The sequence below is a fragment of the Adiantum capillus-veneris genome, chromosome 24, assembly GCF_014529385.1.
Source record: "Adiantum capillus-veneris isolate H3 chromosome 24, ASM1452938v2, whole genome shotgun sequence".
NCBI lineage: Eukaryota > Viridiplantae > Streptophyta > Polypodiopsida > Polypodiales > Pteridaceae > Adiantum > Adiantum capillus-veneris.
In genome coordinates, this window is record NC_140954.1 from 67,334,694 (window position 1) to 67,478,872 (window position 144,179).

The 144,179-nt window shown below is 43.4% G+C and overlaps 2 protein-coding genes and 1 pseudogene across 16 annotated transcripts; 1 reads left to right on the forward strand and 2 right to left on the reverse strand.

Annotated features, from left to right (window-relative positions):
• Positions 1–1,716: 1,716 nt before the first annotated feature.
• LOC147426524 (uncharacterized) lies at positions 1,717–6,878 on the forward strand. 7 transcript variants are annotated; one of them, XM_086498337.1, is made up of 13 exons: positions 1,717–1,869; positions 2,262–2,319; positions 2,470–3,279; positions 3,359–3,572; positions 3,662–3,793; positions 3,871–4,094; positions 4,185–4,469; positions 4,568–4,839; positions 4,938–5,006; positions 5,106–5,531; positions 5,610–5,731; positions 5,882–6,342; positions 6,437–6,878. In XM_086498337.1, coding segments are annotated over exons 3-13 (3,006 nt in total). In that variant the 5' UTR covers positions 1,717–1,869; positions 2,262–2,319; positions 2,470–2,479; the 3' UTR covers positions 6,438–6,878. The 7 variants fall into 7 exon arrangements, with proteins under 7 accessions (XP_086354463.1, XP_086354465.1, XP_086354461.1 ...); XM_086498335.1 differs by having other exon boundaries at positions 1,723–2,187; XM_086498336.1 differs by having other exon boundaries at positions 1,723–2,057.
• Positions 6,879–8,652: 1,774 nt separating this feature from the next.
• Positions 8,653–87,552, reverse strand: LOC147426525 (DNA-directed RNA polymerases II, IV and V subunit 9B-like). Of its 9 annotated transcripts, XR_015186229.1 has the most exons (7): positions 87,394–87,552; positions 87,037–87,115; positions 22,930–22,991; positions 20,349–20,404; positions 12,820–12,984; positions 12,048–12,129; positions 8,653–9,278 (listed from the first exon to the last, which is right to left on the reverse strand). XR_015186229.1 is itself a non-coding variant. In XM_086498680.1 (5 exons), exons 1-4 carry the CDS (start codon positions 87,420–87,422, stop codon positions 12,079–12,081), a joined length of 324 nt encoding a protein of 107 aa, XP_086354806.1. In that variant the 5' UTR covers positions 87,423–87,550; the 3' UTR covers positions 8,653–9,278; positions 12,048–12,078. The 9 variants fall into 9 exon arrangements, 4 of the variants coding, with proteins under 4 accessions (XP_086354806.1, XP_086354805.1, XP_086354807.1 ...); XR_015186228.1 differs by lacking the exon at positions 12,048–12,129 and having other exon boundaries at positions 87,394–87,551; XR_015186232.1 differs by lacking the exon at positions 8,653–9,278 and having other exon boundaries at positions 12,121–12,254.
• Positions 87,553–99,568: 12,016 nt separating this feature from the next.
• LOC147426526 (uncharacterized) lies at positions 99,569–100,562 on the reverse strand (annotated as a pseudogene).
• Positions 100,563–144,179: the final 43,617 nt, after the last annotated feature.

The following is a 144,179-nucleotide window of genomic DNA, read 5'->3' on the forward strand; positions in this document are numbered from 1 at the left end:
ACTGTTGGTGTGTCCCTTTTCTTGCATGCACCGTGTGTCCACTTTCCATGCATGCATTGCTGATGTGTCCTCTTTCCATGCATGTGTAATAGGGTTGGATACCTAAGCGAGAAGTCAATACCAATTATAGATGAACAAAAACTACAACAAACTGAATTGAATAGAGAGAGATTCTAAGACCACGGAAGAAGAGGGTCATGCCTCATAGACATAGAAGGAATTGTGATTATCCAAAAGATGATGAAGATGAGGATGCTTTGGATAATGAAGATGAGGATGATGTGGATGAGAAAGACAATGCATTTTTTCCAGCTTTTGGGACAACTTTTAGGTGGATCTTGCGACTGACAATGTATGATGACTTGTAGCCCAAACGAGCAAAGAAAAATTTTAAGGATGGAGGAAAGAATGACAAACTTGATACGTTCTCCATATTCAAAGAGGCATTGGCCTTTATTCAACAGTTTGATATGGCTTTCTCAAGAGGCAACATCACAAAATCTTCCAATGTGAAACAGATGGCCTCTCACTTGAAGGGGAATGCACAGACTTGGTGGGCAATACTCTTGTTGCATAGACAGGCACCTTGCAAATGGGTGGGATTTAAGCAACTATTCTCGTATGTGTGGTTGAAACCAAAGTATGAAGCCAAAGTTTTGATGGCTTGGAATCATCTTAGGATGACATAGAAGGATACACTTCCCACATACAATCAGATATTTGGGATGCTTTTGAAGCTATTGGGATTTACTTGTGCATGATATTGAACCCTGTCTTTAATTTGCTTTTGCTTTTCTCGAGATGAAACCATGGTGAACAGCGTGATCATGTCTACCAACATGAATAGCCACCTAGATTTATTAACTTTGTCAAATGACATACAATAGTCTATGTATGTAGTCTATGTCAAATGACATACAATGGTCTATGTATGCTTCACAAGCGTTTACAAATTCTTGGGGCATTCCACAATGACTACATCTCAACGTCCTAGTCTTTGGTTGCAAAGGCCCAGTTGATGGAGGCCTCTTCAACTGCCCTTTCCATGGACTACCAGTTGCAAAGCAATCAATATATAAACAATCCAGCATCTTCGGTAACCACAACATCTGCTCATGTGCAATGTGGTGTAGAAAGAAGCTTGAATTATTGTGGTATACTCAACCCAAGCAGCATGTCCTCATTCTTTTGGTATGTTCCATGCATTGAGCTACTATCAGTGGGTTAGTGTGGCAGCTCGAACATTACATAGCGATTGCGCGTAAATAGTAGCTCACCCACCAACCATACTTCTTTAACAATAGAGTATGCAGCATGAAGAGAGCTAGACAATGGAAGATCATCTAATACAGTTTTCACACTTAGAGTCTCAAGCAGTGGACTTCGATCAAGGACATGCTTTATATATAGAGTAAAAGGGTTTTTTCCTTTTCATTGTTGTGAGGCTTTTCATTTGACTTTTGCATTTTAGATTTTTTGAAGGGTTTTCGCTTTTTTTGAATTGTAGAGACCTACTTACGTGTGGGTGCTTAGAGCCGAGTCCCTCACTGTGGGAAGAGACCTTAAAGATCTATCCGGTGAGTGTTGATCTCAAGGCCTATTACTCTAGTAGAGAAAAGTGAAGAGTAATAGAGGAATTTTCTACCAATTTAGGTGATTGAAAAGTTATTTCAGTTGCCCCTTATTAGTCTGTCTCAAACCCCAATTTTGATAGCGTTTTGAGACGCGGAGAGAGAGAGAGAGAGAGAGAGAGAGAGAGAGAGAGAGGGGCCTCGGATCTTAGCCCTGTCGAGATTGAAATCGTTAAGAGTCTCAAAACGCTGTCATTTTGAAGCTAAGGGCTGGAGCTTTTCTTGATAACGTTTCCAGGTTTGTGCAGCGTTGTTTGAAGCAACGTTTGTCACTCTCACACACACACACACAGGTCCACACACTGAGATTAGACCAAGCAGAGACGAAGCTGACATACACACAGACTTGAGAGCTCAGTTGGCCGCATGCTGAAGAAGCTGCGATGCAAATTAGAAACATTTTGAGACATTTCGAGAGCTCAGATGGTGAGATTTCGACAGCATTTTGAGAGGCAATTATGATGCCAGGCACAAAAGACCTCTTGTCAAGTGATGATTTGATTGGTTTTGAGAGAGATGTAGTGCATGCATGTGCCACTCAAGCTTTAGCCTCTAGGTAGTTTGTTGCTGAACGGCTACATGCTCCACGATCGTTCATGGCACGGCTTGCTGACGTTTTGTTTGCGACAGTGCTGTAGGTGGACGGAGGGATTAGCTGCTTCATGCCAGCATCTTGCAGCTTTTGCAGGTCTGCTCTGACATTCTCTTTTTGAAATATTTTGGTACCTTTTTGTGTCAATTGATAGGTCAACATTTACAAAAATGCATGTAATGATGCATAGCTGAAAGCATTGCTGTTCTGACATTTTCTGTTTGTCTTTTGTCTTGTTCTATGTAGCTAAAACACCATGGCACCACCTAAGGCAAAAGAAAAAAGGCGAGTTAAGGATAGACCAGCTACTCCAAAAGCTCATCTTAATATTACTCCACAGAAAAGGAGTCGTGCACTCTCTACAGGAATAGAGGACAATTCACAAAATGTTGAAAGTAGTTGTCAAAATCTTTCAGATGATCTTAAAGGACCTGATCTTCAAGAGAGGAGCATGGAGGGAGATGATGGAGCACTTGCTGTATTAGCAAATATGGAACAGGGCTCTAAAGAAGTGCGTGATCATGAGGATGAAGCCATAAATCAGGTTTCGGATATAGAGATGCAGATGGCAGGATGTGATGACGTTATTAGCCAATGTCGACTTCTTTCTCAAGAAGTGTGTCCACAGATACCTTTGTGTCGCATGGTTGCTCATGCTGTTGTCAGAGGCATACGTTCAGAACTGTCCTCTTTAAAAAGTGCTTTTCAATATGAGGGTTATCTCCCTGAAAAAGGCTCCTTTCTTGTGTCCACATGCAAGTATGATGGAGAAGAAACGTCCGTGACCACTGCTATACAGTCATCTTGGTCACCTTTGTGGAGAGAAGTGGATGCTGAGTTTGAGAAAGAGGTGTTATCAAAACCAGAGTTCAAGTTCTTGTCTGGTAAAATGTTTTTTGTATGGGAAGGTAATCATCGCCTCACTGCTTGGATGGAGTTGATATCACAAATGTACAAGGAAAATAGAGCTCGCCATGTGAGAGTCGTGTGCTCTGTCATTGACCCTCGACGCACTTCAGAGATTGCTCTGCTCACAAGACTCCAGAGAGTCAACGCGTAAGTGTCTTGGGATTTTTTGTTTTATCTTAATTTCTTATATTTTAAATGCATTTAACTTTGTTATTTTGTTTTTTAGAATGAATGAATATGCCATTGTTAAGCCAAGTTTAAGAGATATTCTGTGGAATTGTAATAATATTTTTAAATGCGACATAAATGCATTCTTGAGTGCTTTGCCTCAAGATCAAGTGGAAGTGCTTCAATCTTTGAGAGCAAAAGATACCAGCATCAAGGGAAAACAACAGTGGTATCCATTGACAAGAGGGTATTTGGCAAGGCTTGTATTTCAGGTACTTTTCATCTTAGCTACTCTAAAGATGCATACTTTATAAAGTGGTCACTTTGATGCCCAATTTTTTGCTTTTCTTTCTAAAAAAAGGTTGAGTACACGTCAGAACTTAATAAGATTGAGGACTTGGTTTCGAGTACTATTTCGGCAGAGAACAAGGAAAAAACATTGAAAAAAGAACGTGCCAAAATACATAAAAGACTGTCGGACAGAATGGGCATGGTATGACTTTTGACATGCTATTCTCGCATTAATGTTATGCTGAGTTTTTAAAGGTAATAAAGATGCTTTCTTCACAGGTTCTTAATGTTCTTGATCCTAAGCTTGGTGATCAATGGCTAGCTAGAATCTTTGCTTTGAAATTCGATAGCCCCGACTCTGTAATTACTCTTGGCAAGCTGAGATCCTTGGCAAATGCTGAGATGAGAGAAGAGAAAAGGTTGTTGGTGCTCTCTCTATTGGATTCCAATAAGAGACTCAAAGATATGTATGGTATGCCATCCACCGACAATGAATTTAGATTGTGAGTGCATATTTTCAAGGCCTGTAAGGTTTTTGGTGATGTTAGTGAGATGCTTTCTTGTATTGCTTACTAGTTCCCTATCTTGTTAAGGTGGTTGGCACAAGAATGCTTTTTAGAGAAAGTGGAGGTGGAGGCAATTCAGTCTTTGGAAGATTTGAAGAATATGCGTATTATAGGTACCCGATTGGATCTGCCACAAGATTATTCATTACAGGATTACTTGGAGGGAATCAAGTTGGAGGCAAGAAAGTACATGTTTGCTCAAGTGAGAGCAAGAGAGCAAGCTATGGATGCAAGAACATCAAGACAGGCACAAGCTCCTAAACAAAGAAAGAGAAATGAAGTAATAATGGCTGCATATCGAGTTGTGTTCAGGTAGTCTCTGTGTTAATCTCTATGTTGTTGTCATTGTCATAGTGATGATGCCTTGGAACTACTATGGTCTCTCGTTTTGGTAATTCCACATTCAATAGGTATCTTTGTCACTTGATTGGGGAAAAGAAGCTAACCAGATTACCAGACCATTGTAAAGGGTGGATTGATAAGAGCAATGAGGGTGTGTGCATGTATCCCAAGAGCATGCAAAATCTCTCCGAATGGGAGATTGAGCATTGCCCTTGGTGGGTGGACCTAGGAAGTGGATTTGTCTTGGCAAGGGAGAAGAAACTACACAAAGTTCATCGTAAAAAGGAAGAGTCCACTGTTGCTGAAAGATGTAGTATTCGATCGCGTAAAGAGACAACAGGTAAGAATGATGGTAAGGCAAGCCTCTTGGTGTGTTGTGGAGACCTATGATTTTGCATCCTTACATAGAGCATTCACTAATTATCTTCTTTGCTATAGTAGTGCAAGAGGAAAAGGATAATACTCCACTCCAAGATGATGTGGAGCCAACAAACAGCTTACAAGGAGGTATATTGATTTTAGTCTTTAATATTCAAGACACGTCTTGTTTTCACAATGTCTATACCATATGTGATTGTGATGTTATGTAACTCCATTTTATTGCAGATCACAAGGTGGTTGCCAAAGAATTCATTCCATTTGTCTTCATTCCATTTGTCTTCATTCCTTGTCCCCTTAATGACTTGCTTCCTAAAGAGAGTGATGCGACTAGCTATGGGTGCATGGTGGGTGACTATTTATCTATGGGGAAAGATTTTGTGGCAGGAATACGAAGTGATGCTTATAAGGTTGTACATGAATTCTTCTCTAAGCTTGGTAGAAATGATTCTACATACATTAGGAATGGAAAGCCTGTGAAATGGGCTTCAGATTTGGTCTTCATTGACTTTCCTACTGGATGCTTCATAAACAAAGAGACTACTATGCCTACTTGGAATGTGCTTACAGAGGCACACATTCGCATGGGAATTACTGTTGCTGCAGCCTCCTTGAGAGATAGTGGCTGGTTAGTTGTTTGGATTACTTTGATAGGTAAAAATATTTGATTCTCACACTTTGATATAAGTCCCTTTGTAGGCTTGATAATAAGGTTTTGTTTTCCTTAAATAGGTGATGCATTACCCTGGCTTGAAAAATACATACATGTGCTTGGTCTTGAGGTTGTCAGGAGAGTTTTTGTGCTTGACAAGCTTCCATGCAGCTATGATAAAGAATGTGGTATGGAGCTAGTGGTAAGTGATCCAAGGTTGTAATGGCTGTTTTTTCTTTTTGACTTGGAAAAATTAGCAAAATACCCGTGAAATTTGAGGAGTATTTTGAGGATTTCCACAAATTTCAGGGGTATTTTGGTAATTTCCCTTTTGACTTTGTTTTTCATGTAGGTACGATCTTCCCTATTGGTATTTGCTCGTCGCACAGGATGCTGCCCGCCTACTTTTCTTGAAGAGAGTGGCTCTTATTTTTGCAAGTTGCAGATTGATCCTTTGAGTGATTGTTGGACCCATTATCTTCCAGAGGGAGAAAGATTGGTTCAATCATCTCCTTCGACTCTTTGGCGTGGAGGACTACAAAGGTCTCCAATGTTTTTGTTGTGTGTCTTGCAGCTTTTGTGTCCACCATCAGGGTTGGTATTGGAGATGGGATGTGGCACTGCACCATTATTACGTGCATGCCAAGCATCTTCTCGATCGTGCTTCTCATTTGATAGTGATGCTGCCATAGTAGGTGCTGTGGTTCAACCTCTTATCAAAGGGATAAGTGCGAAGAGGACAGGGGTTACTCATGAAGACTTAGAATCTGATGCCTACAAAGTACAAATTGTGGCCAATCCTTATGATGACTAGTGAGCATCTATTCTTATTACATATTGGGATTTGCTTTTCTTTAATTGTGTGTTTTGTTTAAAAGCTTATTACTACAAGGTTTTATAATTGCAGATTTTTGTTTTGAGCATGGAGTATCTTATTTTGGATAATCGAGTGTTCATACTTCCATTGAATGGTTTGAAGTTGGTCGTCCAAATTACAGTTATTTTTTTCTTTGTCTGACTGGTTATAGCATTTTTCCAGGTTATGCAAGATTTATGGCAGATTGGATGCCTCAGAGTTCAGATTATGGTGCAGATATATACAAGAAGAGTAGGTTCAAGTGTCTCTATGTGGATGATGAATGCCTTGAGACATAATGTGATGTGCAATTGAACCTCAAAATGAGCTAAAAGTGCTCTTTATTATAATGAGACTAAAAAACCAGGGTTCACAATGATGGCCTATTTTTAATTCAATAGAGAAAAACGTTGCATGAGTAGCAGGATTGATTACTTCACATTGGTTTGATTCTCAAATCAATCATATCAATCTTTATGATTGAATTATGTTTTGCCTATATCGGTTTACTATAATATGCTTCCTTACAAGCTTGAGTACTAGTACGTTGCTTCTTTGCTTTTCATCTACTTTCCATGAAACGAATGGAGATGCTTTCTATCCTTTCCATGATAGAATGTCTAGATAACTTTGTATATGTTGCATGTATAATACAGTTTTGAGACTTTTTTTTTTTGGGTGAAACACAAAGCAAAAAAGATTATATTCTTTGTATTGCTTGATTGAAAAATGGATTCACAGATGATAATTTAATCTATCTACTAATTGCAAGTGTAAGGATTTGTTGGCACTTTCTTTCGGTATGCAAGTTGAAATGTCAAATGCAAGTTTCGAGGGTTTATGGACATTTGCCTTTCGGCAGAAAGGAGGGAGTTTCAATCCATGCACGGGAGGGAGGCCGGGGGGGGGGGGGGGAGAGAGCCCAATCACCTAGAGAAGGGGAGGAAAAACAAAAACTTGTGATCAAGCGACCAATAGCATATCAACAATAGGTATTACTAAGTATGGTTATGCATAGATATTGCTTGTCCCTAAAGATGTGAATATACGAAATAGAGAAAAAAGTGAGATTAAAGTCGCCTAATAGGACCAAGTGTGTGCACGCGTGACTACCATATCATGGTGACAAATCCCCTTACGATGTGGTTAACATGAGTTAGCACTCATTTAGGCAAGTGCCAAGTCATAATGTGATCAATTCACAAAGGGGAGAGAGCTAAAAGCTTTGCAAAAAGATTTCAAACTTCTCGCTAGGTGGAGCCTTTGTGAAAAGTTCGACATGGTTGCTTGGCATAGACACATAAGCCACGTCAATCTTTCCTATATAGAGTTTCTTCGTGGTGACAAGCTTCAGTCAAGCACCCAATGCACAAAAAACAAAAACCAACTGAAAATATATAAGCTTCTATTAGAGTTATGAACATCATGTACTCCCAAATATACGAGCTTCTATTAGAGTTATGAACATCCTGTACTTCCAAACCAAGAGGTACCACAATAGGCAGTTTCTTTCTCAACCATAATAGAAAAAGTGAGCAAGAAAATTGAACGACAAACTAGACATCAAGGATACTCTATAATTTAGCAAGGAACTTCATACACACATAGATGTGATGACATGAATTGATTTTTAGGTGCAAGAAAGTTATGCATCATTTCAAAATCATAGCACATTACATGCTGCCTTCAAGACATTACTCCTCATATGAAACCGTTTGCCTTTGAAAATATACAAAAAGAATAAGCTCCCATTGTTTTCATCTCTTAACAGATCTCTTAGAAAGAAATTTTGGACACTATGATACTTCCTACGAATGAGCTTTCATTTTGGAAATAATCAAATGCCCTTCTAGGGCCTATCTTTGACTGGACATTTCAGTTTACATGTTTCTAGACTTGTGAAGTTGAATTATACTGCAAAAATATCACACAACTTCTTGAAGAAAGTTTGTCACAATGGAGTAATGAATCTTTGCAACTTATTTATACCTTAAGCTTAGGTCTAATATCCTTAAATTCTTATGATTAAAAATATATATCCCAAAGTCTACATCTCTACATTCACGGAGTAATACGAGTCTTCGTTTGCGTTTCAAAGACCCTTTGAGATGCATGTGCGTGGCATATGTTATCCATTACAAAATGCTCATAAAGATTCACTCCCCTTGCACACTGATGCTTTATTTGACATTCTCCATGACTTTCATTGCATCACTCGTTATTTTTAAAAGTAGTGTAGACCCATCTTTCTGAATGAATATCGAAGCTGACAAATTTCCAAATTGTTTCTTTTCCCACATTTCAAAGATGAGTTTTAAGACTTCATTTGTAGCCATCCAAATTTGATTCTTCGATCTCTCTCCAATGCCCTACCTCCTATTTTGCGATGATGAAATGTGTACCAAGGGCAAATAAAGCAATTCTTCCACTAATTTAAGGCATCCAACATGAGTGCGGTCATTGGCACATGAACGACCAGGCATGCATAAATAATGTTATCAACATGCGATACTCAGCGCATACTATATTATAGTTGCACTTTTCCAACACCTCAGCAAACAGCTTGCACTCAGGGGATCTTTATACAAAGGGATGTAATCTTCAAGACTACGTATTGCTCGTATAATCTGTAAAATCGGCTCAACATCTTGACAATCATGCCTCCTGGGACGAAACATGGGCCACAAAACAATGTCCACATTATATTGTTCTTGGTAGGTTTTTTGCCATCTTCAAAAATTTCTACATATGTGAATTATCAGCTATGTACATGGTTGAAGAGAGAATCCTAAAAATGAGTTCTATATATTCCTCATTTTCTCCAGCTGTTGTTACACTTGACATTGCAGCATATGTAAGTCAGCTCAGCACCATCATCCACACTTCTTGGATCCTGCAATTGATCTCTCTCTCTCTCTCTCTCTCTCTCTCTCTCTCTCTCTCACAAATGATGGGCGTATGCCCTTTACAATAAGTTCAGGCAATATGCCAATAGCGAAACACAGTGGAAGACAGATTATAAACTACAACCATGGGTGCAAAAAGGAACAAAACTAGCTAACTTCCGAATGTACGACAAAGTCCTCTGAAGAGGAGAGGAGAGTAGCACCAACCATTGTCAGGTGCATCGGAAGGGTTTAAATTTTTTTACCCCGGATCTAGTACTTCGTACAAACACAAGGTTACTTTACTTCACTTGAAAGAGAAACTGAACTAAAACAATGAAAGAGAGAGGCACAGAGAGGAGAGAGTAGACACCGCATGTCGGGTCCCAACCACCCTCAAGGGTCCCCTTGAGCTGTTGCCAGAGCTTTAGATTCCTAGCACAATGCTGATACAATGGGTAAATGCTGAATACTTCATGCAAAAACGCTAAGCTGGATCTGATGCTAACGTTGAGGATCTACAAAACGCTAGGGCTGATCTAATGTGATAGGCTAAAAATTGTGATGCTATAGGCTGAAAAACGCTGACGACACTGTGCTGGCGGTGGACACGCTGATGGGTGCTGAGGGGAAAATGCAAGGGTGTGCTGGGTGTTGGGTACTGATCTTCTGATGCTCCAAATGGGGACCAAAGGGTTGCTTATATAGGTAGGTACACGACTTCTAAATGGCTGGTCATTTATTTAATGGACTTAAGTGACTGTTTATATGCCTATATGCTTAAGTGACTTTACGAATGTACTCTGCAAGTGAGGTTATTCAATTAATGACCTACCTGATCATGCATGTCCTTCTAGAGGCTCACAAAGTGCCAAGCTAGATCCCTAACTAAGACTAATGTAGTAGTAGCCTGTCCACGTGGCTCAAGTGCAATGCGCTCGTGACTTCTCCCCCTGTTAAAGGTGAGACACAACTGCCGAACTTCCTGTGGATGCTTTCTGTACTTCTGATGTTGAATGCTTATGATGCTTGTGGATGAATAAACTGATGAAAACTCCTCCAAACAGGTGGGTACTATGGATGTAGGTGTTGTTGGCGATGTAAACACTAACCATACGAGTTACTAGGCAGCCTTACTACTGAAGCAAAATACCAACCTTGATTCTAACTCTGCCTTGAGAGCAAGTGCTGCCACCCAAATAGCCCTGTTGTGAAAACATTGCAAGTGAAGATGAAAGGTAAGGGTGCTCGGAGATATTTCCAATGGTTCCGTGGCGACGGAATTGGATGCACGCTACATGGGGATGCCAATGCAAAAGAGGTTTAGGGATCCTTTCTCCAACTCCTTCCATATCTGCATATGAGGCAAGCAGATCTTGGTACTCAAGATCTAGATCTTTGTATATCCGATGCCGATCTTCGTTCAAAGACAGCGATGACAACGGGAGCGTGCCCAATGCGCAATGGACTTAGGGTGGGAGTGGCTAATATCTATAGGCAACAAGTATTGGGGCACAGACACGAGGATACGAAACTGAGAAAAATCCGAGAGAGGTTCCTTCAGTTCTTGGTTCTTCTTGGGTTCTTTCTTCCCTTGAATTTGCGAAGCCGAAGCACCTCCAGAGCTCTGATACCAATGTCAAATGAAGCGGAAGGGTTTAAGGATTTTAACTCGAATCTAGTACTTCGCACAAACACAAAGGTACTTTACATCGCTTGAAAGAGAAACTGAACTAACACAATGAAAGAGAGACACAGAGAGAGAGAGAGAGAGAGAGAGAGAGAGTAGACACAGTATGTTGGGTCCCAACCACAATGCTGTTACAATGGCTAAATGCAGAATGCTGATGCTGAATACTTCATGTGAAAACGGTAGGTTCAATCTGATGCTGACGCTAAGGATCTGCAAAACGCTAGGGCTGATATGATGGAATAGCCTGAGAAACGTTGATGATGCTGGAGGTGCTGGCGATGGAAACGCTGATGGGTGTTGAGGGGAAAACGCTAGGGTGCTGTTGGGCTGGGTATTGGGTACTGATATTCTAATGCTCCAAATGAAGACCAAGGGATTGCTTATATAGGCAGGTACACATATGTCAATCACACCCTGATAAGCATCCCACAACTTATAAATGGCTAGTCATTTATTATTGACTGTTCCTATGCCTATATGCTTGAATTAATTTATGAATGTAATGTGCAAGTGAGGGTATGCAATTATTGACCTGCCTGATCGTGCATGTCCTTCTAGAGGCACACAAGGTGCGACGCTAGATCCCTGACTAAGACAGACGCTAACCTGTAGCAGTAGCTTGTCCATGTGGCACAAGTGCAATGTGCACGTGACAACCATGGTGCCTTGCTACTAATAAAGAAACCAGTCAAAGTATGCCAAATATACTCTTCCTAAAAGATCAGCATTTAGAATGCTTCACCTACTAGAGCACTACCAAGCATCCCAATGGTTGATATGCAAAACACTCTTCTTTAGTTGTTGAGCCCGCTCGCTGCGCAAACCTGTAGTAATAGCTTGTCCACGTGGCTCAAGTGCAATGTGCATGTGACGACCATAGTGCCTTGCTAATAAAGAAACCAGTCAAAGTGCACCAATAATCTTCCTAAGACGTCAGCATTTAGACTATTAAGATTAAACAATTTCTGAGATTGCACCCATTTACAATTTTTCATGAATTTCAGAGATTACACCCATTTAAACTTTTTATAATTTGAAAGCATCCATGCTTGTTGAATGAGAGCAGCAGGGCTGAGAAGCTTACATGGCATGTCTCGAGGTCATGGAACAGAGCTCTACATGACTATGCCACTGCCTAGACTAGCTTCCGAAAACCCCTTATGAGACTGAAAAGTTCATACAGGGCCCTGAGCATCTGCCATACTGAGGATACCCACACTAGCAAATTCACTTGTAGATAAAAGCTGAGAAACAGAGAAATGTCTAGAACCACCAATCAATTGACACCGTCCTGTCCTCACAAACAAAACAAACACCCATAAAGCTCTTTAAGACCTTGAGCACAAAAGAGGGGTTCTTGCTACTTTGGTCTCTACCATCATGAGATGAGAGCAAACAGGCGACCTCAAAGAAAAAAGAATTGATGGATGGGATCAAACAGAATAAACACTGTTTGATATTATCAAGGAACTCTATCAACAAGCCCATAAATTTTGACTTGTTAATACGGCCAAGTTCCCCTTCTCTTGTCGTATTGAGACCAGTAAGGGTCCTCCATATATCAGGACTAATTTGCCTATCTTTAACTTTTACTACACCATGCCTGCAAACATGATTTTCTGATACGGTTCAGCAAAAGAATGTAACGATTCCTGGTCTCCAGGCATTTTAGTCAACGTATCAAGCAGCTTCAAAAGACAAGAAAAAGATGAATAGTAAAAGAGAAGTATTAGCTTGACCTAACACTCAGCACATCAGAGCATGCACCAATCAACTAACTTAGATGCTTCATATGATTCATATTGCAAAGTTCAAGACGGTATTTAAGAACACACATGAGAAGAGAACTAACAAACCTTGAAAAAAAATGCTTCGTCATGATTGCATGCAGGACATCTGACAGCCTTTGTTCGGGCTAGTCCAGGCTCATTTGTGTTATCCTCTGAAGCATGTGTGTTGACCTGAATGGCATTGCGATCAAGCTCGAGTCTGTACACACAATTGTTGTCTCCCAGCCTTTCCTGTATATAAACATGATAATTGAACGTCAGAAGAAAATTGCCCAAGCATTGAGAGATGGGAAACGAACAAAAATTCATCTACATCCTCTGAGGTCAAACACATTTGAAATCTAAACAAAACGAGCAGACTCAACCTCCACTATATCGGCCAAAACATGAGACTTGGGCTAAGAATATACAAGCAGCAATGAGAACAAAAGTGCTCATTAAAAAACACAGAAAGAGATAAAGAGAGGAGAGTGCTCTGAAGTTGACACCAAAGGGTGAGAAAGGCTGTCCTTTTCATACGGTACGGTAGCCCCTAATAGAAAACGCCCTGTGATTTTTCCGCAAAAACAGAGTAGAGATTAAACAGGTTTGGGGCTAGGGTTTTTATGTCTAGATCAAAGATGCAATTGGCCATCGTGTCCATCTGTCCATCACAGATACTCTGCCTGAAACCGGCCTGTTCAATCCAAAAAGGGCGGTAGACTTTACTTTAAACCTTGATTTAGCTTTCACCCATTATTAGTCGTCTATTTTACCTGTACTTTCAAGACACAACAAAGGGGAGAGGGATACAGGCTGCTAGATTGCACCTGTATGAGTAGACGGACACCAGATTGGCCCCTAACTTAGGCGCCCCTTTCAGTATTTCTTTATTATTCAAAAGAGGGAATAAACGCTGTGGTTCCTACAAGCTGCCCCGCACAAACTCGGCTGAATTTCCACTGTTCCAGCCCGATTTCGGCAGCATAACTGTACTAGAACCCTTCACGGTCAGTATTCCCACGCATTGACCGACTTTCCCGACGCATACGGGCACTTTGCAAAACCTGGCGAGAATCTGCAGCACGCTGAATTCTCTGTTTTCAGCCCTGAAAATGCGCCAGATCACCTGTACAGCGGTCCCCTTGCGTCCCCGAACCTCCTGGGGGTATTAGGATCCGTTTAGGGCCAAAACCCTAAACCTGCAAAAATACACAGCAGGCTGTAATTCACTGTTTCGGGCTCCGTTTCGCGTGCCGGTCGCATCCCTAGCAAGTCCTCGAGCTCCCGCACCTGTAGGGCTACTTGCCCTTTGAATCGGACGAGATTTCTGGCGTGAAACCTCTCCGAATTCACCTGTACCTGCGGGGGGATTAGCCGCTAGCTAATCCAGTACCTGTGCAAGAGGCTCTTGCCTCGGCAATCGCGCATGAACCCACACAACTGTACATTGGTCAAATGAAAAGCCCACTAGAGGGGCATAACATACTGCCAAAGGGGAGAGAGAGGGCAGTGCGTAGCGTGCACGGCATCACTCCTGGCACCGCACTGTGCATAAGAGGGAAAGCAAGCACTCCATAGCTCTTAACCTGTGACAGAGACTTGCAAAATGAGCCTCCCAGCTATAAATCACGTTTTTGCCTTCTCTATAAGTAGTAAACTGGCCTCAAAGTGCCAAGTGTCACTCATTTGTGCATTTTCCCGCTTTAGACCCTCGGGTCTAAAAATATCTCACCTGCAGCCTCTGTTGACTTGGCCACAGAGTAACAAAATGATCCCCATGTCAAACTGCACGTAATGACGCGAAGACATTTTCAGGTCCCAAAATAGCAGTTCCCTAAATTTTAGGAGATGCTGCCATTGTATCTTTCTAGGTCATCCGACCCTCTTTGTACACTGCGGTCACATCCAGAACTGAAATGTAGCCTCTGTAGCAAAGGATTCCACTTTGGCTAGTCAATGACCCCACTTGGCTAACCATAGTCCTTGTCCAACCTTAGTGCTCTCTTGCCCTCAGGCCTGGACTCCCTCTGGACAGTTCCACACTAGCTATGCAATGCAGGGCAGTTAGATTTCCCGAGGGGTGTTTCCAAAAAGTGAAAGTAAATAGATAATAAGAAAGAAATCAACAAAAAGGATAGATAGTAGTCACACGCTGGTGACATACCCCCCTCTTGAAATCTCAAACGTCCTCGTTTGCATCTATGTCGTACAAGCTCCTAGTCAACATTGATGTATTCAACACCTGTCGACACATGTACGACACATACATGCTCATTGTCAACCCTGGTGTATTCAACACCTCGTCGACTCATGTATTGCCTGCGTGTGAACCCTGTCCCAATGACATAGTGGTAGCTTCACACTCTGCCATTGCTTTGAGTCACTAACTTTCCAATGACAAAATGGTAGCTGCACATTTTGCCACTGTCTTATAGTACACGTTGGATCCCGTAACACTTGCGAGCATACCCAAACCGACAGTTTAAGAATGCAGTTACACATGTACTCTTTAATAGAAGCAATCACTGTATCCTTGACAGACTGACAAGAAATACTCACTTCTATAGCACTAACCAAACTTTTGGACATTCCATAAGAGCAATTGCCAAACTGACAATCTGTACAGCTCTAACATTCATGTAACAGGTATTTGATTTGAGCTCACTTTAAATACCTTGTACATCATTTGTTTCAGAAGCCATTGTCACACTGACAATCCATTTAGCTTTGAACTCAAGGGGTCAAGGTAGGTTGCAAATCGAAGGCTTCCAGGTAAAGTGATAACACAGTTGGTGACTCTGCAAGTTCACCTTCTTCCATCCACTTAGCATCCATTGGTGGATAGTTTCTGAACTTTACCAAGTAACGCCTAGTAACCTTGCCTTTCACTTTCCTTTGTTTGTGTGCCAAAATCTGTTCAGGGACCAAGATCTCGTCAAGTTCCTCGACTTCCGGCTGATCTTCAGGTGGCATATCTTCTGGCACATCACCCACATAGGGTCTGAGAAGACTCACATGAAACGCATTGTGAATCTTCCAACTGTCAGGCAATTTCAGCCTATATGCAACATCACTGATTATGTCGCATACTTGAAAAGGCCCATTGTAACGCATGCTGAGCTTTGGAAACAGTCTTTCCTTGCCCTTCATCTTCTTTAACCTTGCCTTTTCAAAGCGTAAAAGCACCCAATCACCAAGTGAATATACTACTTCACGACGGTGACGATCAGCTGCTTTCTTTTGCTTTGCCTGAGTCCTTTCTAAGGCCACTTTGACCTTCTGGTACATTTCATCCATGTCCTGAACATACTTATCTGCTTCAAATATCTTGTCCTTTGTATGCAGTATGGGAGGAACTTTCTTGCCACCTTCAACTATCTCAAAAGGTGCCTTGCCAGTTGATGAATGCACTGTATTATTGTATGCATACTCCACCAATGGCAAATACTGCTCCCACTTTCCTTTATGCTCTGACACATAGCACTTCAGCAGATCTAGGACAGTAGAATTTGCCTCTTCTGACTGCCCATCTGTTTGCGGATGAAATGACGAAGAGAATTTGAGCGTGGTACCCATATTCTCAAACAAGCCTTTCCAGAACAAACTAGTCATGCGTGGATCACGGTCGCTAATAATCGACTGTGGCATGCCATGATACTTGAAAATATTGCTCATAAACAAGCGTGCCATCTGATCTGGCTTTATCTTCTTCCTGACAGGAATAAAATGAGCCTGTTTGCTGAATCTGCAAATAATGGTCCAAATACCATCATTTCCTGTCTGCGTTCTTGGAAGATCAAAGATAAAATCCATAGCAATACTTTCCCATGGTTTATCTGGAATAGGTAGTGGTTGCAATAACCCTGGTGCCTTTTGCCTGTCAAACTTGACCTTTTGGCATATTAGGCATTCTCGCACAAAGGCATCCACATCCCTTCTCAATGTAGGCCAATAGAAGAATGTCTCAACCGCTTTAACTGTAGCATCGATACCACGATGCCCTGCATACGGTGGGACATGACTCTCTTCCATAACTTTGCGTCGCAATGGCTTTGTGACACACAATCTGCCATGCATCATCATGAACCCGTCTTTAAGAAGATAGTGTTCATGACGTTGTCCATCCATTAGTTGCTCGAAGACCCTTGCAAAATCTTCATGATTTGCATACTGTTCTCTCATATCATCAAGTTCATGATGATAAGGAATCGACACAGCTGAAATTTGTGGCTTCCTTGACAAGGCATCAGCCACAACGTTCTTCTTGCCTTCCACATGCACAATCTGAAAATGGAACATGGACAAGATATTTGCCCATCGCATATGCTTCTCAGATAACTTTGTCTGTGTCAAGAAGTATCGCAAGGTCTGATGATCCGTTTGGACAACGAAATCTGCACCTAGCAGGTAGTGTTTCCAACTTAAGAGCGCATGAATCACAGCCAGTAACTCTTTCTCATAGACCTGCATGGTCATCTCTGGCCCTTGCAAAATTCTGCTCTCATAGGCTACTACCCTGCCATCTTGCATTAGCACAGCACCAATGCTACTACCGCAGGCATCACACTGGACAACAAATGACTTCCTAAGATCTGGCAACACAATGACTGGATCTGAAGTCATCTTTTCCTTTAAGAGATTAAACTGCCTCTAGAAAGGTGGCCCATGCCAAACGTTGATTCAGAGCCGCAATCCTCCTATGCTGCACACTGATTTTTCTCTGTAGAGATTGCTGAGTTACTCTCTCTAGAGCATTTTTCTCTTTCCTGACAGATTTTCACTCTAAAACTCAGAGACAGAATCCTCCTCTTTCAATTTAAGAAAAACTTGAAGAGCTTGTACCATTGTATTACATAAGAGGCAAAATCTTCCACTTTACAAAACATGCCCAATGCACTGGCATTCTCTCTCTAGAATCTCTCCCCTCTCTCTAAAGAATGCTGATTTTGTCTCTAGACCGTTTTTCTGCAACAAGAAGCTATAATGTGTATAAGAGACCATTTAAGTGTGAGTAAGTATGCTACCAGAACAGTATAGTAAATAGCTTCACTTAGCCATAGTCTTCTTCATAGCAAAAGATAGCAGTAATTATTATGTAAAGCATAAGGTAAAACCCCCCTAAGGCAACAACTCAAATCGAGTTTGAGTGTGGCAGGTTGGATGTCATATTTTGTAGCCAGATATAGTGATCCAGGACCCAATCAAAGCCCCCCCAGATGCTATCAAGGTCAGATGCTGTGACCAAGTGTGTGTGTGTGTGTGTGTGTACCCGCCCTAACCCAAGCGCAATACACAATGGGTTTCGGCAGTAGGCCCATTGTGTATGGGCCTACTGCCTCATCTGAAAGATGAGTTAAATAAGAGTCTTTAGCATAGAAGTGCCAAGTGGGAGTGTCCCTGAAAAGGGTAGAACTGTTTGTACTAGTACAATAGCAGATAACGTCTTCAAGGAAGACAATACTCCTGTAGGAGTTTTAAGGCTTTGTCAGCCAGTTCGAAAAAGTATGCTTGTCATTGAGTAGTCAAAAGATGATATACGCAAAGCTTTTCCACTTGTTCCCAAAAGTCATCATATGTGCAATAGGTAGCATGTTCCTGTAATTGTCAAAATATTTGCATAAGCATAGGTGAGTAGAATTGGCTTAACTTGCTACTTAAAACCGACTGAGCCAAAAGACTACAATAGTCGTGAGTAGGAATCCAGTCCATAGTCAAGGAGAGACCACCTAACACGTGTCAACCAGTCAAGGAATTATAGACAGTGGGCCACTCAAAGCCTACAGACACAAAATATCCAAAGCCAGTGTCCTGGCCCTCCCAATTGCCTAGGAGGGTCTGGTGTTTAGGGGTGTGTGTAGCTGTTTTAATTAAAATAAATAGACACCAATGAACAAGATGTTCAAAAAGACGATTGGCTAAAGATATGTAGGCAAAGACAAGTACAAAAACAACTCAGTCTTTGATTCATAACTATACAACATAATAAGAATGAAGTATCATTCCAAATGAATTTGTACAAAGGTATTAGAACAATCTCAATTGAATCATCAAGTGTTTTCAAAGTCGGACTGCAACAAGCTAAACCTTTTTAAGCCAAGATAGAATTCTCACCTGCATCCATATAGTCAAGACAACAGATATGTTAGACTTGGCTACATATGGCAGGCTTCAAAGAATCTATCAGTTGTTATCCATGTCAAACTTAAAAATTTTAAACTAGCGACTGTCCTGCATATTAAAGTCTCAAGGATTGTTTACCATCATATTCTAGCTAGAGTTACTCCATATGTTTTAACTTCTCTTTTTTTAAATAACCATTTAATGTAAAAAATGTCGACTAATCCATATCATTGTATGTACTTCTTTCATTTAAAAAGCTTGCATGCAATGCTCAGTTATGTAATTTCATCTTTAAAATATGTTCCGAGGTCGAGCCCTTCAAAGCCAGAATCAGCTAGGATTATCACTCGACCAAACTAGCCATATCCAAAGACCAGGCAAAACCAGAAGAATGTGTTGTAGACCAGATCATTTAACCCGCCAGAACTAGCAGAAGACATCAGGTAATGAAGTACGGATATCCAATCCAGTTAGCAAGTCAAGGCCACCAAGTCTCCTCATGTTATAGCACTATACCCATCACGGTCAGAATTTTAGTGTAAGCCAAATCTTAAGTAGTAAAGCATAAGAAGCTAGAATATATTTGTGTATATATAAGGTTTTTATGGCCAAATCACCACCAAGAGCTAGATGTAGCGTATATATAAAAAAAGAAGACCAGATCTAAGCCAAACATCCAAGCAACACGCTGAAGGTCAGATTTATTGTAAGTCAAAGCAAACAGTCTCTTAGTAAAGTATCAAAGCCAGAATATTGTATAAGGTTTACATATATTTTATGGTAGCATCATCACAAGATGTAGTGGAATATGTATGTAAAAAAACCAGATCTACGCCAGATATCCAAGCAATAGGAAAAGGTCAGATTTTTTGTTAGGTCAAAACAATCTCCCCCATATCATAACACCATAACAAACTTAGGTAGTAAAGAGCAAAAAAAAACAGATCATTATCTATATGTAAAGACCAGGAATAAAAGACCAGCAAAATGAGTTGTAGACCATATCTCTTATCAATACATGTCCAGCAGAGAAAACCTGCCATATATAAATCAAATCACAGCGATCATGATAATACAAAGGCCCTTGAGACCCCTAGCAAGGGAGAATATGGTTACCAAAACCCCGATTTAGGCCAGCCATCAAGAACCAGAGGTTAATAGTGCCAAACTTAGCCCAAGGACCAATGCTAATCATAAAAAATTCCACCTGTTTTGTGCTTAAGCCATAAGTTAGTTAATATTTTACTCTTGTTACACCATAGAGGCCAGGTGAGCAGAGTTCCCTAAATATAAAAGAAATATTCTCAGAATTTCTCAGTACAATCACTACTCCTCAAGCCAGAAAGAAGTAAAACCACTAGCCCAAGGAAGTGTGCCTGAACACCACCTTATTCCATAGTTTATCAAGGAAAAAATATCATTTTGCAAATAAATCATGCTAAAAAGTTTTTAAGCCATCATCCAAAAAAGCCTTAAAAACCAGAGTGGCTCACCATAAGTTATGTAAGCAAAACCCAACTCATCCAATTTGAACATCCTCCAAGTTTTTCTAGCACAATCATAATTCAATAAGTAATCATTCAATATGATGATATCATGAGAACAATCTATCAAAACAAGACAATCTAGGGCAAAACAAACATCACTATCAGTCAAGAGCTGCTTTATACCAGCTATCTTGAGTCCTTTCCCTAAAAAACCCCAATGTAACTCGCTGTCGAATTATGAATCTCCACATAACCCACCAGAACATGAACCATCACATAACGTTCCAGAATATCAACCAGTGATTAGCGCAGTCAAGGCAGTTTCCCCATATTACCATAATATAACACATTTAGGTAACAACCCGATCAGTAACCATATGTCTGTTTAGAATTGATGCCACTTTTTTGTCAAACAACAAAAGACTAAAGTGAGTATGTATGTAATCAGTACCAGGTAGGAAGCAAAAAAACCTCTATTGATGTGCAAATATTAGTGCCGAGGTTATCATACCATATGCTTTAGCTAAAGAAAATCCCAAATGTACAGTTCTGCCAATATTCCTAAGGTAAAAAAAACCTGTTATAATTACCCAACAGAGCAAGGAATTAAGCATTTGAGATTTTGAGTTAATTTCTCCAACGAGCCAAGGGAAACCAAGTCTAAGTGAAGGGAGGGGCCCCTCACCTTATTATAGGGGTTAGAGAAGCATGACAGTAGTCGTCTCAGCAAGCCAGGTAAGGCCACACCCTATAAGCCCTTCATAGCGCACAATCTGCATCGGGATTGTGAGCGGGTCCTAAAGAGGAGGAGATTTTATGAGAAAACAGAGCTATAAGCCTCACCGGGCCGCCACTCATCATCAGAAGGGGAAGAGGATCGATGGCGACAGCTACTACATAGGATTCATCACGGTGTTTGAAGCTAGGAGACGCCATACAGACACAAAATAGGGGAGGGTTATTTCCATAAGAGACTATTCCCATAGGGTTAGGTTTTTAGAGGTACCATGCTACCAGAACAGTATAGTAAATAGCTTCACTTAGCCATAGTGTTCTTCATAGCAAAAGATAGCAGTAATTATTATGTAAAGCATAAGGTAAAACTCCCCTAAGGCAACAACTCAAATCTAGTTTGAGTGTGACAGGTTGGATGTCATATTTTGTAGCCAAATATAGCGATCCAGGACCCAATCAGAGCCCCCCCCCCCCCCCCCCCCCCCCAGATGCTATCAAGGTCAGATGCTGTGACCAAGTGTGTGTGTGTGTATACGCACGCTAAGTGAGGGAGAGAACACCTCTCACTTGTTTATATAGCAGCATCAGATCAGTGGTTTCCAGCTTGGGCGGCATCAGATATCCAATGTTTATGTGAGCATCCCTTGGAAGTTGGATTGAAATACACCATACCAGCTACAGAATCTCCACAATATCCTAGTATGCCAGAGTTAGGAGTAAAGAGTAAGCAAGGTTTCAAGCCAACGCACAAAGAGAGATAGATAGAGAGAGAGAGAGAGAGAGAGAGAGAGAGAGAGAGAGAGAGCAGGTAGAAAAAACCTAAACGTTCTAGAAAATCCTATCTAGGCGGGTTAGGTCAAGCCAAGTATAGAGTGACAAAGTGTGTGCGCGCGCACGCCACCCATACCCAGGCACCATACTCAATGTTAAGGTATGGGCCTACTGCCTCATCAAGTTGATGAGAGTCATACAATCAAGATTGAAACTTCAAAGAGATGTACCACATCAAGAAGTCCAAGTGAAGCATGTTACGAGACTGGGCACCCCCTGTTGTAGTGGTTAGCTACAATTGGGATAGCTGACGTAATGGTTAATTATGTGTTGTCTATTTATTTTACTAATTGAGTTGATGATGATTTTGTAGAGTGGAATGCGGGGAGTTGATGAAGAGGCGACGGCAATTTTTTGGTCTCCCACCGCAGCATACGATCCCATTTTAAAATAAACCTTCGAATTCATTTAACCCAAGCCTCTAAAGGCTTTCCAATTCAATTGTGGCCATTCAATTTAAGTATTAAGTTGGCCCCTTTTCTTAAGGACTCGGGCACCCTTCTATAATCGTTTGGTCGGTCTCCACCAACCTAGATCAACAATAAGTCACCGACTCCATTAAAACCAATTCGACTGACTCCTTTGGCCGCACAAGCTTTCTCTTTCGCTGTTCAAAGGGGAATATTGGCCATCCATTCTTCGCCGAACATCTTCAACAACCTTTGGGGTGAAAGTTAAAATTACCACTATCTTTTGGGATAAGGAGACCGGATGCTATAAAATTCATATGGCTCGGTAAAGCACCGTCGGACCGTCTACTTCTCTAGCAATTTCCTAGCGCATCGCCATTTCGGACTGGACGTCACCGCTATTTCTCAGCTAAGTACATTACATTTCTGTTATTTATTTTACTTTTATTCCGCATATTGCATCTGTGAATCACCAAATAGCCTTTTTAAGCATTACCATTTAAGTATTTATTTAAAAATAAATAAAATAAAATAAAGCACACAATCATGGCACACCTTCCTTAGGCACCCACGATTGCAGAGCAACTTCAAAATTTGCAGTAGTCACTCACATATGAACGCATGCGAAGGCAAGAACTTGAAGATGAATTATTGCATTCTGCACGCACCGAATCTGCACCGGCACCCAAGAAAAACAAAATTAGCAGAAAAGCCTTCACTTTCAAAGATTTTGATGGCACTAAAGATACTAGCACAGTTCTAGCATGGGTTAGTCAACTAGATGACTATTTTTATGATGAAGACTTCCCCGAGCGTGAAATGGTAAAGTGTGCATCCAATCATCTCACTAGCAGCGCTGCATTGTGGTGGAACGCCACCAGACAACATGGAAGAAGACCACGCACCTGGAATGCATTTAAAAAAGTGTTTTTATCTCAATTTTTGCCCACACAGTACAAAGCTAAAGCACAACGCCAATGGGATTTAATTCGACAGGGTAGAAATGAAGATGTATAGGGTTACACTGACCGTTTTTTGAATTGTCTAATTCAATTGCAAGCTATTGAATATGTTAGTCGTAAGAAATTGAAGCGAAAGTACATATCAGGCTTTGCACTACAAATTAGTACTGAGGTAGATATGTTCGAACCAGATTCTCTGTCAAAGGCCATTAATTTGGCTCTCAACGCAGAAAAGAAGAAAGGTGGACATTCCTCTCACACTGATCAACCTGCTAACACTAACCGCAACAAGAGACCTCCTCTCTCTCCTAACTTTGACAGAAGCAAACAACAAAGCCGTACTTTTTTCAAAAGACGTAGATTTGACAATCCTCCTACAACTGCTCAACCTCATACGAGCAACAACAACAACAACAACAACACCCAGCAACGAGGCAACCAACATCCTTTCAACCAGCGTTCTCCTCCAAATTCTAATGGTAACAAAAAGGTGAAGTGTTTTAAATGCTTTCAGTATAGTCACTATGCAAATAAGTGCCCAAATGGTCATGCTAAGGACAATGGTCAATCCAATGGCCATTCAAATGGAGTCAACAGGAATTCAAGTCAAAAACCCTTCAACAACAACCGCCCTAACGGAGCTACTCTTAACCTCATCGAAGATGCTACACCCGACGACAATGAAGTGGAAGTTAACTACGGTGAGGGATATGATCCTGATTATGATAACGATGACAATCCATCCTCAGGTACTCCTATATCTCCTCACACTTTGTTTAAAGTGCAAGGCACTGTTAAGGGTGAAAATGTCACCATTCTGTTAGATGATGATAGTAGTCATGATTTCATTTCCACACGATTGGCACAGCAACTATCACTCTCTGAAATCTCATCTCCTCACAAGGTCAAAACTGTTTTTAATAATCAACGTTTTAATTGTAAAACTCAAGTCACTGTTGAAGTTTACATTGGTGAATTCACACAAGCACGTACATTTTTGGTAGCACCATTGCACGGTCTTGATATGATTTTGGGAATGCCATTTCGTTATGAATTTGACCCGTTGATTAATTATAAAACACGTAGAATGTCTCTCACTCATCATAATAAAAATTTCTCCATCCAAGCAACACTGGCACATCAAAAATTTCCACTCCTCTCTCACACTCAAGCCAAACGAGCAATTCGAAAACAAGGGAAAACATATCTAGTATTGGTAAATCAAATTTCTGCTGAAAACTGAAACTTCACGTAATTCCGCACACGATGAATTTCTCTCACAATTTAAAGATTGTTTCATGCATGATCTGCCACCTCGAATTCCACCATCACCTCTAGAAGACCACAAAATTGACATCATACCGGGTAGTGAACCTCCTTGTAGAGCACCTTATCGTGTAAATCCTACCGCACACAGGGAAATACAAACTCAAATCACTGACTTACTTGACCGAGGCCTAATCCGACCTAGTAGTTCACCATACGGAGCTCCAGTACTTCTTGTCAAGAAGAAAAATGAAACCTTTCGTATGTGTATCGACTACAGGGCTTTAAACAAGATCACCATTAAGAATAGGTTTCTCATTCCTAGAGTGGATGATCTATTAGACAAACTGAAAGGGACAAACATCTTTAGCCAAATTGACCTTAAATCAAGGTACCATCAAGTCAAAATGTTTGAACATGATGTCTACAAAACTGCTTTCAGAACACAAACTGGACATTATGAATTTCTTGTCATGCCATTTGGTTTGACAAATGCACCAGCTACATTCACACGCATGATGAATCGAATTTTCATTGACCATCAAGATTTTGTGATTGTATTTTTTGGTGACATTTTGGTATTCAGTAAACCTGAAGAAGAGCATAAACAACATTTAACACGTGTATTCGATCTGCTTGCACAAAATCACTTATATTTGAATCCTGAAAAGAGTTCATTTTTCCAATCTGAAATTGAATATTTGGGACACATTGTATCGGGTAAGGGAATACATATCGATCCAAAGAAAATTGAAGATCATGGCCTAGACCCAAAAACTTGCATGAGCTACGATCTTTTATTGGTCTTTGTAGCTATTACAGGAAATTTGTTCGTAATTTTGCTTACAAATCACATTATTTGACGCTCTTGTTGAAGAAAAATACGCCTTATGAATGGACTGATTTGCAAGAAAGCTCATTTAATGCACTTAAACATGCTTTGACTAATGCACATGTATTGCAATTGCCTGATTTTGAAAGACCATTCTTTGTGGTAGTCACTGATGCTAGTGGAAAAGGTATCGGTGCAGTCCTTATGCAAGATAACCATCTAATTGCTTTCGAAAGTTGTAAATTCAAACCGTCAGAAACAAAGTTCAGTACTTATGATAAAGAGTTGACTTCTGTGGTACATGCATTGAAAATTTGGAAACACTATGTAATGGGTACTGACTTGATCATTAAAACTGATCAACAAAGTATCAAATATTTACTTTCTCAGCCCTTAATAGCTGATAGACATATTAAGTGGGGCGCTTTTATTCAAAGTTTTCAACCCAACATTCAATACCAACCTGGTAAAGAAGACGTTGTAGCTGATGCTTTGAGTAGAAGACCCTCACTTAATCATCTATCAACCATTACGGGAACTTCATTTGACACTATGCCTGACACTTATGCACATGATGCTGACTTCAAAACGACATGGTTGCACATGCTTGATAATTCTGTACACACATTTCTCGAATACACTATTCAAGAAAACTTCCTTTATTTCAAACAAAAATTGTGTGTGACTAAACCTTTCCGTACATTAATTATTGAAGAATTGCACAAACCACCTTATGTTGGACATAGAGAATTTGCTGCAACTTCTCAAAATTTATGTCGTGATTTCTATTGGCCTACTATGAGAATGGATGTTAAACAATATATTTCAACTTGTTTGATTTGTCAAAAAATCAAAGCAGCTACAGGTAAGAAATTGGGACTTTTACACCCTCTCCCCATTCCTGAAAGACCTTGGGAACACATTTCAATGGATTTTGTTACTGGTTTCCCACTCACAACGCACAAACATGACATGATATGGACTATTATTGATCGTTTCTCTAAACAAGCGTATTTTGTTCCGTGTAAGAAAACACTCACAGCACATCAAGCTGCACTTTTGTTTCTTAAGATTGTTTTCCCACATCATGGTTTGCTTAAAGTGATTATTTCTTATCGAGACTCAAAATTTTGTAGTGCTTTTTGGACTACTGTGTTTGACAATCTTGGCACTACACTTGACTTCACTTCTGCATTTCATCATGAATCTAATGGTCAAACAGAAGTCACCAACCGCACTATTATTGACTTGTTAAAGGCTTATGTTTCTTCTCCACCTAAGAAATGGGATGATTACCTACATATTTTGCAATTTGCATACAACAACACCACTCACACTGCCACGGGTAAGTCTCCATTTGAAATTGTATATGGTCACTCTCTTCCTACTCCTGCTTCACGTCTTTCTAATGTTGTGTCTGCCGCCCGCTGATGATTTCACTATTGACTTTCATGATATTTATGCAAGTGTGCATTCTGCCATTAAACACTCACAAGAACTTTATACCAAGCATGCTAACAAGCACCGCAAGGCACACCACTTCAAAGAAGGTGATCATGTTTTATTTCGCATCGAAAACGAAGGATCAAAAGTGTTGATACTAATGTCTTTGTTAAGCTTGCTCCTCGTTTTTATGGACCTTTCAAAATTTCAGCTGTCATTAATGATGTTTCTTTTCGTTTAGAACTACCTGCACATTGGCACATTCACAATGCCTTTCACATTAGTCTTTTACGCCCATTCCGAGGACCCCTACCTACACACCACATTTATGAAGACCCACCTTCACTTGTAGACCAAGAAGAGCAACTCATCCCTGATAAAATAGTTGACCATGAGACTACCACTACACACATTGGAATGGTTTATAACCATTACCTTTTGACTTTCAAGGGCCACCCTAGAGAGGATGCCAAATGGATGCCTGAAAAGTTTTTTCGCAACTTTCCCGACCTTCTCCACACTTTCCATCACTCACGGTCAAGTTGATTTCACTATTGAGCAACTGAGGACAGTTGCTATCCCCAGTGGGAGGGATGTTAAGAGACTGGGCACCCTCCTGTTGAATCTTAACAGCATAAAATCTGATAATGTCTTCAAAGAAGATTATACTCTCGTAGGAGTTTTAAGGCTTTGCCAGCCATTAGAAAATAGTGTAGAACATTTGTGTTCTCTCTTCTTCTAAACCCTCTGTGTGAAATTAACAGTTAATTGAATTAGTACCGCCCTCTACTATGTACTACTGGTTATATGCGCCCTAAAGTGTGGTTCCCCTTTCAGTAGTTCTTTTTATATTAGGTAATCCATAAGAGTACAATTGCCAGGGAGTCACTTTGCAGATGTGCAACCATGCACTCATATGACAGAACGAACCCCCAAAGCTCATATTTAAAGGCATAGCGGCCTAAAAGCAACTGTTACAAAAAGCTTGCGCTAGCTCCAAAAGAAATTACTAAAAGTTCCTTGTGTCCAATCTAATTTCACATTACTTAAAAACAGGTCACGTCATCTTTTGTACAGACGCCCGTAATTGTCGTTGTGTTTTAGAAACCTGACACATCAACACATACGGTCAGCCACGTCATCGTGCAATCTCTCTCTCTCTACTCTTTTTTCACGAGTAGTCATCACTTCTGAGACATAAACCCGAAGAGTAGAGAGAGAGATTGCATGCAAAACAGACAACAGACAAGAAGATAGCTCAATAGATAATGAACTCTATGCTTACATGCTTTTGACAACTCAAACCATGCACGCCTCCATCCAGGGCCAAAATGTACCCTTGACCAAATTATCTGGTGGACCTAGCTTACCTTTTTGTTCCGTTCATGACCTGTTGGTACCCTGCTAGCCTCCCTACCCTTGGCACCTCAATCTCGATCTGGGGAATTCTTTACCTACCAACTAATTCCCTTTACTTTCTTTCCTTGTGCCTTGGGACCCGTGGGTAGCCTTGCTTGCCTTCCTTGTCCGCTAACACGTCAGTCTTGATCATAACAACCATGAGACGCACTATCATCTGATCCCTTTCTTCTCCAGAATCCTCTAATGAACTTGCATCTAGTTCCCTTAATTCGTCGGAACCTTCGGATGGGCTACCATCTAACTGCCTTACTCCTCCAAAATCCTGTGATGAGTTATCCGGTTCCCCTTATTCATTCTCTTCCGAGCTCTCCTCCTCCAAACTGCTAGATTGCCTCCCAATGCCTTCTAGAATTTTTCAAAAATCTGCTTTTCTTCATTTTTCTCCACTTCTTCCGCCTTTTCTCATCCTCACTGGAACTAGAGAACAACAAATTGTCGAAACTCTCTAAAGACGAAGAAAACTCTGGGTCATCCTTGAAACGAGCACACTTCTTGGATCTGCTTGCCACCTCGAAAGTCGACTTCCGACCCAAATAACCAGGGAGATCCGTCGATTTCCTCTTCTTACAAGAGTGCTTCAAGCCTTTCATTATTTGGTTCATCTTCTTTTCAAGAGCTCTGTCCAGCTCTTTTTGCGAGTACAGTTTTCGATTTTCTGCACTTGTTTGTCCTTTCAGCTTCCTTCCAGACCTGACTTGAAAGGAGAGGAGAGTATATGGTCTCACGCCATCTCGAATGAATCTCATCAATCTGGTAATTCTTCAAGTTTTCGCAAACTTTGGGTCTCTAAAGTACTTGATGTCTTTTCACACGTGTCAACTTGCAGTTGACATTTGTACTCCGCTCTAGCAAACTTCCTCGCCAAAAATTTGCCCAAATCTTTATTGTTTTCTTCAGTTCCCGAGTTGGGTTTCAACCTTTTTTCACCTCCACGTTGAGAGGTATTGTCTCTATCACATTCTCTATGGGAACCCATGTGTGCTGCAAAAGGAATCGGATCCTCTGTAGAAGAAGAATCTTTATGAGCTGAGCAGTGAGCTCCGATACCACTATTAGGCTTAGACTGTCATGTGCACACTTCACTTGTGCTACGTGGACATGCTTTTGCTACAGTCTAGCATGAGTCATTAGCTTAGGACCTAGCCAAGCACTTTGTGAGCCTCTAGCAAGACATGCATGCCCAGGCAAGTCATAGTTGCATACCCTCTCTTGCACAGTATAGAATTTCAGCACATAGGCATTACCCCATGTGAACCACCTCTCAACCCATTAGCTTCGACATCCTTGTTGTCGTCGTCGCCGTCATCAACATAGAACCCCTCAGTACCTCGTTGTCGTCGTCGTCGTCGTCAACATGGAACCCAGTAGTACCTCGTCGTCGTCATCATTACCGCACCCCTCAATGCCTCATCGTCGTCATCGTCGTCGTCGATATACAACCCGTCGGTACCTCGTCGTCTGTTGGAATTAGGGTTGCAGAGAAACGCACACAGCTTGCAGAAGACGAAGGAAGCTCAAGGCACACAATAGAGTGTGTTAGTGTGTGTGCAATGGAAAGATAGATAGCCCTAGAGTGATGGGCGTATATACAATGCACAGGGAAAAAACCTCCTAAAGAGGAAAAAAATGCCCCGGCGGTCCTAGTGTGTTCACACACATCACTACTACATGTATATGGTAACAAATCCCCCCTGGAGTGATGCGGTGAACGAGAGCTGGCACATGAGTAAAGGGAAGTGCCATGCCCTGAGGACATGATCAGTTCACAAAGGGGAGTAAGCCCAAAGCTTTGCGGAAAGCTTCTCACTTTTCACGAGACAATGCCTTTGTGAAAAGATCTGCAAGGTTGTCCTGTGTTGGCACATAAGCCAAGCTGATCTCTCCTGCTGAGCGCCTCTCCCTGACATAGTGGTAATGCACCTCAATGTGCTTTGTGCGAGCATGAAAAACTGGGTTCCTCGCAACTGCCAATGCGCTCTGACAGTCAGTGTAGATAGTGTTGGCAGTGTCCTGTCCAACACCCAAATCAACCATAAGGCGTCGAAGCCATACACACTCAACCGTAGCTGTGAAGACTGCCCTGTACTCAGCCTCACAACTCGAATGGCCACAGTAGGTTGCTTCTTGCTCAACCATGATATACATGAACTGCCAAGCATGAAACGAAAACCACTTGTGGACACTCGCGTGTCAAAACAACCAGCCCAATCTGAGTCCGAAAAGCATGTAAGTCTGGCGGCAATGATCCCCTCTTGGGATAAAACAAGCCAAGATGTGAAGTGCCACTAAGGTAGCGAAAAATCCTCTTGACAGCCTGCCAATGCTTAGACCCCGGGCTATGCATAAATCTGCTGACCTGTGAGACTGCAAACTGAATATCTGGCCTCGTGTTGCATACATAAATGAGGCATCCAACATCAGTTTGGTAAAGAGTGACATCTGCAGGATCAACAGCATCATGAAGACTCAATTTCAAACCTGTTTCCATGGGAGTGGCAATAGGTTTGCAATCCTCAAGTCCAAACTTACATAGTAATGTGTCACAAGGTAGGCACCACGTGCCAATAGAAAAGAACAGACTGAGCAACTTTAAGCACTTCAAATAACAACTGAACTGAAATGGAGAGAGAGAGACGACACGCGACACGGAGTGGCGGAATTCCACCCCAGAGAGTATTGGCCCCAAACCTTGGCGCCCCTTTCGGTATTTCTTTATATTGCATCAACACAATACAAGCCGGTACTCCAGACTCTACACCTTCGTACTGAAGCATGCCAGAGAATGAGCCCTAGCCTCATATATAAAGGCCCTTGGCCTGAAAAGCAGTTATAGTAAAAAGCCTTTGAAACTCAAAAGCTTCTGGTTCAAAAGCAAAGCCAAAAAGCTGCCAGCGTAAATCATGGAAATCCGTACAGCCTACCACGTCGCAAAACGCAGAAATCTGTCCTTAGGGTTAGGGTTAGGGTTTCTGCAGTTTTAGGGTTTTTGGCAGCAAAATTAGGGTTTGCAGGTTTTAGGGTTAGGGTTTCCAGAATTAGGGTTTCAGCAGTTAGGGTTTCTGGCAGAAATTAGGGTTTGCAGGTTTTAGGGTTAGGGTTTTCAGAATTAGGGTTTGCAGGTTTTAGGGTTAGGGTTTCCAGAATTAGGGTTTCAGCAGTTAGGGTTTTTGGCAGAAATTAGGGTTAGGGTTTCTGCTCTCGGTCAACCACGTCATCACTCTGTGACACTTCTTCTGTTGCTTGTTCCTTTTAGGGTTTAGGCCCCTCGGCCGGTAGCTCCGTTCTTCAGTAGGTCGACACGTCAGCAGTTTGTTACATCTCCCCTTCTTGAAAGAGAATAATCGTCCGGGATTACAGCATATCTGCAAAACAACTCAAGTTAGTTCAAAAATTTCCGAGGGTCATTCCGAGGGACATTCCGAGGGACAATCAATTTGCTCTTTTTATTAAGGAGTTAGCTTCTCCTTTCTGCTCTTTTGATCAAGGAGTTAGCTGCTCCTATCGGCTGTTTTGATCAAGGAGTTAGCTTCTCCTTTAGTCCAGATCAGAACTCTTGATATTCCGGCGTAGTAAAATTAGCCATCACACCCAGACCGTACTGATCTTCCTCGAGTGTCTTGATGCACTAAAATTACATACCCAGGCAATCTCATCCAATTAGGAATATTCAGTGGTTGGCACATCACAATGCAACACAAATGCTCACATATGCATGTTACAGGACATAGAAACATAAAGCCGCCGATGAACACTCCTCCCGCATAACCTAACAAGGGCCGGGGGATATTCAACGACTCCCTCATCACTCCTCCCGCATAACCTAAAAAGATCCGGGCCGGGAGATATAGAGGCCTTTTACAACCAAACACTCCCCAGACCGCAGTCTGCGTCGTTTGGAGGTGCTGAGAGTAACCACTGCTCAGACTTCTTAATACTCCTCCCGCATAACCATCCAAGTCCGGGCCGGGAGTCACAACAACAATTATTTTACAAGCATACAACCAAACGCTCCCCAGGCATCGGCCTGCGTCGTTCGGAGGTTTTCAAACATACAATGAAACGCTCCCCAGGCATCGGCCTGCGTCGTTCCGAGGTTCAAACAATACCAAAACAGTATTTTTCACTTCTCCACCCGGGAGTAAAATCACCAATCATTGAAACCAGTATCAAACCAGAGTCAAACAATTCAAATCGGCACCAAAACAGGTTCAAAACAGATATCATCCATTTCAAACAAATTCCAAACAGGATCACCAAACAAGATCAAACAGAACTTAAACTTAAAAAGCAATCTCGACATCAATCGAGCTCGAAAAGTCGACTGACTTTCCATCTTGAAACCTGCACCAAAAATTAGGGTTAGGTTCCTTCCATGAGGTCGTCGCCAAGCACAGCATGGTCCATTAGCTCTTGGACAGACAATGTTTCTTTGGCAGCGATGGTAGTCCCAGGAGATAGCAATCACACCGAACCTCCAAGTCCATCTGCTCGTGAAGAGACATCTACTCAGAGATGTCGAGAAATTTCAAGTTATAATCTGCTAGGGTTTCCATGGCAAGCATTTCAGGATACCCCACTCCGCTAGAAGTTGCACTACGAAGGAAGATGTCAAAAACCATATAACTTCGGGCAAAATTTTCTTGAAAGCTTGCCAAGTACTTGGAATATGCTGCTTGGTAGCTGTAGACATCAACATCTGTATGGCACTGCTTTTGAGAAAAAAAACAGTGACTTGAAACAAATCTGGATCCTTCTCTTGCAAGTGATTTTAATTGGCTTATGTCCTGTAAGACACTACGGTGAAGACGGGAGCGCGCCCGATGCGCGATGAAGTAAGGGTGGGAGTGGCTAATAAGTCCGGGTTGGAGGGCGCAGATATCCTCGAATAAAGCTCTGTCTGCTCTTTAATAAGTCCGGGTTGGAGCGCGAAGATATCCTCGAATAAAGCTCTGTCTGCTCTTTTGTAGGACCGGTATGCTTTCGAAAAAGCACACGCCTGATGCTCTAATACCACTGTCACAAGGCGGGCACCACGTGCCAATAGAAAAGAACAGACTGAACAACTTTAAGCACTTCAAATAACAACTGAACTGAAATGGAGAGAGAGAGAGAGACAACACGCGATACGGAGTGGCAGAATTCCACCCCAGAGAGTATTGGCCCCAGACCTTGGCGCCCCTTTCGGTATTTCTTTATATTTCATCAACACAGTACAAGCCGGTACTCCAGACTCTGCACCTTCGTACTGAAGCATGCCAGAGAATGAGCCCTAGCCAGTGTTCGCAACTTCCATAAGCTAAGTAAGGGTAGCCACGCTGTTCTTTGTACAGTAATCGCGAAGCCCTTTAGGCAACCCACAACAATACTTCTCTATCTGCTCTGTCAGTGGCACAAATCTGTAGGAGGTCACTGAGAGTAATGCTTTACAAAACCTCCTATTGTACTCCAGCAAGCTCTTGCACGAAGCTGCCGTAAGCTGGTGCCAATCTGTCAAGACATCGGCTTCAAATTCATTTGATAGCCAAGCAGATGCAAACATTTGCTTTAAGTAAACCCAAGTGGCGGGTGCCTGTCCTTGCATTAACAATGTCGTCCACCATATAAGCGCATTGTCCTTTAAGAAAGTGGCAGCTTTCCTGACCTTCGAGGCCTCTGTAAAATTCCCTCCCGCATAAGCTGTATCAAACTGCTGGAGGAAAGTGAGTGCCTTTGTCTTGTCCTCGAAACCACTGAAGGTACTGAACTTTACTGCTGCACCACCTTCTTTGTAAGCCTTCGGCTTCTCTAGTGCCCCCAAGTTGTCGTACGGAATGGTCTGCAACATGGGCACTGTACTAGGCATGATCGACACGCCTTGGCCATTCACATTTTGCGTAAGAGGTGCGATATCTGGCTGCTGTCCAGAAAAACCAGCCATGCCAAAATGACCCTGTGGCACCCCAAACTGGCCCTGGTTGCCGTGGAAACCTTGCTGCATGCCGATAGTACCATACATGGGGTTTGGCATGATGCCTTGCATACCCCCGAACATTGTTCCTGGCATGTACGGCTGACTTCCAGACGCAAAACCAGCCATACTTTGGAACACTGATCCACCCCCGAAATACCCAGGATGTACCGTGGGTGGTGGAAAAACAGAGTGCATAGCCTGGTATCCAGCTCCCTGTCCATTCAAGACAGCATGCTGGCTCTGAAAGGTGGCGGGCTGAACTAGCATAACCTGTGGAATAGGCGTTCTAGCCACCTGTTCAAGCACGGGAGGAACCTGCTTTGGAGCCCCCGACTCCGCAACATGCGAGTGTTCCCTTTCCTCCTGCGCCTCATGAAGTACCTGGGCTTGAGCTTCAACAAGCTCCGTACGCGGTGTAGGTTGCCTATTTTGATGTTGCACTGGTGGTGCTTGCAAGAATTCCATAAACCTCGGATTCTGCACCAGCTGCGAAAAGACATTCACCGCGGCAACTAACTGAGTCTTAAACGCATCATCCTCAAGTTGCCCTGTCATAAAGCCCTGTACTACTGGAGGGACATTCACGTTGACAGGAGGTACAGACTGACGTGGCCGTGAGCTCTCGCCAATCTCAAAAACCATAGGAATCTCCTGCCTGTCCTTTGGAGAGGAACCCTCTTCCATAATTCCCTTCCCCTTGTCGGCCATAGTGTAATCCCCGCGTTCTTGCACTGTGTGTCTTTACCCTGAACAATCCAGGCTCACTCTTTGAGGAAAAAGTGATTGATGTCCCGGCAATGGAACCATGAAACCGGCCCGTAGGGCGGTAGGCGTTGGCTTTCACCCGAAATTCTTTACTTTATACACACACACAGAGCACTTTGCAAAGAGAACCTGCGACGGGAGTTAACACTTGAATACACACACGGCTCGGAAGCTAGAATGCTCCGAGCAGACGCCGACAACCTGTAAGCCCCAAAATTGGCGCCCCTTTCGGTATTTCTTTATTCTTTAGGAGGGTAAATTACAAGGTAAGGTCCTCGGAATCCTTCACGTGTATCCACCTAGATACCATTTGATTTGGCCAAATTTCGGCAGCATAACAGCCCCAAAACTTGCGCGAAACCAATTCCCCTGCTGGAACTCGCTTGCATTGTCGTATACCCTCTGATTCCTATCCAAAAACAGTAAATTCAGCACGCTGTATTTACTGGTTTTTGCCCTGTTTTCAGCCCCAAACAGTCCCCTAACTGTCCTCTGCCAGTGGGGCACGATTCCCAATGGTCCTGGCGTCCGTATGGCTGAAAAACAGTGAATTTACAGCGCATACACAGCGCTGATTTTGCACCTGTACGGTGAGGTTATGACCCTCACCAGTGCCTGCTTTGGAGCAGCAGCTAGCTACCCCTGTTCCTGCTCAAGGAGGCTCTTGCCTCAGCACAAAAGCATGAACCCACACAACTGTACATCAGTCAAATGAGTAGCCCTCTTGTGGGGCATCACATAACAGCACGTAGGGGAGAGAGAGCAGTGTGTAGTGTGCAGGGCATCACTCCTAGCACCACATTGTACATGAGAGGGAAAGGAAGCACTCCATAGCTCTTAACCTGTGACAGGTTGCAAATGAGGCCTCTCCCAGCTTAAAAATCAGCGCCCATTTTTCTGCAAGAGGAAAGTTCACGAAAATGTGACACTTGGCGCATTTTCAAGCATTTTCCCGTTTCGGGTTTGCCGCTTAAAAATATCCTGACCGGTTGCCCAGTTGACTTCACTGCAGAGTTATAAAATGTTCCCCTAGTCATACCGGAGGTAATGACGCGAACACATTTCACGGCCCAAAATAGCAGTTCCCTAAATTTTAGGAGATGCTTCCGTTGGGCTCCCACTGGTCTTCTGACCATCTATCCTCATTGGAGCCGCATCCAAAAGTGCAATGTGGCCCAACTGTCGGATACTTTTTGTTGGTAGTCCCACCTTGACTTCACGCCTTAATTGAGTTCACTTCCTAGTATCCACCAACTTGCTAAGTGTGACGGGGGGACCTATATGATCTTGCTCTGAGCCCAGACATCCTCTGACCATACGAATTCCAGTGCCGACCACTTCCCGTCTGCGGGTGAATCTACCGTTCACATTGGCCATACAATGTCCGACCGTTTGCTACTTCAAAAAGAGGGTCTCAAAACAAATAAAATAAACCCCATTGGAAAGAAACCAACAACCGAGGTTAGCAGTTGCCACATCTCTGTGACATGGTTAATAACTGCCACGTCCTCGTGACATACCCCCCCCTTGAAATCGCAAACGTCCTCGATTGCATACCATAAATACACGCCACTGATGATCTTGTGCTATTAACACTCTTTTATTATCGCATGTATCCGCAAGAAAGGTCGTAACATACATAGATACAAATGACTTAATGAGGCCTTCATACTTTTGCCATTTCCATCTATGGCACTGAATTCATATGTACATTTGATGTACTAGCTCTATCATTACCCCTCCTTTGCACACGTTGGGTTGGGGCATAAGTAGGCTATAACCCAAAGGCTTCAAGGTAAAGCTGCAATACATTTGGTGACTCTGACAATTCATGCTCTTCCATCCACTTTGCATCCATAGGCGGATAGTTCTTGAACTTCACCAAATAGCGTCTTGCAACTTGTCCTTTAACTTTTCTGTCCTTATGTGCCAAAACTTGCTCAGGTACCAGGATCTCATCAAGTTCCTCAACTTCTGGCTGATCCTCAACTCGCATATCTTCAGGCACATCACCCACGAAGGTCTTAGAAGACTCACGTGAAACGCATTATGAATCTTCCACGCATCAGGCAATTTCAGCCTGTAAGCCACATCGCTGATCTTGTCAAGCACTTGAAAAGGCCCATAGTAACGCATGTTGAGCTTAGGAAACAGCCGTTCCTTGCCCTTCATCTTCTTTAACCTTGCCTTTTCGAACCTTAGCAGAACCCAATCACCAGGTGATAGTAGCAATTCACGACGATGACGATCAACAACCTTTTTCTGTTTTGCCTAAGCTTTCTCCAAGGCAACTTTAATCTTCTTATACATCTCATCCATGTTCTCAACATATCGATCTGCGTCAAAGATCTTGTCCTTTGTGTGCAAAATGGGAGGAAGCTTTTTGCCGCCTTCAACAATTTCAAAAGGTGCTTTGCCAGTAGACGAATGCACCGTATTATTGTACGCATACTCAAGCATAGGCAAATACTGTTCCCACTTGCCCTTATTATCTGACACATAACATTTCAGCAGATCTAAGACGGTAGAATTGGTCTCTTCTGACTGTCCATCAGTTTGTGGATGAAACGAAGACGAGAACTTGAGCGTAGTACCCATGTTCTCAAACAATCCTCTCCAGAACAAACTGGTCATGCGAGGATCACGATCACTGATAATCGATTGTGGCATACCATGGTACTTAAACACATTGTACATGAACAAGTGTCACCAGCGTGTGACTACTATCTATCCTTTTTGTTGATTTCTTTCTTATTATCTATTTACTTTCACTTTTTGGAAACACCCCTCGGGAAATCTAACTGCCCTGCATTGCATAGCTAGTGTGGAACTGTCCAGAGGGAGTCCAGGCCTGAGGGCAAGAGAGCACTAAGGTTGGACAAGGACTATGGTTAGCCAAGTGGGGTCATTGACTAGCCAAAGTGGAATCCTTTGCTACAGAGGCTACATTTCAGTTTTGGATGTGGCCGCAGTGTACAAAGAGGGTCGGATGACCTAGAAAGATACAATGGCAGCATCTCCTAAAATTTAGGGAACTGCTATTTTGGGACCTGAAAATGTGTTGGCGTCATTACCTCCGGAATGACAAAGGGAACATTTTCTTACTCTGCCGTGAAGTCAACTGGGCAACCGGGATATTTTTAGGCGGCAACCCCGAAACGGGAAAATGCTTGTAAATGTGCCAAGTGGCACATTCTGGTGCAGTTTCTAATGCAGGAGAGAGTTGGCGCTGAATTTGAAGGGAAGAAGGGCTCATTTGCTGATTTTGTCACAGGTTAAGAGCTATGGAGTGCTTGCTTTCCCTCTTATGCACAGTGCGGTGCCAGGAGTGATGCCCTGCACGCTACGCACTGCCCTCTCTCTCCCCTTTGGCAGTATGTTATGCCCCTCTAGTGGGCTCTTCATTTGACCAATGTACAGTTGTGTGGGTTCATGCGCGATTGCCGAGGCAAGAGCCTCTTGCACAGGTACTGGATTAGCTAGCGGCTAATCCCCCCGCAGGTACAGGTGAATTCGGAGAGGTTTCACGCCAGAAATCTCGTCCGATTCAAAGGGCAAGTAGCCCTACAGGTGCGGGAGCTCGAGGACTTGCTAGGGATGCGACCGGCACGCGGAACGGAGCCCGAAACAGTGAATTACAGCCTGCTGTGTATTTTTGCAGGTTTAGGGTTTTGGCCCTAAACGGACCCTAATACCCCCAGGAGGTTCGGGGACGCAAGGGGACCGCTGTACAGGCGATCTGGCGCATTTTCAGGGCTGAAAACAGAGAATTCAGCGTGCTGCAGATTCTCGCCAGGTTTTGCAAAGTGCCCGTATGCGTCGGGAAAGTCGGTCAATGCGTGGGAATACTGACCGTGAAGGGTTCTAGTACAGTTATGCTGCCGAAATCGGGCTGGAACAGAGGAAATTCAGCCGAGTTTGTGCGGGGCAGCTTGTAGGAACCACAGCGTTTATTCCCTCTTTTGAACAATAAAGAAATACCGAAAGGGGCGCCTAAGTTAGGGGCCAATCTGGTGTCTGTCCACTCATACAGGTGCAATCTAGCAGCCTATATCCCTCTCCCCTTGGTTGTGTCTTGAAAGTACAGGTAAAATAGACGACTAATAATGGGTGAAAGCTAAATCAAGGTTTAAAGTAAAGTCTACCGCCCTTTTTGGATTGAACAGGCCGGTTTCATGGTTCCATCGACGGGACTAAATCACTTTTTCCCATAGAAGTGAGCCTTGGTCAGTTTTGGGCTTGAAGACACAGGGGATCATAGACCAGACACAGGGAATTGCAATTATGGCTGACAAACCAGATGATGTGACTGAAGAGGTTTCCTCTTCACAGGGTCAACAGACAAATGAAGTGGGTGAGTCCTCAAGACCACCACAGACTGATGATGATATATTCAGGACCCAGTTGGCTACTGCTGTGGCTATGTTTACACAAGTAATGCAGAATCCGAGGTTTTTAGCCTTTCTGCAACCTCCTGTTCCGTCTCAGCAAGTTGGGTCACTGGATCATATTCAAAAGCCTGTTAAGGCTCGAGCACAGGTGATTCATACCGCACAGTCAATGGAAACACCTGTACACTTGACGGAGAATATGCAGTCTCCACAATTTATGCCTAAGGTGCAAGAACAGGTGGCTGAGATGCCAGTTTTTCAAGCTGTACCAATTCAGCCCGCCACCTTTCAACAGCCTATAGCTGGTTCTAATGGGCAGGGAAGCAACTTACAGGCTATGCAACAGGTCTTCCCACCACCTTCAGTACACCCTGGCTATTTTGGAGGTGGATCCATATTCCAGAGCATGGCTGGTCATGCACCTGGAAATCAGTTTTACACGCCAGGAACAGTGTTTGGCGGTGCTCAAACGATGATGCCTAACCCCATGTACAGTGTCATGGGTATGCAACCAGGGTTTCAAAGCACTCAGGGACAATTCGGGATGCCACAAGCAAATTTTGGTATGGCTGGAATTACAAATCAGCAGCCAAATATGGCATTTCCAGGTCAAGTTAATAGCGGCCAAGGAACACAGATGAACCCTAATAGTGTTCCCATGTTTCAGTCACTTCCATATGACAATTTAACGCCGCTGGAGAGGCCAACTCCGTACAAAGAAGGTGGCAAAGGAGTGTCATTCACGACCTTTACAGGGTTTGATGACAGGAAGAAGGCTCTTTCATTCCTCCAGCAGTTTGACAAGGCCTATGCAGGGGGAAACTTTACAGAGGCTTCAAAGGTCCGCAAGGCAGCCACTTTCTTGACAGGGAATGCGGGACAATGGTGGACAACTTTATTGCTTCAAGGGCAAGCTCCGTCCACATGGATTTACTTCAAGCAGATTTTTGCAGCAGCATGGTTATCTGATGACTTTGAAGCAGATGTCATGACAGAATGGCACCAGCTTAATGCTGCCACTTGCAGAAATCTGGATGATTACAATCGGAAGTTTTGGAAAGCTCTACTTCCAGTAACTTCCTATAGGTTTGTGCCATTGACAGAACAGATTGAAAAATACTGTTGTGGCCTACCTAAAGGATTGAGAAAGTACTGTACGAAGACAAAAGTCACTACTTTGACGCAGCTCATCGAGGTAGCAAACACTGGCAATGGTTTGCTCAAGGGAGAAGATTGTGAATTTAACACTGGCGTCAAGGCAGGATCAGGCAAGAAAAATTCAGCCAAGAAGCACGTTCCCAATGAGGCTCCTAAAGGGACTCAGGAGTCAGCCAATGCAGGGACAGACAAAGCTACGGCTGAATCAGAAAAAGGACCAGCAAAGAAATGGAAAAGACGTTTTCCTCGCAAGTCAGAAGAGCAAAAGAAGGTCCTGAGGACAGAGAACAAATGCTTTATATGTGAGCAGCCTGGCCACATTGCTTACAACTGTCCTACAAAGAAAAGGCCAGCTGATTCTGAAGACAAGGAGGACAGGAAGGGAAAGAAGCCCATGGCTGGTCTAGTGCCAGATATGGTGGGCGACAAGCCAAATTCAGATGCAAGTGAGCTTTGCAGAGCATGGGGAAAGGTTAGGGATCAAACAGTGCTTATCTTCTTTGATCCAGGTGCCAAAGCCAACTTCATTTCCCCAGAATTGGCTTCAAAGTTGGGAATCAGACCTGAAGAGATGGGGTATACAGCAGAGGCAGGTTTGGCATGTCCTGGCCATACAGAGGCTGTGACACCCATCATTGGAAAGTTGCGTCTACATATCCAGTCCTATGTAGATGCTGAAGAATTTTACATCATGCCACTGGACGGATGTGATGTGTTGTTAGGTATTCCTTGGTTATTTCGTGTACAGGGAATCATGGATGCCTACAACAAAAAGATCACTGTACAGAGCAGGGGAAAGACTCACATTCTGGATATAAAGCTTAAAGGGGAGTCTATTCCTACTGTATCAGCTTCTGCTATTACTTCTGTAATGAAAAAGCATCTTTCTGCGTACTTGGTTTTTGCACGTGAAGTGTCAGATTGTGATGAATCAAATTTATCTGTGCTAGATAAAGAAAGGTCAATGTTTTTACAACAGTATAGTGACTGTTTTTCCGATTCATTACCGTCTCAATTACCGCCAGAGAGACCCGAGGACCATGCGATAGATTTGGTGCCAGGCTGTAGCCCACCAAATAAGCCTCCGTACAGGGTTAGTGCGGCTCAGCAGAAAGAGATAATGGGCCAAGTACAGGAGTTGTTAGAAAAGGGGCTGATTCAGCCCAGTTCATCTCCATTCTGTTCTCCAGTGTTGTTGGTGCAGAAAAAGGATGGCTCATGGCGTATGTGCATCGACTACCGTGCACTGAACAAGAATACCATCAAGAATAGGTTCCCTATACCTAGAATTGATGATATTATGGACAAATTAGAAGGAGCAGCTATGTTTAGCAGGATAGATCTAAAGAGTGGGTATCATCAGATCCGCATTAGATCAGAGGATGTGCACAAGACTGCTTTTAGAACGACGTTTGGCCTTTACGAATTTTTAGTGATGCCCTTTGGTCTCACAAATGCTCCTGCTACGTTCAATAGGATGATGGACAGAATTTTCCGTCCACACCAGCAGTTTGTTGGTACGTTCTTTGATGACATGATAGTCTACTCAAAGAATGAAGAGGAGCATAGGCATCACTTGGCCATTGTGTTCAAAGAGCTACGCAGTCATAGGTTGCTCATCAATGCAAAGAAAAGTGAGTTTTTTCTGGAAGAGATTCACTTTCTGGGACACATTGTCTCAAAGGACGGTGTCAGAATGGATCCTGCAAAAGTCGAAGCGATCAAGTCATGGCCAAATTTGAAGACGGTGCATGATGTTCGAAGCTTTTTGGGACTATGCTCCTATTACAGAAGGTTTATCCGAAATTTCGCTGAGATTGCTTCACCTTTACATGCTCTTCAAAAGAAGGCAGTCACCTTTAGATGGACACAAAAAGAGATTTCAGCTTTTAATCTCTTAAAGGAAAAGATGACTTCAGATCCAGTCATTGTGTTGCCAGATCTTAGGAAGTCATTTGTGGTCCAGTGCGACGCCTGCGGTAGTAGCATTGGTGCAGTGCTAATGCAAGATGGCAAGGTAGTAGCCTATGAGAGCAGAATTTTGCAAGGGCCAGAGATGACCATGCAGGTCTATGAGAAAGAGTTACTGGCTGTGATTCATGCGCTCTTAAGTTGGAAACACTACCTGCTAGGTGCAGATTTCGTTGTCCAAACGGATCATCAGACCTTGCGATACTTCTTGACACAGACAAAGTTATCTGAGAAGCATATGCGATGGGCAAATATCTTGTCCATGTTCCATTTTCAGATTGTGCATGTCGAAGGCAAGAAGAACGTTGTGGCTGATGCCTTGTCAAGGAAGCCACAAATTTCAGCTGTGTCGATTCCTTATCATCATGAACTTGATGATATGAGAGAACAGTATGCAAATGATGAAGATTTTGCAAGGGTCTTCGAGCAACTAATGGATGGACAACGTCATGAACACTATCTTCTTAAAGACGGGTTCATGATGATGCATGGCAGATTGTGTGTCACAAAGCCATTGCGACGCAAAGTTATGGAAGAGAGTCATGTCCCACCGTATGCAGGGCATCGTGGTATCGATGCTACAGTTAAAGCGGTAGAGACATTCTTCTATTGGCCTACATTGAGAAGGGATGTGGATGCCTTTGTGCGAGAATGCCTAATATGCCAAAAGGTCAAGTTTGACAGGCAAAAGGCACCAGGGTTATTGCAACCACTACCTATTCCAGATAAACCATGGGAAAGTATTGCTATGGATTTTATCTTTGATCTTCCAAGAACGCAGACAGGAAATGATGGTATTTGGACCATTATTTGCAGATTCAGCAAACAGGCTCATTTTATTCCTGTCAGGAAGAAGATAAAGCCAGATCAGATGGCACGCTTGTTTATGAGCAATATTTTCAAGTATCATGGCATGCCACAGTCGATTATTAGCGACCGTGATCCACGCATGACTAGTTTGTTCTGGAGAGGCTTGTTTGAGAATATGGGTACCACGCTCAAATTCTCTTCGTCATTTCATCCTCAAACAGATGGGCAGTCAGAAGAGGCAAATTCTACTGTCCTAGATCTGCTGAAGTGCTATGTGTCAGAGCATAAAGGAAAGTGGGAGCAGTATTTGCCATTGGTGGAGTATGCATACAATAATACAGTGCATTCATCAACTGGCAAGGCACCTTTTGAGATAGTTGAAGGTGGCAAGAAAGTTCCTCCCATACTGCATACAAAGGACAAGATATTTGAAGCAGATAAGTATGTTCAGGACATGGATGAAATGTACAAGAAGGTCAAAGTGGCCTTAGAAAGGACTCAGGCAAAGCAAAAGAAAGCAGCTGATCGTCACCGTCGTGAAGTGGTATATTCACTTGGTGATTGGGTGCTTTTACGCTTTGAAAAGGCAAGGTTAAAGAAGATGAAGGGCAAGGAAAGACTGTTTCCAAAGCTCAACATGCGTTACTATGGGCCTTTTCAAGTATGCGACATAATCAGTGATGTTGCATATAGGCTGAAATTGCCTGACAGTTGGAAGATTCACAATGCGTTTCATGTGAGTCTTCTCAGACCCTATGTGGGTGATGTGCCAGAAGATATGCCAGCTGAAGATCAGCCGGAAGTCGAGGAACTTGACGAGATCTTGGTCCCTGAACAGATTTTGGCACACAAAGAAAGGAAAGTGAAAGGCAAGGTTGCTAGGCGTTACTTGGTAAAGTTCAGAAACTATCCACCAATGGATGCTAAGTGGATGGAAGAAGGTGAACTTGCAGAGTCACCAACTGTGTTATCACTTTACCTGGAAGCCTTCGATTTGCAACCTACCTTGACCCCTTGAGTTTCAAAGCTAAGTGGATTGTCAGTGTGGCAATGGCTTTTGAAACAAATAATGTACATGGTATTTAACGTGAGCTCAAATCAAATACCTGTTACATGAATGTTAGAGCTGTACAGATTGTCAGTTTGGCAATTGCTCTTATGGAATGTCCAAAAGTTTGGTTAGTGCTATAGAAGTGAGTATTTCTTGTCAGTTTGTCAAGGATACAGTGATTGCTTCTATTGAAGAGTACATGTGTAACTGCATTCTTAAACTGTCGGTTTGGGTATGCTCGAAAGTGTTACGGGATCCAACGTGTACTATAAGACAGTGGCAAAATGTGCAGCTACCATTTTGTCATTGGAAAGTTAGTGACTCAAAGCAATGGCAGAGTGCGAAGCTACCACTATGTCATTTGGACAGGGTTCACACGCAGGCAATACATGAGTCGACGAGGTGTTGAATACACCAGGGTTGACAATGAGCATGTATGTGTCGTATATGTGTCGACAGGTGTTGAATACATCAGTGTTGACAGTAAGCATGTACGACATAGATGCAAACGAGGACGTTTGAGATTTCAAGAGGGGGGGTATGTCACCAGCGTGTGACTACTATCTATCCTTTTTGTTGATTTCTTTCTTATTATCTATTTACTTTCACTTTTTGGAAACACCCCTCGGGAAATCTAACTGCCCTGCATTGCATAACTAGTGTGGAACTGTCCAGAGGGAGTCCAGGCCTGAGGGCAAGAGAGCACTAAGGTTGGACAAGGACTATGGTTAGCCAAGTGGGGTCATTGACTAGCCAAAGTGGAATCCTTTGCTACAGAGGCTACATTTCAGTTTTGGATGTGGCCGCAGTGTACAAAGAGGGTCGGATGACCTAGAAAGATACAATGGCAGCATCTCCTAAAATTTAGGGAACTGCTATTTTGGGACCTGAAAATGTGTTGGCGTCATTACCTCCGGAATGACAAAGGGAACATTTTCTTACTCTGCCGTGAAGTCAACTGGGCAACCGGGATATTTTTAGGCGACAACCCCGAAACGGGAAAATGCTTGTAAATGTGCCAAGTGGCACATTCTGGTGCAGTTTCTAATGCAGGAGAGAGTTGGCGCTGAATTTGAAGGGAAGAAGGGCTCATTTGCTGATTTTGTCACAGGTTAAGAGCTATGGAGTGCTTGCTTTCCCTCTTATGCACAGTGCGGTGCCAGGAGTGATGCCCTGCACGCTACGCACTGCCCTCTCTCTCCCCTTTGGCAGTATGTTATGCCCCTCTAGTGGGCTCTTCATTTGACCAATGTACAGTTGTGTGGGTTCATGCGCGATTGCCGAGGCAAGAGCCTCTTGCACAGGTACTGGATTAGCTAGCGGCTAATCCCCCCGCAGGTACAGGTGAATTCGGAGAGGTTTCACGCCAGAAATCTCGTCCGATTCAAAGGGCAAGTAGCCCTACAGGTGCGGGAGCTCGAGGACTTGCTAGGGATGCGACCGGCACGCGGAACGGAGCCCGAAACAGTGAATTACAGCCTGCTGTGTATTTTTGCAGGCTTAGGGTTTTGGCCCTAAACGGACCCTAATACCCCCAGGAGGTTCGGGGACGCAAGGGGACCGCTGTACAGGCGATCTGGCGCATTTTCAGGGCTGAAAACAGAGAATTCAGCGTGCTGCAGATTCTCGCCAGGTTTTGCAAAGTGCCCGTATGCGTCGGGAAAGTCGGTCAATGCGTGGGAATACTGACCGTGAAGGGTTCTAGTACAGTTATGCTGCCGAAATCGGGCTGGAACAGAGGAAATTCAGCCGAGTTTGTGCGGGGCAGCTTGTAGGAACCACAGCGTTTATTCCCTCTTTTGAACAATAAAGAAATACCGAAAGGGGCGCCTAAGTTAGGGGCCAATCTGGTGTCTGTCCACTCATACAGGTGCAATCTAGCAGCCTGTATCCCTCTCCCCTTGGTTGTGTCTTGAAAGTACAGGTAAAATAGACGACTAATAATGGGTGAAAGCTAAATCAAGGTTTAAAGTAAAGTCTACCGCCCTTTTTGGATTGAACAGGCCGGTTTCAACAAGCGTGCCATCTGATCAGATTTTATCTTCTTCCTGACAGGGATAAAATGGGCCTGCTTGCTGAACCTGCAAATAATGGTCCATATACCATCATTCCCTGTTGGCGTCCTTGGAAGATCAAAGATAAAGTCCATAGCAATGCTTTCCCATGGCTTATCCGGAATCGGGAGTGGTTGTAACAACCCTGGTGCCTTTTGCCTGTCATACTTGACCTTTTGGCAAACTATGCATGCTCGCACAAAGGCATCCACATCTCTCCTCAAGGTAGGCCAATAGAAGAACGTCTCTACCGCTTTAACTGTTGCATCAATGCCACGATGCCCTGCATACGGTGGGACATGACTCTCTTCCATGACCTTATGTCGCAGTGGCCTAGTGACACAAAGTCTGCCATGCATCATCATAAAACCATCTCTGAGGAGGTAGTGCTCGTGATGTTGCCCCTCTTGTAACTGTTCAAAGATCCTTGCAAAATCTTCATCAGCAGTATACTGTTCCTTCATGTCATCTAACTCATGATGATAAGGAATTGACACAGCTGAAATTTGTGGCTTTCTTGATAACGCATCAGCCACAACATTCTTCTTACCTTCCACATGCATAATCTGGAAGTGGAACATGGAAAGAATGTTTGCCCATCGCATATGCTTTTCGGATAACTTTGACTGTGTCAAGAAGTATCGCAAGGTCTGATGATCTGTTTGGACAACAAAATCAACACCTAAGAGGTAGTGCTTCAAGCTAGAAAGCGCATGAATCACGGCCAAGAGCTCTTTCTCATAGACTTGCATAGTCCTCTCTGACCCTTGCAAAATTCGGCTTTCATAAGCTACTACACGTCCATCTTGCATTAGCACTGCTCCGATGCTACTGCCACACGCGTCACACTGGACCACAAATGACTTCCTGAGATCTGGCAAAACAATAACTAGATCTGAAGTCAACTTTTCCTTTAAGAGACTAAAAGCTGAAATCTCTTTTTGGGTCCATCTGAAAGTGACCTCTTTCTTTTGCAATGCGTGAAGAGGCGATGCTATCTCTGCAAAATTTTTGATAAACCTTCTATAGTAGGAACACAATCCCAAGAAGCTTCTGACATCGTGCACAGTCTTCAAGTCTCGCCATGTCTTGATAGCTTCGACCTTTGCAGGATCCATTCTAACACCATCCTTTGAGACTATGTGGCCCAGAAAGTGGATCTCTTCGAGGAAGAATTCACTTTTCTTAGGATTGACAAGTAACCTGTGACTGCGCAGCTCTTCGAACACAATGGTCAAGTGACGCATATGCTCCTCTTCATTCTTCGAATACACAAACATGTCATCGAAGAATGTTCCAACAAACTGTTGATGCGAGCGGAAAATCCGGTCCATCATTCTGTTGAACGTGGCAGGAGCATTTGTTAGCCCAAACGGCATCACTAGAAACTCATAAAGACCAAATGTCGTTCTAAACGCAGTCTTATGCACATCCTCTGGGCTTATACGAATCTGATGGTACCCACTCTTAAGGTCTATCCTGCTGAAAATTGCAGCACCCTCTAAACGATTGAGAATATCATCAATGCGAGGAATAGGAAACCTATTCTTGATGGTATTCTTATTCAACGCACGGTAATCAATACACATGCGCCATGAGCCATCCTTCTTCTGCACTAGGAGCACTGGGGAGCAAAAGGGTGAAGAACTAGGCTGAATCAGCCCCTTCTCTAATAACTCCTCAACCTGGCCCATAATCTCTTTCTGCTGCGCCGCACTAACCCTGTAGGGAGGTCTATTTGGTGGGCTACACCCTGGCACCAAATCTATCCGATGGTCCTCAGGTCTCTCTGGCGGCAATTGCGACGGTAATGAATCAGAAAAACAGTCACTAAACTTTTGCAAAAATGATGACCTTTCTTTATCTAACACAGATAAATTTGACTGATCATTATCTGAGACATCACGTGCAAAAATCAGGTACACAGAAAGATGATTCTTTATTACAGAAGTGATAGCAGAAGCAGATACAATAGGGACTGACTCTCCTTTAAGCTTTACATCCAAGATGTGAGTTTTGCCCCTATGCTGTACAATGATCTTTTTGTTGTAGGCATCCAAGACTCCATGCACTCGGAACATCCACGGGATCAACAACAAGGCGTCACAACCTTCCAGTGGCATGATGTAAAACTCTTCAGTGTCCACATACGACTGAATATGCAGACGCAGTTTTCCAATGATGGGAGTAACACACTCTGAGTGGCCAGGACATGCCAACCCTGCCTCTGTTGTGTACCCCATCTCTTCAGCTTTGATGCAGAGCTTCATAGTTAACTCTGGTGAGATAAAGTTGGCTTTGGCACCTGGATCAAAAAAGATGAGTGCCGTCTGATCCCTAACTTTACCCCATGCCCTGCATAACTCACTGCCATCTGTGCTAGGCCTATCACCCACCGTGTCTGGCACTAAACCTGCCGTGGGTTTAGGCTTCTTGCCTTTTTGATCTTGTTTATCTTCTGAGTCAGCTGGCCTTTTCCTTTGTGGACAATTGATAGAAATATGACCAGGCTGCTCACATATAAAGCATTTGATCTCAGCCATTAGGACCTTCTTTTCCTCGAGCGTCTTGCGCACAAAAGGCTTCCTTTTCTGTTTTCTTTGCCTGCGCTCCAGAAGTCCCAGCTGAATCCTTGTCTTTGGTGACCTGTTCTAAACCCTGTGAAGCATCAGGAACCGTTTTCACAAAGGGCTTCTTCGCTGAATTTTTCTTTTGCTGCCCTCCTTTATCACTGCTCGGAAATCCACTGTCCTCTCCTTTCAACAGGGCAAGACCAGTGTTCGCAACTTCCATAAGCTGAGTAAGGGTAGCCACTCTGTTCTTTGTACAGTAATCGCGAAGCCCTTTAGGCAACCCACAACAATACTTCTCTATCTGCTCTGTCAGTGGCACAAATCTGTAGGAGGTCACTGAGAGTAATGCTTTACAAAACCTCCTATTGTACTCCAGCAAGCTCTTGCACGAAGCTGCCGTAAGCTGGTGCCAATCTGTCAAGACATCGGCTTCAAATTCATTTGATAGCCAAGCAGATGCAAACATTTGCTTTAAGTAAACCCAAGTGGCGGGTGCCTGTCCTTGCATTAACAATGTCGTCCACCATGTAAGCGCATTGTCCTTTAAGAAAGTGGCAGCTTTCCTGACATTCGAGGCCTCTGTAAAATTCCCTCCCGCATAAGCTGTATCAAACTGCTGGAGGAAAGTGAGTGCCTTTGTCTTGTCCTCGAAACCACTGAAGGTACTGAACTTTACTGCTACACCACCTTCTTTGTAAGCCTTCGGCTTCTCTAGTGCCCCCAAGTTGTCCTACGGAATGGTCTGCATCATGGGCACTGTACTAGGCATGATCGACACGCCTTGGCCATTCACATTTTGCGTAAGAGGTGCGATATCTGGCTGCTGTCCAGAAAAACCAGCCATGCCAAAATGACCCTGTGGCACCCCAAACTGGCCCTGGTTGCCGTGGAAACCTTGCTGCATGCCGATAGTACCATACATGGGGTTTGGCATGATGCCTTGCATACCCCCGAACATTGTTCCTGGCATGTACGGCTGACTTCCAGACGCATAACCAGACATACTTTGGAACACTGATCCACCCCCGAAATACCCAGGATGTACCGTGGGTGGTGGAAAAACAGAGTGCATAGCCTGGTATCCAGCTCCCTGTCCATTCAAGACAGCATGCTGGCTCTGAAAGGTGGCGGGCTGAACTGGCATAACCTGTGGAATAGGCGTTCTAGCCACCTGTTCAAGCACGGGAGGAACCTGCTTTGGAGCCCCCGACTCCGCAACATGCGAGTGTTCCCTTTCCTCCTGCGCCTCATGAAGTACCTGGGCTTGAGCTTCAACAAGCTCCGTACGCGGTGTAGGTTGCCTATTTTGATGTTGCACTGGTGGTGCTTGCAAGAATTCCATAAACCTCGGATTCTGCACCAGCTGCGAAAAGACATTCACCGCGGCAACTAACTGAGTCTTAAACGCATCATCCTCAAGTTGCCCTGTCATAAAGCCCTGTACTACTGGAGGGACATTCACGTTGACAGGAGGTACAGACTGACGTGGCCGTGAGCTCTCGCCAATCTCAAAAACCATAGGAATCTCCTGCCTGTCCTTTGGAGAGGAACCCTCTTCCATAATTCCCTTCCCCTTGTCGGCCATAGTGTAATCCCCGCGTTCTTGCACTGTGTGTCTTTACCCTGAACAATCCAGGCTCACTCTTTGAGGAAAAAGTGATTGATGTCCCGGCAATGGAACCATGAAACCGGCCCGTAGGGCGGTAGGCGTTGGCTTTCACCCGAAATTCTTTACTTTATACACACACACAGAGCACTTTGCAAAGAGAACCTGCGACGGGAGTTAACACTTGAATACACACACGGCTCGGAAGCTAGAATGCTCCGAGCAGACGCCGACAACCTGTAAGCCCCAAAATTGGCGCCCCTTTCGGTATTTCTTTATTCTTTAGGAGGGTAAATTACAAGGTAAGGTCCTCGGAATCCTTCACGTGTATCCACCTAGATACCATTTGATTTGGCCAAATTTCGGCAGCATAACAGCCCCAAAACTTGCGCGAAACCAATTCCCCTGCTGGAACTCGCTTGCATTGTCGTATACCCTCTGATTCCTATCCAAAAACAGTAAATTCAGCACGCTGTATTTACTGGTTTTTGCCCTGTTTTCAGCCCCAAACAGTCCCCTAACTGTCCTCTGCCAGTGGGGCACGATTCCCAATGGTCCTGGCGTCCGTATGGTTGGAAAACAGTGAATTTACAGCGCATACACAGCGCTGATTTTGCACCTGTACGGTGAGGTTATGACCCTCACCAGTGCCTACTTTGGAGCAGCAGCTAGCTACCCCTGTTCCTGCTCAAGGAGGCTCTTGCCTCAGCACAAAAGCATGAACCCACACAACTGTACATCAGTCAAATGAGTAGCCCTCTTGTGGGGCATCACATAACTGCACGTAGGGGAGAGAGCAGTGTGTAGTGTGCAGGGCATCACTCCTAGCACCACATTGTACATGAGAGGGAAAGGAAGCACTCCATAGCTCTTAACCTGTGACAGGTTGCAAATGAGGCCTCTCCCAGCTTAAAAATCAGCGCCCATTTTTCTGCAAGAGGAAAGTTCACGAAAATGTGACACTTGGCGCATTTTCAAGCATTTTCCCGTTTCGGGTTTGCCGCTTAAAAATATCCTGACCGGTTGCCCAGTTGACTTCGCGGCAGAGTTATAAAATGTTCCCCTAGTCATACCGGAGGTAATGACGCGAACACATTTCACGGCCCAAAATAGCAGTTCCCTAAATTTTAGGAGATGCTTCCGTTGGGCTCCCACTGGTCTTCTGACCATCTATCCTCATTGGAGCCGCATCCAAAAGTGCAATGTGACCCAACTGTCGGATACTTTTTGTTGGTAGTCCCACCTTGACTTCACGCCTTAATTGAGTTCACTTCCTAGTATCCACCAACTTGCTAAGTGTGACGAGGGGACCTATATGATCTTGCTCTGAGCCCAGACATCCTGTGACCATACGAATTCCAGTGCCGACCACTTCCTGTCTGCGGGTGAATCTACCGTTCACATTGGCCATACAATGTCCGACCGTTTGCTACTTCAAAAAGAGGGTCTCAAAACAAATAAAATAAACCCCATTGGAAAGAAACCAACAACCAAGGTTAGCAGTTGCCACATCTCTGTGACATGGTTAATAACTGCCACGTCCTCGTGACAGTAATCATCAATGAAAGTCACAAGGTACAGGTAATTGCCCAACGATAGAGTTTGCATGGGCCCACAAACATCGCTATGCACAAGCTGCAACCTGCATGTGGCCCTAACCGAACCATCCTTTGGAGACCTAGAACGCTGCATTTTACCCAAAATACAGCCTTCACAAACATGTTTGACAGGTGCTTCAAGAGGCGGCAAAGAAGCAACCATATCAGATTTTTGCAAACGCAACAAACTAGCAAAATTCAGATGACCAAAACGTGCATGCCAAAGTTTTGCGTCTGAAATGGTCCTTGAATCTGCAAATGCGTTTGCAAAATTTTGTCCACACTTGTCATACAAAGTGAGCTTATAAAGCCCACAACACAAAAGCCCAGATGCAACAATTTCATCACCAAAACTGAGATCGTGAACTGTACATCTGTCATCCACAAATTTGACTACAAGTCCAAGTCTAGCAAGTGCAGATACAGACAAAAGATTCTTCTTAATCCCAGGTATATAAAAGTGCATCAACAAGTGTGAAAGAACTACCATTTGCAACAGTAATCACAATCTTTCCAACTCCCTGAACCGGATAAGAGGCATTGTTGACACAAGTGACTGAATTTCCATGAGGGATAGACTCGAGAGAGGTGAACAATTCACAATGTGAGATAATGTGCTTTGTAGCACCACTGTCGAAATACCACACATGTGAATCTGCAGCAACTGACAAGCATGCATCATGGACAGCATGATTGTAAGTGCACTCTGCGCTAAAAGCCCATTCTGCATCAACATCAACAACACAGTCTCCTTTCACAGAAGACTCAACAATGGCTGCATTTGTAGTGGAACCAGCATTTGCAGTGGAACCACCCTCTTTCTTGTTAGCCTCTTTGGCCTTCAACTTAGGACACTGCTTGATCAAGTGATCATTAGCTTTACAATAATGGCAACGCATCTTCTTTTTGCCCTTATCACCAAAATTTCCAGACGAATTGCTGCCAACAAAAGCATTAGGAACAGAAGTTTTGCCACTCGCAGCAGAACCATAAGAAGTGGCTGCATTGTTGTTACCACCCTTTCTTTGAGAAGCAATAAAAGCATGTTCAACTGCACGCTGCCTAGTCCTGTTTTTTCTGGAAAGTGACTCTTGCAACAGCAATGTGCATAATGCATCAAACTTGACAACTTCAGGATTTCCTTGGGTCATAAGTCTCCGAGTACTAGCAAAAGTCTGGTAAGAATCAGGTAAGGCATCAAGAACAGTCTGCACAAGGGAATTGTCTGAAATGACTTCACCTGCAGAAATAAGTTGCTCATTGATATCCTTGACACCAGCAAGGAAAGTGTCTATATCATCTTCCTCATGCATAATCTTCGATTCCAGCTCTTTACGCAGCAAAGCAATTTTAGCCTCATTGCGGCTTGCATAAAGACCAGCCAAAATATCCGAAGCCTGTTTTGCAGATTTTGTTTAACGAATGTGAGGAACGATACTGCGCTTCACAGACAACGCAATCGATGCATGAACATGTGCATCCTTTACATCCCAACGAGATTGTTCTGTCGTAGGCAAAACAACTCTTATAGCAGCAATCCTTGCAGCAAGACCTGCAACATCCTCAACATCGCCTACATCCTCAGAACCAAGACATACATCAATGCCCTGCACAATATTCCAACGCCCTTTGACACAAGAACATGTTGCATCATGTAAGCCCACATAGGGTAATTGTCCCCATCCAACCTGTCCTCAGCAACAAACATCTTGAACACATCTGTGTTGTTGTCAGCCATGGTAAATGCTGCATTAGATATGAAAACTGTCCGAAAAGAGGAGAAATGAAGCGGGAACAACACGTGCTATATAGCACAAACCGTAGAAGACTATAAGACACCTGTTATGCAGAAAACGGCACTGACAGAAATTTTGCACAAAATGACGAAATAGCCTGTGCAATACTGCATGTAGTGGAAATGGAGACCTAAATGAGCCCGAATCAGAAATCTGAGCAGACTGAGCTCTACGAGCTCAGTCTGAAATATTTGTCGACCTGCGACGAACGCTTGCCAAAGCTCACTAAAATCGAAGAAAGTGAGCAGGCGTGTGCTGGAGCAGCTGGCGACTAAGCTCGGGAGGACGCAACCTGCTCTGATACCAATTGCTAGAGCAGTTGGCGACTAAGCTCGGGAGGACACAACCTACTCTGATACCAATTGTTGGAATTAGGGTTGCAGAGAAACGCACTCAGCTTGGAGAAGACGAAGGAAGCTCAAGGCACACAATAGAGAGTGTGTTACTTAGTGTGCAATGGAAAGATAGATAGCCCTAGAGTGATGGGCGTATATACAATGCACGTGGGAAAAAACCTCCTAAAGAGGGAAAAAATGCCCCGACGGTCCTAGTGTGTTCACACATATCACTATCACATGTATATGGTTACATCGTTGTCATTATCGTCGACACAGAACCCATCAATACCTCAACACACCTTAGTACCCCGCCATACCTCAGTACCCAGTAGTACCCAACATCAGTAGCATCAATACCATTAGCATCAGCATCTCAGCATTTAGCATCAAATCAAGATAAAGAAAGTACTTGCTCTAGCAACAGAGCAAGAGGGCCCTTGAGGGTTTGGGACCCGACATTCGGTGTCGTCTCTCTTTTCTCTCTCTTTGCCTATCTCTCTCTTTTATTCAGTTCAGTTCAATTCTTTCAAGTGAAGTAAAGTGTCCCTTGTGTTTATGCGGAGTACTAGATCCGAGCTAAATCCTTAAACACTTCCGCTGCACGTGACATTGGTATCAGAGTTCTCTGTGTGCTTCGGCTTTGGAACTCAAGGGAAGAACCAAGAACCTCGAGTACCCAAGAACCACCAAGAACCCAAGGAACCACTCCCATTTATTTTTTCGTTTAGAGAAGCTTCAAGTACCCACACCCGACCTATTAGCCTCTCAGCACCCTCAGTATCAAGCCTCCAATACCAGCTCCCATCTTCATTGTCATGTCTTTGAAGGAAGATCGACATCGGATACACGAAATCCTAGATTTTAGAGTACCGGGATCTACTTGCCTCTTATGCGGATATGGAAGGAGTTGGAGAAAGGACCCCTAACCCTCTTCTGCATTCGCATTCGCATGTAGCGTGCATCCACTTCCATCGACAAGGAACCCATGGTAATATTTTCGAGCATCTTTACCTTTCAGATTCACCTGCAATGTTTCCACGATCGGAGTATTTGAGGGGTCGTACTTGCTCGCAAGGCAGAGTCAGCATCAAGGCTAGTATTCTGCGACAATAGTAAGGCTACCTAGCAACTCATATGGTCGGTGTTTACATCGCACCAGACCCACATCTGCAGTATCCACCCATTTGGAGGAATCTTGCATCGGAAGCAATCAGCTTCAGAAGTACAAAGAAGTATCCAAGATAGAAGTTCCGCAGTTGTGTCTCACCTTTAACAGGGGGGATGTCACGTGTGCACTTCACTTGCGCTACGTGGACAGTGGACATGCTTCTGCAACAGTCTAGCATAAGTCGTTAGCTTAGGACCTAGCCTGGCACTTTATGAGCCTTTGCATGCCCAGGCACATCATAGCTGCATACCCTCTCTTGCACAGTATAGCATTTAGGCACATAGGCATTACCGCGCGTGAACCACCTCTTAAAGTGCATTTTATTAATAAGTGACTTTTCATTTACCCTGTTGAGATGGCTGCCCAACCCAAGCATTTGTACCTATTTAACCAGCCCCTGGTGCACCATTAGAAGCCAGAGGAGCATTGAAGATGCCTCTCAAGAACCAAGCAGTACCAAGCACCTGGGATGTCATCATCTCCAGCGTTTTCCAATTTCAGGTTTCAACCACAAGCATCAAGAGCATTTTCAGATATCAGCCCATTAGCTTTGACATCGTCGTTGTCGTCGACAACATAGAACCCCTCAGTGCCTCGTCGTCGTCGTCGACATAGAACCCATCAATACCTCGTCATCGTCGGCATCGTTGTAGACATAGAACCCCTCAGTACCCCCTGCTCCTCCTCCTCGTCGTCGACATAGAACCCCTCAGTACCTCATCGTCGTCGACATAGAACCCATCAATACCTCTTCGTCGCGTCGACACAAAACCCATCAGTACCTCAACAACCCTCAGTACCCCACCATACCTCAATACGCCACAGTACCCATCGGTACCCAGTAGTACCTAGCATCAGTATCATCAGTACCATTAGCATCAGCATCTCAGTATTTAGCCTCATTGTATCAGCATTGTGCAAGAATAAAGAAAGTACTTGCTCTAGCAACAAAGCAAGGGGCCCCTAGAGGGTTTGGGACCCGACATTCAGTGTCATCTCTCTTTTGTCTCTCTTTGCCTATCTCTCTCTTTCATTCAGATCAGTTCTCTCAAGTGAAGTAAAGTTCCCCTTGTGTTTGTGCGGAGTACTAGATCCGAGCTAAATCCTTAAACACTTCCTCTGCACCTGCCATGGACACTCTAAGCAAGAAATCAATAGCAACACACGAATTGAAACTGCAAAATCACAGAATTGGACTAGAGAGAGAGTGAGAGAGAGAGAGAGAGTCGACACAGCACAGCAGAGTTCCACGCCCAGACGCACTCGCCCCAAAAATGTTACGTGACACATCTAACCCTATTTGTCCGTGGACAAGCTACAGCATAATAGGGTTCCGTCAGTCTAGTCAGTCTAGATTAGAAGTGATATGGCACTTTTGTGAGTCTATTTGTAGACCGTGCATGCCCAGTCACTTAGTATAGATGTATATCCTCTGGTTGCACACAACATGATCATAAGCATTCCCATCAGAATCCTTCAAGGGAATTTTCCAGTGCATTTAGCCTATTTTACCTATTTTTGACATTTTTCACTTATTAATTTAAGTGACTTTTGTTGGAAAGTAGGTAGGGTAAATTGGGTAAGAAAATATATAAGCAAACCAAGGTTAGCACTAAACAGCAGATGAGCAAGGAGAACAGCAAGCCATTGGCGACAGGTTCCCCCTCTCTCAGCAAGACTCCCCAATTCCCCTTGGGCGATTTCCCCATGCAAGTATCCCTAGCGTTTTGCATCATCACCAGCAGCCACCTTTTTTCCCTTGGCGTTTTTCAGCAACCCAAGATCGCCATAGCTTTCTGCACCTAGCGTTTCCAAAGCCAGCATCACCCGCAGTGCCTTGGCGTTTCCAGCATCAAATCGCAGCATAAGGGCAGCATTTTCAGCATCAAAACGCAGCCACTATCAGCGTTTTTCCTCAACCAAACCTGCGTTTTTCAGCAGCATAAAAACAGCCCCGAAATTCAGCGTTTGATTTGCAGCAGATTTCAGCCTTGAGCGTTTTTGGACAGCAGGTAAAGACATTCAGTTTTCAGCCCTATTGTCGGCCTCGTCATCCCCGTCGTCGTCGTCGACATAGTCTAGACTTGCATCAGTTTCATGCATCATCATTGTACCAATTTGTGCAATCAATCGTAGACCACTCTCGCCAACGAGAGTGGGGCCTTCGGAGGAGGGTTTTACAATAGACTCTGGTGCCGTATTCTCTTCTCTCTCTATCTCTCAGTCGCATACAATTGCACACACAGTGTCCACTCACTTCGTTCGTGATCATTGCACTCTCTCATTAAAGGTGGAAGGCTCTCCCTTCCATAAGAACAAAAAGGAACCTCGAGCACATTATGGAGCACTCATCTTGAGAAAGAACAACATTCATTCCGCTGCACCTTACAAAAAACTAGCGCCCCTTCCTGTATTTCTTTATTATTTATAACTCCCGAGTGTCCTCTGTTCTCAGACTCTGCGTCCAACTGCTCTATAGGGTGAGGCCCCAAGGGCTCTTATAAACAGTACAAGGGTTGCCCAAAAGCAAAACCCCAAAATCATCTGCTCCCAAAAGCTAGCGCTAGAAACTCAAAAAGCTACTAATAAAAATTTCATATAGCAACAGCCGCGCAAGCATCCATACAATATGCCACATTAGCATGTCAGCGCGCTTTATGAAAATCATCCTCAGAGTTCAAGCTTTGGGGTTTTAGGGTTTTAGGACCCACTGCCGGTGCTCTTAACTTTTAAGTTCTTTAAGGTTCAATTCTACAATTTCTCTTGTCCATGCAACCATTTCTCTTCCAATTGGACATGCCACATCATCACTATGTGACAACCACCACCTCCCCCACCTCTACCAGATACAATGGTTGGGGTCCATATGGTTTCCCCTATATCCAGATCCTGGATTTGCACCAAATCAACCAAAGAATTTCAAGAATGATGGAACTCAACAAAATTTTTCACCTTTTCTGGAGTGAAAGATAGGAAGAAAGCCTTACAGTTCTTGCAGCAATTTGACAACATCTATGCTTTGGGAAACTACACAAAAGAACCAAAGATCTCTCGAGTCGTGGGATTTCTCAAAGATAACGCTATGCAATGGTGGAGCTTCATAACTACCCAGCTGCATGCTCCCAAGGACTTGGCAGGCTTTCAAGAATATTTTTGACTGAAGCTACATACATCCCTATCTAAAGTAGAGCTTCTAGCAAAATGGGGTAACTTGAAAATGCTTGCCACAGAAACCATGGAAGACTACAACCAAAGATTTTTCGATGTTTACCTTCAAGTGTCTTTCTTCAAGCTGATTACCTTGAAGGACCAATGTGAGCAATATACAATCGGGTTGCCATCACCCTTACAGGAATATTGTCTATCTAAACAAGTATCTACTATGCAAGAACTGATGGACCATGTTGCGGTTGATTGTAAACTTATGAAAGGAAAATTGGAATTTGTTACGAAAGTGCAACCGATCAACACTTAGAATCCTTGACCACAACAAACAAATTCTCGAGATTCTCGTGCAACTCCACTCAATCGGCAAGACCTCAATTGACTCAACGCCAATGAGACACCCTACTACAAGAAGGCCGATGCTTTGAATGTTTCCAAATGGGACACACTTACAACAATTGTCCTACTAAAGGGGACACACCTCCAGCACAACCACCTGCAAAGAGAGCCAAAACTGTGGTGGGACTTGTCCCTGACATTTATGGCATCGCTCTTGAAGGTTCCAATGAATTACACCAAGCTTATGGAAAGATAAATGGCTTCAAGACACTTATTTTCTTCAACCTAGGAGCCACTAAAAATTTCATTCATCCAGAATTCCTGAAACAGATGGATTTTGAGTACGATCAACTCACTGGAGAACTTGAAGCCGAGCTAGCCACAAGGCAAACTCAAAAAGTTATACCTTTTATTGGTGCTCTTTCAATAACCATCCAAGGATACCATGGCAAAGCAGATTTCACATCATGCAGTTGGGCAATTGTGATGCTCTTTTGGGCATGCCTTGGCACAATAAGAATGGCGCGACCATCTAGATTCGGAACCGCCCCATCACTTTGCAACATAACAACAAGCCAGTCGTCCTTAAAATTTGACTAACAAAAACCATCCCTGCATGATTTTAAGTTTGATTTGTATTTAGATATTCTTTGAGCTTTGTTTGACAATACTGTTTGAAAAATTGTTTGAAATAGAAATGATCTGTTTTACACTTGTAACAAATAGCTGACGTGTCAACCTACTGAAGAACGGAGTTGTCGGTCGAGGGGCCTAAACCCTAAGAAGAACAAGTAACAGAAGAAGTGTCACAAAGTGATGACGTGGTTGCTCGAGAGCAAAAACCCTAACCCTAATTTTTGCCAAAAACCCTAACTACTGAAACCCTAATTCTGGAAACCCTAACCCTAAAACCTGCAAACCCTAATTCTGAAAACCCTAACCCTAAAACTACAAAAACCCTAACCCTAACCCTAAGGGCAACAAGGAGATTTCCGAATATTGTGCTGGTTGATGACGTGGCAGGCTGCACGGATTTCTGTGATTTACGCTGGCAGCTTTTTGGCTTTGCTTTTGGACCAGATGCTTTTAAGTTTGAAGGCTTTTCACTTTAATTGCTTTTTAGGCCAAGGGCCTTTAAATATGAGGTTAGTGCACATTCTCTGGCATGCTTCCTGGAGAAGGTGCAGAGTCTGGAGTACCGGCTTGTACTTTGATGATGCAATATAAAGAAATACCGAAAGGGGCGCCAAGGTTTGGGGCCAATACTCTCTGGGTGGAATTCCGCCACTCCATGTTGCGTGTCATCTCTCTCTCTTTCAGTTCAATTGTTATTGAAGTGCTAAAAGTCTGTTCAGTCTGTTTTTATTGGCACGTGGTGCCCGTCTTGTGACAGCACTTGTTTTGAACTTTTGGTGCCGATTTGAGAATATTTGGTTTTGATGCTGCTTCTTATAATGTCTGAATATCTTTGGCATCCTATAATGTCTGAATATCTTTGGCACGGGCTTTCCTAAGAGGAGTGTTCATGTTTGATATAGAACCTCTAAACGACGCACACCAATGGTCTATGGAGCATTTAGTTGTAAGCAGAAAACCTCTAAATGACGCAAGTTGGTGGTCTAGGGTATTTGGAGCCTTCAAGCAACGCAAGCTACAGTCTGAGGAGCATTTCGTTGTATCAATCCTCTATTCTCAGGGCCCAGACCTTTTGGGTTATTTGCAAGGGGGAGTGACAAGGTAGTTGTTGAACACCTTCATGCCTAAGATTGTTTGTCTCGAAGGAGCGTTCAATGGAACTATTTGTTTTTATGTCTTGTAACATGCATCTGTAGGTATTTGTGTTGCATCGTGAAGTGTTAACCACTAAATATTCTTAATTGGGTGAGATTACCTAGGTATGTGCATCACAACACTTCTCTAAAGATCAACGCAGTCTAGGTGTGATGGCTGATTTTGCTACGCCAGAATATCAAGAGTTCCAACATAGAATGAGAAAATTGAATGACCCTCCGGATTGACCCTCTGGATACTTTTTATCTAACTTAAGTTGTTTTGCAAATGTAATCGCGGACGATTACTCTTCTTTCAAGAAGGGGGGATGTCACAAACTGCTGACGTGTCAACCACTGAAGACCAAGAGTGTTAAAACTCCATGAGCCTAACCCTAGCCTAACCTGCAAATCTCGGTCGAGGGCCTAAAATGGCAAAAGAAAGAGAAACACAGAAGCTTTACCAACTTATGAAGTCATCGCGAGTGGCCCAAATTATTAATGGGTTAGGATTCCTAATCCCCCAACAACTTTCAAGAACCGGCTGAGGGGCCTAAAACCTAAAATAAAGCAGGACACACTTACTTGCGTAAAAGCTGATGACGTGGCACGTTGTACAAAACATTCCACGTTTTGTGATGAGAGTTGATGATGTGGCAAGAGTATATAGGACACATTCACTTGCGTAAAAATTGATGACGTGGCACGTTGTACAAAAAATTCCTGTTTTGTGGTGAGAGCTGATGATGTGGCAATAGTGTACAGGCAGCCCTTTAGACACTTACTTTTGGACCAAATGGTTTTAGAAGTGTTGCTTTTCATGTAATTGCATTTGTACAAGCCAAGAATCTTTAAATATGCGATGTGACCTCTCTCTCTTTATTAAAAACTTGGACACACCAAGCCGAGAATCTGGCACGACACACAAGAGAATCACTTAAAAACACTTCATAAACTTAATCACAATTCACTTGAGTCGACACGCCCGGCGTAGTTCTGTGCCTTGAGGTATTGGCCCCAAAAGCTGGCGCCCCTTTCGATATTTATTTTTATATTAATGTCACATGACACACCCAACCCTATGTGTCCGTGGACAAGCTACAGCATGATCAGGGTTCAGTCAATCCAGTCAGTCTAGATTAGAAGTGATCTTGCACTTTTGTGAGTCTTCGTAAACCGTGCATGCCCTATCACTTAGTGTAGATGCATGTCTCTGGTTGCACATAGCATGATCATTAGTATTCCCACCAGAATCCATCAGATTCCATCAGGGGAATTTTCCAGTGCGACATTTTTCACTTATTATTTTTAAGTGACTTTCCAACAAAAGTAGGTAGGGCAATTTTGTTAAGTTTGTATATAAGCAAACTAGAGCTAGCACTAAATGGCAGAAGAGGCAACAGGAGCCAAGCTCAGCAGGCAACTTCTCAACAAGACCTTGGCGGTTTCCCCCACCAAGCAAGAAGACCATCGCCATCAGACCCCTTCCACTAGCGTTTTTGGAAAAGCTGCACCAGCCTGGCGTTTTTGCATCAGCAACTTCCCTCGCTAGAATCAAGCCCATCCTAGCGTTTTGCATCATCATCCCTCGCCGGAAGAAGCAGACAAGCTAGCGTTTTTGAAAACCCATTAGCCTAGCGTTTTCAGCCATTATGACCTCAGCCTGCAGAGATTTCAGCAACAGATAAAGACCAACAAGATTCAACCTAAAGTGTGGCAAATTCAACCCGGTAAGAACCTCAGTTTTCAGCCCTAAACCTGCAGATTTTCAGCATCAAAGCCCACAGAAAACAGCCGCCAAATCAGCGTTTTTGGACTAGTCGCAGATTTCAGCCCATAGCGTTTTTGGACAGCAGTAGAAAGATTGCAGATTTCAACCCTTAGGTCGACTTCGCCATCACCGTCGTCGTCATCGATCTAGCCTAGACTTGCATGAGTCACATGCATTCAGTTTGTACCAGTTTGTGCAATCGATCGTAGACCACTCTCGCCAACGAGAGTGGGGCCTTCGGAGGAAGGTTTTACAACAGTCTCTGGTGTCGTATTCTCTTCTCTCTCTATCTCTCGGTCTCATACACTTGCACGCACAGTGTCCATTCACTTTGTTTGTGATCATAGCATTCTCTCATTAAGAACGGAAGGCTCTCCCTTCCATAAGAACAAAAGGAACCTTGAGCACAGTTCGGAGCACTCATCTTGAGCAAAGCACAAACATTCATTCCGCTGCACGTAACATTGGTATCAGATCTTTGGCAGTGTTCTGTATCACTCAAGGAGGGAACCACAAGAATCACAAGAATTTTCGATTCCTAATCGTGTTTTTGAAGAGTGACAGGAATCCCACGAAAGAAGGGCTTGTCCAGCCTCCCCTTTGTGTCTCTTTTCACTCATCGAGAGCGGACCGTGCACTTAGCGGCCGGCCAATGGACATGAGGTGGGAAAAAGCAACCTTAATGTGAGCGCAAGGCCGCCAAGGGGTGCACCCGCAGAAAAGAGCAGAACTCGGGTGAAGAGAAGATTCTTCTCAAACACAGATTGCAAGCGAAAGAAAACCTCAAGAACCCCAAGAACCAAGATCCCCAGGAACCCAAGTTCCTCTTGAACTTAAGAACTCAAGAACCCTCAAGAAACCAAGTTCCTCGTGAACTTAAGAACCCAAGACCACAAGAACCCACAAGAACCTACGACTTCAGTGGATGGTCATCACTCGAAGCGGAATGGATACTTCACTTAGAGGTGGTGAGCATGAGAGAGGTGACGAAGAATTTTCCCCACCAAGAGGTTTTTCCGCCCTCCCCCTTTCCCATCTACGACAAGGATTGCACTAACTCCTATGGAGGCTTTCGACAAGAGGATGATAGACACGCAGTTAGAAAGAATCGCAGCCATCGAGCGTAAGTACCAAGAAAGAATGGCAGTCATCGCCCGTGCGAGCGAGCAAGCCCGCTTGGAAGCCAAAGTAAGAAAAGCAAAAAGAGAAGCAGAAAGAAAGGCCGACTTGGAGCGTGAGCGTGAGCAAGCGCGCTTGGCGGCCAAACAGAGCACTCGACACATGAAAGAGATGTTGCGACTCTTTTCTCAAGTTCAAGCACAGATGCAAGAGATTCGGGAAAAGGAGACTCTTTCAGTCTCTTCTTCTCCAAAGCATGACACACAGGATTTGCATGATTATGAGAAGCATGAGGATGATTTGATTGACAATGATGAGCATGATGATTTGGATGACAATGACAAGCATGATGATTTGCATGATCAAGATGTGATTTCTCACAAGCATGAGGATTTTCATGAAGATGATGTGATTGTTCACAAGGATGATGTGTTAGTGGATGCTTTTTCTAGCGAAGCTAACCTCGTTGCAGATTCGATCAATCACGAAGGATCGATCTTGGCTCTCGAGTTGAGGTCCAAAGAACCCCCTCAAGAAGAAGCGATCTTGGCTCTCGAGCCTAGGTCCAAAGAACCCTTACAGGAAGTATTATGTGTTCACATGATTGATACGCACGCATTGTACAAGTGTTTCATTCGTGATCGTTTCCTGTATTTTAGTCAGCATCTTTATGAGATCCCTTTTCCTAGGCATGACATATTGTATGTTGAGCACGTTTCACTCATGGATGAGCACGAATGTATGCGGATTTTTCATGAAAAGCTGCATTCAAGGAAGGCACATTCCATGTCTCTTCCTTGGTATGACACAGTACCCGAAAGAGCACATGAAAGTATGAGCACCAAGCATGGGCATTTCCATTGTAAATTGCCACAGTTGATTGCTTTAGATCAAAAGAGGAAGATTCGATCTCATTGTTTGCGTGTGTGTGGTGGACGATTTGTCATTCCGTCTCTTTGTTCATCCACATTGCATGCACAGTCTATTAGGACAAGATTTTTTCCACTCACTTTACATGGAATAGGTATGTTCATGGTTTTGTGTCGGAAGTGGTTTCAGGAATTTTCAACCATGGAGATTCTTGAAGAAGAAAGAAGCACGACTCTAGACGAAGTTGAAGCATCGAAGGAGCCACAGGAGACTTTGTGTCGCTTTCGGCGCGGCCCAAAGAAGCAAGCGTTGCAGACCTTTATGAAGTTCAAGTACCGCACGACCCACACATCAGAGTGGGCCGGCGAAGAGTCCCTTCCAGGATTCCGAATGCTATTGGCGATCTCCCGCGACGCCATACAGTTCGGTACTAGTACCTCACTTTGAAAAGGAGGGGATGTCACGTGACACATCCAACCCTATGTGTCCGTGGACAAGCTACAGCATGATCAGGGTTCAGTCAGTCCGGTCAGTCTAGATTAGAAGTGATCTTGCACTTTTGTGAGTCTATTCGTAAACCGTGCATGCCCAGTCACTTAGTGTAGATGCATGTCCTCTGGTTGCACACAGCATGATCATCAGTATTCCCACCAGAATCCATCAGGGGAATTTTCCAGTGCATTTAGCCTATTTTACCTATTTTTGACATTTTTCACTTATTTTTTTTAAGTGACTTTCCAAGTTTGTATATAAGCAAACTAGAGCTAGCACTAAATGGCAGAAAGAGGCAACAGGAGCCAAGCTCAGCAGGCAACTTCTCAACAAGACCTTGGCGGTTTCCCCCACCAAGCAAGAAGACCATCGCCATCAGACCCCTTCCACTAGCATTTTTAGAAAAGCTGCACCAACCTGGCGTTTTTGCATCAGCAACTTCCCTCGTCAGAATCAAGCCCATCCTAGCGTTTTGCATCATCATCCCTCGCCGGAAGAAGCAGACAAGCTAGCGTTTTTGAAAACCCATTAGCCTAGCGTTTTCAGCCATTATGACCTCAGCCTACAGAGATTTCAGCAGCACATAAAGACCAACAAGATTCAGCCTAAAGTGTAGCAGATTCAGCCCGGTAAGAACCTCAGTTTTCAGCCCTAAACCCGCAGATTTTCAGCGTCAAAGACCCACACAAAACAGCCGCCAAATCAGCGTTTTTGGACTAGTCGTAGATTTCAGCCCATAGCGTTTTTGGACAGCAGTAGAAAGATTGCAGATTGCAGTCCTTAGGTCGACTTCGCCATCACCGCCGTCGTCATCGATCTAGCCTAGACTTGCATCAGTCACATGCATTCAGTTTGTACCAGTTTGTGCAATCGATCGTAGACCACTCTCGCCAACGAGAGTGGGGCCTTCGGAGGAGGGTTTTACAACAGTCTCTGGTGTCGTATTCTCTTCTCTCTCTATCTCTCAGTCTCATACACTTGCACGCACAGTGTCCATTCACTTTTTTTGTGATCATAGCATTCTCTCATTAAGAACAGAAGGCTCTCCCTTCCATAAGAGCAAAAGGAACCTTGAGCACAGTTCGGAGCACTCATCTTGGGCAAAGCGCAAACATTCATTCCGTTGCACCTAACAATTAATGCTTGAGCAAAGTTACAAGGCCCAAGGGTCCTCTCTGCTCTACTGCTCGTCAGCCAGTCTCAGCCAGAGAGTGGCTCTGGGGTCATATATTTAAAGGCCCTTTGGGGCTCTTTAAAAGCAGTACATGAAAAGCTTCTAGCTCAAAAGCTGCCAGCCAAAAATGCAGGCGTCCGCACACTGCCACGTCAGCTTTTGTCAACACAAAACGCGGGGTTCCGTATAGCCTGCCACGCCAGCATGTCAGTGCAAATTGCAACGTCCGTACAGCCTACCTGCTAGCCTTTTTATTATGCCTAGTGTCCCTTGGGGCCCTGTTGACAGGTGCCCATAAGTTGGATTAACTTATAGCATGCCAAGTCATCATTTTGTGACATACCCCCCTCTTGAAAGAATTGTAATCGCCCTTGATTAAGCCTGCAAAAACAGACAGAAGCCATAAACCAATTCAGTAGACACTGTCTCTAAGTACCGACGCACTAGACAACATAAATCCAGTCCTTGTACAAAGTCGACAGTCACATCACATCACATCATATTCAGATAATATCACATAGAATCCGTTCAAATCTAGGACCATGATTCCTGGCAATGTATTTAGCAATCGCATCTAAATCCACACCGGACCTCACTGACGTCGAATTAACTAATCCTTATTGCGATCATGTCCGTAGATTTCTCAAGACCGAAATGTTGCAATCATTTCGTCAATCATTCCATCTTTCAATCTTGTACTCAAACACAATCACATGTGTAACTAATCATCTCCAGGAATTCAGTTCATCAATCAGACATTGGGTTCATACTGAACAGAGTTTCAATCATTCAGTTCTAGTCATCTTATCGTTGTGTAGCCATCTCATCCCTCGGGAACTCTTGATGCGCTCACCACAGTTTCTTTCAATTATTCATCATCAGTCATTGTCATGATTCTTATCTCGAATAGTGATCACGTTCATTCTGCAGCTGTCATTGCTCCCAATTCTTTATCATCTCATTCTCGATTTCACCTGTTATCTGTTCACAAAATAGCAAGATCTTCCAGAAAACATTGATTTCATACATAAATCAGATTCATCTTCGGGAATTTCCATTTCAAACTTCTTTATTCATTGAACATGCAATCCACAAATCACACACTTAGTTCATACTAAACACAATGTTTCAATCATTTAGTCTAGTCATCTCATCCATCCAGAAGCCTTGATGCACCTAGATCCCTGTGTAGCCATCTCATCCCTCAAGAACTTTTGATGCACTCACCACAGTATCCAGTCATTTCATTCATATGGGAATCTTGATGCACTAGAATCATTCATCATCATTCAACATTCCTCATGCATCATCATCATTTATTCAAATTTCAAAACAACTTCATCATTCTTATCTTGAATCGACTGATTCATTCCTGAGTTGCCGTCGCTTCCGATTGCCATATGCAAATTCCTCATTATCTCATCCTTGATTTCACATAAAAAAACAGGTAAAATTTCAAAGAGATGGCTCACCTCATTGCAAAAGAGTAGATGTCCAGCTCCATGCTTCCCAATGCATACAAATGCGAGTTCTCGCTCCTGTTTCCGGTTATCTATACACAAGCAACCAGATTGTCAACACATCATTATCCCTTTCAATGTCCTTTCCAGTATTTGGTTCATCTTCTAGTCAACAGTTTTGTCCAGCTCTTCCTGCGAGTAAAGCTTCCGCTTTTCTACACTCGTCTGTCCTTTCAGCTTTCCTCCCGTCCTCAGAGGAGAATCAATGGCCTCATGCAATCTCAAGTGAATCTCATCAATCGGGTAATTCTTCAGGTGTTTCGCAAATCTCGAATCTCTCGAGTACTTGATCAATCTTTTCACACACGTGTCGACCTGCAGTTCACGCTTGTACTTCGCTCTAGCAAAATTCTCCGCCAAAAAATTTGCCCAAATCTTCTTTCTTTTCTTCAATTCCCGCGCCGGATTTCAACTTTTCTTTGCCTTCCCACTGAGAGGTGATATCTTTGTCAGATTCTCCACAAGAACCCATGTATGATCTAGGATTCTTTATGGCTTATGCCCTGTAAGACAGAGCGATGAAAAAGAGAGCCGCCTGATGCGTGATGTACGAAGGGTGGGAGTGGCTAATAAATCCGGCGTTGGGACATAGATTCTTTAATAACAATTTTCAAAGTGCCCAAGTGCTTTGTCTGCTCTTTGGTAGGACCGGTATGCTTTAAGAAAAGCACCTGCCTTAAGCTCTAATACCACTGTTACAAACTTGGACACAAAAAGCCGAGAATCTGGCACGACACACGAGAGAATCACTTAAACACTTCACAAACTTAATCACAATTCACTTAAGTGGACACGGCCCGGCATAGTTCTGTGCCCAGAGGTATTGGCCCCAAAAGCTAGCGCCCCTTTCGGTATTTATTTTTAAATTAATGCTTGAGCAAAGTTACAAGGCCCGAGGGTCCTCCCTACTTTGTTGCTCGTCAGCCAGTCTCAGTCAGAGAGTGGCCCTGGGATCATATTTGAAGGCTCTTTGGGGCTCTTCAAAAAGCAATACATGAAAAGCTTCTAACTCAAAAGCTTCAAGCTCAAAAGCTCACAGCAAAAAACACAGGAGTCCGTACACTGCCACGTCAGCTTTTGTCAGCACAAAACGAGGGGTTCCGTACGGCCTACCACGTCAGCATGTCAAGGCAAATTGCGACATCCGTACAGCCAGCCAGCCAGCCAGCCTTTTTTTTATGCCTAGTGTCCCTTGGGGCCTTGCCGGCAAGTGCCCCCTCTCTTTCTCCCTCAATGATATCTCTTCTCCACAAGTGCCTTGTTCATGTATATGGCATTGCAGGTGTTCCAATTCAGAGTCAAGGTGCCCACCGGATCATGAGCCAATTCTTATCGTCGGTGCATCTTCCGCTGTCACCTTTGACATGGTGTCAGAGCCCTAGGTGCAACTCACAAGCAGAACCCGCAACAGGCTGAACTAACAGAGAGAGAAGTGTCGACACAAAGCAGCGGAGTTCCGCTTCTAGATACACTGGCCCCAAAGACAGGCGCCACTTTCGATATTTTTTTCTTTGATGACGATCACAAAATACAGCTACCGCGGAGCACCTTCTCTACCTTCTGCGCGTTGTAGATTGCTAGAGAGGGCTCCCAAGGCTCATACGTAAAGGCCCAAGGCCAAAAAGCATTAGATATGAAAGGTTGATGGCCACAAGGCAAATTTCTAAAAATCGAGGGTTTCCGTACCGTCCCTAAAAATCCACTGTAGATTCTGGGATGTCCATACAGGTGCCACGTCATCATATTTTGAGGTTTCAAACTGGTCCATTTAATTCCAGCTACTAACTTAAAAAAACTTGTTAAAGCATCCGAAAGTATGCCACATCATCACATACAAGATTGGCTTGCCTTTGAGCTTAACAATCAATAATAAGGTCTTTTCTTTATCTGCAAGGATTTATTTTTGCCACAGAATCTCCTCCATTCTTCAAAAAGTAAGCTTTCACCCAAGCATATTGTAACGGGAGACGGGCACCACGTGCCAACGGAAAAGAACAGACTAAACAGACTTCTATATACCTTCATAAGTTCAGAATAGTCTGAATTCACGAATTATAAGAGGGAATAAAGCACTCATAAAACTATAAAAGCAAGGGACACAAGAAAAAGAATTAAGAAAAAACTAGATTACTTTATTTGCTACAAAACAAAACTAGATAAAACATAACATTATTAACTTAAAAATGTTTGTAGAAAAGGCATACACAAAATAAGTTGAAGCCTTCCGATATTTCTTCATATTACTTGAATTCGGTACAATGTCGGTACTCACGCTCTGCACCTTCAACCAAAAGAGTGTCAGTGTCACAAACTGATGACGTGGCATGACCACCTGGGCATGCTAATGATGACATGGCAATGTTAGACCTACACCACTCTGCTACTTCATAGGTCTAGAGCATACATCTCCTGCTAGTGTGCCTCCGGGTTGGCCACCCTTTGCATATGCATATAGACTGTATTGTCCGACCGTCCACTTCTGGGCCGGCCGCATGCTACATTGTCCTGCTACATTGTCCGGTCGCCCGAGTTCTAGGCCGGCCACCCACCTTAGCTAGGCGTCCATGGGATGTTTCCATATATCTTTTTATGTTGGGTCGTGGGCTTTCCCGGGGGGTGCCCACATTATATATCTCAATTGTACTAGTCTTAATGCTCTTATGGTCATGGGGAGTTGATCGCCCCCTCTTCCTACATCGAGTGTTTTGTGTCTTATCTCTCTCTCCTCTCCTCTCACGCTTCCGCACACGCGCACTCTCACAGGCAGCAGGCTGTACGGATAGCAAGCCCGTAATTTGCGCTAGCATGTCACGTGGCAGCAGTATGGATTTCCGCAATATGCGCTTGCACACTGACATGGCTACTGTACGAAATTCCGCAAATTGCATTGATTGCTTTTGCCAGTTTTCGGGACCATTTGCTTTTGAGTTTAGAAGCTTTTAGGGCTCTGCTTTTAAGGTATCCCTTGTAAGAATAAATAGATCCTTTGGGGCCTCGCTCTTCAGAGCATCTGACCGTAGAGCCCGAGAGCAGAGGGACCCTCGGGTTAATATAATAAAGAAATATCAAAAGGGGCACCAAGTTTTGGGGCCAACACCTCTGGGCACGGAACTACGTCGGACCGTGTCGACTTAAATTTTAAAGTTGTGAAGTATTTTAAGTGATTCTCTCGTGTCGGAGCGGATTCTCGACTTGGGGTGTCCAAGTCTGTAACAATGGTGTCAAAGTATCAGGTGTGTGCTTTTCTCAAAGCGTACTGGTCCTATCAAAGAGGAAACATGGCACTTTGGAAATTGATATCGAAGAATCTTCATGTTCCGACCCCAGACGTATCAGCCACTCCCACCCTTACTTCATCGCGCATCGGGCACGCTCCCGTCTTCATCGCTCTGTCTTACAGGGCATAAGCCATAAAGAATCCCAGATTACACATGGTTTCTCGTGGAGAATCTGAGAGAGATAACATCCCACGGTGGGAAGGCAAAGAAAAGTTGAAATCCGGCACGGGAACTGAAGTAAAGAATGAAGAATACGACAAATTTTCGACAAGGAAGTTTGCCAGAAGACCTTTAAACATCTCTTCAATGGATGAGAATTTGGATACGCGACAAAGGCAAAGTTGATCCTCTCAACAAACTCTACGCATTGACATGAACAAATCTTATATCCAATAACTTTGGAAAATTAGGGTTTTTGCACCCAAAAAAAAAAAAGTATGTGTGGAAGTTCTTGTTATCTGTGTACAGATAACTACTAGGAGCGAGGAACATGCATATGAAAGCATTTGGAAGCATGGAGCCGGACATCGACTCTTTTGCAAAGAGGTGAACCATTTGCTTGAAATTTTGCATGTTTTGCAGGTGAAATCGAGGATGACATGGCAAGGAATTTGCATCTGAAAGCAATCGAGAGCAACGGTAGCCCAGGAATAAATCCGTCGATTCAAGATAAGAATGATGAATTTTGAAATTTGAATGAATAGATGATGACGCATGAGGAATGCTGAATGATGATGAATGATTCTAGTGAATCAAGATTCCATATGAATGAGATGACTGGATACTGTGATGAGCGCATCAAGAGTTCCTGTGGGATGAGATGGCTACACAGGGATTTAGGCGCATCAAGACTTTTGGACGGATGAGATGACTAGATGATTGGACATTGTGTTCGATATGAAATAAGTGTGTGATTTGTGAACTGCATGGAAATTCTCTATGGTGAATTTGATTTATGTATGAAATTAATGTTTTCTGGAAGAACTTGCTAGTTATGTGCAGATAACAGGTGAAAATCGACAATAAGATGATGATTTTGGAGCAATGATAGCTCCCAAATGAACCTCACACCGAAAAGAATCATGAATTTTGAATCATGAGGAATGATTCAATGGAACTCTCATGAGCGCATCAAGAGTTCCCGCAGGATGAAATGGTCACACAGCTAGAACTAAATGATTAACACTCTGTTCAGTATGAACTCAGTGTCTGAGTGATGGATTGGGATACCCAGAAATGATTACTCGCACATAATTGTGCTTGAGTGCAGATGGAATGATTGACCACATGACTGCAACATTTTGGTCTACAAAAATCTATGGACATGATCGCAATATGGGATTAGTTAATCCGACATCAATGAGATACGGGATGGATCTAGATGCGATTACTAAATACGTTGCCAAGAATCATGGTCCTAGATCAGAACGAAATACATGGACATGATCACAATATGGGATTAGCTAATCCGACATCAGTGAGGTCCATTGCGGATCTAGATGCGATTGTTAAATATGTTGCCAGGAATCATGGTCCTATGCTCTATGTGATATGATTTGAAAGTGATATGATGTGATTGTCGTCTTTGTAGAAGTGTTGGATTTGTGTTGTCTAGAGCGTCGGTACTTAAGAGTCGGTGTCTACTTAACTAGTTTATGGCTTATGTCTGATTTTGCAGGCGTAATCGAGGACGATTACAATTTTTTCAAGAGGGGAATATGTCACAAACTAATGACGTGGCATGACCACCCGGTCATGCTAGTGATGACGTGGCAGCAGGCTGTACGGATAACAGGCCCGTACTTTGTGTTGGCAAGCCACATGGCAACAGTACTGTAAGGTGCAGCGGAAGTGAATGTTGAACTTTGCTCAAGATGAGTACTCCAAACTGTGCTCAAGGGTTCCTTTTACTTACAGAAGGGAGAGCCTTCCATTCCTTTAGTGAGAGAGTGCAAATGATCACAAACAAGTGGCAAACACTGTGAATGAAGGTGCTAAGACTGAGAGATAGAGAGAGAAGAATACGACACCAAAATGTTGTCAAACCCTCCTCCGAAGGCCCCACTCTCTATGGCGAGAGCGGTCTACTATTGATTGCACAAATCTATACAATGCTATGGACTTGCCGACGATGTTGAGGACGATGACGAGACGGGCTAATATCTGAAAGCGCTAATGGTTGAAATCTGCAAATCTTTATCTGTTGAATTTTGACTCTATGTCGGAGACGACGACGATGTCGACGATGCAACGACGACACGCTGAAAACGCAGATGCTGAAATCTGCGTTTTCCAGGTTGAATCTGCAAACTTCAGTGGATCTGACCATGTGGCGAGGATCTGCTGCGGGAAGGTGGGATCTGCGAGGTTTGGGACTTCTACTGCGGTGTCTAACTGTTGAAAACTGAAAACATTGATGCTAATCTGGGTTCTATCGCCGAGGAACAGCAAAACGCTGGGCTGCTGTGCTGCTCCAAAAACGCTAGGGCTGAATTGGGGTCTGCTGCAAAAACGCTAGGTAAACTGCTAGAATCTACTAACGACAAGTTTCTCCTGATGTCTGCAAAACGCTGGCTGATCTTGATGAAACACGCTAGGCTCTTCTTGGGTCTATTGGCTGAAAATGCTATGTCTCCTGTCGGGGGGTCTTGCTGAGAAGGTGCACTATCGAACACACGGTTCCTGCTGCCTCTTCTGCAAGAAAGTGCGAGCGCTAGGGTTTCTTATATACTGGCTTGCTAAATTGCCCTACCCAGTTTCCCAACAAAAGTCACTTAAAAATAATAAGTGAAAAATTGGCTAAAATAGGGAAAATAGGTCTATGCATTGTAAAAATGCTCCTGATGGGTTCTGACTAAAATCTGATGGTCATGTTGTGTGCAACCAGAGAATATGCATCTACTCTAAGTGCCTGGACATGCACGGTTTGCGAACAGACTCACAAAAGTGCCAAAACACTTCCTAAACTAGGCTAACTGAACTGAACTCAATCCATGCCATGAAGTATCTTGTCCACGTACACATAGGGTTAGATGTGCACGTGACATCCCCTCCTTTTCAAAATGAGATACTGGTACCGAATTGTGTGGCGTCGAGAGAGATCGCCAACAGCGTCTGGAATCCTGGAAAGGACTCTTCGCCGGCCGACTCTGATGCGTGGGTCATGCGATACTTGAACTTCATAAAGGTCTGCAACGCTTGCTTCTTTGGGCCGCGCCGAAAGCGACAAATCTTCTGAGGCTCCTTCAATGCTTCAACTTCGTCTAGAGTCATGCATCTACCTTCTTCAAGAATCTCCGAGGATGAAAATTCATGAAACCACTTTCAACACAAAAACATGAACATACCCATTCCATGTAAAGTGACTGGAAAAATTCTAGTCGTCTTTAAAGACTGTGCATGCAATGTAGATGAACAAAGAGACAGTGTCAAACCGTTCATCAAACACACGCAAACAATGGGGTCGAATATTGACTTTCTGATCTAAATCAATCAACTGTGGCAAATCACAATGGAGATGTCGATGCTTGATGCTCAATCCTTCTTGTGCTCTTTCGGATACTGTGTCATGCCAAGGAAGAGACATGGAATGTGAATTCCTCGGGTGCAAATATTTCATCTTTTCATGAGTAATCCGCATACATCCGTGCTCATTCATTCATGAGTGAATCGTGTTCAACGTATAATATGTCATGCCTATGAAAAGGGATCACATAATGACGGTGACTAAAATACAGGAAAGTATCACGAATGAAATACTTGAACAATGCGTGATGACTAATCATTCGAACACATAATACTTCCTGTGGGGGTTCCTCGACTCGAGAACCAAGATCGGTTCTTCGTGATTGATCGTATATGCAACGAGGTTAGCTTCGCTAGAAAAAGCATCAACTAAACCATCATCCCTGTGAACAATCACATCATTATCATGCAAATCATCATGCTTATCATCATCATGCAATTCATCATGCAATTCATTATCATCCAAATCATGTGTGCCATGCTTTGGAAAAGAAGAGACTCAGAGAGTCTCCTTTTCCTGATTCTTTTCAATCTTCGCCTGCACTGTAGAAATGAGAGATGAAGAATGAACAACTTGCTCGCCACGAATGACAATGGGAGAATCACTTTTAGCATTGAAAGTGAACGTATTAGTTGCCCAATCAATGAGAGGGTTATGCTCACGAAGCCATCAAATGCCTAAAAGCATATCAGATCCTGAGAGAGGAGAGACTACAAATTTTCTACGGAAGGATGCTTGTTGAACAGTGAACAAAACAGCACTCTTGCGTGATGAGAGAGTCCATACCGGGAGCGAAGCCCGACACCTCAATAGGAGATGTCTTGCTAACCTCCAAGCGGGCTCTTTCGACAAGAGACTCACTAATCACATCATGCATACTGCCTAGGTAAAACAATATGACAAAACATTGATCCTTCACATGACCATAACACTTAATGAGAGACTCATCAATGGGAGGATCACGAGAGACTTGGGTCACACTCGTGTGCTCATTTATTGCATTGACAGAGACATGGGTTCTATGGGTTCCTTAGATTCATTAGATTCAAGCTTAGGATATGTTCTTTTTATGTGACCCTTGATGTGACAATGATAACAACGACCTTAGGTTTAGCAATTGTGTTAGCTTTACCCTTAGGTTCATTTGGAGAGTTCTTTTCTGAGAGACTACATGAAGATTGGTTAGAAGAGTTACCATTCTTATCATTTTGAGAAGTCTGAGTGGTACTTGGAGAAGTCTTGTTTTCCTTAGGCTTTCTGTCACCAGGAGGTGTATTTTTCCTGTTGCCTTCCGTAAATAAGTATTAGATATATTTATTTTATTTTTTTACTTGTTTGTCCCGGAACCCTTGAAAAGGTGCAAGTGGACATTGCATGGCCAGTGTGAAATGGCTGCAGCCAAATGGGTTTCTCACATCAGGGATCTAGGCCGGTTAGACAGGGACTGCCCGGGCCAGTTAGCACTGAATTTTGATGAGTATGGAAGCTCGTGTGCGCCAAACTGGAATTTAGGCCACTCGTCAAGTCCCTACAACTTTATAAGTTGAAAGGGGCCAGTAAATTAACCCACATTGTAGATGGTGGTCAAATGGTAGTCTTCAATGATGGTCAGGAGACCGATAGGGACGCCATGGAAGCATCTCCTAAAATTTAGGGAACTGCTATTTTTGACCAGAAAATGTGTTCGCGTCATTAGCTCTGGAATGACAAGGGGAACATTTTATTGCTCTGCTGTCAAGTCAACTGACGCACCAGTTGAGATGTTTTTAGCAGGGAAAGCCCAAACTCGGAAACTGGGCAACGTGTCAGCCTGTGAGCGATTCTGCCACTCTGGGAGGCAAAAATGAGCTGCATATCAACAAAGGGGGCGCCATTTTCAGCCTCAAGTGGATTGTAGCAGGTACAGAAGCTATGGAATGCTTACCTTGCCCTCTATGCACAGTATGGTGGCGGGAGTGATGCCCCGCACGCTACATACTGCTCTCTCTCTCCCCTACGTACAGTATGTTATGCCCCACTAGTGGGCTTCTCATTTGACCTATGTACAGTTCTGGGGGTTTATGCGCGTTTGCCAAGGCAAGAGCCTTCTGAACAGGAACCGGATTAGCTAATTGCTAATCCCCCACAGGTACGCACAGTTCCATCACGAAAGATTGCGAGTTTGGAGAGTTTTCTCGCGTGAAAACTCGTCCAATTCACAGGGGAACTGTCCCATTGCGTGCGGGAGCCCTTGGGACACGCATAGGCGTGTTCGCTCCGCTAAAAACGATCCGAAACAGCGAATTACAGCCTGCTGTGTTTTTCTGCAGGTTTAGGGTTTCGCACCTAAATTGCAAGGGAACACCGAGGGAGCCTCGTGAGAGCCTTGGGATGCGTGTACAGGCTTTTGGGCACCCGGCAGTGAAAAACAGAGAATTACAGCCCACTGAATTTCTGTGACAGCTCACCAGAAAGCTTCCAGATATCGAGGGAATCCGTCCTAGACAGGTGTTTTTGACCTACAGGGGTTTTTGCGCCGTTATGCTGTCGAAATCCGGTCGAAAACCTGCGTTTTCAGCTCTCGCCAGGTTTGGACAGCTTTGTGAAAGCTTGTGCTAAGTGGTCGGATCGTCTACTTTAATTTGAATAAAGAAATACCGAAAGGGGCGCCAGTCTTTGGGGCCTACAGGGTGTCTGTCTCGTGTGCGCAGTGACATTCTAGTCGCTGGACGCAACTGTGTTCTCTTCCCTTCTCAGTGCTCTGTGTAAAGTTAACAGGTAATTGAAATAGTACCGCCCTCTACGTTGTACAGGCCGGTTATATGGTTCCATCGACGGGATAGTCACTTTTTCTTCAAAAAGTGCAGCGTGGATTGTTGTGGGTGAAAGCAACACAGAGCTTGTCGATATGGCAGAGAAGAGAGACCAAGTACCTAAAGAGGGATCTTCCTCACATGGCACAGAGAAAATTCCTTCAACTCTTCAAGAAGAGGACAGGTTGTTTAGAACTCAACTACGATGTTGCATGGACATGTTTCAGCAGTTGGCTAACAACCCAAGGATGCAGGAATTCTTACAGGCTCCGACACAGGGTTTTCAGCCTCCTACACAGGGCATGACTGAGCCGTTGCAGGAAAAGGAGATTTCCAATGCGCAGAGGACTCATGATGCTCGAGGGAAAGCCCATGTGGTTGAGCAACTAGCGGTGTCCAATGATCCAAAGCAACTTGCTTTAGCTGGACAGGAACCGTTTGTGAATGGTCAAGGGAGCAATGAAAAGGCTATGCGTCAGACCCTTCCATTACCTAATACTTATCCTGGTTATTTTGGAGGTGGTTCAGTGTTTCAAGCTATGGCTGGACCTTCCACAGGTTATATGCCAGGGAATGTGTTCGGGACAATGCAAATAGGCATGGGTAACCCTATGTACGCGAACATGGGTGTCCAACCTGGTTTTCAAGGTGTCTATGGCCAGTTTCGAGTGCCTGGAACACAATTTGGTATGGCTGGTTTTTCGCAGCCATACGTACAAAATGCAGATATGACAGGGAAAACACTTGATGCGAGTGCTGGAATGAACACTCATAGAGCACCACTGCTAGAGGCACCTGTTTATGATAATGTGGCTCCTTTGAGTCAGCCTAAGGATTACAAGGAAGGTGGGCAGGGAGTGAAGTTTGAAACTTTCAGAGGAACTGAGGACCAATTGAAGGCTTTGACCTTTATACAGCAGTTCGATGCAGCTTATGCTGGAGGCAACTTCACGGAATCTTCAAAGATACGCAAGGCTGCCACTTTCTTGAAAGGGAATGCGCTCCAATGGTGGACCGCATTGTTGAACCAGGGTCAAGCCCCAACAACGTGGGTCCAATTCAAACAACTTTTTGCGCCTGCATGGTTGACAAACACTTTTGAAGTGGATGTAATGACGGAATGGCACGAGTTGAATGCTAAACAGTGTGCGGATCTGGAAGAGTACAATAAACGGTTTTGGGCCGCACTGTTGCCAGTCACCTCTTACAGGTTTGTGCCATTGTCAAAACAGATTGAGAAGTACTGTTGCGGATTGCCCAAGAAAATCAGGGACTACTGCACAAAGACTACTGTCATGAATATGTTTCAATTGATAGAGAATGCAAGAGTGGCCAACAATTTGTCGAAGGGAGATTCCGATGGATTTAATAGCCACAAGAAAGGGGCCCAGGGCAAACAGTTTTCAGCCAAGGGCAATGTTGCAGCAAAGCCTTCTGAGTCTCCTGCAAAGAAGCCCTCCACTCAAGAAGCTGATACGTCCAAGAAGCAGTCTAAATCTTCTTCGGAACGAGGACAAGGACAAAAAAGGCATTTTTCTGGCAAAACTTTTCAAGAAAGGAAAGCTCTTAGGGAGGCCAAGAAATGCTACATTTGTGAACAGGAAGGACACTTTGCAAATGAGTGCCCACAGAAGAAGTCACAGGATAAGGATGACAAGTCAGACCATAAAGGGAAGAAGCCAAAGCCAAGTGCAGGACTTGTTCCAGATTTGGTTGGAGATCAGCCAAACACAGATGCCACGGAGCTGTGCAGAGCTTGGGGCAAAGTTAGAGACCAGACAGTGCTTGTTTTCTTTGATCCAGGAGCCCGTGCAAATTTCATATCACCAGAATTGGCATCAAAGTTGGGCATTCGTGCAGAGGAGATGGGTATGATAGGCAAAGCAAGTTTGGCATGCCCAGGACATTCAGAGCCTGTTACTCCCATTCTGGAAAAGCTTCGTCTGCACATTCAGAGCTATGTGGATGTGGAAGAATTTCATATTATGCCGCTTGAGGGCTGTGATGTGTTATTGGGTATCCCATGGTGTTACAGGTTGCATGCTATGGTGGATACTTACAACAAAAAGATTACCCTTGTCCTTGATGTAAAGCTTAAAGGCGAGTCTGTTCCAGTTGTTTCTGCTTCTGCTATTTCATCTGTAATAAAGAATCATCTTTCTGCGTACTTGATCTTTGCAAAAGAAGTACCTCAAGTTGTATCTAATTTGTCTACCTTAGATAAAGACAGGTCAACTTTTTTGAGTGGTACTTTTTTGAGTGGTTTCAGTGATTGTTTTTCAGACTCTTTGCCAGGGGAGTTACCTCCTGAGAGACCTGAGGATCATACTATAGATCTTGTGCCAGGTTCTAGTCCACCGAATAGACCACCATACAGGGTTAGTGCAGCCCAGCAGAAAGAGATTATGGGTCAGGTCAACGAGCTTTTAGAGAAGGGGCTGATTCAGCCCAGTTCATCCCCTTTTTGTTCGCCTGTACTCTTAGTGCAGAAGAAGGATGGTTCATGGCGCATGTGCATTGACTATCGCGCCTTGAATAAGAATACCATCAAGAACAGGTTCCCCATACCGAGGATAGATGACATTCTTGATCGGCTTGAGGGAGCGTCATTGTTTACAAGAATAGACCTAAAGAGCGGGTATCATCAGATACGCATTAGACCAGAAGATGTCCATAAGACTGCGTTCAGGACAACATTTGGTCTCTATGAGTTTCTTGTCATGCCATTTGGTCTCACAAATGCTCCTGCCACATTTAATAGAATGATAGACAGAATTTTTAGACCACATAGAAACTTCGTGGGTACCTTCTTTGATGACATGATTGTCTACTCAAAGTCTAAAGAGGAGCATAGGGATCACTTGACTGCAGTTTTCAATGAGTTACGTAAGAACAGGCTACTCATTAATGCGAAGAAAAGTGAGTTCTTTTTGCAAGAAATTCACTTCCTTGGGCACATTGTTTTAAAGGATGGGGTACGCATGGATCCCGCTAAAGTGGAAGCAATTAGGTCATGGCCAGACTTGAAGTCCGTACATGACATTCGAAGCTTTCTAGGCTTATGTTCCTATTACAGGAGGTTCATCCGAAATTTTGCTGAGATTGCTTCTCCACTCCATGCACTACAAGGAAAAGGAGTTACTTTCAAGTGGACAACCAAGGAAATTTTAGCATTCAAACACTTGAAAGAGAAGCTGACTTCAGATCCGGTAATTATTTTGCCAGATCTTTCTAAACCTTTTGTGGTTCAATGTGATGCGTGTGGCCATAGTCTTGGTGCAGTTCTAATGCAGAATGGCCGAGTAGTCGCATATGAGAGCAGAATTCTTTTGAAGACTGAAAGGAACTTGCAAGTCTATGAGAAAGAATTGCTGGCAGTAATTCATGCTCTCACTAGTTGGAAACACTATTTGCTAGGGGCTGATTTTGTTGTCCAAACGGATCATCAAACCTTGCGATATTTTCTTACACAGACGAAGTTGTCTGAGAAGCACATGCTATGGGCAAACATCTTGTCAATGTTCCATTTTCAGATTGTGCATGTGCAAGGGAAAAAGAACGTGGTGGCTGATGCGTTGTCACGAAAGCCCCAAATTTCAGCAATGTCAATTCCGTACCATTGTGAACTAGACGAAATGAAGACACAATATGCTGAAGATTCAGATTTTGCAAGGATCTATAACCAGCTTGTTGATAGGCAACATCATGAGCACTATATGCTTAAGAATGACTTTCTCATGATGCATGGAAAGTTATGCGTTACTAAACAGTTACGGCCAAAGATTTTGATGGAAAGTCATGCTCCACCTTATGCTGGGCATCGTGGAATTGATGCGACAGTGAAAGGGGTTGAGGCATTCTTCTATTGGCCAGCTTTGCGTCAAGATGTTGACACATTTGTAAGATCATGCTTAGTATGCCAAAAAGTCAAATTTGACAGACAAAAGCAACCGGGATTGTTGCAGCCATTGCCGATCCCTGATAGGCCATGGGAAAGTATAGCAATGGACTTTATCTTTAATCTTCCAAGGACGCAAACAGGAAATGATGGGATTTGGACTATCATTTGTAGGTTCAGTAAGCAGGGCCATTTCATTCCTGTTAGGAAGAAGATAAAGCCAGAACACATGGTCAAGATATTCATGAGCAATATCTTTAAATATCATGGGATGCCTCAGTCAATTGTCAGTGACAGGGATCCACATATGACGAGTCTTTTCTGGAAGGCATTGTTTGAGAACATGGGCACTACGCTCAAGTTCTCTTCTTCGTTTCATCCGCAAACTGATGGCAGTCAGAAGAGGCAAATTCTACTGTCTTGGACCTACTCAAATGTTATGTCTCAGAGCACAAGGCAACTTGGGAACACCATCTCCCATTGGTTGAATATGCTTACAATAACACTGTGCATACATCAACAAGTAAGGCACCATTTGAGATGGTGGAAGGAGGAAAGAAAGTCCCACCCATTTTGCAGACTAAGGACAAGATATTTGAGGCAGACAAGTATGTGCAAGATATGGATGAAACATACAGGAAGATAAAGATTGCTCTTGAGAAGACTCGGGCTAAGCAAAAGAAAGCTGTTGATCGTCACCGTCGTGAACTTGTATTTTCACTTGGTGATTGGGTACTTTTGCGCTTTGAAAAGGCCAGGTTAAGGAAAAGGAAAGGCAAGGAACGCTTGTTTCCTAAGCTCAGTATGCGATATTATTGTCCTTTTCAGATTTCAAAAAAGATCAGCGATGTAGCTTACAGGTTAAAGCTACCAGAAGGCTGGAAAATACATAATGCTTTTCATGTCAGCCTTCTAAGGCCCTTTGTTGGTGATGTGCCAGAGAATATGCTTGATGAGGAACAACCCAAGTGGAAGAATTGGATGAAATCCTTGTTCCTGAACAGATATTGGTACATAAAGAAAGAAAGTTTAGAGGAAAGGTTGCAAGACGCTATTTGGTGAAGTTCAAGAACTATCCATCATTAGATGCCAAATGGATGGAAGAGTCTGAATTGGTTGATTCACCTCAGCTATTGCAATTGTATCTTGAAGCCTTTCAGATGGAACCCACAGTGACTTGATGCAGCCTTTTTGGAGCAAGGCAAGAGCATGGTTCATGATGCTCAAGAGAGTAGTTAAGCAATTGTATCTACTCTTTCCATACAGAATTTAGCTAGAGAAGTTTGTGCTCAAGAGTACACTAGAAGACTTCTATGCTTGATATATGTGTCGTAGCCAGGTTGGTGGGATTGTTTAATCGTCCAACGCTACATTTCCGGAAGCATGTATATCTTGGATTCCCATCATAGAATATATGTGATATCAGGAGATATCCGCATGTATTATTGGCATGCAAGCAAGGTCGCTTGCAGTATTTCAAGGGTGGGGTGTGTCACCATGAGGTGTATTTTTCTTGTTGCCTTTCGTAAATAAGTATTAGATATATTTATTTTATTTGTTTACTTGTTTGTCCCGGAACCCTTGAAAAAGTGCAAGTGGACATTGCATGGCCAGTGTGAAACGACTGCAGCCAAATGGGTTTCTCACATCGGGGATCTAGGCCGGTCAAACAGGGACTGCCCGGGCCAGTTAGCACTGAATTCTGATGAGTATGGAAGCTCATGTGCGCCAAACTGGAATTTGGGCCACTCGTAAGTCACTACAACTTTATAAGTTGAAAGGGGCCAGTAAATTAACCCACATTGTAGATGGTGGTCAAATGGTAGTCTTCAATGATGGTCAGGAGACCGATAGGGACGCCATGGAAGCATCTCCTAAAATTTAGGGAACTGCTATTTTTGACCAGAAAATGTGTTCGCGTCATTAGCTCTGGAATGACAAGGGGAACATTTTATTGCTCTGCTGTCAAGTCAACCGACGCACCAGTTGAAATGTTTTTAGAAGGGAAAGCCCAAACTCGGAAACTGGGCAACGTGTCAGCCTGTGAGCGATTCTGCCACTCTGGGAGGCAAAAATGAGCTGCATATCAACAAAGGGGGCGCCATTTTCAGCCTCAAGTGGATTGTAGCAGGTACAGAAGCTATGGAATGCTTACCTTGCCCTCTATGCACAGTATGGTGACGGGAGTGATGCCCCGCACGCTACATACTGCTCTCTCTCTCCCCTGCGTACAGTATGTTATGCCCCACTAGTGGGCTTCTCATTTGACCTATGTACAGTTCTGGGGGTTTATGCACGTTTGCCAAGGCAAGAGCCTTCTGAACAGGAACCAGATTAGCTAATTGCTAATCCCCCACAGGTACGCACAGTTCCATCACGAAAGATTGCGAGTTTGGAGAGTTTTCTCGCGTGAAAACTCGTCCAATTCATAGGGGAACTGTCCCATTGCGTGCGGTAGCCCTTGGGACACGCGTAGGCGTGTTCGCTCCGCTAAAAACGATCCGAAACAGCGAATTACAGCCTGCTGTGTTTTTCTGCAGGTTTAGGGTTTCGCACCTAAACTGCAAGGGAACACCGGGGGAGCCTCGTGAGAGCCTTGGGATGCGTGTACAGGCTTTTGGGCACCCGGCAGTGAAAAACAGAGAATTACAGCCCGCTGAATTTCTGTGACAGCTCACCAGAAAGCTTCCAGATATCGAGGGAATCCGTCCTAGACAGGTGTTTTTGACCTACAGGGGTTTTTGCGCCGTTATGCTGTCGAAATCCGGTCGAAAACCTCCGTTTTCAGCCCTCGCCAGGTTTGGACAGCTTTGTGAAAGCTTGTGCTAAGTGGTCGGATCGTCTACTTTAATTTGAATAAAGAAATACCGAAAGGGGCGCCAGTCTTTGGGGCCTACAGGGTGTCGGTCTCGTGTGCGCAGTGACATTCTAGTCGCTGGACGCAACTGTGTTCTCTTCCCTTCTCAGTGCTCTGTGTAAAGTTAACAGGTAATTGAAATAGTACCGCCCTCTACGTTGTACAGGCCGGTTATACTTTCCGTTGATGTGCTTCATCTCCTGCGCGAGAGCAATCGCTATGGCCTTGTTGAGATTGATTGGATCGAGTACATCGACATCATACTTGATATAAAAGAATGCCTCCTTGCGCTCATCATCCAATTTGCGTAATTGGGTACCGAGATACAAAACACGATTAGAGAAAGACATAACGGGCATACCATTTTGCTTGAGACCGCGCCAATCGTCTTTCAACCGTGCTAAGTATTGTGGGGGCATTAACCGTGCCTTGAGCTTGTCTTGGAAGTCGGCCCAATTGAAGGAAAGGGACGTTCCTTCCTCGGCTTCCTCTAGGTGCACAGTCAATTGTGCCTCTTGCCATGCGTGGTACCAATTACTGGCATCACCGGCAAGGTACATAGCTGCCGTCAAAACCTTGCTATTTCCTGTCTTCTTAGTTGTCGCAAAAGAAGCATTAAATTGATGCAACCAAGAATGAATAACACTAGCATCCATTTTACCATCATACTTACTGAACGTGGTCTCGATGACAGGGTTGTTGGAGTCCGAATCTCAGCTTGCGTCCCTTGATGAACTACCAACATCTTTAGCCGGTTCGGGTTTCAAGGTGAGAACTTGTCGGACCAACTCTTGCATGCATAGGTCTCTCTGTATCTCATGCTCTAACTCCAAGGCCGCTCTTCTTTCTTCGCGCGCTTCGCGCTCGCGCTCCAAGGCAACGCGATTCACTTCTTGTTGTGCCATCATGTCCATCATCGACTTGACCAAAGCCTCCACAGAATTTGGTGCAAAATTGTGGCGTAGATGGGGAAGGGGGAGGGTCGGAAAAACCTCCTGGTGGAGAAAATTCTTCTTAACCTTCTTCATGCTCATCACCTTCATGCAAAGTATCCATTCCGCTTCGGGTGATGACCATACACTGAGATCTTTGGTTCTTAAGTTCACAAGGAACTTGGGTTCTTGTGGTTCTTGGGTTCTTGGGTCTTGAGGGTCCTGCAATCTGTGTTAGAGAAAAATCTTCTCTTACCCAAGCTCCTCTCTTTCCTGCGGTTACTGGCCTACTGCCCAAGTGATAATAGACAGCCCAAAATAGAATTTTCAGCTCACAAATGGTTGATAAACTATTAAATACTTTATATTTAACAAATAGTAGAGATCATGAAGTAAAAGGAGTGAGAGAATGAGATTAGAGAAGGGATAGGAAGAGATGGAGAGGTGGAGTCCCTCTCTTGCACGGCACTAGCCCCTCAATCGGCACCCCTTTCAGTATTTGTTTATTTAGATGAAATATAAAATATGACAATACAATACTCATCAAAGAGATGGCACCCTGCTTATGAAAGAGCAAACAGGGAGAGTCTGCAAAAAGACTCTTACAATTGGCTATTTAGCCCTTTAAATAGAGATGTTTGTGTGTGTGTGTGTGTGTTTAAACATAGCCCATGTGTCAAGTGTTTACACATTCCTCTTCTAACTAAGCTTGGAACGGGTGGTCCCCTCTCGTTGACTGCCAATGTGTGCGGAGGTGCCCTTGGCTGAATATGATTGTACCTAGCTACACATGGGTCGCCCAATTAATATGTGGTCGCCTCGAGCCCTTGCCTTGCATGAGTCACCACCTACCATGCATGAGCTCCAGTTGCCTTGCATGCATCAACACCTGCCATGCATGAGCTCTAGTAGCCTTGCATGTGTCACCAAGTGTCCACATTCCCTGCATGCTTTGCCAGATACAAGATCACCCTATAAATTGTCTACATACTTCGCCAGTTCGAGGGTCACTTTGCTTCCACACGCCTTCCATGTCCTCTCTCTCCTAGGCACCCTGCAGCGGTTCAGGCACCTCAAGCTTCTCAAGCGTCAGAAACTCCTCAAGTCGCTCCCACAAAAATTTAGCAAGCATAACAAATGCATTCAACGATTGCAAATAATCAGTCTTGCACATGGCTATGAGCCAAATCCGTGACTCTCTCTCTCATTCTCATTTTTGTAAATCACCAAAATCTTAAGTACTGTAATAAAATTCAGATCTCAGCAAATGCTTCTAGTTTAACATTTAAAAAGAGAGCGAAAAATTCCTATTGTTATGGATACTATTGTGTATGGGGTCTCTTACAGTGGTACTTTGGCTTTCAATCCGTAAGGCTTACCCCTATGCTAGTAGTCCTTGCAAATTTGTGATTGCAATTTGCGTCACTTATGAAGACTATTAATATACCTAGGGGACATGGGAGCTTGAGCATGGGGAATGGCAAGTTCTTCAAGAAGAATACTCAAAGCTTGCAAAACTCAAAATGAGGCCGACACTCAAGCGACACAACACAAAGGCATGTTAGAGTTTGTCACCTCTCTAGCGGATCTTGGTGGAGCTTCTAGGACCCCACTCTCTCCTAGGGGTTGATCATAGGGAGTAAGAACTGTTTTGTGGCTGTGACATGCATATTTGAGATAGTTTTCTCTTTTTCAGCTTGTTTCCGTGATTGTTTTGCCCACCTTGTACTGGTAACAATGTCATTCTTGGTGCCTCTTGGTAACCCCAGGTCTAGAGCATTTTATCCCATAGCCTTGAGCCATTGGTTTCCACCTATAGGTTACCCACACCCCATTCATGATTATTCCCTAATTGTGCCGCAAATACTAAAGAATCCATGTCAAAACCATCAATACACAAACTTGTCCACATCAGCATTTCAACAAGATGTTTTGGGTTATTAAGCCTCTCCATCTCACAAAAATGGACCCAAACAAGAAATCTCACGAATAGCAAACAACAAGAAAACTATCTTGACAGTCAAAGTTCAAACTTTGGAATATGTGTGCTGAGAAATCGCACCTCAAATTCACAATGGTTCCGGCATGCGAACAAAAGAGTGTTCTCAACTTTGCCTTCACAGGGGTAAAGCAAATTATGACTACACCAAAAATCATATTAGCAAAAAAATGGATTTATAAACATAATGCTGCCAAACAAAACCAGAATGCATAGATGCCATAGCTGCATGTACATGCTTGATGCCAGAGTACCCGGAAGAAATAGACATGAAAGTTCACTACCATAGGGACTATCAGTCTTCCACACCATGCTTGTTGGGACAGCTACTACAATGCTCACATCCATCCATACGACCAGAAGTGGGTGGGTCTGTGATTGTTCATGTATTTGTCTGTGGAAAGAAAAAAGAGGTTTTACCAGGTGCCGCAGAACTTGAGGGGGGTCATGGACGTCGCTCGGACTCGCTGCCTCTCCCAGACTCAACTCTTTACTCCACAGTGACTACGAAATGTAACAAGCGATAAAATCACAAGGCCTGCAAAATAAGTGTCGAAACATACTCTTTTTTTCCAGTCGATCAAATAAATTTGAAAAATGACCTCATTAAGTTTACAAAAAAGGGAAGGGTGATATGATGAGGGTTAAGTAGAAGGAAGTTGACTTCATTTTCGAAAGTGGATTCTCTATTTCTAGTCACACACGTGGGCAGCCATGCCAAATCAATCAATCAATCTCTCTCTCTCTCTCTCTCTCTCTCTCTCTCTCTCTCTCTCTCTCTCTCTCTCTCTACATGACGTCTGCAAGGCTCATCCTCTCTCCCCATCTCTCTCCACACGATGTCTGCAGGGCAAAGATTTGATGAGGGGATGGGTTAGGTGGCATGAAAGGAGGGATGGAGAGGGGAAAAGGGCGGAGCAAGGCCTAAAGCTCTCTCTCTCTCTCTCTCTCTCTCTCTCTCTCTCTCTCTCTCTCTCTCTCTCTCTCTCTCTCTCTCTCTCTCTCTCTCTCTCTCTCTGGCTGTGCGTTTTGGGTTGTGCAAGCAGTATGTGCTACACATTTCAAAAAAGAAAATAACAAGTGATAATATCACAAGGCCTGCCAATGAAAAGGACACATTAATTTTTAGATAGCTTTACCAAAACAAAATCATAAGCTAGCTTTCTTTCTCATCCTCAATGGGCAATCAGGGACTACTGAGATAATAAAGCAACACATTGGCTGGTGTTTGGATGAATCATGGCCGATGAGAAAAATTGGGCCAGAGAATTAGACACATTAATTTGAACCACAAAGGAGCAGTTGTGTATCCTTAAAGCTTGTTATAGGAGAGGTCTTGAAATTCTATGGTCATGAGATGCATTAAACTCGCAGGGATGGCACCCACCAGCAAGTTGAACCCAAGGCTCAACATCATTAGGGCAGTGAATCTTCAGGTATGTTGCCCTCCAATTCATTATCTGAAAGGTCCATGCTACAAAGGTCTAGATCCTCGTTTAAGAGGTCCCCTGCGTAATATCTAGAGGAGTGCCATGGATTCATCAAAGGAGTTGCGGTGAGAGCTTCTAGTGTTAGGCGTGCAGTCCCAAGTTCTTTACAACCGTTACTCTGAATTCATATATTGAATGCAAACACTTGACCATGGAGGCCCATTCACATTAAGGAAATTTCTGTTCCCCATTCTTCTCAACTTGCATCACACTCAAATCAACATGTAAACCAGTATTTGTAGAATGCAAAAACTGACAAACCTCCATGGCGTCATAGATAACGGTGGTAACAAAAATAAGAAGAAAATCATAGAAGGCAGAAACCCACTAGCTGCAGAGAGCAGACACAAACTCCGGTGTGTGTTCCAACAAGAATTAAAAGAAAAATAGATGCTTGCGAGAGTTGTTTTGCTAGCAGCATGGTATTGAGGCAGCTATCAACGACCCAATCCCTGGAGAGATGGGCTCATATGAACATGTTGTGTATGTGATTGCGTTTGGAGAGATGATCTCTCTCTCTCTCTCTCTCTCTCTCTCTCTCTCTCTCTCTCTCTCTCTCTCTCTCTCTCTCTCTCTCTCTCTCTCTCTCTCTCTCTCTCTCTCTCTCTCTCTCTCTCTCCGCTCAAATTAAACACCCATGCGCTTCATGACCCTGACCATGTTGGGCATATCTAAGAGAGGCTATGAAAGTCTGCATCATCGCCACGATTTTCTAACTTTTTTTGCTCAGAGTTCTTTTCATTGTGATGGAGCCAATGGTCGCAGACATTGGCTTTGGGCAAAGAAAGACAGCTTGCCAGAGGTGGTGGGTTGAAGCGGAGAAATGGGCAAAACGGTAGAGGTTGGCAGATCGTGCAGCAATGGCACACAAGCGCAAGAAGTAGTATGGAGGTAGATAGGGTGAGAAGGTTGTACAAGCGAGGGCTGGTAGGTGGCTCATGGGGTGCGAGGCTGGCCGCTGGAGCTATGGCATGCAGGAGAGGAGGGGAGGAGAGAGAGAGAGAGAGAGAGAGAGAGAGAGAGAGAGAGAGAGAGAGAGAAGAGTGGGGGACATTGGGAAAAGGAGAGCCACTGACATACTTTACCTGGAAATATTCAATCGACACTTCTATAGGCTATTGTCTATGTGCGCTCACACACCTTGCCCCGCATTCGTGCTCCTTCATGTGTTGCTCTTTCCTCTGTGTTTCCAAATTCCTACCTCTCTCCACCACCATGTTTCGGCTCAACCTTCTCTACTTGCTCGTCTCTACACCCACTCTGCCCACTTCATTTTTGGTTGCCTAGGAATCACTGCACGACCATAAATTTTCTTCTTCGTTGGCTGCAAAAACCATACAGCTCAATGTAATTGAGAGAGAGGGAGAGAGAAAATCTGCCAGATATGGTGGTCCTCAATTTATCACTTGTTTAATGTGAAAGCCATCATGATACAACAAGCTAGCTGCCACTACTAACACGGTACACCTCAAATTGAAATGAATCAACCATCCAATGTGTTTTTTTTCTTTTTTTAAAAATAATATTCCCTTTTTCATTAGCAAAAAGGGAAACCATCACTAAGGCCTCCCCCCTTTGGGGCAGGCCAAAAAAGAATCTTCGACGATGCTGACGGGGGAGCGAAACAGAGGAGGATGACAAAAAACAAAAGTTACATGGGGAAGGCATTGTTTTCGTTGATTGACATAATTACAAAAGTTTACATTCTCATTGATCCTTTACAAACACCATCAATCACCAACTACTTCCACTAGGCAGAGAGCTAAGCACTTCCTGGAGGTGCGCTATGAGCCGTAGCCCATTGAAGTGTTGCCTTCTTAGCTTTTCTTCTTCAGACCTGCAGTCATGCAGTCATCTATCATTCTCTGTAAGTGCGTGTACGAGCCGTCAAGCAAGACCTCCAGTTGCTTATTTATGTTAGCACTGTTGTAGAATCCCATGCAGTCATTCAGAACTTTTTGATTAGCTTCGTAGATTCTGCATTGATCTAGCTTGAGCTGGTTAACCTACAAGGAAAATTGAGCAAAGAGTATCCTCAGACTTTTAGTCTGGTAAGCATTGTTAAATATGCTCTCGTTCCTTTCACGCCAGATTAGCCAGAAAAATTCTCCTATGATCCTGTTCCAAATAACTGAAAATACTGAAATTGAATCACCAAGCAGAAATTGTTTCCAGTTGGGGGTGGAGCCCAGAGCTCTGGTCAGGGGGAATAAAATAGTAGCATTAGCAGGACAATTCATGAAGAGGTGGGGGATGTCCTCTTCCATTCGCAAGCATCTTCGGCAGGTTCCTGCGTCCATTCCAGCGTCCTTCATTCTGCAGCCTATCCATACTGCTTTGTGGAGGATGAGCCACATCACGACAGAGTGCTTTGTTGGGATCCCTCTATTCCATATGTGTTGGAACTTGAACGTCCATTGCTTCTTTGACATATTCACATTCCATCTCTTATTGAGGGTGGTGTGCAAGGGGACCTGTAGCTTGGGGGGAAGATTTGGAGGATGGTGAAGTGCGCTGCCACTTGCCCAATAAAGGGCTTTGGGGAATGTATCAAGTGCCGATGAGAGGGACCACTCCTGACCTTGGGGAAGAATGATTTCCTTGTGTCCAGAAGCATTAGCTCCCAAGGTTGCAGTTGGTAGTGCCTAAGGAGTTCAGAGTGTGTGAGCCACCTAGCTTCTACTGCATGCCACATGTGCTTCCAAGAGGTTATACCTTTATTGTGGATGTGTCTTGCAGTTGGTGTCTGGTCTTGGGAGAGAGGGGGGATGGGGGAAAAGACCACCATAAGGATTTCTAAGCTCTGATGACGAGGCTGTGTTTAGATTCCCAATTGACCCTCAAGCTGGGTCTATACCTATTCCAAGTCTTCCAGAGCGATTTGAGGAGGTCCGAACCTTTTGTTGATACCTCAAAAGGGACAAAGAAAAGAGATGTTTGGAGGCTCCTTGTACTCCTTTCAGTTGAAACATACTCTTAGTAGAAGGTAGACTTCCATATGCATTTGTTGAATGTATTATGCGCATAGAAGAAGCGAAAAAAGTTACATGCTTTTAAAATTTCACGTGGAAAGTCACACTCTAGAGGGACACCTTGTGCTCACATGGTGTTCACGTTGCTAGGGCTCTTGCCCTTGGACACTTGAGTGCATCTTTCTCTTGGGGTGGGTCGCACAAGGAGGAGGTTCCTAACTAGTTGATACGAGTTCTCTCTATCGTTCCTAGCATGTGGTGCATCAATTAGGTGGCCATGATGATGCCTATGCATGGCTCTTGCATGATGGTACGTGGCCCTTGCCCGACCATGTAACATGGCTAATATTTGGAAGGGATAAGCACCTCACCCCTGAGGGCCCTCTGGTGTGTCGAAAAAAAAAGTCTTCAATTTAAGAGTCATTGGCTCAAACAAGAATGCAGTAGATCCTACCAAACACAAACTCTGTGTGTGTGACAGAGAGAGAGATAGAGAGAGAGAGAGAGAGAGAGAGAGAGCTGAGATGAAATGTTGTATTAAACGTTTTTAGAAGGTCAAAATAACCTATGAGACCAAACTGATATAATTGTGGTGGATCTAATACAATTTTTGGATACAATATATATATATATATATATATATATATATATATATATATATAGAGAGAGAGAGAGAGAGAGAGAGAGAGAGAGAGAGAGAGAGAGAGAGAGAGAGAGTTGACAGTCTGAAGATCATGAGCTTGTGTATGGGAAGGTGCACAATGCAACACTAGCTAGGAGACACCATTATTCATGAGGAAGAGAAAGAGGAAACTATAAGATGGCCATTTCAGACTGCATCATCAATTAACTCATGCTGGCTTGTGTTGATCAAAAACCCAAACTCTGTACATGAGCCTAGCACGCTTGGTAGCAGTGAGTACAGCCTCTCTAAGCTTGTAGTTCATCAAGACAAGGGCTTGCCAAAAACCTTGTCTTGCCAAAAAAAAAAAGAATATAAGGGCACACTTGAAGACCTTTCCAGTTTTGGGCGAAAACTTGAAGCATTTGAAAGCAACACCGCCAAATTCAAATTGTCTTCATTCATTGCTGATAAGTTATGTTGTCATGATATGGATACGACAGGGAGGCACCAGGGCATTATGTTTCTGGTTGCAAGGGAGCATGAGCATGCCAATAGGATAGACGATTCATTTTCTGTCATTGATTTGGAGAGAGAGAGAGAGAGAGAGAGAGAGATAGATAGATAGATAGATAGTTCTATTATCGTCCTGGGAGGTCAAATATGACCTATGGGACCAAATGAACATGTCACGTGGTGTGAGTGGAGTTCATAAGTGACTCTCGATGCTCAAAAATGGCTGAAATGAGCGTCGCAATAGAGAGTCCACATCGTGGTTGGGAGAGGAAGGTATGTAGGGAGAGCTCATGGCTGAATATATGGGGAAAAGAGGACCTAATGTGGTCAAAAGCTGAGCACTCAAGTAGTGTGTGGTACTCACTCTCTCGCACTTGACGAGGGCATAAGGTGCAAAGTCGATGACACTCCTCGCCAGTGCCCCAACGTCCTGTCTCGCAGCGTAGAGAATGGGAGCTAAGACGAATGGAGGCAATGGTGCGGATCGCACTCAACGGGATGGGCTCAAGGATGTAGGAATGGGTTCGGTTACCTCGTTCCGAGAAGAAGAGAGATTTGTAGTTTGGGGCAACGTGTGTGGTGTAATGGCTGAAGCGAGAACCTCCAGATTTCTCCCAAGCCATGATACATTGGCGTTGTAAGAAGGCCTCATTAACTTGGGAGTCGATCGACGCATCCTTGACCAAGTGACATGCATCCCATCTTCCAAACCATTTCTTGATATCAAGCATCCACCCCGAACTTAGTATTTTGCTCTTGCATGTCTTTTGAACCTTTTGACTTGCTTCATATGCGATTCTAGGAAGTCGATGCAAAGGGCTACGTTGTGTCTTACGCATGTACTCCACAACCCTTTCCATGCCCAAGACCTCAATGGGAAGCGATCCGGACTCAAGAAGTAAGAGCATGTAGGGTGTTTGTGTCTTGACTTGGAGAAAGTTGGTGAGAAAACGCTTTTGGACATTCTCAAACTCTTTCCAAGTAGACTTCCCGATGCTTCCACCCCACACCTCCACTCCATAAAGAAGCACCGGTGTCACCAATGTGTCAAAGAGGTACTTTTTGAGAGCCCAACACTTGATCTCTCCTGCATTGCACATGTTCTCAAATGCATAATAAGCCCTCTTTCCGGCTTCCAAGCGACGCATTGCACAATCCTTCCATTTATGATTGGATGGAACCTCAAGGCCAAGGTACTTGAAGTGATCTACCACTTCAAGTTTCTCATTGTTGTATACAATGCATGGATTTTCGTCATTGAGGGTCTTTACAAGCATAACCTTGGTTTTGGATCCATTCACGATCAGCCCGCTATGTAGGCAAAAGCATTCCAAGACACTCATAAGCTTTTGTGCATCTTCTAAGGTATGTGCCAAGAGCACTACATCATCGGCATAAAGCAAAAGCATGATCACCGCATTTCCAATCTTAACCTCTTCTATGCCTTCTTGCTGCATAAAATCAAGAACCATGTATTCCAATTCATCAATGAGTAGCCCAAAGAGGGTTGGGGAAAGTGGGCATCCTTGTTTGACACCAATAGTGCTTGCAAAAAATTCTGAAATTCCATCTCCCATACGTAATCGACATATCACTTTTTGGTAGATGCGAAAGACTGCATGCATAAATTCTCTCGGCACTTGAAGGCTTTGCATACGTCTCCAAAGATTTCCTCGCGGTACCATGTCAAAAGCTTTCTTGAAATCCACAAAGCAACAATACAACTTTTTTCCTTTCAATCGAGACGCTTCCATAAGAACTCGAAGAGTGACAAGGTGATCAATAGTGCTATGATGCTTTCGAAAACCTGCTTGGCCAAGCGCACGTTTGTCATTCTTTTCAGCCCATTCACTTATCTTCATCTCCATGATACATCCAAATAACTTTGCCATCAAAGAACCAACCATTATAGTGCGATAGTTGTTCACATTGTTTACATCTCCTCCTTTGTGCAAAGGTTTGATCCAATTTGCACTCCAATCATGAGGCATGCCATACTGAAGTGCAAGGTTAAACATATCGCATATCCAATATCGTGTTTTCTTGCTTGTCCATTTAATCATTTCAGCCTTGACACCTTGAAGGTCACCTGCCTTGCGAGTAGCAAGTTTCTCAAGCGCGCGGCATACATCTTCAATGGTAAAGAAGGGAGACATAAATGGAAGGGAGCTACAACCCTCCATCTTATCAACATTGGGTTGCTCATAGAGGTTCTTACAATGCATATACATATCCTCAAGAGTCAAGTCACCAAAGCTCTCAACGCGCTTGCCTTTTAGATTTTGCCAAAACTTGCCACATGCATGTGCTTTCTCTTGTGCTAAAAGAAGTTGTTTTTCGACTTCCCACCTTCTCCTCTTCTTTTGAACAAGTGCTTTGTATGTGTGTGAACATTCCAAGTAAACTTCCTTGTCTTTGATTGCATCCAATCTTAGCAAGTGTTTTCGGGCTTGACTACATTCCATGTCAAACCATTTCTTCTTGGTGCTACCCTTCTTAGACCTTTTGCAAGACATGTGTTTCACCGAAAAGCATTCCTTCGCACAAGAGAAAATTACTTCTTTGAAAACTTTCCACTTGCATTCTAATGTTGGGCTCCCTTGATGCTCTATCATGCTTAACATTTGGTCCACCATATCAGCATATATAAGTGCTCGTTTGAAGTCTAGACGTAGGTACAAATGATTCACATCATGATTGGAGGCTACATGCTCGGGCCGTTTACCACACTTGAGGTCAATACATAACATCCTATGATCCGATTCCGGATTCCATTCACCAAGTGTAAAGCTTTGTATGCATTCTAGAGTGGCTTCTGAGAACAACATATAGTCAATCACGCTAGCACCATTGTGCTTTCTACATGTAAAGTCATTGGTGCCTTGCCATAGAGATACACCATTTGCAATGAGCATTCCGGTACTATTGCACATATGTAGAAGTGACTTTCCATAGTGATCCACTTCTTTTGCATCATTAGAACTTCGATTATACATGTATGAGTCATCCACTCTTCTTGATACATGCGGCATGTCAACTTGTTGTGTGTCGTGTTGTAACATATTTGTGCGAGCATTCATGTCTCCAAAAACAATGACTTCACCTTGATTCTTGTAATAAGCAATGTCTTCCTCTAGTTCAACAAAGGGCTGATCTCTATCCATATTCAAGCGAGCATAAAAGTTGGAGTCATAGTGAGGAATGTAGCAGCCGGCCACAAACATGACTTGACCATTTGGTGGGCTGATTTTCAGCCATAAGTAGCGTTTATACTTATCTTCTTTGACAATGGAAACATCTTTCAAACCCTTTTTGGTCATACATGCTATGCCTCCTTGGCCTCTTCGTTGCTTTGCATTTTTGGCCCACATCAAAGAATGTACATCGTATTTGTCAAATCCAAGAATTTGTTGCGCATCATGCTCCCATGTTTCGACAAGAAGTATCACATCGGAGTCATTGGTAAGCTCATCAATGCCAATTCCCGCATTCCATGGATACCCGTTACAATTCCAAAAGCTTATTCGCAAGCGTGAGTTGGTCTCATAGATCATGTGTCCCTATTTGTTGGGTGGACTTGCATCCTCCTCAAGTGCCTTTTCTTCTTGAGATGATACCTTAACCTTCTTGCTTCTTTCCTCGTATGCTTTGCGACGTACATTTTGTTGCATAAGAGTGCGATCCTCATATACATTACAACCCGTTCCTTTGAGGTAGATCCAACCATTGTCAAGGATGATCTTTCTCTTTACCTCATCAGCCATGGTACATACAATAGGTCTTTCTCCCGAGCGAGGGACTCCTTGTTTTCCAACTCGATGTGCACCATAAGCCATGATTCCTGACATGCCAAAGTGTGTAGCAAAAAACTCTTCAATAGCAACCGCAAGAGATTGGGGTGTTTCCATGCTTTCCTCCTTGATTCCACGAATGACGATGTTCTTTGAGCGTTTTGTCGTTCTTGCAATTCTTGAGTGTCCACATTCTCTACATTCTTTGCTTGGACAACGGCTTGCGTGATAGGAGATGTAGAAACCACATTATCCTTACATATATCCCCATGATTTGGATGCATTTCTCATCTCACATACATCATGTCGTATTGTATCTATCGTTTCCTCTTTCAATACATGATCACTCTCAACTTTGCTCAAGCGCTCTTTCACTACATTCATGTCCACAAGAGAGCGTTTACATTCTTGAACTTCATTCTCAAGATGCATCAAGCGCGTTGTTTGCATTTCAAGAACCTTCTTGAGGTGCTCATTCTCCACAACGAGAACTCTTAAAGTACCATTTTCCATTGCAAGTGCGCGCAACTCTTCACCTTGCTTGTTGACGGTTTCTTGTAACGAGATCAAGTAAGCCATGATCATTGCTTCCGTTGTTGTAGACGATGTGGTTGGATTAGCATCCAAATTCCTTGGAGATTTTGCATCATTCTCCATGGCGAGTGTGGCTTTTCCACCCTTGCGAGTTTTGTCTGACATTGCCTTCAAGTCGGCAACAAAAACGCAAAGTTTTGACAGTTTTTTCAGTTCTGAGATGCTGTTACAGCAAAGCCTTCCATTACACAGAAAAATTCTGTCTTTACATCAATGCGTAGAGGGCTTCGTGCTCTTCGATTGAGGCTATAGATCACCTAAATCGGAGTTCGGATGAGCAAGTTATGGTCAAAAGAGTGAACTGCTGTCTACTAGGTCAAAAAACGGCTGTGTGTGTGAGAGAGAGAGAGAGAGAGAGAGAGAGAGAGAGAGAGAGAGAGAGAGAGAGGGAGGGAGAAATGGAATGTCATAATAATCAATATCTAATTCTCCTAAATGATTTTCTCATGTTAAACTGATCATTGAATAGGGGGAAGTGCCAGGGGAGAAAAAGCTAGAATATTGGTTAAGCTGGCAGACCTGCCATAGTAGGGATCCAAAGGAGGGAAAATAGGGATCCAAAGGGGGGGCCATCTACAAAAGAGAAATGTGCAACGGGCTTAAAAGACCCTAGGGTTCAGCCCATTAAGACTTCCAAATGCCAAGGTTCCAAATTCAAAGGTTGTGTCCAAAGGTCAAAGCTTAGGAAATTTGGATGCTTTGTGTGTGTCCCAAAAGTCTTCAACCATCCCTACATAGGAGGGGGCGAGCCCTAGAAGTAGGAGATGAGAGAGAAACTCACACACACACACACAAGATCCCTTTACACAAAGGGAATGAGGGACGCATGTCAGCTCCCTAGCCCAGATGCCCACAAGGTGTATTCAATTCCTATTGGATGGCCTTGGAGGTGGACCAATGAGAATTAAGCTAGAGTAAATCCAGTTTAATTAATTTAAAAACACATAATAAAAGAACCAATAAGAATTAAGCTCTCTATAAGACTATTGGATAGTCTCCCAAGGGGTCCAATGAGCATTCAGCAGCCCAATGGCTTGCCTGATTCCTATTGGCCAGGAGGCAAAGAGGTCCAATGAGAGTTTAGTTGAATTAAATAATTACCTAAAGCTCTCACAAAAGGGGAAAGGGGGACACATGTCAGAAGGCTATCACTTATGCTGCTTAATTTCCATTGGCTAAGCCAGGGGAGGTCCAATAGGGCTGTAGCATGAGCATTTAGCAAGGGGGATCGACCAAGAGAGAGAGGGGGCTGATTTTTGCAAGGCATTATCACACACACACTCACACAATCTCATGTGTGAAGCAAAGAAGTCTCTCTCTCCTTCTCAAGCTTTAATGGAAAGCTTACCACCTACTCCAAGCTTGTGAGAAGGGAGGCCTACACCAACAACTCTTGGCTTTGTGATGCAAATCCAACCAAGAGCCAAGCTTCAATGCATGCTAATCTCCTCTACCATGCTAATTACTAAGCTAAGCTATGCTAATACGAGTGATTATGTGAGGAGATGTACATCTTTCTTGTAAGAATACTCCTTCTTCCTCTCAATCTACTCTCATACCCCGCTAGCTCTCACCATCTTCGAAGGTGTGTGAGGTCTTGGGTCTGAGACCGTGAGGGAATTGATGTTGTGTTTGATAAGTGTTTTGCTTAATGCATGAAGTTCCCATCTTCATTGCACTAGCTAGTATTGAAGGAACACAAAGAATTGTATTGTAAAATGTCTCTCTTGATGGGAGAAACCATAATACAAAGCCTTTTGGAGGGGGGACCGGCTGTCAATTGCTTAATTTCTCTCTCTTTTGAAGTATTGTTCATGCTATCTAACTAAGTGTTATACTTTTTGTTGCTCTCTCCACCCAAGCACTCTTGTTATTCTCATTAGGAAGATATTCTAATAAAATGCTCACTATGTTCATGCTATTTTCCGCTACACACAAGTTACTAGACCATTAAAAGTTACATGGAATGAAATGAAATGTTATATTAACGTGTGTGACTCTAGTACAATGTCAAGGGAGCATAAACATAAAAATAAACGAGGGCACCTAGAGTGTGTAGAGATATAAATAGGCTGAAGGCATTAGGGTTCCGTTGCAAGGGAGCATCAGCATGCAGCCAATAGGAAACATGCAGTAGAACTGCATGAGTGTTCAAATCAGTCTTGGCTCGCTCTAGAAGGATGTGTGCATTTTACGTGCACAGGTGTTTCTTTTAATACAAATATATTTTGTTGGCAACGTGTTTAGAGAGTTGCAATATGGAATGTACTTGAGCTTCAACAATCTCAATGGTACTAGTTTTGTCGAGCCAGGTTTAACCTCAACACTAACCTTATCTTCTCCATTGCTCCAAAATGTGAGTTCCTCAAGCCTTGGCAATTGATCGCCAGCTTTCACAAGGTTTGTCCCTAGCCCACCTACTAAATTGTGCACTTACTTTTCCAGTCAACTAGCTCATCATGTCTCAAATCTTGCAAATTGAGCACAATTAGCCACCCTACGTTTGGGACTCCTTCCAACCTGTCATCTTTGTAACTTCTTGTATATTTTTCAATCTCAAAACTTGGAGAACATTAATATTTCTCCCTTCAATATTGCTCAAATGTAGGATCATGCTATGCAGTCTATTTGGATGAGGGCAGCTATACTTTGATTTGTACTACTTCTACTGCACTTCGAGATCTATATGCATACATGCAAATGATGCATTGATTGACCTACAATACACAAACATTATGCTCACAAAGCTAACACATATGTGCACGTGTGCAACTCGTGTACTGCACCTGGTGTTGAAGCCTAAGGTGTCAAAATTATCAGTTACAATAACTTACAAAGCCTAAGGCGTCAAAAGTATTAGTTACAATAACTTACAAAGGCAACCATCGATGAATTCAAGCTCAACATTCCGTCACCCACATTTGGCAGTTTAACCTCAACACTGACATTATCTTCTCCATTGAGGCTCGCAACCCCACCAAGTAGATCAACCTCTACTACAATGACATGGCCGACTCGCTCCTCTACTCATGCTAGAATTCAAAGGGTACAGAGAGAAGACAGAGCCCAGAGATTATGTGACTTCTTTGGCAGCTTGTCTCTTCGCTTCAAACTGAACTTTACCTCTCACGTCACTCCTTTGGAGAAAAGGAACTCGCGGGAGCCATTAGATTATGTGAAATGTCCTAAGGAGAGGAAGTGGTTGAAAGCCAGTTGTCAAGAAAGCTCACGTCTCACAGATGAATGCTACGGGTGGAGTCAGGGCAACAACTGCTCCATGGGCCTCCTTCAAAGTAGCTCCAATATCAACCCATCCCACAACTTAGGTTGTGATGACGATGGCACTATCTAGATCAGGGGCTCCTACAGGGTTGCCGACACTAGTCGCATCGCCTATAGCATCACATTCTCCATCTCATTCTCTCATCTCTATAGCTAGCAATGCTGGTTGTAATCCTACATCGGATCGGAGCAAAACATTCAAGAATCTATGGATGCTCAACCTCCAACCACTAGTATCACCACCAGAAAAGCGAAGTTCGTGCAGAGGTGAAACACGGTAGGCGAGCAGGGAGGAGGAGCCACACAAACTGGTAGTGCACATGGTGGTGAGGCGGTCCGGGGCGGGCAACAAGAAGAGTGGCCTCTAGACACCCTTCAAGGCTCCCGTGCTGCTCAATGGGGCTGGGGCACAATACAACACAAACCAAAACAACAAACCCACAGCCAAATCCCAACTACACAAGGGACACCACCTAGTTTAAGAGCGAACTAGGACGCAAAAGAGGAGAATCGTTAGAGCAACCCACAAACAAGCAAGGAATTTACACTAACCCTAACACCAATGGAACACTCTCACACACTAAAACACGAGAGAGAGAGAGAGGGAGAGAGATAGTGCTCGGGCTGCTTTGAAACGTATCGGCAATGATCAAGCAAACACAACTATATATTTAAGAAAGAGAGAGAAAGGGGGAGGGGGTGCTTGTTGCATTAATACCTTCTTACAAATCTGTCATGATAAATCAAAGTGAGATTAGTATTTGTTCAACATAGCTTGCGTAAATTTCACCACAACACATCACAAGAAAAGCCATCCCAATCACTGTCTTAAGGCCAGGGGAGTCCTCTCCACCCTGTCGCCCTCTTACAGTATGTGGGATTTATGGCTAGATTGATGACAACACCAGAGACAAGCTATCAAGAACTTAACAAAAAACACCAAGACACTTACGCATCATTGTTGTCCATTACTTCACGTTGGAAGGGAGACAAAGTATCCAAGCTTAGTCCAAATCCACCCTCCTTGATTCAGCAAATGTTGGGCTTACACTAGTAGGAGAAATGATAGATTTCCTACTCTCAATTGAATGATCACTCTCTCTCTTACAATGGCATAGAGTTCCCTTGATAATCCCCTATTACAACATATGCACATGCATAAGACAATGAGCTTCCACTCAAGAGCTCCTTCTAGAGAGGTTGAGCTTGGCTTCTCAAGCTATAGCATAGTGCTCTTTCTTCTCCCCCTTTTGTGCTAGCTACACCCTCCTTTTATAGCAATTTTGAAGGCTAGGGTTACTCCTCTAACCATGGTTGGGTTAGATTTTCAACAATTTATCTAATTTCTTTGCTTGGAATTATCAAGAAGTTGGTGGGGAAAGAGAGAGGAGAGAAATGGAGGTGATAGGACTTTTCATAGTGGGTTAGTGTTAGTATAGTTAGTATTAATCTACAAATGGAATTGGATATTTACAATGGGAGTATCCATGTAGGATACAAATAAGGAAGAAAAACCCTTAAGAGGTAAGAAAAGGTGGATTTCTTACAAGGTTGATGCTCGAAGTGTCTTGAGTAGGGCCAATTTTGACGCTTGTTGACGGTCCACTAGCTTTGACGGTACATTTTTTCTCCACTCTTGACCTTCCTTGAGAGACAAGGTAATTGAAGCTGAGTAATCAACCACCATGATGCTGTCTTTTAAGAGAAGAGGCTGAATTTTGTGGTTTTTTTATAGATATGGGTAAATTGGAGGAGGAAAAATGAGACTAGGTGGTCAATTTTGGAATGGAATTGTGTGTGGGAGGTATGAGTTCACCATGGTCTCTCTTATTCTTCAAGGTTGAGGAGAAGGTGAGTAGGGTGCAGAGAGGAGTGGTGAGAGAGGTGGGGATGATGAGTGGAGAAGTGTGTGTGAAAGAGGAAAATGATAAAGTGGAAGAGAGAGTGTGGCTGCATAGCATGGGAAAACTGGGGTCCACTAATAAAATCATAGCTCCCAGCTCGTAGCTCAAAAAAATATGAAAAAATTTGAGGCAAAAGTTCAGCCCACGAGCTACAAATTTTGTTTGTATCACCTTTTCAAATTCGGAGAGCAAGTGAACTTTAAAAATTCAGCAAAACCGACCGTTTTTTTCCACTGCACAAGGTCCTTGTGGGGTCCTTCTTTGGATGATTCTTTTGAATACCTCCAAGAGTGAGCCCTCCATAGTGCATGTATGCATGCCACCTACCCTTGACCTTATTTGGTAGGTCTATAATTGAAGATATTGTTGAGATTATGATATAAGTGAATAGTACAACTAAGAAAACCAAATATTGAGGGGTCTAAAAAATATGTACATGTCAAATATAAATAATATAAGTGGAAAAAAATATAAAGGGGTCAAAAGAAATCTCTCTCATTATGAGGCTACCATAAAAAGATAAATATTTTTGGTGTTCTAATTTTTTAGAAAAAAAAACAAAATAGATGTAGGAAGGGAAAAATCACAATAGTGAAAGAATATACACATAAATAAAACTAGTTTTTTTGGATTTTTGTTGGGGTGGAGTTACACCAAATATAAGAGAAGCTTACATGAAAATATTTCTATATGGAATAAAGAGTATGAAAAATGGTAAGAAAAAATTGTGGTAATGGTGAGGCAATGTACAGAGCATAAATAGCACACACCTAGGTAGAAATATTTAAATAAATACCAAAATAATTATGAAAAAAATCTTTTATTTAGGCCCTATATACAAAGAAATATTTACATACGCATGGGCCATAATATACTTATATTCTTTATTTTTTTTTATTTTTTTGGCTCAACTAGCCCAATGACTAGCTAATTGAGGGTTTTTTAAGAAGATATGGGAAAAGTCCCGTGACTCACGCACGCCTATGTACAGTGAAATGGTAGGGATAGCCACAGTGTTTGGGTGATTTTGGTAGGGTGAGGTAACTCACTGTGGCAATTACAAAGAGCCGAAAAAGCGGCTTTCAGTGGCAAGGGACAGAAAAGCCCGTGAAAAGAGGCAAAATGGCAGTTGTATACAAGGGTAGCAGTGTGAGCAATGACATGAGTTGGGGCTCCATTTACAGAGTAAACAGTGACGAGGAAGGTGGTACACAGAGCAGAAGATGGCAGTGCAAGAGTGACTGGCTTATGTTTGTAGGCTGTGGGCAGCACAATGGCAAGGTAGAGTTTGAGGAGCAGCGTGAAGTAGCTTCAAGGTTAGGGTTAGCAAAGTTAGGGTTTTGATAGTGTTTAGGGTTAGAGCAACGAGTTGAAGATAGGATTAGGATTTTGGTTGTACGGCAGCTCTCTCTCTCTCTCTCTCTCTCTCTCACACACACACACACACACACACACACACACACACACACACACAAAGAGAAATCCCTATGTTGGTCCAGCTCATGGCGGTGAGATCACCTAAGAACCCCCAAGACATGTCCATCATTAGATTTACACACTCTTCATTTAAATGAGTGCACACTATCTTATTTCAATCAATCGCCATTTTTTGCCTATCAAAAAATGCTTGAAAATACAACTCAACCTTTTTCTATTTTAGTCAGCGAAAAGAGAAGGCATTGCTATAGCCTTTTCCCTTTGGGCAGGCCAAAAAATCGTCCATATGTCAATGGCCTATCATTCAGAAGCCTTTTCCACACGGTGAGCATTTTTCCTAAAGAAGACATTTGATAAAATCACGAGGTCTGCCAATAAATATATAATTTATTTCAACCTAGTTGAATGTTATGCATACAAATTCAATACATGCCAAAATATTCTCTCTCTCTCTCTCTCTCATACACACATACATGCATGTGTATGTATCTGCACATACAAATAAGTAAGCATATGTAGGCTCGTGGGCACTCTTGCAGTGATGTACCTCGAGAGTGGAGTTACAAGTTACAACCTCATGTTTGGGTGATAAGGACTTTGAGTTGGGGAGCCCAAGAGACAAAGAAGGATAGATCCTTGCGCGATGGAGGAACTTTTAATTTAACTTTGGGGAGTTGTGATCGCAGATGAGGTTGGGGTGAGTAATCCATACGAAAAGGATGTTTGGACAATTCGAAGCCGACTATGAGCTCCTATTTTGTTTCGAGGAGACCAAGGCAAGGCTACCAAGGGGGATATAGAAGACGAGAGCTTTGGTTCAAACTTGTTGAGGCAACGTGAGGTAGAGGAATATGGAGGCACCATTGGTATGGTAAAGGTTTCTTTGGGGGGGGGGATTGTAGGCAATGTTGATCGAGGTGAGGAGGGTGTGACTCATCGATAAGGATCGGAGAAAAAGAGCAAGGATGCACAAATAACACCAAATCTCTTCCACGAACACACATTCATCCCCCCCCCCCAATCTCTAGCGTTGCGTAAGAAGAAGGCTTCACACTTGCAATCTCTTTCTCACGAGCACTCAACACCCAATCAATGGCGATTGGGATTGTAGCATGTCTCTCGAGGTCCACCTCTCTCTCTCTCTCTCTCTCTCTCTCTCTCTCTCTCTCTCTCTCTCTCTCTCTCTCTCTCTCTCTCTCTCTCTCCACACACACACACACACCCAACACACAAGCGCGATATTGATCTAACTGTGTTGCATGAAGGTAAGCTCCCCATCATTATACTTACAACATTGGCTGCTACCAAAGCCAATTGATTGGTTGTCGAGGATACCTTATTGGTGTGGCCAAAAAGCCAAGTTGGATAATCATAAGAGAGAGCTTTATAGGACACTTTGAAATGACAAGCCTTCATGTTCATGCTGAATGGGAAGGGGATTAAAAGTTTAAATTCCAACTGCACTTCAGAGGAGGGAAGCAGTTACCCCCTCCGTGGAGGCCCCCTCTTAGAGGCATATGATGTAAGGGCTTGCACATCATATGGACAGAGGACATTTGGTTAGTGTTGCAAGTGTTGGAGAATGCATAAGGAATTTGAAGTCTTTAGAGATGAGGGCTTGAGGGTAGTACTACTGGCCGACGTAGGAAGGTTAGAATCGGACTGCAATATTCAGGATTCGAGAAAGTATTTTTTCCTAAACAGGTGGGTTTCCTCCTTGCCAAGATGCAAACCAAAAACACTTGTAAAAAATTTTAATTTGCAAAATTGTAAATTATTTTCTTGTATATTTTACAGGTTTTTCTTCCCTTTACCTTAGTTTGAAACTTGCTAGTCTGGATTTTCAATCGGCTCAAGGCTAAAGTGAGGCAAACCTTTCCCATATACTATCGGATAGTAGCCTGAGAGAGAGAAGAGAAAGAGAACCCCTAGATCAAGCGGGCCAAAGATTTAAGACATCAATGATAAATGAAAATTTACCAAAATATCCCTCTAATTTGTGAAAATTCCCAAAATACCCTTCTATCTATTTTAGTTGGATTCAAGATTTTCTAATCTTCATTCCTTTTTGCATGTTGAGGTCTGTTTTTGAGTGCTTAGCATGTAATCTATCGCAAATTACCTCACAAAAAAGGCAGTTAGGTATAAAAATAATGAAGCGATGCATCTCCAAAGCCTACATAATCTTGCTTTCAAATTATCGAAGCAAGAACCTATTGGCTATGAATCTATTACCGAAACGAGAGAGAGAGAGAGAGAGAGAGAGAGAGAGAGGAGAGAGAGAGAGAGAGAGAGAGAGAGAGAGAGAGAGAGAGAGAGAGAGTCACGGATTATTGTTCATGTGTGTGTTTTCTTCTCCTTCCAATTGAAGGCTGCATAATGAAAACTAGGAGGCATAAAAAGCTTTGGACATTGCAAGTGTCAAGCCCTTTGGTTTTTTAAAAATCCATAATGGAGTGACAACGCTTGGAATTTCTAGCTAGATCCTCCTCATCTAAAATAAGTTGTACTAGGAGGAGTTGATGTGCACAATGTTTGGGTCATGAACAACGTGTAAGGGGATCCCTTGCACACTCAAGTGCCTGCAAAATAGTAGACGAGCAATCAAAAACCGGTCAAGAATATATTCATGTGTTAAGGATGGTTTGCATTATGGGACATAAACAAGGTTCGAGCCCATGACCCACCACCCTAAGTGAGAGCCACATATGCAAGGTCTCCAACATGGGTTGCAAAGGAATGGGCATATCAATGAGCAAGCCCGCTGGTGAATGTGCCATCAAGGATCGAGCTCTGTCATGCAAGGAGTGGGTCCAAAGAGGAGCTCTGTGAGTGCACGAATGTGGTGCGTGTGCGAAGAGTGAGAAGAGGAGAGAGAGAGAGAACACATGATCTGGGTGGAGCAACTCCAGAAACTAACTCAAGTGAGTGAGGTGCTCCTTATTCTTATGTATAGAAAGAATAAGGAAGTGTGTATACACAGTGGACGGGCGACTACCGGATGTCCGACCCCGAGCAAAGGCTAGCACCTTTACCCCAATAATCTCCCACTTAAAGACGGTGGTCCGATAAGTGAGACCTACTAGCTAAACTACTAGTATGTACAAGAAACTAGGTGAGAGATTCTCTCAACCTACGCCCACTGGCTCACTATGTCAATCTACACGCAGTCGTATCGGCTCTGGTGATAGACGAGTGTGAGTACCCATGCTAGAGCCTGCATGTAAATCCCGTAGACAACTCTGTATGGTCTGCAAATCTCCATGAAGCATCATGCTATTGTCATTCACTGTACGACTGACTATCCCTGCTGCAAATGCTCCCACTGTAGCTGCTAGATCCGGCCTCAACACTAACAAGTCGAACATGAGACGCCCAAACGCTGACAAAATTTGTGCAAACCTGGTTGTACTCGCCTCGTGTGCGCTATCTGCAATCACTGCATCATTAGGACTACCCATTGTGTATGGATGTGTCAACACCGACACTGGGAAGCTACGTTCCTCTCACCCATAGGCAAAACTGTGCGTCCTGGCACCAACTCATTAGCCACTAACATGAGCATGTCAAAAAAATCCATGTCTGTCAGCTCTGTCTGTATCTCTAGGGAGCAGACCTGCTCTACCTCTGTTTGCACAAAGTTTGATAAGACCTGTAGTCTCTCACTAGAGCACTGCCACTCTATCTTTGTCTCTAAAAAATTTACTGGCACGTCATGCACAACTAAATGCTCTATATCGTGAGCATGGTGGAGCTCACATGTCTTGTCTCTTGCTCAAAGCATGCTAGCAACAAAACCGAGACTATGCCGTCTCAAACCTTAGACACATGCATAGGATATACCGGGCCGCTGCGGTCTCCTCTGGCAATCACTAATGAATCGCAATGCATCGGAAAAGACTACTCTCTAAGCAGTACATGACAACCAAAAGCTGCCAACTGTCTCACTGAGATCAAGCTCTGTCTTAGCTAAGGAACATAGCACACATGCTGTAGCGTGTATGACGCACCACTGGGCAAAGACAAACAAATGTCTCCTGCACCCTCTATGTCAAATGCCGAACCATCGGCCAAGTGCACACAGCTAAGTCTCCCACTAGAAAAAGTATAAACTTATGATGCGGTGTGACATGGAAAGCAACATCGCTATCTAGTAACCATTGTGGAGAAAGTGTGCTATCTATGGACAAATTTGCAAGAGGTACATTGGAGGCAAGCGTGACATCACCGTCACTGGCATAGACTGCCATTGGAACTGCCTCTCTAACATGTGTCAAAGCCGTATCTACATCTTGCATACACCTCTGCTGCTGTCTCATACGTCTGAAACAACGATGCCTAATGTGTCCTATGTGATCACAATGCCAACAATGCAAGTATCAGCAGATCAAGACCTTCGTCTCTCATGAGCCGTCACTGTAGACTCAATTGTGTCACACATCATGTTAATGTATATGCGTCAAAAGTGGGAGATCACTCAACCACTGCGCTAATCAAGCATAAACCAACCAGTAGCTCAATAGTGAAAACCTATAACCTGCATGCTGTAGTCTCACGCTCGGAATATGCGTCAATGTGAGAACATGAAGCAAAATCAAAGGAAACCTGTAACCACTATGAGCATACCATAAATGCACTCCTGCGAGAGTGGATACAAGAACATTGAACATGTGTCCAAGTATCAAAGTGAGAGTAAATACTCGATCATTGTCAAAGTGGAAATATATCACCACTGTACAAGATGACATAACACTGCACAATTTTATGGCAAGAAGATGGGGGGAAATGGATAGAGTTTCCTTTGCAAAATGAGCCAAAACTCAACACAAACCGCAAGCCAAGAAATTGGAGATAAATGCCAGAGTGGGAGTCAGCTTGATAACTAAACCATCAGAGAGTAAACTGCGTATACGCATAAACCATGGCAAGAATCTGGGAAAAATCCTACAGAGTTTTCCCTGAAAACTGAGCAAAAACTCAAGTACAATCTCTACCATAAACCATAATACTACTCAATGCCAATGAGTAGAAATGCCAAAATGGCTCCCCATTTTCACATACAATGGCAATCCACACTCAATGTACATCAACGGAGTGATCACACATAAGCAAGTGCCAAAAGAGTTGCAATCCGAAAATTTGATCAATGCGAAAACAATGCTCTCAAGAGAGCTCACCGGCACTTGAAAGTGCACGCCAAAATGCATGTATAATGGGCATCAACCATGCACCATAACCATGTGCAAAACCATTTGCAAATACCATAAATCCAAGCACAAAATCACTACCAAATTATCCTATGAAAACCTGTGAAAGAAGCTCCACCTATGTGCTCCAAAAAACCGCGTCTCTCAAGAGACCGCTTCGATGGTGTGTAAACGTTTCCGTACTTCGTTGCCCAAATCTACCAAAAACCCTCAAACCACAAGCTCTGTACAAGCTGAAATTGCATCTTCAACTCAAAATTTATGCACCTAACTTTGAGCACCTGCCGTGCTTCCAAAAGTGCATCAAACTCGCATACTTGCAAAAACAGAAAAGGTGCAATTTCTGTATACAATTAGTATGAGCTAAATATCAGCAAAATAGTGAGGAATTTACAAAAACTTTCTTCTGCAAAGTTGTAGACCATGTCAAAACAGATGGGACCAAGGCAGAACATTCAGATCTATCTTCTACAAGGAGAAAAATGAATCTAAAAACAGTGTTGCTGCGCACACAGTTTTTAGGGCAGCACCTTCACTCACACACAATCTTTCAGATTGTCTTCTGAGCTTCTACAAGAGCATACATCACTCTCAGCTAATAAGCCCACAAGATCCCATTGCATTCTCATAAAGCTTTCAAGCTTTCTTGATCTCTCCACTGCCGCCAAGCTCAAGCCGCCATAGTCGACGAGCTACGTCGCTTTCATCTGGTCGGAAAGCCGTCGTGCATGCCGTTGCCAAAGCTCTGATACCAATTGAAGAGTGTGAGTGCACAGATGCATGCGTGCGTGTTGCGATATGCGTGTGGGAAGGTGGGAAGGAGAGAGTACACAGTGTGTGGATGGAGCAAGACTCTACAATGAGCTGCCCCTTATTCTTTGTATATGTACACAAGAATAAGGTGGGCGACCGAGCAAGGCACATACGCCTATACCCCAACAACCTCCGGATGTGGGTGGAGCAGCCTTAGGAACTAATGATGAGGAGCTCCTTATTCTCATATGTAATGAAGAATAAGGGTATGTACACAGGTGGGCGGGCGGTTGACGTGGACACTGGAGTCCGAGCGGGCAAAAGGCAGCGCCTGTATCCCAACAAGCTCGAGGTGCCCAGGCCATAGATGTCATCGTTAGATTCCATATCCATAGCTTCTTCCAATAAAAATTTGATAGCAAATCTACTTTCGAGCCATCCTGCTTGGATATCATGAGATTGTGTCCTCTCTACCAAACTATGAGATTGTTGTTGGAAATAGGGTTGTAGGGAAACTCACACAACTTTGAGAAGATGAAGAAGCTCAAGGCATTTCTTAGTCCAAAATGGAAAGATGATTTAGCTCTAGAGTGATGGGTGCATATTCAATCATGGGGGAAAAAACCTTCTAGTGAGGAAAAAATGCCCCGATGGTCTTAAGTGTGTTCACACACATCATTACCACACGTGTATGGTAACAAATTCCCCTGGGAGTGATGCAATAAACAAGAGCTGGCACATAGTGTATAGGGAAGTGCCATGTCCTGAGTGAATGATTGTGCACGTCTGTCGCATGTGTCAATGCAAGGAACTTGCCAATACACTGTGTGCGAGCCACAAATGGCTCCAAGCACGCAACTAGCCTAAACTAGTAAGCTCAAAGATGGCAATGGTGTGTCACTCACCGCTCTACGCTTGTTGTCGTGGAGGATTCCTCGCCACGAAGAAGAAGGATCCACCGCTGCGCTGCGCTCAACCGCTGGCGTGCCGTTGTCGCAATGCTCGATCGCACACACACACTCTCTCTCTCTCTCTCTCTCACACACACACACACACACACACACACACACACACACACACACACAAAAGGAGATGAAGAATGAAGAAGATGGAGATGGATCAAGAGCACTCTTCAATTGCACAAATGAGAGAATGAGTGAATTTTAGGTTTAGTTGACTTTTATATGAGCTCTAACCATTCACACTTGGGCGCCCATGCTTAGCCAACTAATCCCTTGAATGTTCCAGTTAGAGTGCACCTCTCATCGACGATCACTCTTACCCTTTTCCTATTGGACCAACTAGCCCGGTACCTGACTCTACCAAATAAATAATACAGTGTCCGTCTTAGGTGATAGGAATGTGAGTGAGGGTTAACATGCCCCCCTTCCTGATGTAGATTCCGTTCTCGGAAGCTATTGAGTTGAAGCTCGTTCGTCGAGGTGGAAGAGCATTTGAGATGAATGTTCTTAGCCTTCTTCAGTCACTGCAAAATCAAACAACATTGGCACAGTAATTGCATTCTCATATACAATTAAAAAAGCGAATGCAGTTGTAGGCAGACAATTTAATTAGTAACAGAATTTTAAACCATTTGTTAGCAATAAACATTAACTTGCAATATAATCAAACGCATAAACAATTGTAAAGGTCAAAAACTAAACAAGTCTGGGGTCACTAATTTAACTGTCGAAAGACACTAGAGATCAACTACTAATACCATGGACAAGCTTCTCAATTTTCTCTGGTCAATTAAGTTGTTTAATCGCGAGAGCCAAGTATTTCATGTCTGAGGGCTGACTAGAGACTATACCTAGAAGACCTCGTAGTTAAGCTACGATAAAAGGAATTGCTCATGAAATCATCGCCTGATTTATTTCCTTTTCTTTGACCCCCCAAAGTCTTTTCATAGTGATTCAATTTTGATGTGCGTGCTTATTTTGTATGCCTTGGGTTTTTTGCTTTTCAAAGAAAAGAGCCCACACTGGGAACCTCTAGGGCTCTAGTACCATAGGCAATACATGTGAGTGAAGTACCAAATCAAGCTGAGATTTCTCTTCCAACTTAAGATTTTACATTGTGGCACTTTGATTTTTTTGTTTGTTCTTTTTCAGCATTTTAATTTTGTAACTTTGGGGGGTCATATTACACTGTTACCCTCCCCAGGCTCATCACACTAGTAAACTCCCTTTATAATACTTAAGCTAAAGGTCAATAGGGACTAAGCCCACTAGAAAGCCCTAGTACATTTCACACAATGCTACCTAAATCAGATTAAGAACCTAAGTAACCATTGATTATTAGGAAGGCATTCCCCATGGTATTAAGAGAAGATCTGTAACACCTAGCTTGGTCAAACTAGCTGAGTCAGACTGCTTGCTTTTTAAACCTAGACAAGTGATTATGACAAAAAATTACATTGAATTTAATATTTGATACTAAGCAAACGCGTTGAATATTATGCTACCAATCACAACTAAAGCAGGCAAACATGGATGCAAAAAAGATAAGGGGCAATGCTAATGGACAAGAAAAACATGTTTGCGTTGATGGTTGTGCTTGATTTGAAGTGTGAACGAGAGAAAGATTCCATGAAGGTCCAAATCCTAACAACAACAACACGTTCCTGTACACACTAGGAAACACAAAGAATACCTCTAGGAGGCACATCAGTGGGAAAAAAGGACTTTGCTAATCACTAAACTCTAAAACAGAAACACTCCTATTGTACTAATCTTACCTACCCTCCATCACTCAAGTGATGAGGATCAAAGGTGTTTGATGACATAGGTTTCTGTTTCAATGTACCGGATGTAGGTCTGGGTCAATGTTTTGACTTTTATTGTGCACACTCGTTTGCTAATTGCTCTTGCTCTTTACTATTTTTGTTTTTTGTGAGTATAAGGCTTTATATATACATTCCCTAAGATTGGGATATTGAGAGGTCAGGGAGGAAGGTTGAGAGGGAAGCAAGTGAATGATGGATGTGAGCAAACACTCTCCCCTTCCTTGGGTAGATCATACCTTTTGGAATGATGTTGTCACCCTTTGAAACCAATTGTTCCAGTTGGTACTAGGTGAGGATTTTTGCCAGTAGTTTTCTATTACCTTAGGTGCCTTGTCGAGTTGCAAGGGTGGTAAGGTACTCTCCCAGGATCGAACTTGAAGTGGTTCATCAGGTGATTCTTGAACACTAGGAGGTGTGGATTCCTTTGTAGCTTCACGGAGGTCCACTATTGTAGGTGGAGGATGTGGAGAAACTTTTACCTCTATGGATGCATTACATGAGGAGCTAGAAGCTTCATGGGACTCCCCCCTTCCTGAGCTAGGTGGAACAAATCGTTCTTTCTTCGGTACCCAAACTAGCTCTAGAACGAGTGTGTAGCATTCTGTGATTTTTTTCTTTCCACGATCTTCAATTCGTTTTGGAGCTAACGGATTGAGCGCACATGGGTCACGTGACAGGTAAAAACATAATCTACGTTTTGGCACCCAAATTTGATCATTTCCTTGATAGTAGCCTTGGGCTTCCAATAGTCGTTTAGGAATCCACAACCATGTTTTCTTATATTTTTTGGGACAAGTGGGACATTTCTTACAAGGCTTCTGTTTTTTAGCACTAGCTATGGTCGCTAAAGAAGCTTTAGGGACCCACTTGTATGTTTTCTTCGTTATATTAGGATGAGTCTTGACAGAAGCTATATGCATTTCTTGCAGCATATTTAAGGGTAGGGGCATTTCGTCCCCCTCAGGTGTTACCCAGGTCGTCCCCCTGTTTCCCCAAGTGTCTATGGTTACTGGTAGGTGGACCCAATCTACATTGTCCTACTTAGTCATCCCAAGTAGTACGTCCATATAAGGAGGATCTTCCCCAACATCAGTGTCCACTTTAAACGTGTAATAATACTGCAATGGGGCCGAGTGAACTGTGGTGTCAGATCTATGATCAATTATAAACCTGTTTCCTAGGGGATGTGCTCGACCAGTTACAAGATCCACTCGAATGATAGAGTCTTGGAACTGCAGGTAGACATGGTTTTTAGACCAGTCATGCACCATTTTTGCTTCCCTCATGAAAGGACGTCCTAAGATCATCTCAGATGCCATTGTGTGCTTGGAGAAATCCATAACAATGAAGGTAAATATTATTTTATGTCCAAAGACCTTGATCTTGAGGTCTTCTAGCATCCCAATAGGTTTAACAATAGACCCATTGGCCATCTTCACTACTATGGTTGTGGTCGCAAGGTGAGGTCTTCCCATAGTTTCCCAGCAATTTTTAGTCACAATGCTAACCCCAGCGCCACCATCAAGGATTCCCTTCATAGTTAATCACTTAGCAGTGATTGGTATGGTCGCATTGGATTCATCACCCTCAAAGTATTGTCCCAACTTGTTAACATGTATTTCTATAACAAGGTTCTCATCTAGGTTGGGTTGTGGATCTAAGTGTTCCTGCTCTTTTGGCATCTCCCCAGGTCCATCCAACTGTGCAAATTGTGGTAGCCCAAACTTTAGTTCTCCATTGAGGAAAGCTTGAAGAGCTGAGACTAGCTCAGGGTTTTTATATAGTTTGGACATGATGGTGGTTCTAACTTTTGAAGACATGAAATCCATCAATTTGGCAATGTTTAACGGCACCTTTTGGCCTTCATTCCCTTGACGTGGGGAAGATGGGATCTCTATTTCTTCGATAGGATCAGGTAGTCCCTCTGTAAACATTATTTCCATCAAGAAGTGAGTACGTCCACTTTCCCATGACTTTAAGTCACTCTCTTCTTGGATGACACCTGGTATGGCTAAGGGTCTATGGACTTGGTGAGGTTGTTGTTGCGTAGGGAACACGGTGTCTGTAATCTCGATCTGCCTAGGTGCTGGTTTTAAATCCCTTTGGGTATCTTCTACCAAACTCCTTAATTGCTTGACTCGCTCGATCTCCTCCGTAGGGTTTGGATAAGTTCCTATCTTCTTCTTGGATCCCTGCCATTGTGGCTCATGAAGATCTTCCTTGTTGGTTTCTATCTTAGTGGTCGTTTTGGTCTCCATGGTTTCACCCGAATCAGAATCCTCTTCAGCGTCGTTCATACATACGGGGTCGTCACCAATCCCTATGTTGGTCTTTGAACTGTGGTCTTCCTTCACTGGTTTTTGCGATCTCTTCCTTCGTGTTTTCTTCTTTTTCTGAGATTGGGAAATTGATGCCGTGTCTCTTTCCTCAAGAATATAATTTTGTTTTTGGAGCATCGATCGTGTGAGTACGTTTACAGGTACCACATGTGTACTTTGTGATGGCTCCTCGGTAGCTTCAGTCAAGTTTAATGGCGAGATCTTCGGTGCATTTGGATTATTTGGACATTGGGCAATCAAACGATATATGGCACATCGATTACACATGAGTATCCGCATTGTAGACGTGCTGGCTTGATTGGTTTGCATTACTTGATTGGTTTGCATTAGTGTGGCGTTCTTTTGTAGCCTAATAGGACACTCGACTACACAATGTGGACCTCCACACTCATAGCATTGAAGAGGTGGTCTCTTAGCAGTGTAATTGATATTTTTGCCTCTTGCCGCAAGAGATGCTACTTGATAGACAGGTTTGACCTGTCCCCAATAGTCCTCCATGTAGTATGGTGGACTTTCTTCAAGCGCATCCATCCCATAGGCAATATTAGGGTTTATATCTTCCTCACAGCCTTCCAAACATACAATGGATGACTCATAACCCACTTGATTCACATAAGTGATTCTCGGATATTGTGATTGCGGTCCTAGCACTGGAGGTGGTAAGGGTGTTGTTTGAACAACATTTTGGGCCCTAGGGACCATGTGTTGTGCTGTTTGTTCAAGAGGTGGGGCCGGCATCAATGTAGGCACTAGAGGTGTGTGTCCATGCTAAGGTTAGTCTATTGGCCATCGCGCGGTTAAATACTATGCAATCCTTAGCTTGATGACCATACCTTCCATAGGCATTACAATTCCCATTGAATTTTACTCTAAAAGTAGGGCATTCACTGGTACTATGCGGTCCATAGCATACTGAGCACCATTGTTGCTCCGTTCTTGGATACATATGATTGTTTTGTGGAGCACGATTGTCTCTAAGACTCTCTTGAATAGCCTTGGTGAGATCTACTAAAGTCATCTCAGATATCTTTGGCTCCTTAGCAATAGGCTTTAGGGTCATTGGCTGATGCCCTAATGCTTGCGAGCTAATAGATTTTCTTTCTCCTTCAATCATTAAATTATCCTCCAATTGGATCCCATTGGTGGTGACTGCTTCACAAGCGGTGATACCCCTAATGACTAGGCCATTGTAGATATCCTCATGTCGTAACCCCCTAATGAATCTATCAAGCAATTGGTTATTATTGAAGCGCTCATTTGGATTACAACGAGAATTCAAATGCTTCAAGCGACTAATAAAGTCTCTCACCGACTCTCCTTCCTCTCGTTGGGCTTTCTGGAGCTGAGAGGCTACACCCCAAAGCACTCCCTCTCGTATGTATTCTTTCAAGAACAGTCTCCTAAGAGTAGGGTAAACCGTTTTTTCTTCCACCCTTAGGGCTCTATACCAATCCCTTGCCTTTCCACTTAAGGTTAGGCTTACAAAATTACTCTTATGCAGGTCATTGTGTTCTCCTAGAGAATCGCATATTTGTTCAAACACTTCGATATGCTTTCTCACATCCCCGTCTCCACTAAATTTTTGTGTGAGCTTGGCTATTTGTACTGCCTTACTTCTAAGCTCTCTATCAGGTGTGTACTCATATTCTCATCAATAGATCGACCAATAGCTTGAGCAAATGTTGCCAAGTCACCTAAGTGAGCAGGCACCATGGGTGAAGGCGATCCAAAGACTACATGTGGAGTAGGTATTGGCATTGGGCTTGGCGCATAGGAAGCCCTTGGATTCCACGTTTGGTATAGTGTTGTGCCATGTGGCAGTCCAAAGTTCATATGTGTGGCCCTAGGCATAACAGACATCGCATGTGACTTTCTAATGCTAGCCGGTATAGTCCCATGGAAATAATAACTTGGCTGTTGTGGTTGTCGAGCATAGGTGAAACAATGGGAGGAGTAGGGACTACATGAGTACGAGGACCCATGGGTGTATACGATTGGTACACACTTGTAGGTACTGTTGCAGGCATTGAGCTACCATGTAGGGGTGCTTTACTAACAAATGAGGTCCATGGCATGTTTCTTGGCATGCCAATAATTGGGGTAGGCATGATAGCCGTGGCATCATCAAGGGAAAGATGAGCTAGACTTGGAAAGGTAAAGCTATCACTTGTGGGATCAGATTGCACCGAGACCCCTGGCGAAACAACATATGGGGGATCCATCGGACTTACCGAGGGAGTCTCCATTTGCGATAAGGTTGGTTGTTTAGCCTTATCCAAGAATCTCATGAGACTCGTTGAAGGTATGTTGATCCCCTTGTTCTGTCTCTCTAACTCAATGACCCTATGGATGACCTCACGAACTCTTTGTTGTTGATCCTCCACACTAGTAGCACCCATTTTGGATTGTAGGACATCTAACCAACCCACGTGATAGGTGTGACCTGTGTATAGGTCGGTTAGAGTTTCCGTTTGTAGTTCGTACTCCCAGTTCTCATTTAGGAACGCTCCATCTAAGCTTGAGGTGCTAGGGGTGTCCTTTGAACTAGATGCAATGTGGCTCTCTATGGATTGACCCTTAGTGGTGGCTAATTCCGGAGCACTCGATTGCTCTCCTAGCAAAGATATTGACATAGGACCTTTCTCTTTTAACTCTCTTCGTTGCTCCGCCTTGCGTAAGCTCTTGATTTCCTTTTCCCTAGCCGCAGTGATATATCGCTCAACCTCTTGCACTTCGGCAAGGCTTTCACCATCGGGTAATATAACCTCAGAGAGAAATAGCTCTGAAGAGTCAAGGGGTGCATTGAATGAAGTATTCATGTGCACATTCTCTAAGGGCATAGGGTCTATGTTGGTCATGAATGGCGAATTTACTTCCCCATCCCCGTCATTTACATCATTAGCTCCATGTTCAGAGCGAGTGGCTCTACTAAAGGTTTCCTTTAAGCGGCTAAGCATGCTTGGCCCGAACCGTGGACCCATGGCATGTATATCTTGGCTTGAGCTATCGGGATTAGGCATTGGGAAACCCTCCATGACGTCGTAGTCAGAGGAAGAGTCACTAGCCGCTATGTTTGGGTCTTGGTTTGTACTACCTTGGGTCCCCGCTGAGGGCCCGGAACCTAAGGTAGGTGGATAACGAGAACTCGCATAAGTCAAAATTCTCTCTAGTTGCTCCATCTCTAGCACACGACTAGAGTGCAGATGCATGTGCCTTTGGCACCCTATAAGCGTCGGTGAATAACCTCGAAGGTTAACCGCTTACTTTTTTAGGTGTCCATTTTCACTCAGTTTTTGATATTTTTTAATGTTTTTTAATGATCGGTTTTTTGATTAAAGTGTGTGATAGCCCGAAATAAGCGTATCACTCAGAGGGTCGTGATGTGCTTTACAGCACAACGTTCGGTCACCTGAAGCTCCGTTGGTCCTCAAAAAGGTCGATTTTTAGCTACGTGTGAGGCTAAAATATGTAATTTTAAAGGGCGACTGAGGCCTGAGCCTGAGCGTGAGCTTGGGCTTGGGTCTGATCCCGGTCCTACCTTTAAAAAAAAATTTATTTTTTTCTTTGGAATAAGGTCGTCGCGGCCTGCGCACGAGCATACACACACTCTACCTACCTACTTACAACTAATACACCTACTGTTACACACTAACACACTTCGTTAGCTCTCACAGATCTACTTCCTACTTACTGTACTTTACATTACACAAAACTAACAACCTTAATACTAACACCTTATCATAGAGAAAACACAGTACCTTTCAAAACTTCATTAACAAAGAAAGTCGTGGAGGATTCCTCGCCGCGAAGAAGAAGGAGCCGCCTCTGTGCCACGCTCAAACACTTCACCGTCGCCGTGCTGTCGTCGCAATGCTCGATTGCACACACACTCTCTCTCTCTCTCTCTCACGGATACACACACACACACACACACACAAGGAGATGAAGAAGAAGAAGATGGAGATGGAGCAAGAGCACTCTTCAATTGCACAAATGAGAGAATGAGTGAATTTTAGGTTTAGTTGACTTTTATATGAGCTCGCCCCATTCACACTTGGGCGCCCATGCTTAGCCAACTAATCCCTTGAATTTTCCAGTTAGAGTGCGCCTCTCATCGGCGATCACTCTTACCCTTTTCCTATTGGACCGACAAGCCCGGTACCTGACTCTATCAAATAAATAATACGGCGTCCGTCTTAGGCGATAGGAATGTGTGTGAGGGTTAACAATGATCAATCCACAAAGGGAAGCAAGAGCAAATCTTTGTGGAAAGCTTCGAACTTCTCACGAGGCAATGCCTTTGTGAACAGCTTTGCAAGGTTGTCCTATGTTGGCACATAAGACAAGCTAATCTCTCCTATTGAGAGTCTCTCTCTGACATAATGATAATGCACCTCAATTGTGCTTTGTGTGAGCATGAAAAACTAGGTCCTTGTAGTTGCCAATGCGCTCTAACTGTTAGTGTAGATGATGTTGGCAGTGTCTTGTTCAACACCCAAATCAGCCATAAGGCGTCTAAGCCATACACACTCAATCGTAGCTGTGAAGGTTGCCCTGTACTCAACCTCACAACTGGAAGTGGCCACAATAGGTTGCTTCTTGCTCAACCATGATATGCATGAAGTGTCGAGGACAAAACAAAAACCACTCGTGGACACTCACATGTCATAACAATCGTCCCAATAGAAGTCCAAAAAAGCACGTAAATTTGGCGGAAATGATCCCCTTTTGGGATAAAACAAGCTAAGATGTAAAGTGCCACTTAAGTAGTAAAAAATCCTCTTGATAGCCTGCTTATGCTTAGACCCTTGGCTATGCATAAATCCGATAACTTCTGAGAATGCAAACTGAATATTAGACCTCATATTGCATACATAAATAAGGCATCCACAACATAGTTAGAGTGACATCGACAGGATCACCAACATCATGAAGACTCAATTTCAAACTTGTTTTTGTGGAGTAGCAATAGGTTTGCAATCCTCAAGCCCAAACTTATATAGCAATGTCTCTATGTAGCTTGTTTAACACAAGGCAATATGTTAAGGCGGTTACGCCGCTAGCGGAAGCTAAATAGCGAGAACTCAACCAACAACAGAATTTGTCAGATGATGTTAACCCTCATGGCACACAGACACCCTATGATCTATAAACGTTGTATTATTTAGAGTCAGGTACCGGGCTTGTCGGACCAATAGGAACAGGGTAAGGGTGATCGCCGATGACAGGCGCACTCTAACTGGAATATTCAAGGAGTTAGTTGGCTAAGTATGGGCGGCCAAGTGTGAATGGGGTGAGCTCATATAAAAGCCACTAAACCTAATTTTTACTCATTCTCTCATTGTGCAATAGAAGCCGCTCTTGCTCCATCTCCACCTTCTCCTTCACCATCTCCTTGTGTGTGTGTGTGTGTACGTGTGAGAGAGAGTGTGAGAGTGTGTGTGTGATCGAGCGTTGCGGCGGCACGACGGCAGCGAGGCGGTTGAGCGCGGCGTAGCGGCGTCTCCCTCTTCTTCGCGGTGCGGGAATCCTTCATTCGCAACTATGCAGGAAGGTGAGTGACACACCATTCTTCCTTGTGGGCTTGTCTGTTGTATGACTGTGTGCTAGGAGCCTTTGTGGCTCGCACACGGCGCGTAGCAAGTCCCTAGCCTTGACATTTTTGGCGCCACTGCCGGGGAGCTACTGCGCGTGAAGCTCCAATGGCGACCTGTAAATTGTATTGAAGCTATTTTTTATGTAGGTAAGGCGCGGCTTAAGTTTGATTATTGTTGTTATGCAAAAACAGTAGAGAAAGACACAATGTTGTTGACTGCATTCAAGTTTTCTGTGTTCTGTTAAGCTCTGTTTTGCTAGTTCTATTAAGCTCAGATTTCAGCTTACACAGTTAGCATTTCTTGCGTTTCTGCATTTTCTGGTTTGCACTGCACAGTTCTGTCAAGTTTCAATTTTCTACATTTTCTGTGTTTTCTGGTTTGTGCACAGTTAGGCGCACAGTTAGTTAATTAAGCAGGTTAGTAATTAGGTGAACCACTGATTAGCAGGTCAGTAGGTAGGTGAGACAGTAAATAGCTAGGTGAGGTCAACGCGCACCAAAACGCGTACCAAATAATATCAAAAATAAAATAAAATCGAAAAATAAAAACGTGAGTGAGGGGGAGGTTATAAAAACGGACGGGTTGGTTTGTATAAAAGTGAGATCGGGATCGGGATCATTTGACCCAATCCCAATCCCAAGCCCAGGCCCAGGCCCAGGCTCTGTCTCATGATATAGGGTAGTCTCACTCCTATATATATAGGCTAGACTCACAAGGAGGGAGTGAGGAATGTGGGATAAGTCCTACACTCTCCTCTCCTTCATTGCACACTAGGACTTGCTATTTGGAGCCTAGTTCCCCAGCTAGGAAAAGACTGTTTCGGGCTTTTCTGGAGCAAAATAGAACCAAACGGTGGGTTGTAAAGCACAGCGCGTCCCTCGTAGCGATACGCTCGTTTTGAGCTATCACACGGCCTATTCCACGACACGCTCTAAAAAATCTAGCAAAAAAACAAACAAAAAACACGCAAAAAACTAGTCACAAGGCCTCCTAGAGCAGCTTTTTGACACCTTAGGGTATCAAAAGCACATGCACTTACGCTCTGGGCGGGTGCTAGAACACGAGCATATTGAGGGTGCCTCTGTTCATACGAACACCCATTACCCATCCACGATAGGCTCTAGACCCTCAGCGGGGACACAAGGTAGCACCACCCAAGACCCTAAAATAGCCGCTAGTGATTCCTCCTCCGACTCAGAAATCATGGAAGCATACCCACCCACCCAAAACACTGAGAGAGAAGGCCATGCACCTCCCGAAGCTCCACAGCCTAGTACTAGTATGTTTAGCCGTTTCATGGAAACATTAGGTAGAGCTACTCGCTCGGAACCTGATGCAAATGAAGCACACGAAGGGGGTGGGGAAGTGGACTCTCCTTTCACATCGCACGTGGACCCCACACCCCCAAAGAGTGTCCATGTGGATATCCTGCCAACTTCTTACCAAGAAGGCCCTGTTGAGCTGCCTCCTTCAGAAGTTCCCTCTAGAGTACCGTTGGTGACAAGTAAAACCACGGGGAGCAACATTGCTTCTACCTCACAAGAAACCGTTAACACGTCGACTCTAGAAGGATTGTTCATTAATGATCATTGGACATACGACTTCCACACTGAGGTGTTGACGGATCTACACTCTGGCCACGCCTACCATGTAGGATGGATAGAGATTGTACAATCCACCTCTAGTGCCACGAGCATCGAAGATCAACAGAAAATGATCTTTAATGTTATCCATGGCATTATTCAATCAGAAAGGCAAAACCGAGGGGTAAATATACTCTCAACTGGCCCCATGAGATTTCTGGATACGAGCAAGGCTCAACAGCCTACTCTATCACAAATGGAGACTCCTCTAATGAGTCCCATGGACCCATCTTACGTCATTTCACCTGGGGTCTCTATGCAATCTGAGCCTCCGAGCGACAACTTTAGCTTCCCTAACTTGGCTCAACCCTGTATTAAGGAAAACACAGTGCTCACTCTAGGGATAGGCCTGACAGAGAATGTACCGATGACATCTACGGTTAGCACAGTGCCACTACCTAGTGTCGTAGTACCTAATATGGGGCCTCGACCGTATGTGCCTCTAGCCCCTTATGCACACATGGCCCCCACACCTCCAATTGTACCACTTGTTTATGCTCCTCGAGTTCCATTCCCTAGCCCTTATCCGAGTGGACCTATGCCCGGTTATGTTCCATATCCTGCATCATCCACACATATGCCAAGACCGGTACCCGTCCCTCTCCCACATATGATTCCAAGAGTACCTCCACCGGCCCTGTCTCCTCACATAGGTGACTTGGCAGCGTTTGCTCAAACCATAGGTCGATCTATCGCGGAAAATATGCGTCATGCATCTGATAGAGAGCCTAGAAGTAAGGCAATACAAATTGCCAAACTCACGCAAAAATTCAATGGGGATGAAGATGCTAGAAAACACATTGAAGTGTTTGAACAAGTATGTGATTCCTTAGGGGAACGCAACGAACTACATAAGTGCAATGCCTTAAGCATGACATTAAGTGGGAAGGCTGGAGATTGGTATAGAACCCTAAGGGTGGACGAGAAAACAATCTACCCTACCCTTAGAAGGTTGTTTCTAAAGGAGTACATACGAGAAGGTGTGCTTTGGGGTGTAGCATCTCAGCTACAGAAGGCCGAACGTAAGGAAGGAGAGTCAGTAAGGGACTTCATTAGTCGTCTAAAGCACTTAAACTCTCGCTGCCCTGTAAATGAGCGCTTCAACAATAACCAACTGCTTGATCGATTCATTCGAGGGTTGAGGAATGAAGGAATCTATAATGGACTAGTGATTAGAGGTATCACAACCTGGGAAGATGTCACTGCCAATGCAATCCAATTAGAGGACAACTTGATGATAGCAGGCATGAGGGTGTCTACTGACACGAGATCCACTAGCTCACAAGCCATTGAGTATGAACCCATGACTGCAAAGCCCATTGCCAATGAGACAAAGGTATTTGAGACATTCTTGACAGACCTCACCAAGGCAATCCAAGAGTCTCTTAAGGATAATCGACCCCCTCAAAATAGTCACATGTATCCAAGAAGGGAGAAACAATGGTGTTCCATTTGCTTAGGTCCACATAGCACTAGTGAGTGCCCTACGTTTAGAGTAAAATTTAATGGAACTTGCAACGCATGTGGTAGGTATGGTCACCAAGCTAAGGATTGTTTAATGATCAAACATATGATGGCAAATAGACCACCTGTAGCCTGGACGGATGTGCCTCGAGCTCCTGTATTGATGCCTGCTCCACCTGTTGAGCAACTACCGCAACACATGGTCCCTAGATCTCAAAATGTTGCAGAACAAGCTACACCGCTACCACCTCTTGTGCTAGGACCGCAGCCCCCGCATCCAAGAGTCGCCCCTATGAACCAAGTGGGTTGCGAGCCATCTAATGCTTATGCAGATGGCTGTGAGGAGGAAATAGACACTAGTATTGTCTACGGACTTGATATATTGGAAGAGTGTCCTATATACTACATGGAAGATTGTTGGGGGCAAGTCAAGCCGGTTTATCAAGCTGCTGCTCTCGCATCCAGAGGTCAAAATATCAACACCCAGGCTAGGAGGACACCTCTTCAATGCTACGAGTGTGGTGGACCACATCGGGCAGCGGAGTGCCCTATTAGGCTGCAAAAGAATGCTGCACAGATGCAAATGAATCAAGGGAGCACGTCTGCAATGCCAATACACACATGTAATCGTTGTGGCATAGATGACTTGATTGCCCAATGCCCCTATAACCCAAATGCGCCTAAAATCACACCCCTAAATTTGGTCAAAATTGCTAGTGTGACATCGCCAATACCACCCGTCGCACCCGCTTATGCAATTACACGGTCCATGCTTCAAGGGCCAGGCCATATCCTCGAAGAGAGAGATACCGCGTCAGTTATCCAAGCAAAGAAAAAGAAGACACGAAGGAAGAGGTCGCAGAATACGGGAAATTCAAAGCCAAGTTCCAAAACAAACATAGGAATAGGAGATGACCCCGTGTATATGAATGACCTCGAGGATGATTCAGATTCAATCAAGACAATGGAGACTAGAACCAATAACACAAAGGGAAAGACCGACAAAGAAAACCGTAACATGGAACCAAATGAAAACCGAATAAGAGAAAACCATAAAGAGCCTCTGAAAACACCACAAGTGTTTCCAAATCCAATCCAGGACCCCCAAGATAAACCGCAGGGGCAAAAAGGGAAGAATCGTAAAAAGAAGATTGGGACGTACCCAAACCCAGTAGACGAGATTGAGCAAGTGAAACATCTAAGAGGTTTAGTGGAGGAGACTCAAAGGAAACTAGAACCAGAACCCATGCATGTCAAAATTCATGACACAGTGTTTCCCACGCAAGTTCATCCACCCCACATGAACCATAGACCGTTAGCCATATCTAGTATCATCCAAGAAGGGAGTGAGGACGGGACATCAGAAAGTGAGCATACACCTTTCTTGTTGGAAAGGATGTTTAACGAAGGAATACCTGATCCCATTGAGGAATATGAGATTCCATCCTCACCAGTTCCTAGTCAAGGACCTACACCCTGGAAAATGCCAATGAATGTTGCCAAACTAGTGGACTTCATGCCTTCTGAGGTCCGAACCACGATCATAGCAAAGCTGTATGGAGATCCTGAGTTATTCTTTGCACTTCGAGCATTCCTTAACGGAGAGCTACAAACGGGATTACCGCAGTTTGCGCAAACAAATAGGCCTGACTCGATTATGATTGATGAGGAAAATCATGTGCAATCACTTGACTTAGATGGACACGAGTCTGTGATCGAGGTACCCATTAACGAATTAGGGCAGTATTTTGAAGACGACGAGTCTAATGCGACCCTACCCATCACTACCAAGGGATTAACTATAAAGGGAATTTTTGATGGTGGTGCGGGAGTTAGCATCGTTACAAAAGATTGTTGGGAATCCATGGGAAAACCCCGCCTCAGTGTTACTAACATTGTGGTAAAGATGGCAAATGGTACCATAGCCAAACCTATGGGGATGCTCAAGGATCTTAAGATCAAAGTTCTAGGACACAAGGTACGACATACGTTCATTGTAATGGATTTCTGTAAACACCTTATGTCATATGAAATGATTTTAGGACGACCATTCATGAGGGAAGCACAAATGGTTCATGATTGGTCTAAAAATCATGTCTATTTGCAATTCCAAGACTCTGTCCTTAGAGTGGATTTGGTGACTGGTAAGGTACACCCCTTAGGGAGTAAAACCATTATTGATCATCGCTCTGACACCACAGTTCACTCGGCCCCACTACAATATTGTTACACTTGTAAGAAGGATACAGACATTGGCCAAGATTCTCCTTACATGGATGTGTTACCGGGTATGACGGAATCAGACAACGTGGACTGGGTACACCTAGCTGCAACCATAGATACCTGGGGAAATAGAGGAACCACTTGGGTCACACCAGAGGGGGAAGAGGTACCACAAATTGCACCTCTGAACATGATAAGTGCCATACATGCATCTTCTAAGGGCAAGGCAATTGTAGACCAATCTGACAGTGACACCGATAGCTCAATAGAAGACTTTGACCAACACGACTCAGACACGGACTCCTAGAGTGAAACGGATTCTGAATCTCATGAATTAGAGAGTGGAGCAAGTCCAGAGTCAAAACATTCGGAAGGACCGAGCACATCAACCGATGATAGCTTCTTCGAGAGTGAAGAGGACACCAACGAGGACTCCTTTAGTGAGCCAGATCTAAATGCAAATCAAAAGCAGGTCTCAAATAAGAAAAAGAAAAACTTTAAGAGGCGTCGATATCGAGCCAATGTACGTGCTAGGATAAAAAAGATGAGATCCTCAGCAGAATGGCTCAGTTATATAGGAGCATGTGATGCTCATCGAAAATTGGTAGACGATTGGGGTGAATATCTCCAAAATGTTATGTGGTGTAGACCATGACCCCATGACATAGCCCAATTAGAGATCATAGACAAGCCAAAGTTGAGCCGCACTGCAAGGCGGCGTCAAAACCAAGAGTTAGCTCGACAACACAAGAAAGCAGAAATAGAAGCACAGACCAAAGCACAACCAGAATCCACAGACTTGCATCCTGCACCAGAACATTTCAAATCTTACACCACAGGGGAAGCAAAGGTTGTGTACACAAAAGCCCAAAGAATACCTATCGATGGGAATAATGGAATCTATGATGGTCCGGAATAGTTAAAGAAATAGAATTAGCCGACCCCGGTGAAGAATCAAAACCTGTTTTTATTGCCCAAGACCTCACAGAAGTTGAAGAGGCGGTCCTCAAAGAGCTTCTCAAAGAATTCAAGGGCATATTCGCTTGGACATACCATGATATGAAAGGTGTTCCACCTTCTGTGGTCCAACATACAATCCCTATGATTAGCACTGCGAAGCCCGTACAACAAAGACCCTACCCGATGAATCCTAAGTACGCAAAGATCATTCAAGAAGAACTAGAAAAGCTTATCAAATGTGGGTTCATATATCCTATTGAACACTCTGAATGGGTGTCTCCAATAGTTATCGTGCCAAAAAAGAATGGGAAACTCAAGGTGTGCGTGGACCTCAAAAAAGTTAATGCAGCTACTAGAAGAGACCATTACCCCCTACCATATTCCGAACACGTACTCGAAAGAGTTGCAGGCAAGGAAGCTTATAGCTTTCTAGATGGGTACTCAGGCTACAACCAAATCACGATAGCGCTAGAGGAACAAGCTAAAACTGCCTTCATCACAGAATTTGGCGTGTTTGCATTTCGTGTGATGGCTTTTGGCTTAACAAATGCCCCTGCTACATTCCAACGATTAATAAACACTGCTTTTAAAGAATATTTGAGAGAGTTTTGTGAAGCTTTCTTAGACGACCTTTGTGTTTACTCTTCTTGGAAAGAACATCTATCATGTTTGCGGAAGGTGTTTGAAAAGTGTAGGTTATATCGTATCTCATTGAACCCGTTCAAATGCCAATTTTGGGTCAAGCATGGAGTTATTTTAGGGCATATAGTATCTAAGAATGGTATCTCAACCGATGAGAGCAAAATTAAAGTGATTCTAGAGTTACCACCACCAACCAATTACAAGGGAGTTCAAAGGTTCATGGGACACGTGGGTTATTATCGACGGTTTATTTTATTTTTCGCTGAGATAGCACTTCCTTTGTACAAGCTTCTCATTGAATTTAAATGGACTGAAGAGTGTGACCAGGCCTATGAACAATTGAAGAAAACACTAGCAAGTGCTCCGATTTTAAGGACACCTAACTGGGATGTCATTTTCCATGTGCATATTGATGCATCAAACTTTGCTATTGGGTGTGTTCTCACTCAACCAGGAGAACATAAATTGGACTATCCCATTAGCTTTGCAAGCCGTCAATTGAACGATGCTGAAAGGAACTACACCACTACAGAGCGAGAAGGTTTAGCAATGGTTTATGCAGTAAAGAAATTTCGCTACTACCTTCTGGCAAACAAGTTTATATTTTATGTGGATCATCAAGCGTTGCTGTATCTGGTAAACAAGCCATGCTCCACAGGAAGAATCACACGATGGTTGTTAATTCTTCTGGAGTTTGATTTCATGATTGTAGTGAGACCCGGTAAAAGGCACGTCATGGCTGATCATTTGTCTCGCATACCCAATGGTGAAGCCCCTACAGGAGTTGATGATGAATTACCCGATACTTCCCTATTCATAGTTGAGACTATGCCTGAATGGAGTGAGAACATTGTTAACTTTTTAGTTAATGGTTTTCCATCCAAGGAACTTCGTAAGGATATCGCTCGAAGGCTAGTAAAAGAATGTGAACCCTATTGTTTGATTGCCGGAACTCTGTATAAACTAGGCAAGGATGATATTCTTAGGCGTTGTGCCCGCGAGGATGAATATTTGTATATCTTGCAAGAAGCACATATGGGCATAGCAGGAGGACATTTTTCAAGAGACCTGACAGCTAGAAAGGTGCTGCAATCAGGCTATTGGTGGCCAACTTTATTTAAGGATGCATCACTTTTTACAAAAGGGTGTGATGAGTGCCAATGTTACAAGACCACACAGCGCAAAGACAGAATGCCCTTACATCCTATTAAAGTAACCCAAACATTTGAAAAATGGGGCTTAGACTTTGTAGGTCCAATTAGTCCCGCAGCTCGCAACACTCAATCTCGATATATTCTAGTTGCTACGGACTATGTAACAAAGTGGGCTGAAGCTAAGGCTTCACAAAAAGCTGATGCGAGGACAACAGCTAAGTTTCTTTTTGAGAACATTATCACAAGATTTGGTTGCCCTTTTGAAATTGTTAGTGATAATGGTACCCATTTTATAAATGAGGTAATAAGAGAGCTTACCACGACCTTTATGATATCCCACCATAAGTCTACACCTTATTACCCGCAAGCTAATGGACAAGCCGAGAGCACCAACAAGACTCTAATCTCTATTTTAACCAAGACGGTAGAAGCTCATTGTTGAGCCAGCAGAGGATCACACCCGCATTTTTGCTCACACCCATCATTTTGTAACCATTGATTGTAATAAATGTCTTTCCGACATTAATTTTGATTTGAGCCATTCATTAAGTAACGGGACTCAATTGAGTTTCCAGCTTGTAATTCCGACATAATTTCACCTGCTGATGTAAATAATTAGAGATGTTCTCACCTCCAAGGCTGAGGTATATAAGCCAAAGTTTTGTAACCTAAAGGAGATTCGATTATTAATCAAAGGTGAGTTTTTGAGCGCCGTGACTGTGTCTGAGAGAGAGAGAGAGAGAGAGTCTTATCTCCTTGCTACGCGAGCTACGGAGCCGCCATTGGAGAAGCGACACCGCCATTGTGTTAGCAACGGCGAGAGCTACGCACAGATACCAAGAGTGCGCGCTATCGGCTTCTATGTGTGGTAAGTTCCTACGAGCTTCGGTGTGAGTTTTCTTCCAACTCGTGTGTCGGAATAGAGCGTGCAGCATATCTATAGAACCACAACGAGTAGAGCTACGCATTGGTACCATCGGGGTCAAGTTTCGGTCACCTGTATTTTTCGGCCTGTCTTCATACGCGTTTACCGCACGGAGTGGTTATAGGTTGATTTTGCAGTTCAAGTCTTTAGGGTGTTGTTCTTACCTAGTGTATAGACTTCCCCTTGAGTTTGAGATCGATTCGATGACTCTAGATCCTGTTTCGTATAGCATTCGTTCGTAGTACGGATTTCAGTCACTTGCGTATTTTAGAACTTAGATTTGATTTCCTTGGTAGTGATTGTCATTAGAAGGTCGAGTAGGTGATTTGACACCCACCTAGTTGTTTCCATGCGCCTGCGGGTCAAGCTTCGTCCTCGTCTGACAAATTCTGTTGTTGGTTGAGTTCTCGCTATTTAGCTTCCGCTAGCGGCGTAACCGCCTTAACATTTGGCGCCGCTGCCGGGGACGAGAGCCCTAAGTAGGTGACCTTAGACTAATCCTACGAGGTGAGTCGTATAAACTACTTTGTATACTTTAGTTAGAAAAGATCTAGGAGTGGTGGACTCCGAAGGTCTCGAGAGATACTAGGAAGTGGGGTATTCCTGGGTCTTCCGTGTTGACAGTATTTTTAGTCTAGCTTAGATTAGATTGTTTTTTGATGGTGTTTAAGTGGTTGTTGACATAAAAAGCATTTGCTACTCCTTGTGTGGTAGTAAATCTCTTTATATTTTCAATTGCAAAAAAACCATTTTATGATTAGAAGTAGCCTAGGTAGGGACTGATTTGATCCTGATCTAGAGCTATCAATTGGTGTTCTATTTGCTTGATGTGTTTGATTGCATGTTAGATCACTGAAAAAGTCTCTTTGGTAGTGAAATATGCAATAAACAAAGTTCAGAAAAATTTTCTGTGTAACTGATTGTTGCTGAGCACTTAAAAGAGCTATTGGAAGAGTTCTGTGCTGAAAAACTGGAAATCTGCAACTTTAGACATCATACGCGTATGATGTCTTAGGACCTAAACAGAGACTAAAATTGAAAATTTGACATTGCCAGAGTGTTTAGAAGGGGGGTTTTACCCTAAGATCAACTTAAAACAAGGGCATTAACACTCAAAGAAACCCAAAAAAGACAAGTCGGAGTCCAAGAAACGCAAAGAACAAGAAATTTTGGATTCAGATCTTGTTTTTACATTCAAACCTGACAAAAACACCTGAAACTCAATTATAAACATTGGAGAAGGCTTAAAACCAAAAATAGTCAAAATCTGGGAAAAAAGACATCATACGCGTATAATGTCTTTTTGCACTTCCACTGCTTATTTTGAAATCTGACCTGACAAGATTGTTACAAACACTGTAGAAAGCATAAATATCAAGTTTGGACCCAAATTGATGAAAAAGACATCATACGCGTATGATGTCTTTGACCTAATTTTGGACATATTTTGATACTTTGCCAACACAGATCCATTGTAATAGCTATCTAGAGGCTATATTTCAAGTTTCATCCCATTTGGATCACAATTGACCCAAAAAACAAGTCAAAAGCGGAAAATTGCCAAGAAAAGCCTAAATTAGCCATAACTTGCTCAAACAGAGTTCAAACTGAATTTTGTGAGTGAACAGAGCATAAAGGGGTCACTGAGAGTGAGCATAACCAAAATAGTCAAAATCTGTGAAAAAAGACATCATACGCGTATAATGTCTTTTTCAGCATAACTGCAACAAAATTCTCACTTGATGAAACAGAAGTTGTCCAACTGACAAAATTAAACAGTTGACCAAGTATCAGTCAATTTGGATCAATTCTGACCACAAAAACTTGGGGAAAACAAATTGCTTAGACGGAAAAGCTACAGTCCTTTAGGGGAATTGATGAATTTGAGATCGGGCAGGAATCTCCGGAATAATCAACCAAAACAAGGGGAACCAGCAAGTGTCATATCAACCGAGGGAAGTGTAAACCAAAGTTGGGTGCAACCATTAGAGCCGATCTTTGAAGGAAGTATCTCTGATACTTCTTCGGAGAGATCTTACGAAATTTTCACCGAAAACTTGGAACACTTGAACCTGAACAACAGAGAAAATATGGCAGCAGGATCATCAAACCCTTCCGCCACCATGAAGCTATTGTTCATAAAATACCAGTACGACAATGAGCAAGGTGCCAAGATCTACAAAGATGGAATGGACCGCTATTGTGTAAAGATAGAAGATAGACCTAGTGAGTTCAAGGACTTAGTGCCTGTGAGCTATAGCGGAGATAGATATCTAGATGACGAGGGTACCATGTACTTGGTAGTCCTAAATCCTAACATTGTGGACAAGTGGGGATTGATGGGCACCAAAGCCAAAATAGATGAAGAACTCGAGGAGAAAGCACCAATAATGAACTTCCCTAATGCGAGGTTAAGAAGAGAGAATGAAACTATAAGGATCAACACTGATAACATCTATGTGGGGCTGTACAAATATAATAATGGGGATCAAGATCTCTATTATAGATGTGAAGACCCTACACCGGAGAGTTGACAGACCAAAAAAGACTGTATGTCTTTACCTACACAGAGGGATCGGAAGTGAAAATTGCCGCTTACGATAAGTATGGCAGGCAATACTCAACAATGGGCAAGAAAGAATTAGAAGGATATACATACTTTGGGGGACCACTACATCAGTATTATGTTACTTCTAGCTCACATAGACCAGCACCAACAAATGGAGTGCAAAACTCAATGACAACAGGAGGACAAAGAACTCAGGTTGCTGATTCTTTCAGTCAACCTTGGGACTCGAAGCTCGGACCAATGGGATCATTACATTCCAGAGAGTCAATGGAGACGAATCGAGGTAGTGCAGTTCCAATCCCCACCTATACCACGCCAGGTCCAAGGTTTGAAGCGGAACCATCGCATTTACCTCCCAGTAGTAGATTCAGGGCGCAGGAACCGACAAGGGTAACCCATGAAGTCCATGATGCTAGAGAAAGCTTTAGCCGAGACACAGGAGCAATGAGATTGGTAGCAGACCATAGACGTATGAGACCATCTCAAGTAGCCAAGTGTATGCCAAAGAAGTATGGTGGTTCAGGAGATCCGTATGCACATGTGTCACTCTTTAAGCAAGTCTTAAGAGCTGAGCAGATAACCGATTTCCATACACAATACGAGGGATTTGGTCTTACTCTAGAAGGTACTGCATTGACATGGTTTCAACCAATGAACATAGGGGGATTCCATGACATTGACCATTTGCTAAGAGAGTTTGCGGAGGAATTCTCAAAACGAGGGATTAAGCACAATACGGTCTCACAAATATATGCTTTTAAACAGAGAGAACACGAAAAAGTGAAGGAAGCTTCACTTCGCTTCAAACAATACATTGAGAGATGTCCAGTACGTGAACGACCACAAGATGACAGACTATCTGTTCTTTTTATTGAGGGACTGAGGAACGACACTCTCAAGAAAGACTTGCACTTGAAAGCTTGTACAAGTTTCGAGCAAGTAACGAGAGAGGCATTGTACTTAGTGGATAACTGTACGGTTTATGGAGAGGTGTCAGCGGATACAGATTTTGCATCCAGTAGCTCCTCCTCCGTAGCGAGCGAGACTACCACTAAAAAGAATGTTCAAACAACAACCATGCCAAATGTAGAGCAAATGATAGAAGATGCTCTGAAAAGGATGGCACCATACCAAAAACCATTGCCAAAAACACTGAAATGGTGTGCTATTGAACAAAAATGGACAAATCATCCAACAGAGGAGTGCAACAACAAAGGGTATGTAAGGGAGCGTCAGTATGCACCTCCTGCTCAATTAGCACCACCTCAGATACATCCAGTACCTCGATACCCAACGGGAAATGTACCAGGACCTATGGGGATAGAAAGACCGCAACCGGTATTGGGACAACAACCACCTTTACCAGGAGCGAGACCAGTGGGCATTAGATATGCACCAACCTTAGAGAATCAGGAAGAACAAGCCTTAGTGCCTGTTCAATCCTATTACGAAGAATCGGGTGCACACATGTCTCCGACAGTGTATTACCCACCAGAAGAACCTAAACAACCAGAACCATGGGGCATGATGGGGAATGTTGGAACACCAACAGTTACAAGTGCTTCTGATGAAGAGAGATACAATATGGACGCAAGAACCTTAATGTTCATAGCTCATGGAGGGTTAACAGGACAAAGACCATCATATCCACAAAGGACGAATCAAATGGGACCAAGACCAACACTAGGACCTTGTTACAAGTGTGGAGGTGACCATCTGATGAATGTTTGCCCACATACGGAAATCATTAGAATTAACGCTTATTGCACTGAGTGTGGGGTTACTCACTTCATTGGGGATTGTTCAAAGAATCCAAACAAAGTGCAAAAGACGACATTGAATATGCTAGAAACTATTCCTACCAGCAGTGGGTCTGAAAATGAAACTCTGATACCAACGCAAGTTGTTACTAGAGCTCAAGCTAAGAAAACCACTAGAGAACCTGAGAATGGAAAGTTAGCGACTGAAGTGGTTAGTCAAGGACCGCGGAGTCAGAAAAACACATGGAAAGCTAGAAAAGCACGCATGAAGTTGAGAAAAGAACGTGAAGACGCTATTCTAGCTGAGGAACTAAAGCAAACTAAAGCTAGATTAGAAAAACTTGAGAGTCAAAACGGGAAACGAGAGATGAGCCCGGAAAGAACGAAACAAAAGAGTATCAAAGAAACAACGAGCTTAAGCTCGGGGGATCAGTGCTAGTCGACAAGGTACACGAACCATTGGACGCACTGATGAGAGCTTACGAAGCTAGGTTAAAGAACAACCAAACACAAGAACAGAGGTGGATGACATACCCAAACGCGGAATTGGAAAAGCAGAGACTTGAAATGTGCCAGAGAATGATCGAGACTGCACAAGCCTTATTAGAACCACCAAAGAAACAATGAATTGTGGAAGGAAAACCCAATTCAGCAAGAGACTATCGTTTCACGGGTAGCTGAAAAGACTCCCAGTGCACAAAAGCCTGAAAATACACAAAAGGATGACCGCATAGTATTGAACACAACCGATCAGGAGATAGAGAGTTTTCATCCAGTCATACAGAGGAGTTACGGAAAAGATGAGGATTACAATGAATTTTGGAAACAAGTGAGAGAGGCAAACTTTGCAAACGAGCTAAGTTGCCAAGCTAATCAGACAAATTGGGAAAAGGACATCAGGATCCTCCCATAGTGGAATTTGAGGCAGGATCTCAAGTGGACTTGGATCTGCAATCTTACTGGGGAGATGGGGGCTCTGTTAGAACAATGGAGAGCAAACCTCATTCACTGAAAACTTTACCTTCATACTTAGGAGAGTATGAAGCAAAATCGAGATTAGAGCACTTCCCTCACGAAAATCTCATCAGAAAAAGTCATGGACTCGCAAGGATTGATAGAGATCTTGTCAACACCAGTGACATGCACTATCACTCTAGCTGAGCTTTTGAGGCTAAGACCACATATGTGGACCACTGTAGGAAAATGCTTGGAGAAATTCGGGATAAAAGATCCAACATCGAGATTGCAAGAGGAGCATTGAGGAGCTGAGCAAGCCACAAAAGAACGCTAAGCCTGTACCCTTAAACAAGGTCGGAGAGTATTGCGAAGGTGAAGAGGGGAATACAACCTTACCAGTTGAATTCCAAGGAGTGAACACAATGGCAATACTAGACAGCGGAGCTGGGGTAGCCATAGCTACAAAAGAAATCTGGAAAAAATGGGGGAAACCAGCAATAAGGAAGACTAGGTTGAAACTCCAATTAGCAGATGGACACATGGAGAAACCTATGGGGTTATTAGAGAAAGTTGTAGTGACTTCTTGCGGCATTGAATACGAACATACTTTCGCTATTGTCGATTTTGGCAAGGAGAATAACTATGATATCATACTGGGAAGACCATTCATGAGACAGTTGAAAATAGTCCAGGATTGGGGCTACGATCACATATACCTGAGAAATATGGAAACCACTACACGTGTGAACCTGAAAGACCATAGCTACAAAAATGTGAACCGAACACCGGTAGAGGAATTTGATTCAGCTACTTTGGCGGGATCCGAATTTCCAGCTTGGTTAGGTAAACCCAAGGAGTTATGGATGTGTGGAGCTTCGAAATGTGGAAGTCTGAAACAAGAAGAATGTGTTTTAGAAAGGGCTATCGAAGACGAAACTTATGTAAGAGAACCCTTTCCAGAGGACACGTTTGAACCATTAGAATGGACACACATTCTAGCAACCCTAGATGTTTGCGCAATTCCGGATGGTCCCACAACGAAATTTTGCGACAAGGACGGGTACGACCTGGTTCCGTATTTCATGTTGAGAACTGTGCTCGAAAAAGAAACGGAAAAGAACGATACACTGGAAAAGGAAGATGAAGAGGAGGTGTTTCACGACATTCCCGATCATCTGAGTGGGGAAATGAAGCAGACAACGAGTCAACGGACAATTCAAGCGAAAACGAAGAAACTATGACGGATGTCCGATTTTATGATTTTCCGAACCAAACTAAACAACGCCAGAAACACTATAGAGCAAAGAGAAAAAACAAAAGGGGTTAGAACCAATCCGATGCCTAGAATAAGAAAAAAAAATCAATTCCTAATGCTAGTAAAGGCTGAAGATTGTGTTAAGGATAAGATTTCTGGAAGAATGAGAGGCAGTGATCAAAAGAGCTTACGAAAAGACAAAAGAGGCTCAAGAAATCAAGTTCAAAAGAATGGAACGAAAACTGAAACAGAAAAATCAGAAAAGAACAAGCGCAACAGAGAACACACGGAGTCCAAGCTAGAACGTAGAAACAAGTACAGAGAGCTCAAGAAAACTCTGAAGGAAGTTTGGACGACAGAAATTGAGAGTGGAGAGGACGAAAACGTCAAAATCAAGGAAAACATGGATGTTCCCTCTCACTATAGGAAATTCACAATAGAGGATAGGAAGGTGGTATTAACCAACCTATTCGAGAGAGAGAAAGGAGAACGAATCTTATGACGGACCGGAGGATGCAAAAAAAGTTGATTTAGCAGCTCCAGGTGAGCCACCTAGACCGGTGTACATAGCCACAGATTTGTCTCCAGGCGAGGAAGAGAGACTTTTGAGTCTTCTCAGAGAGTATAGGGATGTGTTTGCATGGTCTTATAAGGACTTAAAGGGAGTTGACCCATCGATATGCCAACACTCAATCCCACTGAAACAAGACGCAAAGCCTAGCAGACAGAGACCATACACATATAATGATACTTTTGCTAAGCGAATCAAGGAAGAGATAGATAAGCTAATGGAAGCTGAATTCATATACGAGATTGAACACACTGATTGGGTATCTCCGATTGTGGTAGTACCTAAGAAGAACGGAAAACTCCGAGTGTGTGTCAACTTAAAGAAAGTGAATGCTGCAACAATCAGGGACAATTATCCCCTGCCGATAACTGATCATGTTCTAGAGCGTGTATCAGGGAAAACAGCATACTCCTTTCTTGATGGTTTTTCAGGATATAACCAGCTAGCCATAGCATTGGAAGATCAACATAAAACAGCTTTTGCAACGGAGTGGGGAATTTATGCTTATCGGGTTATGCCTTTTGGTCTAACCAATGCTCCCGCAACCTTCCAGAGGCTGATGACGCATGCTTTCAAAGAATACTTAAGGCTGTTTCTCGAAATATACATGGATGACTTATGTGTACATTCTCTACTGAGAGATGAGCATCTAGAACACCTAAGAAAAGTATTTGAGAAATGTAGGACATATCGCATTTGTCTCAATCCTGAGAAATGTGTGTTTATGGTCCGACAGGGCAGAATTCTGGGACATATTGTCTCACAAAACGGAATATCCACGGATTTAGGGAAGATAAAAGTTATAGTGGATATGCCTAGACCAACCAATGCGAAACAAGTACAGAGCTTTATGGGACATTGTGGGTATTATAGACGATTCATTTACATGTACGCTATAATAGGCCAACCACTTTACAGGCTAATAGTGAACTTTGAATGGACAGAGGAGTGTGAGGAATCGTTCAAGAAATTGAAAGAGGCACTCATTACTGCTCCCGTTTTGAAATCACCAGATTGGGAGAAGATATTCCATGTGCATATAGATGCTTCGGCATATGCAATAGGATGTATTCTGGCTCAGCCAGAAGAAGGAAACATGGATTTTCCTATCTGTTACGCCAGTCGACAGCTCAACCATGCAGAGAAGAATTACACCACAACAGAGCGAGAAGGATTAGGGATGATATATGCTGTGAAGAAATTTCGGCATTATCTTCTAGCCAACAAGTTTGTGTTTTTTACGGATCACCAAGCCTTGCTCTACCTAGTGAATAAACCATGCAATACCGGGAGAATAGTGAGATGGTTCATTATCTTACTGGAATTCGACTTCACGGTAGTAGTAAAGAAAGGAAAAAACACATCTTAGAGCTGATCATCTTTCGCGATTGACGAATGGAGAAGACCCTATAGGAGTAGATGACGACATGCCAGACGCGTACTTGTTCAACATAGAAATGATACCTAAGTGGTCTCAAAATGTCGTTGACCTATTAACCTATGGAGGAGAGTTCGATAGAAGAGAATACAACCTGAAACGTATTGCTATTCAGCAATCCAAGAATCTTCAATTGATTGCAGGAAGGTTGTATCAATTGGGAAATGATCATGTTTTACGACTATGCATCAATCCTGAGGAATATAATATATATCTGTGCGAAGCACATGTTCACGAATGTGCATTTCATTGTTCAAGAAGGAACACATATAGGAATTTGTTACAATTGGGAGTCTATTGGCCAGGAATGAAAGAAAGCGTACATGAATATGTCACAGTATGTATTGTATGTTCATCAAAACCGCCGGGAGTATTCAACATTATATCAGATAATGATCGCTCCAGAATGGAGTCAGTATATTGTTGAATATCTCACAAATAGAACTTTCCCAGAAGGAACGTCAAAAGCTCGTCAGAAATCTGTAGAGACAGAAGCTAGAGATTACGCTTTAATAGGAGATCAACTCTATAAGAGAGGTAAAGACAACCAGCTTAGGATTTGCGCATCAGAGTCTGAGTATGTGATAATCCTAGAGCAAGCTCATGGAGGAGTAGGTGGAGGCCATTTCTCAGGTGATAAGACAGCAAAACTTGTCTTAGCCGCAGGAATATGGTGGCCAACATTACATATGGACGCTGAGGAATACGTTAAACGGTGTGATGACTGTCAGCGGACCAAAGTACCACTTAAAAGAGATGATATGCCGCTTAGACCAATGATGGGGGCAAGAGCTTTTGCAAAATGGGGGATTGATTATGTCGGACCCATTTCACCTCCTGCATATAAGACTCATGCACAATACATCATTGTGGCTACAGACTATCTAACGAAGTGGGTCGAAGCAAAGGCAACTCAAAAAGCAGATGCCAGGACCACGGCACAATTTCTATATGAATACGTCTTTGTACGATATGGATTGCCAATAGAAATTGTGAGTGATCGAGGCACACATTTCATAAATGAAGTGATAGAGATCCTTCTAGATGAATTCATGGTAATCCATAGGAAATCAGCCCCGTATCATCCACAAGCAAACGGACAAGCTGAAGCAACAAACAAAACCATATGCACGGTCCTTATGAAGATTGTATCTGAGTCGAGAACTGACTGGGACCAGAAGTTGCATTCAACATTATGGGCATATAGGGTAGCATATAAAACATCCATAGGAACGATCCCATATAACATGGTTTTTGGGCTAAATGCTATCTTACCAATAGAATTCTTGATTTCAACCTTAAGGGTGGCTAAGGATCTAGAGTGGACAGGGCACGAGCTCTCTGATAGAATAGATGACCTGGAAAAGCTAGATGAGCTTCGCCTAAAAGCAGTAGCTTCCATCTACGCTCAAAAAAGGCGACAAAAGGAATTTTTTGATAAGCATGTGCGGACTAAAGAGTTTAAAGTTGGGGACTATGTCCTAGTTTACACTCTGAAACAGCATGCTAAGAAGCTTAAAAAGCGAGGGATGGGTCCTCTGGTGATTAAAGATCTATCACCAAGTGGAGCCGTCAAGCTTGCTACATTAGACGGAGAAGAAATGCCCAATTGGATTAGTGGATGCAGAGTGAAAAAGTATCTGTTGCCGCTAACACAAGACATGCTTCTCAAAATACATCAAGAAAAGCTGCGTGTCCAGAAAAAGAAAAAGATTGAGGAGGAAGCGCAAGCCGAGGCGAAGAAAAGAATGGAGAAAAGAAGACTACTGCGTCAGAAACAGCGCAATGAAGGAGCAATACGAATAAACGCAGTCAGTATAACAGAAATGGATAATGACAAAGAAGAACCCATCATTGAATGCAAAGTAGGGACCAACCAAATTAAAGCCAGAGCACTATTGGATTCAGGAGCTCAAGCTAACCTACTTTCACTCAGTTTGTATAGACAATTGACAAATGACACGAAACTACAAACTGCCAAGCAAGAGTTAAAGAGTTACTCTGAGAATTCAATCAAAACTGTCGGATGCACAGTTTTACATATACAGATTAACCAATATGTGTATCCTCATATGTTTTACGTGGTTGAAGACCAAGCTACACAACATCCATTATTGCTAGGACAACCATGGCAGAAGCAATACAATGCAATGATTGACTGGAGTTCTAAATCAGTGCTTATCAAATACGAAGGTGAAAGTCAATCAGTTAAGTTCACCAAAGGAGCAGAGCCAACTCCAAAGGAAGAATCCACGGACAAAGGCAAACAACAAACAGAGAGAAAGAAGAAGCAATGGCAACCAAAAGTTTCTATACAACCGGATTACTCTTCGACGAGGAATTCTCAACAGTGGATAAGGAAGACAAGCAATAATATAACAGCTAAACCTTGGGAAAAAACGGAGTCAAAGTTGGTATGGAGGCCAAAAATGGTTGTGCCAAAGAACACAAAGGTGGAAAACCGAGTCTTCAATACCAGACAACAGAGTGATCCTCGACAATCAAGGACAGTGAAACAGATCTGGATTCCAAAGAAGGTCATGACGGCACAAAGCTATAGCAAGCAAATTTGGATCCCAAAGATTTGTAAACAGGAACTCCCTTCAATACAATCAACGGAAACTCCTAGGTATTTCAAGGCGAGGAAATCAACACACAGAACAAAGCAGGTTTGGGTCGCAAAGAGTTTGTGGCAAGCACAAGCAAAGTGGAAGCAGATTTGGATAGTAAAAAAAGACAACGAGGTAACGCAGAATCCATCTACTGATTCTACTACCGAAGTGCCAAAACCAACCCAAAACTCGACCACCAATCCTTCAATCAAACAAAGAGCAGCTTTATTGGAAAGACTGTTGTATCATCGCTCTACAATTGCATTGGGAACTGATGACCAAAACAACTACAATGCTTCACCCACAGACACTTCATAGTCGTCCGGGAGGACTCAGACTAGGAGGGGGGGAGGTATACAGGAGCTACAAAGCAGCTACAAGCGGAAAAAAACAAAGAAAAACAAAAATTATATTACAAGGGCAGTGTCTTACATGATTTTGCAATTTTTTATGTTTGATTGCGAATATTGATAATATTTATGCCCTTATATACCTTGTTTTGCAACAAGAAGAGATCAAATGATGAATTTGGGTCTCTAGATGTGTAAATATCACTAAATAAGAGTGTTTTTGGAGCTAAAAAGTGGAAAAAAGTGGTAATCCAAGTCCAAAAATCACAAAGAAGTGTATATTCATATACACAGGGTTACCAGCTATTTATCATGTATGTTTGGAATTTTTTGGCTTCAATTTGCTATTTTCCTTTATTTTTTATGATTTTCTTAATAAAATAAAAGAAAAATAAAAAAGCAGGTGAAATGAGATCGGAAAAAAGAAAAGAATAGACGGCGATGATCCTAATGACAAGGGCAACCCATGGTAAAAATTGGGTACAATTCTGAAAAAGTTGCGGAAAGCCCGAAATGACAGAATTTTGGCAAAGTGGACAGATTTCTCAGAAACAGGTCAAATGGAGTCCAAATTGAGAAATTTCAAATCCTAAAGTGCATTTCACGATGAGATAGGAGCACATGTCAAATTTGGTAACAAGTGATCCGGGAAGCCCGAAGTTAAGTATTTTTCACTTCACTATCAAGATCATTTCCACTATTACCTTCTTGGAGAGAGCAAAGAGCACAAAGAAGCATCCGACCTTCTACCGCCTTCTACGACTGCTACGAGAGCTCAGAGGACACCAGACATGAGAGGTAGACTCGTTGCCATAAGCTTTTGATGCTTATCGTTAACTTTTGTCGCGAAAACTCACCAAAACCAAGAAACAAGAGCAGACGGGGAATGGGGAAGAACTCTAGGTAGGGACACAACCGCCTAACCAAACCTTGCAAGAACTTAGAGGTGGGTTACCCTAGTATAGGAGATGAGTTTCTAGCACTCAAAGCTCAAGAAAGAACGACTGGAAAAACCCTAGGTCAACAGAGCCTGCAAGAGGCAAACAGAAAAAAGTTGTCGGAACGACACAAAACTTCTCAGGAAGCTTAACAACATCGAAGGCAATGCAACCATGGAGTATCTCCGGGTTTGGATCACCAAAAGTAGGTCGGAACAACCGATTCGGCTGCGGACACACAAAGCGTCATTTTGGCATAACGGCCGAAATTGACGACCGAATGAGATGAAACTTCACAAGCAGCTTCAAATCTACATGGATGACTTATGTTTGCAAGCAAAACCCAAAAGAAAGCTGATCCAATTACCGATGGTGAAAAAGACGCTTTAGGGCAACCAAAAGGAGAAAGATGGAGAACGGGGAGCCAAAGTCAAGTCCAACCAACTGGATGGCTTCGCAACATATCAAATGAGCTGGAAATGCAACTCTCAAGAAGAAAAGTTGAAGAAATTCAACTCCAAGGCAAAAAGACGACTTCGGAGACTGAAATGCCTATAAGGGGGCTTTTTAGCTAAACTGATGACTTTTTAAGTTGAAAACTAGTTAGCAGGGCTTAGGGCACTAGCACAAAGCATTCTTTGCACAAAAAGACCAACATTTCAAGAAAAGACATCATACGCGTATGATGTCTCACAGCATGATTTTCACATCCATTTCAACATTTGAGTGCATAGCCTCATTCCACATGTTAATCACATCCTATGAACAAAGTATCATGAGAATTGGAGTTAGAAAACCCAAGGAAAACCAAAAAGACGCAAAGTAGGCCATAAAATTGATTTTTGGTCCTAATTTTGTCAAAATAACTCCAAACTCATTGAAACTTTGTAGGAGTGTTGATTAACACATCTACAAGCTATCTGGAACCAAAAAGCACCATTTTGACACAAAAGACATCATACGCGTATGATGTCTATTTGCACTTACAGAGCCAAAAATGCTCATTTGTCATCATACATCCATTATATATATCTAATACATGCTACATATGAAGTTTGGAACCATTTGGTCAAGTGGATCACCCCATTAGCCCAATTAAGAGAAAATCCTTCATACAAAGCCTATTTTTATCCCAAATCCAACATATTCAAGTCCAAACCAAGATTTGAGTATAAACAGTCCTTCAATAGCACATGGAGAGTCCACAGAACCAATCCCATGAAAAATTGATGAAAAAGACATCATACGCGTATGATGTCTCGAGAGCCATTTTTAGCCCAAAATCTATCCAAACTTCATAAATCCACTGAATAAGCCTATTTAAAGCCAAATCCAAGCTTATAGAGAAATTTGGCCCAAAAATGCACTAAAAGACATCATACGCGTATGATGTCTCACTGTGTGATTTTGGCACCTAAGGGCTTCAACCTCAAAACAGAAGTGTTCTACATGCCATTTGAAAGTAATCCACCAAGTTTTACCCAATATGGATCATAAAATCCATTTCCCATTCAAAATTTTGCCAAGAGCCTGAACTGGACTAAACTGACCAAAACTTGACCAAATGGGATCCAAACTCAAATCCAAGCATATGACACTCATGTATACACTATCAGCTACAAGCACAACCAATATGAAGTCATTCTGACACAAAAGACATCATACGCGTATGATGTCTCAAGCATGTTTTTGAGCCCAGTTTGCATATTTTTTCACCTACATTGCATCCTTAGGCCCTGAATAGCTCATGTTTCAATTTTCAAGTCATTTGAATAGTTAAAAGCTTCATTTCGGCTTTCAGTACTAAAAAGACGCTAACTTCTGAAATTGGAGTTACAGGATCCATGGATTCCGCTAAGTCATCGGCAACTAAGAGAAAAAGACCAACCATCAAGGATGCTCTTGCAGAGGCAGAACCTTTTGATATTCCAACAGAAACCCTCAAGCCAACCAAGACTTGGGTGGAGGAAGCAGTACTAGAAAAAGAGGGAATAAAGATCTACCAGGGGACTTTCAGAGATCCACAAGGGCAATCGGTCGATGTACCTATGATCCCACGAGAATTAGTGGATTATAGCAGAACAGAGAACATAAGCAGATACCTGGAAAAGGCTGACTTACACAGGTTCTTCACCTCGAGACCATCAGGTGTAGACACAAGAAGAGTGTATGAGTTGGCAACATCCATTCAGAAGGATGGGAAAGCCACGTTGACAGCCATGGATGGAGAAACAGTTGAAGTACAGATCACTCCACAGCTCATTGCAGATGCATTGAAGCTGCACAACAAAGGGAGTTCTGTCAGAGAAAGAAGGGAGGCCATAGAGGTCTATGGATCAAAGAAACAAAATACAACCTACGGAGATATGGCAGATCAACGAGCGGCAACCCTTTGCCGATTATACAACCAGTTTTTCCATGTGTGCAGCAAAAGACCGCAGAAGTATACTACA

Bases quoted from the DNA above. Each gene is read 5' to 3' on its own strand.
- LOC147426524 (XM_086498337.1), top strand. From the start codon at position 2,480: ATGGCACCACCTAAGGCAAAAGAAAAAAGGCGAGTTAAGGATAGACCA. The intron at 3,794-3,870 runs GTATGACTTTTG...CTTTCTTCACAG, and splicing joins TGTCGGACAGAATGGGCATG to GTTCTTAATGTTCTTGATCC. The intron at 5,732-5,881 runs GTAAGTGATCCA...TTTTTCATGTAG, and splicing joins AATGTGGTATGGAGCTAGTG to GTACGATCTTCCCTATTGGT.
- LOC147426525 (XM_086498678.1), bottom strand. From the start codon at position 87,422: ATGACCCCCCTCAAGTTCTGCGGCACCTG. The intron at 87,116-87,393 runs GTAAAACCTCTT...TTTTTGGTGTAG, and splicing joins CTCAAGTTCTGCGGCACCTG to TCATAATTTGCTTTACCCCT. The intron at 12,652-12,819 runs GTTTGTTAGTTC...TGTCTTTTGAAG, and splicing joins ACGAAGCATTTTTTTTCAAG to CTGCTTGATACGTTGACTAA.